The 124,593-nt window shown below is 42.6% G+C and overlaps 5 protein-coding genes across 7 annotated transcripts; 2 read left to right on the top strand and 3 right to left on the bottom strand.

Moving 5' to 3' along the window:
• Positions 1–11,909: 11,909 nt before the first annotated feature.
• Positions 11,910–16,446, bottom strand: LOC106589928 (RPE-retinal G protein-coupled receptor). Of its 2 annotated transcripts, XR_006762622.1 has the most exons (8): positions 16,210–16,446; positions 15,604–15,763; positions 14,922–15,043; positions 14,637–14,790; positions 13,805–13,922; positions 13,263–13,376; positions 12,700–12,925; positions 11,910–12,631 (listed from the first exon to the last, which is right to left on the bottom strand). XR_006762622.1 is itself a non-coding variant. In XM_014180379.2 (7 exons), the coding sequence occupies exons 1-7, from the start codon at positions 16,283–16,285 to the stop codon at positions 12,779–12,781; spliced, it is 891 nt and encodes a 296-aa protein (XP_014035854.2). In that variant the 5' UTR covers positions 16,286–16,446; the 3' UTR covers positions 11,910–12,778. The 2 variants fall into 2 exon arrangements, 1 of the variants encoding a protein (XP_014035854.2); XM_014180379.2 differs by having other exon boundaries at positions 11,910–12,925.
• Positions 16,447–27,091: 10,645 nt separating this feature from the next.
• Positions 27,092–33,244, top strand: LOC106589929 (leucine-rich repeat, immunoglobulin-like domain and transmembrane domain-containing protein 1). Its single transcript, XM_014180380.2, has 4 exons — positions 27,092–27,347; positions 27,833–28,296; positions 30,563–30,868; positions 31,340–33,244. Exons 1-4 carry the CDS (start codon positions 27,223–27,225, stop codon positions 32,422–32,424), a joined length of 1,980 nt encoding a protein of 659 aa, XP_014035855.1. The 5' UTR covers positions 27,092–27,222; the 3' UTR covers positions 32,425–33,244.
• Positions 33,245–36,549: 3,305 nt separating this feature from the next.
• On the top strand, positions 36,550–40,301 carry LOC106589930 (leucine-rich repeat, immunoglobulin-like domain and transmembrane domain-containing protein 2). Of its 2 annotated transcripts, none has more exons than XM_014180382.2 (3): positions 36,550–36,846; positions 37,379–38,166; positions 38,872–40,301. In XM_014180382.2, exons 2-3 carry the CDS (start codon positions 37,392–37,394, stop codon positions 39,711–39,713), a joined length of 1,617 nt encoding a protein of 538 aa, XP_014035857.2. In that variant the 5' UTR covers positions 36,550–36,846; positions 37,379–37,391; the 3' UTR covers positions 39,714–40,301. The 2 variants fall into 2 exon arrangements, with proteins under 2 accessions (XP_014035857.2, XP_014035856.2); XM_014180381.2 differs by lacking the exon at positions 36,550–36,846 and adding an exon at positions 36,853–37,042.
• A 9,827-nt stretch (positions 40,302–50,128) lies between these two features.
• LOC106589931 (cadherin-related family member 1) lies at positions 50,129–106,479 on the bottom strand. The gene is made up of 18 exons (XM_045710225.1): positions 105,436–106,479; positions 105,271–105,273; positions 103,372–103,467; positions 101,706–101,851; positions 101,507–101,557; positions 101,280–101,369; positions 100,929–101,015; positions 95,848–95,964; positions 77,614–77,757; positions 75,938–76,016; positions 75,575–75,675; positions 74,846–75,052; positions 72,184–72,336; positions 71,642–71,806; positions 65,089–65,156; positions 62,235–62,463; positions 60,337–60,591; positions 50,129–52,228 (listed from the first exon to the last, which is right to left on the bottom strand). Exons 1-18 carry the CDS (start codon positions 105,509–105,511, stop codon positions 51,614–51,616), a joined length of 2,682 nt encoding a protein of 893 aa, XP_045566181.1. The 5' UTR covers positions 105,512–106,479; the 3' UTR covers positions 50,129–51,613.
• Positions 106,480–115,991: 9,512 nt separating this feature from the next.
• On the bottom strand, positions 115,992–120,006 carry LOC106590858 (nuclear nucleic acid-binding protein C1D). The gene is made up of 5 exons (XM_014182034.2): positions 119,915–120,006; positions 119,273–119,415; positions 118,379–118,445; positions 118,169–118,224; positions 115,992–116,893 (listed from the first exon to the last, which is right to left on the bottom strand). The coding sequence occupies exons 2-5, from the start codon at positions 119,408–119,410 to the stop codon at positions 116,432–116,434; spliced, it is 723 nt and encodes a 240-aa protein (XP_014037509.2). The 5' UTR covers positions 119,411–119,415; positions 119,915–120,006; the 3' UTR covers positions 115,992–116,431.
• Between the last annotated feature and the right edge of the window lie 4,587 nt (positions 120,007–124,593).

The raw sequence follows: 124,593 nt of genomic DNA on the forward strand, positions 1-124,593 counted from the left end.
TATTTCCAGAGAAACTACAACTCCCTACTACATCACACAGTTCAGGCTGGATCTGATTTATCTCTACAGAAACTAAAACTCCCTACTACATCACACAATTCAGGCTGGGTCTGATTTATTTCCAGAGAAACTACAACTCCCTACTACAACTCCATACTACATCACACAGTTCAGGCTGGATCTGATTTATCTCTACAGAAACTGCACATCGAACTCAAAGAAACAAATGAACAAAATGGAATTACAATTATTGTCTCATCGTTGCCGGTGATCAGGCCTAACTTACTGATGGTGTTGGAGTTGTGCACGGCCACGTAGTCGTGGGTGAACAGGGAGTACAGGAGGGGACTAAGCACGCACCCGTGAGGGGCCCCTGTGTTGAGGGTCAGCGTGGTGGATGTTTTGTTGCCTACCCTCACCACCTGGGGGTCCAGGATCCAGTTGCAGATGGAGGTGTTTAATCCCAGGGTGCTTAGCTTAGTGATGAGCTTTGAGGGCACTATGGTGTTGAACGCTGAGCTGTAGTCAATGAACCTCATTCTCACGTAGGTGTTCCTTTTGTCCAAGTGGAAAAAGGAGGCGTGGAGTGCAAAAGAGACTGCGTCATCTTTGGATCTCTTGGGGCGGTATGAGAATTGAAGTGGGTCCAGTGTGTCTGGGATGATGGTTTTGATGTGAGCCATGACCAGCCTTTCAAAACATTTCATGTGAGTGCTACAGGGTGATAGACAGGTTACCTTGGAGTTCTTGAGCACAGAGATTATGGTGGTCTGCTCGAAACATGTAGGTAATACAGACTGGGTCAGGGAGAGGTTGAAAATGTCAGTGAAGATACTTGCCAGCTGGTCAGCGCATGCTCTGAGTACGCGTCCTGGTAATCCGTCTGGCCCTGTGGCCTTGTGAATTTTAACCTGTTTAAAAGTCTTTCTCACTTCAATCGATCGCTGCCCGCACCCTCCCGCCCGACCAGCATCACTACTCTGGACGGTTTGACTTAGAATATGTGGACAACTACAAATACCTAGGTGTCTGGTTAGACTGTAAACTCTCCTTCCAGACTCACATCAAACATCTCCAATCCAAAATTAAATCTAGAATTGGCTTCCTATTTCGCAACAAAGCATCCTTCACTCATGCTGCCAAACATACCCTCGTAAAACTGACCATCCTACCAATCCTCGACTTCGGCGATGTCATTTACAAAATAGCCTCCAACACTCTACTCAACAAATTGGATGCAGTCTATCACAGTGCCATCCGTTTTGTCACCAAAGCGCCATATACTACCCACCACTGCGACCTGTACGCTCTTGTTGGCTGGCCCTCGCTTCATACTCGACGCCAAACCCACTGGCTCCAGGTCATCTACAAGTCTCTGCTAGGTAAAGCCCCGCCTTATCTCAGCTCACTGGTCACCATAGCAGCACCCACCCGTAGCACGCGCTCCAGCAAGTTTAATATCTCACTGGTCACCCCCAAAGCCAATTCTTCCTTTGGCCGCCTTTCCTTCCAGTTCTCTGCTGCCAATGACTGGAATGAACTGCAAAAATCACTAAAGCTGGAGACTCTTACCTCCCTCACTAGCTTTAAGCACCAGCTGTCAGAGCAGCTCACAGATCACTGCACCTGTACATAACCCATCTGTAAATAGCCCATCCAATCTACCTCCTCCCCATACTGTATTTATTTATTTATTTATCTTGCTCCTTTGCACCCCAGTATCTCTACTTGCACATTCATCTTCTGCACATTCTACCATTCCAGTGATAAATTGCTATATTGTAATTACTTCGCCACCATGGCCTATTTATTGCTTTACCTCCCTTATCCTACCTCATTTGCACATGCTGTATATAGACTTTTCTACTGTATTGTTGATTGTATGTTTGTTTATTTCGTGTGTAACTCTGTGTTGTTGTATGTGTCGAACTGCTTTGCTTTATCTTGGCCAGGTCGCAGTTGCAAATGAGAACTTGTTCTCAACTAGCCTACCTGGTTAAATAAAGGTGAAATTAAAATTAACATAATATTTTTATTCTGTACAAGCTTCCTTCTTTTTACTCTGTCATTTAGGTTAGTATTGTGGAGTAACTACAATGTTGTTGATCCATCCTCAGTTTTCTTCTATCACAGCCATTAAACTCTGTAACTGTTTTAAAGTCACCATTGGCCTCATGGTGAAATCCCTGAGCGGTTTCCTTCCTCTCCAGCAACTGAGTTAGGAAGGACGCCTGTATCTTTGTAGTGACTGGGTGTATTGATACACCATCCAAAGTTTAATAATTTCACCATGCTTATTTCTTCCCATCAACCAATAGGTGCCCTTCTTTGTGAGGCACTGGAAAACCTCCCTGGTCTTTGTGGTTGAATCTGTGTTTGAAATTCACTGCTTGACTGAGGGACCTTACAGATAGTTGTATGTGTGGGGTACAGAGATGAGGTGGTCATAAAAAAAAATCACATTAATTATTGCACAGAGTCCATGCAACTTATTATGTGACTTTTGAGTACATTAGCCCTTTACTTACTGTATTTAGGCTTGCCATAACAAAGAGGTTGAATACTTATTGACTCAAAACATTTCAGCTTTTTATAAATTAAACATAATTCCACTTTGACATTATGGGGTATTGTGGGTAGTAGGTCAGTGACACACAATCTCAATTTAATCCATTTTAAATTCAGGCTGCAACACAACAAAATGTGGAAAAAGTCAAGGGGTGTGAATAATTTCTGAAGGCAGTGTACGTACAACATTGTCGATGCACTTATTAATGAAGCCGATGACTGACATGGTCAATTCCTCAATGCCATCGGATGAATCCCGAAACATATTTCAGTCTGTGCTAGCAAAACAGTCCTGTTGCTTAGCATCCGGTTCATAGGACCACTTCCGTATTGAGCGCGTCACTGGTACTTCCTGTTTGAGTTTTTTTTCTTGTGACCAGAAATCATCGAGGTCATTTGGGACACAGTCTTCACGTTGTTAACGTATGGCGTTCCATCTCATCTGTTGAGTAGATTACGCTGCAGCTATCGGTCCATGCAACTACGCTACACAATCAAACTAAAGTCTAAAGATTTGGGGAGCATGTGGGGTTGAAAAAAAATAAAAATAAAAAAACATTTAGAGATTAATTAAATCCGTTTTTTGATTTATCCGGATTATTGCTAGCTAATCTAGTTGGCATTCTGTCATTACCACCAGTACTGCTCTCACCAAAATTAATCTCAGAACTGTATTTTGCATGCATACCAGAAATTGCCCAATCTGTATAACAAGGTACAATAATGTTATTGTTGTCCTGTTAAACATTCGCACATAATGCTCGGATAATGTGGTTAATGCTCTAAAAAGAATTCTAACACAATGTAATGCCAAAAAACAGCAAGGAACAGATGGTTGACATAATGTATTAAAAGACAGTCACGCTTGATTTATTTCCCCACAGAATGGTTGGTTGCATCAATCTGTCAACCTACAACTTCCTGTAACGGCCGTGTGGAGTCAGTACTTTCTCAGAGCGCTTCCTTTTCATTGGTCAACAGGTTTCTCTGGACCTGCCAAACTACCATTCAGGTGAGTTAGGAGAAAGCTGACTCCTCCCCCCAGAGGAAAGCTCTTGTCTATTTGCAGCCTGCGTCTCAAATGGGACCCCTTTTCCCTTTATAGTGCACCGCTCGTCAAAAGTAGTGCACTATATAGGGAATAGGTTACCATTAGTGACACAAGCCTGATGACTGGATGAAGTGGCTCTGACATGCCCTGGTGCTGTGCCACACAGGGCTGCTCTGACAGGGACTTAAGAGCTGCAGTAGTCCACTCCACTCCCATAGTTTATTTCAGGACTGGAGACTCCGTGTTCAGCAGCTCAGACGACACAGTGACAGGCGCTAGGCCATTACACCACCGTGTTGATGTCTGTCTGACGTGCTTACTTAGCCTTACATCACCTGGCAACATAAAACATTACTGTGAGTAAAAAAGAAACCCGTCCATACTGAGAAACACAATATTGTCAACTACTGCCATAAAGTACATGTACTGTATTTTACATGAGGTAAAAACATTTATGGCTGTAACTCGCTTTGGACAAAACTATCTGCTAAATGTTATTTATTATTAAATATTAGAACAAAAACACATTCAATAACACCAAACACTATTATTAGGTTTAATCTAGCTCAGTTCTTTGACTGAAGTGAGCCATTTACTCCAGAATACATAGGGGTAACTTGTGTAACACATTATAAGACTAAGTACCTTGACTTAATCCCTTTTGCTCTTCGGGGAGCGTTGGTCATTCACAAACTTCCTCCATGAGTGGTTTTCTCCATTTCCTTCAAGGTTTATCATGCTTCTCTACACTAAGTACCTATAGAGAATACTTCTCTACACTAAGTATCTATAGAGAATACTTCTCCACACTAAGTATCTATAGAGAATACTTCTCCACACTAAGTACCTATAGAGAATACTTCTCTACACTAAATTCCTATAGAGAATACTTCTCTACACTAAATAAATACCTATAGAGAATACTTCTCTACACTAAATAAATACCTATAGAGAATACTTCTCCACACTAAGTATCTATAGAGAATACTTCTCTACACTAAATAAATACCTATAGAGAATACTTCTCTACACTAAGTACATATAGAGAATACTTCTCTACACTAAGTATCTATAGAGAATACTTCTCTACACTAAGTACCTATAGAGAATACTTCTCCACACTAAATATGTATAGAGAATACTTCTCTACACTAAATACCTATAGAGAATACTTATCCACATTAAATACCTATAGAGAATACTTCTCTACACTAAGTATCTACAGAGAATACTTATCCACACTAAATACGTATAGAGAATACTTCTCTACACTAAATACCTATAGAGAATACTTATCCACATTAAATACCTATAGAGAATACTTCTCGAAACTAAGTACCTATAGAGAATACTTCTCTACACTAAGTACCTATAGAGAATACTTCTCTACACTAAGTGCCTATAGAGAATACTTCTCCACACTAAGTACCTATAGAGAATACTTCTCTACACTAACTACCTATAGAGAATACTTCTCCACACTAAGTACCTATAGAGAATACTTCTCTACACTAAGTATTCTGAAGGTACTGTATGGCTACTACATACAGTACCTTCAGAAAGTATTCACACCCCTAGACTTATTCCAAATTTTGTTGTGTTACATCCTGAATTAATAATGGATTAAATATGTATTTTTCCCCCAACCATCTAAACACAATACCCCATAACGACAAAGTGAAAACACGGTTTTAGAATGTTTGCACATTTATGGTAAATGAAATACAGAAATATCTAATTTACATAAGTATTCACACCGCTGAGTCAATACTTTATAGGAGCATATTTGGCAGCGATTACAGCTGTGAGTCTTTCTGGGTCTCTAAGAGCTTATCACACCTGGATTGTGCAACATTTGCCAATTATTATTTTCAAAATGCACTAAGTACCTATAGAGAATACTTCTCTACACTAAGTACCTATAGAGAATACTTCTCCACACTAAGTATCTATAGAGAATACTTCTCCACACTAAGTATCTATAGAGAATACTTCTCCACACTAAGTATCTGTAGAGAATACTTCTCCACACTAAGTACTTAGAGAATACTTCTCCACACTAAGTACTTAGAGAATACATCTCTACACTAAGTATCTGTAGAGAATACCTCTCCACACTAAGTATCTGTAGAGAATACTTCTCCACACTAAGTACTTAGAGAATACTTCTCCACACTAAGTACTTAGAGAATACATCTCTACACTAAGTATCTGTAGAGAATACTTCTCCACACTAAGTATCTATAGAGAATACTTCTCCACACTGTCTATAGAAAATACTTCTCCACACTAAGTATCTGTAGAGAATACTTCTTCACACGAAGTATCTATAGAGAATACTTCTCCACACTGTCTATAGAGAATACCTCTCCACACTAAGTATCTGTAGAGAATACTTCTCCACACTAAGTACTTAAAGAATACTTATTCACACTAAGTATCTGTAGAGAAAACTTCTCCACACTAAGTACTAAGTACCACATTTTTTGAAGTATTATTTTAGTTCCTTGTTGCAAACAGGATTCATGCTTTGGAATATTTCTAGTCTGTACAAGCTTCCTTCTTTTCCCTCTGTCAATTAGGTTAGTATTGTGGAGTTACTACAATGTTGTTGATCCATCCTCAGTTTTCTCCTATCACTCTGTAACTGTTTTAAAGTCACCATAGGCCTCATGGTAAAATCCCTGAGCGGTTTCCTTCCTCTCCGGGAACTGAGTAAGGAACGACGCCTTTATCTTTCTAGTGACTGGATGTACAGTGGCTTGCAAAATGAATCACCCCCCTTGGCATTTTTCCTATTTTGTTGCCTTACAACCTGGATTTAAAATGGATTTTGAGGGTTTGCATCATTTGATTTACACAACATGCCTACCACTTTGAAGATGTAAAATATTTTTTATTGTGAAACAAACAAGAAATAAGACATAAAAAACAGAAAACTTGAGCGTGCATAACTATTCACCCCCCCAAAGTCAATACTTGGTAGAGCCACCTTTTGCAGAAATTACAGCTGCAAGTCTCTTGGAGTATGTCTCTATAAGCTTGGCACATCTAGTCACTGGGATATTTGCCCATTCTTCAAGGCAAAACTGCTCCAGCTCCTTCAAGTTGGATGGGTTCTGGTGATGTACAGCAATCTTTAAGTCATACCACAGACTCTCAATTGGATTGAGGTCTGGGCTTTGACTAGACCATTCCAAGACATTTAAATGTTTCCCCTTAAACCACTCGTGTAGCTTTAGCAGTATGCTTAGGGTCATTGTCCTGCTGGAAGGTGAACCTCCATCCCAGTCTCAAATCTCTGGGAGACTGAAACAGGTTTCCCTCCAGAATTTCCTTGTGTTTAGCACCATCCATCATTCCTTCAATTCTTTCCAGTTTCCCAGTCCCTGCTGATGAAAACATCCCCACAGCATGATGCTGCCACCACCATGCTTCACTGTGGGGATGGTGTTCTCGGGGGGGTGAGAGGTGTTGGGTTTGCGCCAGACATAGCGTTTTCCTTAATGGCCAAACAGCTCAATTTTAGACTCATCTGACCAGAGTTCCTTCTTCCATATGTTTGGGGTGTCTCCCACATGCCTTTTGGAAAACACCAAACAAGTTTGCTTTTTTTTCTGGACACTTTTCTGTAAAGCCCAGCTCTGTGGAGTGTACGGCTTAAAGTGGTCCTATGGACAGATACTCCAATCCCCGCTGTGGAGCTTTGCAGCTCCTTCAGGGTTATCTTTGGTCTCTTTGTTGCCTCTCTGATTAATGCCCTCCTTGCCTGGTCTGTGAGTTTTGGTGGGCGGCCCTCTCTTGGCAGGTTTGTTGTGGTGCCCATATTCTTTCCATTTTTTAATAATGGATTTAATGGTGCTCTGTGGGATGATCAAAGTTTTGGATATTTTTTTATAACCAACCCTGATCTGTACTTCTCCACAACTTTGTCCATGACCTGTTTGGAGAGCTCCTTGGTCTTTATGGTGCCGCTTGCTTGGTGGTCCCAGACTCTGGGGCCTTTCAGAACAGGTGTAGATATACTGAGATCATGTGACACTTAGATTGCACACAGGTGGACTTTATTTAACTAATTATGTAACTTCTGAAGGTAATTGGTTGCACCAGATCTTATTCAGGGGCTTCATAGCAAAGGGGGTGAATACATATGCACATATGCAAGTAATTTTTTTCATTTCACTTCACCAATTTGAACTATTTTGTGTATGTCCATTGCATGAAATCCAAATAAAAATTAATTTTAATTATAGGTTGTAATGCAACAAAATCTGAAAAACGCCAAGGGCGGTGAATACTTTTGCAAGGCACTGTATTGATACACCTTCCAAAGTGTAATTAACTTCACCATGCTCAAAAGGATGTTCAATGTCATTTTTTTTCTTCTATTTTTACCCATCTACCAATAGGTGCCCCTCTTTTCGAGGCATTGGAAACCCTCCCTGGTCTTTGTGGTTGAATCTTTGTTTGAAATTCACTGCTCGACTGAGGCAGATAATTGCATGTGTTGGGTAAAAAGATGAGGTAGTCGTTCAAAAACAGTATTATTGCACACAGAGTCCATACAACTTATTACGTGACTTGTTAAGCACATTTGTTACTCCTGAACTTATTTAGGCTCGTCATAACAAAAAGGTTGTTGTATAATTATTGACTCGAGACATTTCATCTTTTCATTTTTATTAAACTACTGAAAGAGCTGCTTCCTGTGCTTGGCCCTCCTATGTTGAACATAATAAACGGCTCTCTATCCACCGGATGTGTACCAAGCTCACTAAAAGTGGCAGTAATAAAGCCTCTCTTGAAAAAGCCGAATCTTGATCCAGAAATTATAAAAAACTATCGGCCTATATCGAATCTTCCATTCCTCTCCAAAATTTTAGAAAAAGCTGTTGCACAGCAACTGACTGCCTTCCTGAAGACAAACAATGTATACGAAACGCTTCAGTCTGGTTTTAGACCCCATCATAGCACTGAGACTGCACTTGTGAAGGTGGTAAATGACCTTTTAATGACGTCAGACCGAGGCTCTGCATCTGTCCTCGTGCTCCTAGATCTTAGTGCCGCTTTTGATACCATCGATCACCACATTCTTTTGGAGAGATTGGAAACCCAAATTGGTCTACATGGACAAGTTCTGGCCTGGTTTAGATCTTATCTGTCGGAAAGATATCAGTTTGTCTCTGTGAATGGTTTGTCCTCTGACAAATCAATTGTAAATTTCGGTGTTCCTCAAGGTTCCGTTTTAGGACCACTATTGTTTTCACTATATATTTTACCTCTTGGGGATGTCATTCGAAAACATAATGTTAAATTTCACTGCTATGCAGACGACACACAGCTGTACATTTCAATGAAACATGGTGAAGCCCCAAAATTGCCCCCCGCTAGAAGCCTGTGTTTCAGACATAAAGAAGTGGATGGCTGCAAACTTTCTACTTTTAAACTCGGACAAAACAGAGATGCTTGTTCTAGGTCCCAAGAAACAAAGAGATCTTCTGTTGAATCTGACAATTAATCTGGATGGTTGTACAGTCGTCTCAAATAAAACTGTGAAGGACCTCGGCGTTACTCTGGACCCTGATCTCTCTTTTGAAGAACATATCAAGACTGTTTCAAGGACAGCTTTTTTCCATCTACGTAACATTGCAAAAATCAGAAATTTTCTGTCCAAAAATGACGCAGAAAAATTAATCCATGCTTTTGTTACTTCTAGGCTGGACTACTGCAATGCTCTACTTTCCGGCTACCCGGATAAAGCACTAAATAAACTTCAGTTAGTGCTAAATACGGCTGCTAGAATCCTGACTAGAACCAAAAAATTCGATCATATTACTCCAGTGTTAGCCTCCCTACACTGGCTTCCTGTTAAGGCAAGGGCTGATTTCAAGGTTTTACTGCTAACCTACAAAGCATTACATGGGCTTGCTCCTACCTATCTTTCCGATTTGGTCCTGCCGTACATACCTACACGTACGCTACGGTCACAAGACGCAGGCCTCCTAATTGTCCCTAGAATTTCTAAGCAAACGGCTGGAGGTAGGGCTTTCTCCTATAGAGCTCCATTTTTATGGAATGGTCTGCCTACCAATGTGAGAGACGCAGACTCAGTCTCAACCTTTAAGTCTTTACTGAAGACTTATCTCTTCAGTAGGTCCTATGATTAAGTATAGTCTGGCCCAGGAGTGTGAAGGTGAACGGAAAGGCTGGAGCAACGAACCGCCCTTGCTGTCTCTGCCTTGCCGGTTCCCCTCTTTCCACTGGGATTCTCTGCCTCTAACCCTTTTACAGAGGCTGAGTCACTGGCCTACTGGTGTTCTTCCATGCCGTCCATGGGAGGGGTGCGTCACTTGAGTGGGTTGAGTCACTGACGTGGTCTTCCTGTCTGGGTTGGCGCCCCCTTGGGTTGTGCCATGGCGGAGATCGTTGTGGGCTATACTCGGCCTTGTCTTAGGACGGTAAGTTGGTGGTTGGAGACATCCCTCTAGTGGTGTGGGGGCTGTGCTTTGGCAAAGTGGGTGGGGTTATATCCTGCCTGTTTGGCCCTGTCCGGGGTATCATCGGATGGGGCCACAGTGTCTTCTGATCCCTCCTGTCTCAGCCTCCAGTATTTATGCTGCAGTAGTTTATGTGTCGGGGGCTAGGGTCAGTCTGTTACATCTGGAGTATTTCTCTTGTCTTATCCGGTGTCCTGTGTGTATTTAAATATGCTCTCTCTAATTCTCTCTTTCTCTCTTTCTGTCTTTCTCTCGGAGGACCTGAGCCCTAGGACCATGCCTCAGGACTACCTGGTATGATGACTCCTTGCTGTCCCCAGTCCACCTGGCCGTGCTGCTGCTCCAGTTTCAACTGTTCTGCCTGCGGCTATGGAACCCTGACCTGTTCACCGGACGTGCTTGTTGCACCCTCGACAACTACTATGATTATTATTATTTGACCATGCTGGTCATTTATGAACATTTTAACATTTTAACATTTTGACCATGTTCTGTTTTAATATCCACCCTGCACAGCCAGAAGAGGACTGGCCACCCCTCATAGCCTGGTTCCTCTCTAGGTTTCTTCCTAGGTTTTTGGCCTTTCTAGGGAGTTTTTCCTAGGGAGTTTTTCCTAGCCACCGTGCTTCTTTCACATGCTTTGCTTGCTGTTTGGGGTTTTAGGCTGGGTTTCTGTACAGCACTTTGAGAATATCAGCTGATGTACGAAGGGCTATATAAAAATAAATTTGATTTTGATTTGATTAATTTGTAAACATTTTCAAAAAAACATGATTCCACTTTGACATGACGGGGTATTGTATAGGCCAGTGACAAAAAAAAAAAACATCTACATTTAATCAGTTTTAAATCAAGGCTGTAACGTAACAAAACGTGGAAAAAGTCACTACTTTCTGAAGGCACTGTATAGTCAGGCGTTTCAGCTGTCCCCAATGGAAACCATAGTTCCTATATAGTGCACTACTTTTGGCTAGGGCCCATAGGGAATAAGATGCCATTTGAGACACAACCATAAAACTTCCCAGGATCCAAGTGACCCAACTAGACAACCACCACCATAACATGAAATGGCTTGCTTAAATCAGAACTGGGTTCAAATAATAATTAGCCTGGCACAATGGAACCATTTACATTACATTTTAATCATTTAGCAGACGCTCTTATCCAGAGCGACTTACAGTAGTAGTGAATGCATCTATTTCATCCATTTCATTTGATTTCATGCATTTTTTTTATTTTCTTTGTACTGGCCCCCTGTGGGAATCGAACCCACAACCCTGGCTTTGCACACACCGTGCTGGCGTTGCAAACACCATGCTCTACCAACTGAGCCACAGGGAAGACCAATAAAATAGTAGCAAAAAAGTCAACCCCGCCCATCTGGCACTCCGGGGAGGCTAAAGTAAACGCTTATGGTACTTTAAAGATTTCAAATAGTATTTGAACCCAGGTCTGGTAGGTAATAGCTCTTTTTGAAGTCTGATATTTGAACCCAGATCTGGTAGGTAATAGCTCTTTTTGAAGTCTGATATTTGAACCCAGATCTGGTAGGTAATAGCTCTTTTTGAAGTCTGATATTTGAACCCAGATCTGGTAGGTAATAGCTCTTTTTGAAGTCTGATATTTGAACCCAGATCTGGTAGGTAATAGCTCATTTTGAAGTCTGATATTTGAACCCAGATCTGGTAGGAATAGCTCTTTTTGAAGTCTGAAGACTAAGTCTCATCATTTACAGCCGTACAGTAAAGCGGCATGTTGAGCATCCCACCATTTCCATGGACAGTTGAGTCAGATTGAAGAGCAGCACATGGCAGCATACCTCGCTGCGTTTATTGACAGAGGATTAGAGGAGTACATCAGGGAGAGTTCTAGAAGTAAAGCTATTGGATATAAAATCAGTTTTACATTATCATGACTCCACTAAAATTCAGTCTCATCCACTTTAAGTAGATTACACTGGTTTTACTACCTTCAAAAATCACTCAACATGAACATGGCATTAAGAACACTGTGGTATTTCTACTAAAACATAGGTCAATGAGTGTCTAGTAAATCATGTCTAGCCAATCATGTCTAGTAAATCATGATATATCATTCAACCTAAGAACAGGTGCCTTTCCCCAAAGTCTATTTGAATGGACAGTCACCATATCGCTATTGACAAGCTACATTGGCATATGGTATCCCAAACCAACTAAATAAACAATTAAGATTTACTTTACAACCTTGTACAGATAGCATTCTTCCAATGTAAAACCTACTGCAATGAGAGTGCATGATGATGATGTTGTTGTTGGAATATGGCCTTTAGCATAGAATTAGAATGAGTAGAATGGAACATGGAACATTCTAATTCTATGGCCTGTACGGTACTGTAACCATAGAATTAGAATGAATAGAATGGAACATGGAACATTCTAATTCTATGGCCTGTACGGTACTGTAACCATAGAATTAGAATGAATAGAATGGAACATGGAACATTCTAATTCTATGGCCTGTACGGTACTGTAACCATAGAATTAGAATGAATAGAATGGAACATGGAACATTCTAATTCTATGGCCTGTACGGTACTGTAACCATAGAATTAGAATGGGTAGAATGGGTATAGAAACTCTGACCATTCTAATTATATGACTGTAACTAACAAGAACTTCCTTTATCTTCCTTTTAACTTCACAACGACGGGCTCTGTAAACTTCTGGCCAGTCAGGAACTGCCACACCCCTCCTCTGTAGAACTCGTTCCCAAAGGAGTAGAGCAACGCATTGAAAATAGGGTTCATTTTCGCCAAAACAGGAAGCAACTACGAAAATGAATAAACATGTTCTTTGTTAAAAGGATTTAAATCAAACCTCTCCATTGACATGTTATTTAACTAAAGCATTATCAAGCACAGAAAGAGAAAAGGAAGAGTAAAAAAAAAGACAATAGAAAAAAAGAAAATAAGGAAGAAGCTCTCAAAAGAGGACGAAGAAGAAGCTCTCAAAAGAGGACGAAGAAGAAGCTCTCAAAAGAGGACGAAGAAGAAGCTCTCAAAAGAGGACGAAGAAGAAGCTCTCAAAAGAGGACGAAGAAGAAGCTCTCAAAAGAAGAAGAAGAAGAAGAAGCTCTCAAAAGAAGAAGAAGAAGAAGAAGCTCACCATTCTCAGCTTTGGAGAGACCAGTTTGGCGTTGTCAAAGCAGGCGTAGATACACATGACTTCGTAGGGTCCCCAGCAGAACAACAGAACCCTCAGTGGTACACTGGTGTTCCACTGGAAAACAGAGAAAGTCAATAAAATTGTATTGTATTGAATGACATGTGACTTTTGAGTTAACACTATGACAACAATAACATAGACTCAACATATCAGCATAATATAATATATAGAAGAGAACAATGACTGTTATGTACACACTTACAACATCTAGACATCTTACTTAAATAATTGCAAAGTGAAATAATTACAGCAACCATTGTCTACAGGATTATCTTGCTGAGAAGTCTTGTCATCTGAAGTTCATGGAACAACTTTCCCAATGTTCATTTACTAGGATTTAACACGCTTATCACTTTGTAATATAATGAGAAGTATGTTTTTTTTCTTCCAAGGCCAAAGATTAATGGTGTTGTTAAAATGTGTTGCAACGTTCCAAAGAACATGTTCCAAATGTTCTAACGGTAGAATGTTCCAAGGTTTACCCTGTGCTTGTGGATCTTCTTGAAGTATGCGTAAATGGCGTCGTAGTTGGATTTCATAACATAAGCAGGGAAGATAAGGTAGAAGACAGTCAGGGCTCCCATATAGGTAATGTAGTCCCTGTTGAACGGAGATGAACACGGACGATAGAATGACATACTGTATTATTCTGTGCATCTCTATGAATGGGGCATTCTCACACATCTAGGGTTGCTAAATTCTGGCCATTTTCCACCCAAAAATCCACAGACTTGGGTTGCAAAATTACAGTAACAAAATTCCCAGGTGTTCCAGAAATCCAGGTTGGAGGATTCCCAGAATAAGGAGGAAATTAGCAAGAAATACGGAATCGTCCAGGATTTCTGGAAAACCTGGTAATTGTGTTACCAAAATTTCAGAACCCTAGTCTGTGGTGGACATTGCTAGAGAGCTTTTGTTTTATTGTCTGAAATTAAAGATTTCTAGCAGTCCTCTCTCTGTGTGTGAAATGCTGCATGTTTTCAACTAGGGTAAAGAGCTTACTTTTGTGGTAATCTGCTTGATTGTTTTAAATCCCTGATTCTGTATTCCACTGTTCACATTTTACAAAGGTAAACAGTAACGTCAACAGCTGGTTAAAACAGAAGGGCATTTATGAGTTTTGGAAGTCCCCATGGGCCTCCCAGTCGCGGCCGGCTGCGACAGAGCCTAGACTCGAACCCAGAATCTCTAGTGGCACAGCTAGCACTGCGATGCAGTGCCTTAGGCCACTGCACCACCTCGGAATATTATATTTTCAACTGATATTATGATTATTATGAAACGCTGTCAGTTCCACTTTAAAATGTAGCCTACTTGTCTCCTTTGGTGTAGTCTAGAGTGCAGCACGTCCTCATTGGCTCAAAGTCATAAACTCCCCAACCAGTCAGAGGGATGGCCGCCCAGAAGATGGCCAACCCCCAGATAATGATAGAAAAAGTCCAGGCCGTGCTCCAAAACAGCTTCTGATCTGGAACAAAATAATGTCGTCATATTTATTGTAATTTGCAAGAATATATTTGTAGCTTTGTAGATGTATATAGATAGATAAAGCTATAATAAATGCCATGAATACATATTGTACAGTAGGATACTACCCACTGGTGACATATTGGTGATATCTGTCCCAGGCGATGGTAGCCAGGAAGCTGATAGAGGCCAGGACTGCTGTCATCCCTATGAAGGCATGGTTGCTACAGCCGTCTTGACCCCAGGGCCAGTGTCTAGGGTGACAAGAGAGGAGCACATTTAGGCTGCGTTTACACAGGCAGCCCAATTCTGATCTTTTGTCCGATTATTGGCAAGAGTTCTAATCTGATTGGTCAAAAGGCCAACTATTGGCAAAAGATCAGAATTGGGCTGCCTGTGTAAACTCAGCCTTAGTGTTTATAATCCCATCAGGCATAAACCAGTTTCAGAATGGCTACATTCCTACATAAACATGGTGACTCATTTTGCAGCAAATTGTTATACCAAATACACCTGCTTTGATTTGTGGTTCTATTCAGTTGAACTATTAAAGTCATGATCACACATACACTAACAAGTGTTCAACATTACAGCTTTGTGTAGTAGAGCATCTATCCATCATAGCTATTCAGATATACATGAAAAAATGTGCTTCACTAGAATGTCTCTCTAGAATTATTTGTCCCGATGTCCTGTCTGTAAACCAATTTTAGATCAACGCATAAGAGCGTTTTAACAACAACTATTGTACAAAAAAGTTAGGAAACCTCCACAGGCATTAATGCAGTGTCAAAGGATAATAACTTATACCTACCTGTAAGATAAACTGGCATATGCAGCAATCAGGCCGGTTGTATTGAGGATAATGTCAGCCACAGCAAGGTTGAAGACAAGGAAATTACTGGGAGTTCGCATTTGCTTTACGCTAATATAGGCCAATATTGAAACGGAGTTGAGGAAGAATCCAACAAGACCTAAAAGACACAGAAAGAAATAAATCATCATGGGGAAAGACACAGACTAAAAATGGACGTTTAACATTTCAGTTAAGATATATATAGACTATATGTGAATAGGATATTATAATGTCAGAAATTGTTGAATTTTAACTACACAGGCTTTTATTTTACTATTTCACATTTCAACCTTACAGAACCGCATCTTGAAAATCCTTGCGGATTATTCACATCTTCCAGTGACATCTTGGCATGATTTGAAGTTCCTGTCATCACTTCAAGAATCTTCAAAGCAATTCTCGGGCAATTAAAAAAATAAAAAATTGTTTTTGCCGACTTTAAAATCAGTAGACCTGTCCCTTTAAGATCTCTTTAAAATCCCAAGTAGCTCCATCTGGATGCCATTTCGCTAAAGCAAATAATAGCTTTTCTTTAAAAAAATTGGCATAAAATATTTCACTTACCCCCAACAAGAAGAGCTGAACCGAATGCAAACATGTCAAAATCGGAGAATCCCTCCGGTAATGCGTATGCTGCCATTTTTGATGGCCACTATGATTGTCGGACACTACCGATAGTTCCTCAACGTTTATTCTCACGTCTGAAAGTGCCAGAGTTTTGACTGAACTCCTTATAAAAGGCTCTTTCACGTGAAAAGGCATGCAAGGACTTATCTGATGTAAAACCCTCACCAATCCCTACAAGAATGTACTCAAAAGTGGCGCAATAGAGGAAGAAAAAAAATATTCCCCAAACGGTCGTGTTCATTGAAGTGGTTTCTGCGCACCAATTTTGCATGCGCTTTAACTTAATTGTACTAATGACCAATAACATAATTTATATTATCACTGTACTCTAAACCTACAGGTCATACTTTATCTTTAGTATACTTAGTAGGCTAAATATTATATGCCACGTGAAGATGAAGGATCTCTCTCTTATTTCGATAGGTAGGACCTACTTGCTGCCTCAACCATCCATGAAATCATTAGCTTACAGTAACTGTAAGTGTCAGTTGGAAGCTGACACTGCATAGTGAATGGACTGAGAGACCCTTGTCCAGTGAATTATTGGTTTAAACAATGCAACAAGTTTAAACGTAGCAATCCTTTAATCTGGCTAAACTTGGTGGGTGAAAGCAAACCTTATTTCCAGGAACATAGCATTGTTAGTGATGTCCCAAAGTCACCTAACATTTCATACATTTTTTCACACAACACAAAAAAATTAACAACAAAAATCTGAACAGACACAACAAACACAGTCGACACTACACACAATGTCAAACAGGAAGCTCCAGCCCATGATAAATCACAGTCGACACTACACAATGTCAAACAGGAAGCTCCAGCCCATGATAAATCACAGTCGACACTACACACAATGTCAAACAGGAAGCTCCAGCCCATGATAAATCACAGTCGACACTACACACAATGTCAATCAGGAAGCTCCAGCCCATGACAAATCACAGTCGACACTACACAATGTCAAACAGGAAGCTCCAGCCCATGACAAATCACAGTCGACACTACACACAATGTCAAACAGGAAGCTCCAGCCCATGATAAATCACAGTCGACACTACACACAATGTCAAACAGGAAGCTCCAGCCCATGATAAATCACAGTCGACACTACACACAATGTCAAACAGGAAGCTCCAGCCCATGATAAATCACAGTCGACACTACACACAATGTCAAACAGGAAGCTCCAGCCCATGATAAATCACAGTCGACACTACACACAATGTCAAACAGGAAGCTCCAGCCCATGATAAATCACAGTCGACACTACACACAATGTCAATCAGGAAGCTCCAGCCCATGATAAATCACAGTCGACACTACACACAATGTCAAACAGGAAGCTCCAGCCCATGACAAATCACAGTCGACACTACACACAATGTCAATCCGGAAGCTCCAGCCCATGATAAATCACAGTCGACACTACACACAATGTCAATCAGGAAGCTCCAGCCCATGATAAATCACAGTCGACACTACACACAATGTCAATCCGGAAGCTCCAGCCCATGATAAATCACAGTCGACACTACACACAATGTCAATCAGGAAGCTCCAGCCCATGATAAATCACAGTCGACACTACACACAATGTCAATCCGGAAGCTCCAGCCCATGATAAATCACAGTCGACACTACACACAATGTCAATCAGGAAGCTCCAGCCCATGATAAATCACAGTCGACACTACACACAATGTCAATCCGGAAGCTCCAGCCCATGATAAATCACAGTCGACACTACACAATGTCAAACAGGAAGCTCCAGCCCATGATAAATCACAGTCGACACTACACACAATGTCAATCCGGAAGCTCCAGCCCATGATAAATCACAGTCGACACTACACAATGTCAAACAGGAAGCTCCAGCCCATGATAAATCACAGTCGACACTACACACAATGTCAAACAGGAAGCTCCAGCCCATGACAAATCACAGTCGACACTACACAATGTCAAACAGGAAGCTCCAGCCCATGACAAATCACAGTCGACACTACACAATGTCAATCAGGAAGCTCCAGCCCATGACAAATCAAAAAGGAAGAAGCCAGGTGAATGTTACTGGGAACAGGTCAAGCCTCCCACCCTTTGATTATACTGTACATTAGATGAAATGTCTACTTTAGTCTTAATGCCAAGTATATCCAGATCAAAATGGAGAGTAGCAACTGAAATCTCTCTGTCATTTTGTGAATTACAATTCAATATTGATATCTATCAGCCAAAGCGTTAGATGTCGTTACGATTAGGTGCTTTTAGCTGGTATGTGATATATTAGTTCAGGTTCATTCTTAATCCATAGATCCCAAAACGTTGCAGTTTTAAAGCAGGTTTTCTGCTGTTCTATGCATTTTGCCATTGGGCGGCGATTTTGTGTGTGCAATTTTATTTTAAAAAATTCATGCAATTCTACTCATTTAGCCAATTCTACTCATTTAGCCATGACATTGTGTAAAGGACATTTTCTACAATTCTACACATTTTGCCATGACTTATGCCATGTTAATGATATCAATGCAGGCCCGCTGGAGGTCAGGGCCCCTGGGCACGTGCCCTGCGTGCCATGTCGGTATTCAGCCATGATTACTACAAGTTTAGATAATTGGCTAGACTAACTTACCAATCTAAAAAATAGCTAGCTAACATGGCTAATTGAGAGACTGTCTACTGATGCAAAACCAAATTTCATACTCACACCTTGTGTATTCTACTACTCTAAATCTTAACAGTAAATTGAGACCCGACTAAAGTTCCTAAAAATAAAAAAACACAAAAAAAGGGTATTTCATAACATAACAACAGTCGGGGACGGCAGGTAGCCTAGCGTTCAAGAGCATTGGGCCAGTAACTGAAAGGTTGCCGGTTCGAATTCCCTATGTGAAACATCTATCGATGTGCCCTTGAGCAATGCACGTAATTCTAATTGCTCCTGTACGTTTCTCTGGATAAGAGCATCTTCTAAATGAATGTAATGTAATGTCAAGACATTAACAATAGAGCTTGCTCCCTGTTTAGTGCACTAACTTTGACCAGAACCAGTAGTGCACTAACCTTGACCAGGACCAGTAGTGCATTAACCTTGACCAGAACCAGTAGTGCACTAACCTGGACCAGAACCAGTAGTGCACTAACCTGGACCAGGACCAGTAGTGCATTAACCTTGACCAGAACCAGTAGTGCACTAACCTGGACCAGGACCAGTAGTGCACTAACATTGACCAGGACCAGTAGTGCATTAACCTTGACCAGTAGTGCACTAACCTGGACCAGAACCAGTAGTGCACTAACCTGGACCAGAACCAGTAGTGCACTAACCTGGACCAGAACCAGTAGTGCACTAACCTTGACCAGGACCAGTAGTGCACTAACCTTGACCAGTAGTGCACTAACCTTGACCAGTAGTGCATTAACCTTGACCAGGACCAGTAGTGCATTAACCTTGACCAGGACCAGTAGTGCACTAACCTTGACCAGAACCAGTAGTGCACTAACCTGGACCAGAACCAGTAGTGCACTAACCTGGACCAGGACCAGTAGTGCACTAACATTGACCAGGACCAGAACCAGTAGTGCACTAAACTTGACCAGGACCAGTAGTGCATTAACCTTGACCAGTAGTGCATTAACCTTGACTAGAACCTGTAGTGCACTAACCTGGACCAGAACCAGTAGTGCACTAACCTGGACCAGAACCAGTAGTGCACTAACCTGGACCAGGACCAGTAGTGCACTAACCTGGACCAGGACCAGTAGTGCACTAACCTGGACCAGAACCAGTAGTGCACTAACCTGGACCAGAACCAGTAGTGCACTAACCTGGACCAGAACCAGTAGTGCACTAACCTGGACCAGGACCAGTAGTGCACTAACCTTGACCAGTAGTGCACTAACCTTGACCAGGACCAGAACCAGTAGTGCACTAACCTTGACCAGGACCAGTAGTGCACTAACCTTGACCAGGACCAGAACCAGTAGTGCACTAACCTTGACCAGGACCAGTAGTGCACTAACCTTGACCAGTAGTGCATTAACCTTGACCAGTAGTGCATTAACCTTGACCAGGACCAGTAGTGCACTAACCTTGACCAGGAGTGCATTAACCTTGACCAGGACCAGTAGTGCACTAACCTTGACCAGAACCAGTAGTGCACTAACCTTGACCAGGACCAGAACCAGTAGTGCACTAACCTTGACCAGGACCAGTAGTGCACTAACCTTGACCAGGACCAGTAGTCCACTAACCTTGACCAGGACCAGGACCAGTAGTGCACTAACCTTGACCAAGACCAGTAGTGCACTAACCTTGACCAGAACCAGTAGTGCACTAACCTTGACCAGAACCAGTAGGACACTAACCTTGACCAGGACCAGTAGTGCACTAACCTTGACCAGGACCAGAACCAGTAGTACACTAACCTGGACCAGGACCAGGACCAGTAGTGCACTAACCTTGACCAGAACCAGTAGTGCACTAACCTTGACCAGGACCAGAACCAGTAGTGCACTAACCTTGACCAGGACCAGTAGTGCACTAACCTTGACCAGGACCAGTAGTGCACTAACCTTGACCAGAACCAGTAGTGCACTAACCTTGACCAGGACCAGAACCAGTAGTGCACTAACCTTGACCAGGACCAGTAGTGCACTAACCTTGACCAGGACCAGTAGTGCACTAACCTTGACCAGGACCAGAACCAGTAGGACACTAACCTGGACCAGGACCAGTAGTCCACTAACCTTGACCAGGACCAGGACCAGTAGTGCACTAACCTTGACCAAGACCAGTAGTGCACTAACCTTGACCAGAACCAGTAGTGCACTAACCTTGACCAGAACCAGTAGGACACTAACCTTGACCAGGACCAGTAGTGCACTAACCTTGACCAGGACCAGAACCAGTAGGACACTAACCTGGACCAGGACCAGTAGTCCACTAACCTTGACCAGAACCAGTAGTGCACTAACCTTGGCCAGGACCAGTAGTCCACTAACCTGGACCAGGACCAGTAGTGCACTAACCTTGACCAGAACCAGTAGTGCACTAACCTTGACCAGGACCAGTAGTGCACTAACCTTGACCAGGACCAGAACCAGTAATGCACTAACCTTGACCAGGACCAGTAGTCCACTAACCTGGACCAGGACCAGTAATGTGTTACATACAGTTAATAGGATACCATGTGAATCCCAGATAAACTGGAGGAGTAACATTACATTGTAATCAAAGACCCTGCCTTCTATAGCATGGGAAACAGCACCCAAGGGTTGCAATATGGCTTTGTATAAATTCTACTGCTAGAGTAGTAGGCCTGGGTTTCCTATGTGTTAGGACATATTTAATTTCACTTACCGTCATAATCTGATGATGCAGCAGTAAAACAAAGGCTGCACTGTTGATGTCACTCCAGCCTCCTTAGTTCAGACTTCAGACACTGAATTACACAAAATAATTGAATAATTTATAATGTAACAACTCAACTCATTCTTTCATTTGTAGTTAATTATTAAAGCAGGAAAGTCCTGTTTTATAAATGCTGATTCATATAATTTAGGCCACACACACACACACACACACACACACACACACACACACACACACACACACACACACACACACACACACACACACACACACACACACACACACAGAATGCAAAACTCTGATAAAAGGAAGAAGGTTATTTAATAGAAAACCCTCCAGAATGAAAGTGGACAACAACTGTCTAAGACTCCAGCCACCCTAGTCATAGACTGTTCTCTCTGCTACCGCACGGCAAGCTGTACCGGAGCGCCAAGTCTAGGTCCAAGAGGCTTCTAAACAACTGCATTGTTGGTTAAGGGCTTGTAAGTAAGCATTTCACTGTTTTATTCGGCACATGCGACTAATACAATTAGATTTGATTTGATTTGAGATGGTAAGAGACATATAGCAAGATGACTGGATTAAAGACATGTAGTTGTATGGTGGTCAGGGATCTGCCTCAAGGTCACAAACTGCTTAAAATCTTTAAAGCATCTGGCTGTTTATGGGCCAGTCACAAATGGAACCTTATTCCCTAAATAGTGCACTACTGTCCTATGGGCCCGGGTCAAAAGTAGTGCACTACATAGGGAATAGGGTGCCTTTTGGGATAGAAACAGGGGACAGACAGTGTACTCACACTGAAACCACCCTCACAGATATAAAGTATCAGGAGGAGGGGTCAGTAGTTTGATATATAGTATCAGGAGGAGGGGTCAGTAGTTTGATATATAGTATCAGGAGGGGTCAGTAGTTTGATATATAGTATCAGGAGGAGGGGTCAGTAGTTTGATATATAGTATCAGGAGGAGGGGTCAGTAGTTTGATATATAGTATCAGGAGGGGTCAGTAGTTTGATATATAGTATCAGGAGGAGGGGTCAGTAGTTTGATATATAGTATCAGGAGGAGGGGTCAGTAGTTTGATATATAGTATCAGGAGGAGGGGTCAGTAGTTTGATATATAGTATCAGGAGGGGGGTCAGTAGTTTGATATATAGTATCAGGAGGAGGGGTCAGTAGTTTGATATAAAGTATCAGGAGGAGGGGTCAGTAGTTTGATATAAAGTATCAGGAGGAGGGGTCAGTAGTTTGATATATAGTATCAGGAGGGGTCAGTAGTTTGATATATAGTATCAGGAGGAGTCAGTAGTTTGATATAAAGTATCAGGAGGAGGGGTCAGTAGTTTGATATAAAGTATCAGGAGGAGGGGTCAGTAGTTTGATATATAGTATCAGGAGGAGGGGTCAGTAGTTTGATATATAGTATCAGGAGGAGGGGTCAGTAGTTTGATATATAGTATCAGGAGGAGGGGTCAGTAGTTTGATATATAGTATCAGGAGGAGGGGTCAGTAGTTTGATATATAGTATCAGGAGGAGGGGTCAGTAGTTTGATATAAAGTATCAGGAGGAGGGGTCAGTAGTTTGATATATAGTATCAGGAGGAGGGGTCAGTAGTTTGATATATAGTATCAGGAGGAGGGGTCAGTAGTTTGATATATAGTATCAGGAGGGGTCAGTAGTTTGATATAAAGTATCAGGAGGAGGGGTCAGTAGTTTGATATATAGTATCAGGAGGAGGGGTCAGTAGTTTGATATATAGTATCAGGAGGAGGGGTCAGTAGTTTGATATATAGTATCAGGAGGAGGGGTCAGTAGTTTGATATATAGTATCAGGAGGGGGGTCAGTAGTTTGATATATAGTATCAGGAGGAGGGGTCAGTAGTTTGATATATAGTATCAGGAGGAGGGGTCAGTAGTTTGATATATAGTATCAGGAGGGGTCAGTAGTTTGATATATAGTATCAGGAGGAGGGGTCAGTAGTTTGATATATAGTATCAGGAGGAGGGGTCAGTAGTTTGATATATAGTATCAGGAGGAGGGGTCAGTAGTTTGATATATAGTATCAGGAGGAGGGGTCAGTAGTTTGATATATAGTATCAGGAGGAGGGGTCAGTAGTTTGATATATAGTATCAGGAGGAGGGGTCAGTAGTTTGATATATAGTATCAGGAGGAGGGGTCAGTAGTTTGATATATAGTATCAGGAGGAGGGGTCAGTAGTTTGATATATAGTATCAGGAGGAGGGGTCAGTAGTTTGATATATAGTATCAGGAGGAGGGGTCAGTAGTTTGATATATAGTATCAGGAGGAGGGGTCAGTAGTTTGATATATAGTATCAGGAGGAGGGGTCAGTAGTTTGATATATAGTATCAGGAGGAGGGGTCAGTAGTTTGATATAAAGTATCAGGAGGAGGGGTCAGTAGTTTGATATATAGTATCAGGAGGAGGGGTCAGTAGTTTGATATATAGTATCAGGAGGGGTCAGTAGTTTGATATATAGTATCAGGAGGAGGGGTCAGTAGTTTGATATATAGTATCAGGAGGGGTCAGTAGTTTGATATAAAGTATCAGGAGGAGGGGTCAGTAGTTTGATATATAGTATCAGGAGGAGGGGTCAGTAGTTTGATATATAGTATCAGGAGGAGGGGTCAGTAGTTTGATATATAGTATCAGGAGGAGGGGTCAGTAGTTTGATATATAGTATCAGGAGGAGGGGTCAGTAGTTTGATATATAGTATCAGGAGGGGTCAGTAGTTTGATATATAGTATCAGGAGGAGGGGTCAGTAGTTTGATATATAGTATCAGGAGGAGGGGTCAGTAGTTTGATATATAGTATCAGGAGGGGTCAGTAGTTTGATATATAGTATCAGGAGGAGGGGTCAGTAGTTTGATATATAGTATCAGGAGGAGGGGTCAGTAGTTTGATATATAGTATCAGGAGGAGGGGTCAGTAGTTTGATATATAGTATCAGGAGGAGGGGTCAGTAGTTTGATATATAGTATCAGGAGGAGGGGTCAGTAGTTTGATATATAGTATCAGGAGGAGGGGTCAGTAGTTTGATATATAGTATCAGGAGGAGGGGTCAGTAGTTTGATATATAGTATCAGGAGGAGGGGTCAGTAGTTTGATATATAGTATCAGGAGGAGGGGTCAGTAGTTTGATATATAGTATCAGGAGGAGGGGTCAGTAGTTTGATATATAGTATCAGGAGGGGGTCAGTAGTTTGATATATAGTATCAGGAGGGGGGTCAGTAGTTTGATATATAGTATCAGGAGGAGGGGTCAGTAGTTTGATATATAGTATCAGGAGGAGGGGTCAGTAGTTTGATATATAGTATCAGGAGGAGGGGTCAGTAGTTTGATATATAGTATCAGGAGGAGGGGTCAGTAGTTTGATATATAGTATCAGGAGGAGGGGTCAGTAGTTTGATATAAAGTATCAGGAGGAGGGGTCAGTAGTTTGATATATAGTATCAGGAGGAGGGGTCAGTAGTTTGATATATAGTATCAGGAGGAGGGGTCAGTAGTTTGATATATAGTATCAGGAGGAGGGGTCAGTAGTTTGATATATAGTATCAGGAGGAGGGGTCAGTAGTTTGATATATAGTATCAGGAGGAGGGGTCAGTAGTTTGATATATAGTATCAGGAGGAGGGGTCAGTAGTTTGATATATAGTATCAGGAGGGGTCAGTAGTTTGATATATAGTATCAGGAGGAGGGGTCAGTAGTTTGATATATAGTATCAGGAGGAGGGGTCAGTAGTTTGATATATAGTATCAGGAGGAGGGGTCAGTAGTTTGATATATAGTATCAGGAGGAGGGGTCAGTAGTTTGATATATAGTATCAGGAGGAGGGGTCAGTAGTTTGATATAAAGTATCAGGAGGAGGGGTCAGTAGTTTGATATAAAGTATCAGGAGGAGGGGTCAGTAGTTTGATATATAGTATCAGGAGGAGGGGTCAGTAGTTTGATATATAGTATCAGGAGGAGGGGTCAGTAGTTTGATATAAAGTATCAGGAGGAGGGGTCAGTAGTTTGATATATAGTATCAGGAGGAGGGGTCAGTAGTTTGATATATAGTATCAGGAGGAGGGGTCAGTAGTTTGATATATAGTATCAGGAGGAGGGGTCAGTAGTTTGATATATAGTATCAGGAGGAGGGGTCAGTAGTTTGATATATAGTATCAGGAGGGGTCAGTAGTTTGATATATAGTATCAGGAGGGGTCAGTAGTTTGATATATAGTATCAGGAGGGGTCAGTAGTTTGATATATAGTATCAGGAGGAGGGGTCAGTAGTTTGATATAAAGTATCAGGAGGAGGGGTCAGTAGTTTGATATAAAGTATCAGGAGGAGGGGTCAGTAGTTTGATATAAAGTATCAGGAGGGGTCAGTCATTTTTTTTACCACTAATATGTGACCAGACCTGCAGAAAAAAGTGTACAACCATTAAAAGGATGAAGAAGCATAGTCACAGAATATTGAAACAGCGTCAGATGACCCCTTGTGTACAGTAGAACACTGACTCACCAAAATATACAAATGAAAAATATTTCCAAACCAATCCAACGAGTGGAATAATGTATTGTTTACCATTATTCTTAGCTTCCATCTAGTGGTCCTTTCCATGTTATTGAGGTTCCCACTGGGGTCTTGTTCTCCATACACTACTATGCATTGTGGGATAGTAGGCTACTGTACGTGTTTTGATAATACTGGTGGATATGTTTCACTAGTGTGACTTTGTCACAGTAAATTAACTTCTTCATAAATAATTTATGTAGCCTGAAAATATTGCACTCATTTTCGTACATTTTTTTGTGGGGGAAAAAAATGATGGGTTATATGTCAAATCCATAGTATGCAACCGTATACTCTATATAATAATCCAATAATTCTCGATTTAAAAAAAATATATATATATATTTTCTGATCCCTTAGAATCCCTGATGGCTATTTTATTTTTGACCTGACTGAGTTTGATGTGAAAAATTTAAATGAGGGGTTTGGGAGTAAATTGTGCTAATAATGAGGTTTTTAAAATATTCCATAAATGTATTGATGCAAATCCTGTAAATTAAACATACGTATAGTATTTATTACATGGTTATATTTTTTGGTAACAATTATCAATTGGCAACAGTTTCCTTTTGCGTTGCACTTTCAGAACTCACATTCAATAAAATAAATAGCATACAGAGCGACTATAAATCAATGAGCCGCCAAAACGAACCGTCCACTCCAATCTCCATAATAAACCCTCCAATAAACTATAGGGAAGGGTTTTACTCTGTATATAAACAAAGAGAAACGACACAGCCTGCCTGTCATTTGCCATGGGGCAATAATCGTGTCAATGAAAAGAAATCCTTTCCACTAATCCATGTCTATCCTTTTAATCTCGGGTTTCAGAACGACGTTCAGAACTGTATGAGGCACTGAGATAGCAACACGATGCTTCGCTGGCTTGGAACAACGAAATAAACCTTCCTTTTTTTTTTTTTTTCAAAAGATCTTGTAGTTTAGTTTGATAGTAGGCCTATATTTTGGTAGTATAGTTTCGGAGAGAAAATGTTTCGAGGTTTTAGTCTGGGTTTCTGCTTGGCATTACTTTGCTTCGGACCGTTTGTTTGCGGCGCGTGTCCGTCTCAATGTAACTGCTTCTTTCACAAGTTATCAGATGGGTCCAAAGCAAGGTAAAACTATTATCTAAAATTATTACAACTATTTCAATTGTGAATGTGAACAACTTCTATTCTATACATTTGTTTGTTGTTGTTGTGTGGTGGTGCGTAGTATGCAGGTAGTATGAGGTCAGCTTCTCTTCTACTCTCTTTAAAATATATATATATAGACCCAAGGATTAATTTGCAATGCTCTAAGCCTCTTTCTTTGGTTCTAATGAATAGCCCTAAACCATGTTTAACTAATGTTTAGACAGAGGGGGGAAAAAACAAGAAAGAAGGGAAGAACTAAAGATTAAACCGATAAAATAAAACAATATGTAGGCGGATTTATTTATGCAGTAATTGTACATCTACCCTCTGTCATGAACCCATAAAAGGCCATGGTTAATTCAGTTAAACTTGTAATAAAGTTGAGTTATCTAAATGAACATGTTACAATAGGTTATACAGTGACTTTCAATAAGATGTTTACCTTTTCTCTCCATCTATCCAAGGAGCGTACTTTGCAATGACCCACAGATTTCCCTGGTCCCACCCAACTTTCCTGCAGACACCTCGAAACTGCGGATCGAGAAAACTGCCATCACAAAGATCTCCAGCGAAACCTTTCACTACCTCAACAGTCTGGAATTTCTCTGGATGTCTTTCAATTCTCTGAACTCTTTGAATGTAGCCAGCTTCCGTGGCCTGAGAAGTCTGGATGAACTGAGACTGGAAGGGAACGCGCTCACCTCTTTCCCCTGGGAATCTCTGACTGATATGCCCGACCTGAGGCTACTGGACCTGCATAATAATAAGATATCGTCGATCCCGGCCGAGGCGACCATTTATATCAAGAACCTGACCTATCTGGACTTATCTAGCAACAGCCTGGCCACCGTACCTCCTGAGGTTCTCTCTATGTGGTTATCTGTGAAACCATCTCAAGAAGATGGGGACAGTTCCAAATATATTCTAGGTAAGGATCTGCTCGGCAATTAAAAACAATCTTTATTGACCTTTTACGGAATCCCATTTGGTTTGCAAGCCAGGATGAAATAGAAACCTTAAATGACATGCAATTGATACACAGGAAACGTGAGAAACAAATTGATGCCATCCACAACATTACAAACCAGGGTGGTTTTATCCCAACATGCATTGCATGAGTACCTGTGGTGTGTCACGTAGCGTTAAATGAAACGTTGGAGGAGACATGCATCAGCATTTGAGAGTAGTATAAGGATTACTCTAATTGTAGTAAAGGTAGTCATACTGTAGTGTTAATGAGAATATGTTCACTAGTCTCACTTCAAACTAGCATGATTACTTCTACTTATTATTACGTCTTGCTAAACTGACTTTATACACATAACACAAGGTTATAGTTCAGACAGAGCAAGAACAGTTGTCCAAAATGTGTGTATATATGTGTGTGTTATCTACTACCAAGGTAGAACTGGTGTTATCTATTGCAATGCTAAAAGTAATGTTATCTGTTGCAATGCTAAAAGTAATGTTATCTATTGCAATGCTAAAAGTAATGTTATCTATTGCAATGCTAAAAGTAATGTTATCTATTGCAATGCTAAAATTAATGTTATCTATTGCAATGCTAAAATTAATGTTATCTATTGCAATGCTAAAAGTAATGTTATCTATTGCAATGCTAAAATGAATGTTATCTATTGCAATGCTAAAATTAATGTTATCTATTGCAATGCTAAAATTAATGTTATCTATTGCAATGCTAAAATTAATGTTATCTATTGCAATGCTAAAATTAATGTTATCTATTGCAATGCTAAAATTAATGTTATCTATTGCAATGCTAAAATTAATGTTATCTATTGCAATGCTAAAATGAATGTTATCTATTGCAATGCTAAAATTAATGTTATCTATTGCAATGCTAAAAGTAATGTTATCTATTGCAATGCTAAAAGTAATGTTATCTATTGCAATGCTAAAAGTAATGTTATCTATTGCAATGCTAAAAGTAATGTTATCTATTGCAATGCTAAAATTAATGTTATCTATTGCAATGCTAAAAGTAATGTTATCTATTGTAATGCTAAAATGAATGTTATCTATTGCAATGCTAAAAGTAATGTTATCTATTGCAATGCTAAAATGAATGTTATCTATTGCAATGCTAAAATGAATGTTATCTATTGCAATGCTAAAATGAATGTTATCTATTGCAATGCTAAAATGAATGTTATCTATTGCAATGCTAAAATTAATGTTATCTATTGCAATGCTAAAATTAATGTTATCTATTGCAATGCTAAAAGTAATGTTATCTATTGCAATGCTAAAAGTAATGTTATCTATTGCAATGCTAAAAGTAATGTTATCTATTGCAATGCTAAAAGTAATGTTATCTATTGCAATGCTAAAATTAATGTTATCTATTGCAATGCTAAAAGTAATGTTATCTATTGCAATGCTAAAATGAATGTTATCTATTGCAATGCTAAAATGAATGTTATCTATTGCAATGCTAAAATTAATGTTATCTATTGCAATGCTAAAATTAATGTTATCTATTGCAATGCTAAAATTAATGTTATCTATTGCAATGCTAAAAGTAATGTTATCTATTGCAATGCTAAAAGTAAAATTATCTATTGCAATGCTAAAAGTAATGTTATCTATTGCAATGCTAAAATTAATGTTATCTATTGCAATGCTAAAATTAATGTTATCTATTGCAATGCTAAAATGAATGTTATCTATTGCAATGCTAAAAGTAATGTTATCTATTGCAATGCTAAAATGAATGTTATCTATTGCAATGCTAAAATTAATGTTATCTATTGCAATGCTAAAATGAATGTTATCTATTGCAATGCTAAAATTAATGTTATCTATTGCAATGCTAAAATTAATGTTATCTATTGCAATGCTAAAATTAATGTTATCTATTGCAATGCTAAAAGTAATGTTATCTATTGCAATGCTAAAAGTAATGTTATCTATTGCAATGCTAAAATTAATGTTATCTATTGCAATGCTAAATGTAATGTTATCTATTGCAATGCTAAAATTAATGTTATCTATTGCAATGCTAAAATTAATGTTATCTATTGCAATGCTAAATGTGGTGTTGATTATTTATTTTCTTTTAGCTCCTTTTTAGTTTCTTTACCAACCTCAGTTGAATGTACTGACTTTAAGTCACTCTGGATAAGAGCATCTGCTAAACGACTAAAATAAATGTATTTTCTGCATCACTATAGGTCTCCATGACAACCCATGGCTATGTGACTGCCGGCTCTATGACCTGGTCCAGTTCCAGAAGTCTCCGTCGTCCTCTGTGGTTCTGATCGACACCAAGCTACGCTGTGCTGACCCGGAGAGCCTGTCGGGGGCGCTGTTCAGCGAGACGGAGCTCCAGAGGTGCCAGGGGCCCCGTGTCCACACGGCTGTGGCCCGGGTCAGGAGCTCCCTGGGGAACAACGTCCTGCTACGTTGTGGGACAATCGGAGTCCCAGTACCAGAGCTGTCCTGGACTCGGGCAGACGGCAAACAGATGAACGGCACTGGTGAGATTCATTGATTTATTGATTGAATTTATTTAATGTGTAACACATAGATATACAGCCAAGAACAAGCAGTAGCTACATACGTTAAAAAGGGATGAAGGATAACAACAACAACAAAAAAGTTGTTGACTTATTTCCATTGTGCTCCAGTTTTAGTGTTTCTAAACCTGCTCCAGTCATGGCAGGTCTTAGCCTGATCCCAGATCTGTTTGTGCTGTCTTGGAAACGGTTTGGCATAGTTGGCAGGACAGGACAGCACAAAGCCTGGGATCAGGCTAAGACCTTCCATGACTGAAGGCTAGGCATATATACATCTGCCTGTTGCCTTAATAAGTAGCTAGCTACAGTACTTAGGACATCTATTTTTGGTGTTGTAAAGTCAGAAGCTGAAATAGCCTAGATTACAGATGGATGGACGGTTTCCTTTTCACTAATACTTCTAACTACTTTTTGTTTGTATTTATTTTACAGTTCAGGAAGAAGTTTCAAAGGAGGGAATCATTTGGTCCATCCTGAGTGTGCCTGCCGTCTCTTACAGGGACTCTGGGAAATACATGTGCAAAGCGACCAACTTCGTGGGGACTGCAGATGCCATCATCTCCCTGGTTATCACAGACTCCTTTAAAAATGAGGAACAAGGTGGCAGCTCCAAGACTAGAAACCAAAGAGGACGGAAAACCGGTGGATTTGGGAAAGCTGCCTACCAGGAGAAACTTGTTGCCAGATACATACCTCCCCTAACCACCACGGCGACCTCGCCCATCATCGAGCCACTAGGACCGAGTGGTTTCACAGGGAAGTACGATATCGAGAGCTACAGTATTTCGGACAGCGTGGCCGATGGACAGACACCCGGTCCCCCTGCCACGGAGCCGGCGTTTAAGGAAATGGAGAAGGAGGTTCTTAGCAACCTGGCAGCCAATGCCTCTTCTTTGCAGGCACCGGCGCCACCGGAGAAACGGGTGGTACGATCGGTGAAGGTCATCGGGGACACCGATCACACCGTCTCCCTGAACTGGCGGGCCCCGACGGCCAAGAACACCACAGAGTTCAGCGTCCTGTATGCCGTTTTCGGCGAGAGGGACATGCGAAGGATCAACGTAGGCGTGGGAAAGAACCGTATCACCATCGACGGCCTTGTGCCAAGGACAAAGTACATCGCCTGCGTCTGCATCAAAGGCCTGATCCCTAAAAAAGAGCAGTGTGTAATCTTCTCAACGGACGAGGCAGCCAGCGCAAGCGGCACCCAGAAGCTCATTAACGTGGTGGTGATCACGGTGGCCTGTGTGATCGCTGTCCCCCTGACACTGATCGTCTGCTGCGGGGCGCTCAAGAAGCGCTGTAAAAAGCTACTGGGGAGGAAATCCAAAGATATTCAAGACTCATACGTGACATTCGAGACTCTCTCCCCGGGACAGAAGCCTAAGGGGATGGAGGGGGAGTACCTTGCCAGGAAACACCCAGACGAGTCCAACAGACTGCTCTCTGCTAGGTCCAGTGTGGACTCTGAGGCTACGTGTAGGAATGAGGGACCCCCTAATGAGTACTTTTGTTGATACCAAATGGAGGCCTCAACCTTTACAGGGCAGAGAAGTCTGTCCTTTCCAAGCACAACTTAAGTTGGTTGGTTGGTCTCATCTGGCAAGTGATGTACTGTAGATGAGTGAAACTGCTCAGAGACTGGGCAGAAACCAACGGACAGTTGCATGGACAAGTGTGGTAGATATGTGAGTCTAGATAAATAGGATAAATAAATGCTGACATAACTGTGATTATACAGCCTTGCAGAAATACAGGCCAACCTTGACCTGGTGAACTGTAAAAAAACAGAAACAAATGTTTAATTTAAAATGTGGAAATAAGCATTATATATTTGTCATGCACTTTTATGGGGGTACATAGTGTAAGCAGTTGCATTTCTTTGAAATGGCACTAGGGTTACACAATTATGCTAACTTTTGCAAAATTCCCAGGTTTCCAGAAATTCTTGGTGGAATAAGGAACCCAAATAGGCAAGTTCTACCAGAATACATGAAACCCATCTTTTTAACGTAGATTTGTAAGGAGGAAGAGTAATGACAGTTATTCTGAAATGAATCTGACCTCAGAATTCTGGAAGTTTTTATTTGACAAAATAATGTACACGTAGAGTATTGGTGAAGCAACTCATATCTTTTGTGATATTTTGTACCTCTGTGTATTTACCATAAATGTTAATGTGCCAGGTTTACTGTCCAATCAAACCTAACATACTATATATTTTGTAATATATATCTATGATCTGATCTGATATACAGGACCAGTCAAAAGTTTGGACACACCTACTCATTCAAGGGTTTTTCTTTATTTTAAAACTTTTTTACATTGTAGAATAATGGTGAAGACATCAAAACTATGAAATAACACACATGGAATCATGTAGCAAAAAAAAAAAAAACGTGTTAAACAAATCAAAATAGGATTCTTCAAAGTAGCCACCCTTTGCCTTGATGACAGCTTTGCACACTCTTGGCATTGTCTCAACCAGCTTCACCTGGAATGTTTTTCCAACAGTCTTGAAAGAGTTTCCACATATGCTGAGCACTTGTTGGCTGCTTTTTCTTCACTCTGCGGTCCAACTCAGCCCAAACCACCTCAATTGGTTTGAGGTCTGGTGATTGTGTAGGCCAGGTCATCTGATGCAGCACTCCATCACTCTCCTTCTTGGTCAAATAGCCCTTACACCGCCTGGAGGTGTGTTGAGTCATTGTCCTGTTGAAAAACAATGATTGTCCCACTAAGCGCAAACCAGATGGGATGGCGTATCGCTGCAGAATGCTGTGGTAGCCATGCTGGTAAAGTGTGCCTTGAATTCTGAATAAATCACTGACAGTGTCACCAGCAAAGCACCCCCCACACCATCATACCTCCTCCTCCATGCTTCACGATGGGAACCACACATGAGAAGATCATCCGTTCACCTACTCTGCGTCTCACAAAGACACGGCGGTTGGATCCAAAAATCTCCAATTTGTACTCATCAGACCAAAGGACAGATTTCCACCGGTCTAATGTCCATTGCTCTTGTGTCTTGGCCCAAGCAAGTCTCTTCTTCTTATTGGTGTCCTTTAGTAGTGTTTCCTATGCAGCAATTTGACCATGAAAGCCTGATTCACGCAGACTCCTCTGAACAGTTGATGTTGAGATGTGTCTGTCACTTGAACTCAGTGAAGCATTTATTTGGGCTGCAATCTGAGATGCAGTTAACTCTAAGGAACTTAGAGTTCCTGTGGCGATCCTCATGAGTGCCAGTTTCATCATAGTGCTTGATGGGTTTTGCAACTGCACTTGAAGAAACATTCAAAGTTCTTGAAATGTTCCAGATTGACTGACCTTCATGTCTTAAAGTAATGATGGACTGTCGTTTCTCTTTGCTTATTTGAGCTGTTCGTGCCATAATATGGACTTGGTCTTTTACCAAATAGGGCTATCTTCTGTATACCACCACTACCCTGTCACAATATAACTGATTCGCTCAAATGCAGGAATTAATTTTAACAAGGCACACCTGTTACTTGAAATGCATTCCAGGTGACTACTTCTTGAAGCTGGTTGAGAGAATGCCAAGAGTGTGCAAAGCTGTCATCAAGGTAAAGGGTGGCTACTGTAAATTACGGACTATAAGCCGCAACTTTTTTCCCACGCTTTAACCTCGCGGCTAAAACAATGACGCGGCTAATATATGGATTTTTCCCGCTTTCAATTTTTTTTTCTCCAAAAAACACATTCTGTGACGTGCTCAGTTTTTTGGCGGCATGGAGCTTTCATTAGACCAATGAAATTGCTGAACGGGTTAAGGTCAAACAACTTCTTTGTTTACTGTTTAGATTAAATCGAGCGCTCTCACACTTCCCATCATTCTGATTACGGTAGTCATTTTGTCACCCTCATCATGGCAAAGACACGGAGAAATGCATATGATGCAGCTTTCAAGTTGAAGGCGATTGATCTGGCTGTTGGAAAAGGAAATAGAGCTGCTGCACGGGAGCTTGGTCTTAATGAGTCGATGATAAGACGTTGGAAACAGCAGCGTGAGGAATTGACTCAGTGCAAAAAGACAACTAAAGCTTACTGCTAATTTTTTATTTTTGTTACAAGCCGTGCTTCGTTAAAGCCTATTCATTTTTGTTACAAGCCGTGTTTCGTTAAAGCCTATTTATTTTTGTTACAAGCCGTGTTTCGTTAAAGCCTATTTATTTTTGTTACAAGCCGTGTTTCGTTAAAGCCTATTTATTTTTGTTACAAGCCGTGTTTCGTTAAAGCCTATTTATTTTTGTTACAAGCCGTGTTTCGTTAAAGCCTATTTATTTTTGTTACAAGCCGTGTTTCGTTAAAGCCTATTTATTTTTTGTTACAAGCCGTGTTTCGTTAAAGCCTATTTATTTTTGTTACAAGCCGTGTTTCGTTAAAGCCTGTGTAAAGTTCATTTGTTTCAATGTACCGGTAGGCACCTTCGGCTTATAGACATGTGCGGCTTATTTATATTCAAAATAATATATTTTTTTAAATTCAGTGGGTGCGGCTTATATTCAGGTGCGCTTAATAGTCCGGAAATTACGGTACTTTGAAGAATCTAAAATATATTTTTGATTTGTTTAACACTTTTGGTTACTACATTATTCCATATGTGTTATTTCATAGTTTTGATGTCTTCACTATTATTCTACAATGTAGAAAATTGTAAAAAAAAAAAAAAAACTTGAGTGAGTAGGTGTGGCCAAACATCTGACTGGTACTGTATGTGTATAAATAAATACTTTTTATAAATGTTTGTGTCCTCTTAAATCCTTACCTGCTCTATAATAGCATATTCCTCCCCAGAACACTTTGACAACCATTTTTTTCAAGCAAATCAGAGGATAGGTTCTGTTTTCAAAGATACAGAACATCATAATGGGGTGATATCCATCTGGTGTCAATAGTCAATTATCAAGAGGTTAAAAACAGGCAGATGTAAACATTAAGGTGCCAAGCTACAGCATGGCATAGCACCAGTATGCTCGGCAATAGCATTAAGCTAAGTCTTAGTACATACACTATGATATAATATACATTTGAAGGGCTGCGGAAGAAATGACAAGGAAACAATTAGTGACCAGCACCATGGATAGCTTCACGTAATAGCCTATGTTTTGTTTAGCGCATCGTATTGGCGCTGGTCCACGATGCTGATCACAACTTGATCGTTTGTCTTGGCCACTGTGGTCGTTTACTTTGTACAGTATCGTTTGCAGACTACGTACATATATATCTGAAGACCTCTTCTATTCGTTCCTCAATTAATAGGCATGGATCCTTTTGTTTCATGCAGTCGACAAATAATAGACGTGAGGTATATAGTGCCATATTCTCAATGGTCTGCAGAAGCCCTGATCTATAGATTGCATTTTGGACTTCCCGATGCTCTAAGTCACTGTCGGTGCATATTTAATATCAAGTAATACTTTTTATGAGAAATCACATTATTTTCTGAAATGTCCCGTTCATTTATAGGGATTAGGGAACATACATGTAGTGACACAGACAATCACTCAAGAGATCACTTTATTGGTCAATTGCACACAAGGTCCAACCTCTCCGAAAGACATACATACATACATACATACATACATACATATAGGTTTTTTGGAGAAGTGCAGGGGGCTACCACACTGGGCGGCCGGGAAGCTGTTGTTGTGGGGGGGTTAAGGGCACAACGGCAGGAAATGGCATCTAGGATTTGATAGCAGCAACTCTCCGGTTGCAAGCTCACTTCCTGACAGATATTTCCAGTAGGACCCGGTATTCAAACGGGCAATTCCTCCGGTTTACTGGCTTGCCCCTCTAACCACTATGCTACCTACCACCCCACAATGAGGTTTATAACTAAAAGACAAACTTCCAGCGTGTTTTAACATATCATTTGGTGTCTTAAAGGGATTGCATCAAGAAAGATTAAGGTAATAGGTTTACCTCTACTGTCCGTCCCTCCCTGTGGAGATGCTCTTGTTCTAATGCTTCACATTGGTTTCTGTTAAAAGGAATTATGGCCACCTTGTATACAGTATTAGCTATAGCTTGGGTATTCTATAAAGTAACTCCTGTCTCAACATCTTGTTTACCCGGATGCTCTTGCACAAATGATAACTTGGGAAGGTAAGTGGTTTGTTGTCAGTGTTTTTGGTAGGCGACCTAGCTAGTTTTGTACCCGAGCTTCCTTACCGTGTCAGTACGTTATGCAGTATTGACTGATCAGGCTATTACTGAACTCAATGGTGGACAATACAGAGAGATAACATTTTACATTTTAGTCATTTAGTAGACGTTTTTATCAGGATTTATCAGCGATTTACAGGAACACATCCAGATTGTTCACATAGTCTGCATTTAACCGCTAGGCTACCTGCCACCTGTGTCTGTTTTAAAGGAATACAGATAACTTACTCTAACCGTACTTCCATAACCCAGAATGTTTTGCTTTTATTTTTTTAGATCGTTACTTTGTATGGAAACCGCCATGGGACGAATCCCAGACAACGTCCCAAATGATTTCAGTAAAATTCGAATAGAGAATTCACACCTGACCGAATTACCCCGCGGCTCCTTCTCTAAAGTTACTGCCTTGGCGTCTCTATGGTTGAACTTCAACGACATCACCCTAATGAACATCAAGAGTCTCGAAGGGCTGACGAATTTAACGGAACTGCGGCTCCAGGGAAACAAGCTGCGTTCAGTGCCATGGACAGCGTTCCAGGACACGCCGAACCTGAACATTTTGGACCTGAAACTCAATCGACTAGACGTGCTCCCGGAATCCGCCCTGAGACAACTACCAGGCTTGACCTATTTAGACTTATCCTTCAATCAGCTTACTGTCATATCCAGGGATGTCTTCCTCAACTGGCCTCTCATCAACATACAGGAGAGAAAAGGACGTAAAGAGGCCAGCAGTGGAGAGGCCAACGTTGTTTTAGCGCTGCACGACAACCCTTGGCTATGTGACTGCCGCCTCAAAGGTTTCGTTGAGTTTATCAAAGCCATTAGTCCACCTCTAATTCTGATGAACTCGTACCTGAAGTGCACAGGCCCCAGTTCCAGGGCGGGGAAGTTCTTCCACGAAGTCGGTTTGAAAACATGTATGAAGCCCGAGGCCTCAGCCTCAGAAACCAACATGACAGTGTCACTGGGGGACAAGGTAACCCTCCAGTGCTTAGTCAAAGCCAGGCCTGAACCCTCCATCCATTGGTCGTACAACCTGAAGATTATAAAGGGATTTACTGGTAAGGTTTTATTTCATTGCAAATTCTAGGCTACCATCCATTAGATTGCTGTGACTTTGCTGCAGTGGGTTATTTACCATGATATCATATGTCAGTCATAGTTTATTGTAAGCTACACCATTTTTGATAACAGGATTTAGAACAAGCAGGCTAATGCATGTGTATGTCATTCATGACTTTGGTAGGCTGTTGATGTTTCTAAGTTACTAAGTAGAAAAGCCGCCATAGATTGATTGCAACAGTATGTCACAGCTTTTCTTGTGGGCAAACTTGTAGGCAAACTCAACAGTACTGTCTAGTTTAACCCACTGTTCCCCAGGCGCCGAAGACGTGGATGTCGATTATTTCAGCCCCTCTGCACCTCTCTGATTCAGAAGGGTTGGGTTAAATGTGGTTGAAACATTTCAGTTGAAGGCATTCAGTTGTACAACTGACTAGGTATCCCCCCTTTCCCTATTCCTAATGCAACATATAACTGTAAATACTGTAAATATACAATATGTACATGTTTAAACACCAACAACTCAATGAATGCAGATTAGGTCTTTCTTGTTTCTGAAGTTGTAACATCCCACTGGGCACAGATGTCAATTCAACGTCTATTCCACATTGGTTCTACGTCATTTCATTTAAATGACTTGGAAACAACATTGATTCAACCAGTGTATGCCCAGTGGGATAATTCTCCTTTCTCTCCCTCTTCAGTGTCAGAGACCCGTATGGACGATGAGACCATCAGATCTCAGATGGTCATCCCATCCCTGCACCTGGCGGACCGAGGCGTCTACACCTGCTTCGCCAACAACTTTATCGGCAACTCCTCCATCAGTTTCCTAATCAACATCAAGTCTTTCAACACCTCCTCCTCCGGCGGTACCGCCATGTCTCGTCCCCCGTTCCCCCTGGCCTCAGCCGACGAGAACGTCTACATTGACATCCGCATCGCCAAGCAGACGGTCTACGGCATTACTCTGGAGTGGTACGCTGCGACAGACAACCCAGCAGAGACCTGGTTCACCATCCACTTGGGGAAATACCACTCTGGCAAAAAGGAGTTGACATACATCGGGCCGGGCATCAACACCTATGAGGTCAACGACCTCCTACCGGTTAGTAAATACGAGGTGTGTGTGACGCTGAAGAACCAGACACCTCGCGCCGGTCAATGCATCGTGTTCTTAACAGGAAGTGACATCAGCCAGCTGGAACAACGGGAGAAGTTCATCCATATTATTGTGATCATGTGTGCCATGGTGCTGGCGGTGCCCGTTGGGATGTACGCCTGCACCACCGACACTAGATGTAAGTTCAGCTACCTGGACCGCTGTACGGAGCAGTGTAAGAGGAGGAGGAGGCAGGAGAAGACCCTGAGGATGAATGGGGAGAGACAGGGGACCTTCGACAGCCTCCAAGCCGCCAGCGAGGAAGGACTTTGTCGTGACTCTGAAGAGGTGATGATGAAGAGGAGGTCCTCCCAGGATAAAAACAACCACAAGGGCAGAGCACAAGATCCACAAGAGACAAACATTGGAGCAAAGCTTTATTAGCTCTAGGTTTAACGTAAAAAAAATGTAATGTGCAAAGATACCTCTGGGGAGCAGTCTTCTGTGACGTGAAGCTTTAGGAAACACATCTGTAAAGCTACAAGTTATGAAGACTGAAATGCCTTTCTTCCATGACTGTAGGGAAGAGTATATTGTTTTATCAAAATTCCCTGTCTGTAAGTAATCAAATGTTTATTTTTTTCAAGTTTATATGCTGTATCTTTGGGATATGTGTTTTTTTTTAGCTTCATTGTTCTTCTCTGTTTTAAAAGAAATACCTAATGTCACGTTCGTTAGAATAAATGTCGGACCAAGGCGCAGCGTGAGTAGCGTTCCACATCTTTTATTAGAAAGTGAAACTTAGCAAAATTCAAAAACAAATAAAGAATAAACTAAACGTGACTACAGAGATGCTACGTGCACTAAGTCAAAACAATATCCCATAACCCATAAGTGGAAAAAATTCTACTTAAGTATGATCCCCAATTAGAGACAACGATAGCCAGCTGCCTTTAATTAGGAATCATACCAAACATAGAAAAACTAAACTAGAACCCCACATAGAAAATAATAACTAGAAAAACCCCCAGTCACCCCTGACCTACTCTACCATAGAAAATAAGAGCTCTCTATGGTCAGGATGTGACAGTAAACCCCCCCCAAAGGTGCGGACTCCGACCGCAAAACCTGAAACAAAAAGGGAGGGTTGGGGGGGTGTCGGTGGCGGCTCTGGTGCGGGCCGAAGAACCCTCTCATCCTGCGGGTCCAGCCATGGACCCAGGCTGAACACTGTGCCTTGACTGGGCACCAACACAGAAGAAGACTCTGGCCTTGCAGCTGGACTGGACGCCGTGCTTAGACTGGGCATCGGCGCAGGGCAAGGCTCCGGCCATGGAGCGGGACTGGACGCTGTGCCTGGACACCAAAGCAGAAAACTCTGGCCTTGAAGCTGGAGGTCCCGGACCGTGGACCGTCTCTGGAGGTCCCGGACCGTGGACCGTCTCTGGAGGTTCCGGACCGTCTCAGGAGGGTCCGGACCGTGGACCGTCGTTGGAGGTTCCGGACCGTGGACCGTCGCCGGAAGCTCTGGACTAGGAACCGTCGCCGGAAGCTCTGGACTGGGAACCGTCGCCGGAAGCTCTGGACTGGGAACCGTCGCCGGAAGCTCTGGACTGGGAACCGTCGCCGGAAGCTCTGGACTGGGAACCGTCGCCGGAAGCTCTGGACTGGGAACCGTCGCCGGAAGCTTGGTGCGTGGGGCTGGCACTGGTGGTACCGGACTAGTGACACGCACTTCAGGGCGAGTGCGGGGAGGAGGCACAGGACGTACTGGACTGGGGAGGCGCACTGGAGGGCAGGTGCGTGGAACTGGAACAGGACGCACTGGGCTATGAAGGCGCACTGGAGACCTGTTGCGTAGAACCGGTACAGGTGGCGCCAGACTGGTGACACACACTTCAGGGCGAGTGCAAGGAGCAGGCACAGGACGTACCTGACTGGGAACACGCACTTCAGGAAGAGTGCGAGGAACATGCACATGACGTACCGGACTGGGGAGGCGCACTTGAGGCCAGAAGCGTGGAACCGGCACAGGTTGCACCAGACTGCTAACCGGATCCTCTGGTCGGATGTTGAGCAGAACACACTTGCACAACAACTCTCTCATCTCACTCTCTCCCTTCGCCATTGCCTCCCTGACAGTCTCTGGCTCCTTCCTCTGCTCAGTCGCCAACTCCATGTGCCCCCCCCCCAAAAAAAAACTTGGGGTTGTCCTTGGGCTTTCTGTAGCCGCGAACTCTGTCATCGTCGCTGTCCTCCATTATCTCCTTCCGATGTCCAGAAATCCTTCACCTGGTGAACACGCTGCTTGGTCCTGGTTTGATGGGATATTCTGTCACGTTCGTTAGAATAAATGTCGGACCAAGGCGCAACGTGAGTAGCGTTCCACATCTTTTATTAGAAAGTGAAACTTAGCAAAATTCAAAAACAAATAAAGAATAAACTAAACGTGACTACAGAGATGCTACGTGCACTAAGTCAAAACAATATCCCATAACCCATAAGTGGAAAAAATGCTACTTAAGTATGATCCCCAATTAGAGACAACGATAGCCAGCTGCCTCTAATTGGGAATCATACCAAACACCCAAACATAGAACAACTAAACTAGAACCCCACATAGAAAATAATAACTAGAAAAACCTCCAGTCACGCCCTGACCTACTCTACCATAGAAAATAAGAGCTCTCTATGGTCAGGACGTGACAACTAATCTGTCAAGAAATCACAAATGTTGCTTCTATACATGTAATATCGTTGAAATATTTCCTTGTCTTCAGAATGACATGAACTGTATTCTGCTCATTGAAAATAATTATTTCAAAGCCACACCAGGTTTAGTCAAATATACAATAACCATGCCTTTGCACTACAACCTATTGTTTTCCTGTTTGGGTGGGGGGGGATAATGGGGATGAGAGTTGGGGGTGAGGATAGACACTTTAGACAGCACGGTCCTAATAGCTCCCTACCAAAATCTCATAGGTACTGTAGGTCAAATGTAGTGCCCTACACAGAGAATAAGGTTCTATACTTAGATCTTAACCATGTCTCAGAGAGAATAGGGTTCTATACTTAGATCTTAACCATGTCTCTCGGAGAGAATAGGGTTCTATACTTAGATCTTAACCATGTCTCAGAGAGAATAGGGTTCTACTTAGATCTTAACCATGCCTCTCAGAGAAAATAGGGTTCTATACTTAGATCTTAACCATGTCTCAGAGAGAATAGGGTTCTACTTAGATCTTAACCATGTCTCTCAGAGAGAATAGGGTTCTATACTTAGATCTTAACCATGTCTCTTGGAGAGAATAGGGTTCTACTTTGATCTTAAACCATGTCTCTCAGAGAGAATAGGCAACATGAGATCTTCTCTGAGTGACTGCATTAGATGATCATTTCTGATATCATCTATTTTTTTATACAGTACCAGTCAAAAGTTTGGACACACCTACTCATTCAAGGGTTTTTATTTATTTATTACTTTTTTCTACATTGTAGAATAATAGTGAAGACATAAACTATGAAATAACACTTATGGAATCATGTAGTAACCAAAAAAGTGTTAAACAAATCAAAATATATTTTAGATTCTTCAAAGTAGCCACCCTTTGGCTTGATGACAGCTTTGCACACTCCTGGGATTCTCTCAACCAGCTTCACCTGGAATGCTTTTCCAACAGTTTTAAAGGAGTTCCCACATCTTGTCTGCTTTTCCTTCACTCTGCGGTCCAACTCATCCCAAACAAGCTCAATTGGGTTGAGGTCTGGTGATTGTGTAGGCCAGGTCATCTGATGCAGCACTCCATCACTCTCCTTCTTGGTCAAATAGCCCTTACACAGCTTGTGGATGTGTTGGGTCATTGTCCTGTTGAAAAACAAATGATTGTCCCACTAAGCGCAAACCAGATGGGATGGCGTATCGCTGCAGAATGCTGTGGTAGCCATGCTGGTAAAGTGTGCCTTGAATTCTGAATAAATCACTGACAGTGTCACCAGCAAAGCACCCCCACACCATCACACCACCTCCTCCATGCTCCACGGTGGGAACCACACATGCGGAGATCAGCCATTCACCGACTCTGCGTCTCACAAAGACACGGCGGTTGAACCAAAAATCTCAAATTTGACCAAAGGACAGATTTCCACCGGTCTAATGTCCATTGCTCATGTTTTTTGGCCCAAGCTAGTCTCTTCTTATTATTGGTGTCCTTTAGTAGTGTTTTCTATGCAGCAATTCGACCATGAAGGCCTGATTCATGCAGTCTCCTCTGAACAGTTGATGTTGAGATGTGTCTGTTACTTGAACTCTGTGAAGCATTTATTTGGGCTGTAATCTGAGGCTGGTAACTCTAATGAACTTTTCTTCTGCAGCAGAGGTAATTCTGGGTCTTCCTTTCCTATGGGTGGTCCTCATGAGTACCAGTTTCATCATAGCACTTGATGGTATTTCTGACTGCACTTGAAGAAACTTTCAAAGTTCTGGAAATGTTCAGTTTTGAAGTAATGATGGACTGTCGCTTCTCTTTGCTTATTTGAGCTGTTCTTGCCATAATATGGACTTGGTCTTTTACCAAATAGGGCCATCTTCTGTATACAAACCCTACCTTGTCATAACACAACTGATTGGCTCAAACGCATTAAGAAAGAAAGAAATTCCACAAATTAACTTTTAACCTCTCTAGGGAAGGTGGGACGAAATCGTCCCACCTACGTAACAGCCAGTGGAATCCTGTGGCGCGTTATTCAAATACCTTAGAAATGCTATTACTTCAATTTCTCAAACATATGACTATTTTACACCATTTTAAAGACAAGACTCTCGTTAATCTAACCCCACTGTCCGATTTCAAAAAGGCTTTACAACGAAAGCAAAACATTAGATTATGTCAGCAGAGTACCCAGCCAGAAATAATCAGACACCCATTTTTCAAGCTAGCATATAATGTCACATAAACCCAAAACACAGCTAAACGCAGCACTAACCTTTGATGATCTTCATCAGATGACAACCCTAGGACATTATGTTATACAATACATGCATGTTTTGTTCAATCAAGTTCATATTTATATCAAAAACCAGCTTTTTACATTAGCATGTGACGTTCAGAACTAGCATACCCCCCGCAAACTTCCGGTGAATTTACTAAATTACTCACAATAAACGTTCACAAAAAACATAATTATTTAAAGAATTATAGATACAGAACTCCTCTATGCACTCGCTATGTCCGATTTTAAAAATAGCTTTTCGGTGAAAGCACATTTTGCAATATTCTAAGTAGATAGCCCGGCATCACAGGGCTAGCTATTTAGACACCCACCAAGTTTGGCACTCACCAAAGTCAGATTTACTATAAGAAAAATGTTATTACCTTTGCTGTTCTTCGTCAGAATGCACTCCCAGGACTTCTACTTCAATAACAAATGTTGGTTTGGTTCAAAATAATCCATAGTTATGTTCAAATATCCTCTGTTTTGTTCGTGCGTTCAAGACACTATCCGAATGGTAAAGAAGGGTGACGCGCACGACGCATTTCATGACAAAAAAATTCTAAATATTCCATTACCGTACTTCGAAGCATGTCAACCGCTGTTTAAAATCAATTTTTATGCCATTTTTCTTGTAAAAAAGCGATAATATTCCGACCGGGAAAGCGTGTTTAGGTTCAAAGAGAGAGAAAATAAAAACATGGGGTCGACTCGTGCACGCGCCTCCGTCCCATTGTCCTCTGATAGAGCACTTGCCAAAAGCGCTAATGTTTTTCAGCCAGTGGCTAGAATTACATCATTCAGCTTTTTCCCGCCTTCTGAGAGCCTATGGGAGCCGTAGGAAGTGTCACGTTACAGCAAAGATCCTCAGTCTTCAATAAACAGAGTCAAGAAGCTCAAGGAATGGTCAGAGGGCACTTCCTATACAGAATCTTCGCAGGTTTTTGCCTGCCATATGAGTTCTGTTATACTCACAGACACCATTCAAACAGTTTTAGAAACTTTAGGGTGTTTTCTATCCAAAGCCAATAATTATATGCATATTCTAGTTTCTGGGCAGTAGTAATAACCAGATTAAATCGGGTACGTTTTTTATCCGGCCGTGTAAATACTGCCACCTACCCCCAACAGGTTAACAAGGCACACCTGTTAATTGAAATGCAGTTCAGGTGACTACCTCATGAAGCTGGTTGAGAGAATGCCAAGCTGTCATCAAGGCAAAGGGTGGCTACTTTGAAGAATCTCAAATATAAAATATATTTTGATTTGTTTAACATTCTTTTGGTTACTACATGATTCCATATGTGTTATTTCATAGTTATGATGTCTTCACTATTATTCTACAATGTAGAAAATTGTAAAAATAAAGAAAAACCCTTGAATGAGTAAGTGTGTCCAAACTTTTGACTGGTTCTGTATATAAAATAGACATTATCTGTCACAATAGGGGGTAAATAGTCTACTCTTAAATTGACTTGAATGTACTTTTGTATTCAACAATGGTCTAAAATATCTGTCTTTCACATGCCAATGTGATCCAAACCTGTATAGTCTTCAATAAATTCACATCTATTGTGGAGTTGAAGATATTCTACTTCTGTGATTTGTATCATCATACTTTTACGTCTTTCACTTTATTAAATTAACAATTCCGGTAACTTTTCCAAAATGTTTAGGTTTTCCAGATATCCCAGTTGGAAGATTCCCGGAATCGGGAGAGAATATGCAGGAAATCCAGATTTTGCTTATCCCTAGCCTACTGAACTGACTGGGGTTGGTTTGACTGCTGAACTGACTGGGGTTGGTTTGAATACTGAACTGACTGGGGTTGGTTTGACTGCTGAACTGACAGGTTGGTTTGACTGCTGAACTGACTGGGGTTGGTTTGACTGCTGAACTGACTGGGGTTGGTTTGACTGCTGAACTGACTGGGGTTGGTTTGAATACTGAACTGACTGAGGTTGGTTTGACTACTGAACTTTTGCTATTAACATTTTAAGTCGCCAAAAGACAAAAGGCGGTTATGTCTAAGTGAGCGTATCCGTTGAATGAGTGAATAGAGGGTAGAGGGTCACGAATGACGATTAGGAAGATGGTGCAGGTCAAATGAATGCAGTATAGGGTGTTAATGTTAAGGTTTAAACAAGCAATAGGGTTCAATCTAAAGGGTTAATATGATTGACATAGGTCAGGTTACCCTTATGGAAAAAACACATGAATTTCACATGTGATCACGTGACCTTATGTGAAGTTAATGTGATAATGTGACAATATGTAAAAGCAACATGTGATAACGCTACACGTGAAACCATTTGAGCACATGTTAAATAAATGTAACAACATGAGGATGCAAAATTCTCCACGATTCTCCATGAGACGTGACGTGAAACATTGAAATGATTTTCACATGTGAAACGGCAAATTCGATTTTTACATGTAGTTTTTCCATAAAGGTACACAGGGACAGTGCGGAAACCAGACAGCATTAATTTAGGAGGAGGACAATAACAAACAGCCTGGATTACAGCTATTGTGTAAATTACCTTTAAAAGTCAAGTGCAATGCACTTGTCGACAACACGCCTTTGATTGAATCCCAGACTTTGTGTTCTGGAACTGAATAATGATGTACAGTACTATACCTATCGACACAAACATTTATTTTATTTTATTTTATTTACTTTATTGGTCATTTATTGCAGCACACAAAATAATATTTTTTCTTCTCATTTAAAAAAAATGTTCTTTCACACCAAATACCAACATACACATACGAACAACTTACAGACGCAGACAAACAACGACTATATCTCCTCATGTCCAGACCTGCATGGTCACTCCTCTATCCCTAGTACCTGCATGGTCACTCCTCCATCCCTAGTACCTGCATGGTCACTCCTCCATCCCTAGTACCTGCATGGTCACTCCTCCATCCCTAGTACCTGCATGGTCACTCCTCCATCCCTAGTACCTGCATGGTCACTCCTCCATCCCTAGTACCTGCATGGTCACTCCTCCATCCCTAGTACCCGCCTGGTCACTCCTCCATCCCTAGTACCCGCCTGGTCACTCCTCCATCCCTAGTACCTGCATGGTCACTCCTCCATCCCTAGTACCTGCATGGTCACTCCTCCATCCCTAGTACCCGCCTGGTCACTCCTCCATCCCTAGTACCCGCATGGTCACTCCTCCATCCCTAGTACCCGCATGGTCACTCCTCCATCCCTAGTACCCGCATGGTCACTCCTCCATCCCTAGTACCCGCCTGGTCACTCCTCCATCCCTAGTACCCGCATGGTCACTCCTCCATCCCTAGTACCTGCATGGTCACTCCTCCATCCCTAGTACCTGCATGGTCACTCCTCCATCCCTAGTACCCGCATGGTCACTCCTCCATCCCTAGTACCCGCCTGGTCACTCCTCCATCCCTAGTACCTGCATGGTCACTCCTCCATCCCTAGTACCCGCATGGTCACTCCTCCATCCCTAGTACCCGCATGGTCACTCCTCCATCCCTAGTACCCGCATGGTCACTCCTCCATCCCTAGTACCCGCATGGTCACTCCTCCATCCCTAGTACCTGCATGGTCACTCCTCCATCCCTAGTACCTGCCTGGTCACTCCTCCATCCCTAGTACCCGCCTGGTCACTCCTCCATCCCTAGTACCCGCATGGTCACTCCTCCATCCCTAGTACCCGCATGGTCACTCCTCCATCCCTAGTACCTGCATGGTCACTCCTCCATCCCTAGTACCTGCATGGTCACTCCTCCATCCCTAGTACCTGCCTGGTCACTCCTCCATCCCTAGTACCTGCATGGTCACTCCTCCATCCCTAGTACCTGCATGGTCACTCCTCCATCCCTAGTACCCGCATGGTCACTCCTCCATCCCTAGTACCTGCATGGTCACTCCTCCATCCCTAGTACCTGCCTGGTCACTCCTCCATCCCTAGTACCCGCATGGTCACTCCTCTATCCCTACTATAGTATCTGCATTATCGTTTTCCACATGGCCTTAAATTGTACCAATTTGTTTTTCTCGGTTGCCCATACTACACTGCTCAAAAAAATAAAGGGAACACTTAAACAACACAATGTAACTCCAAGTCAATCACACTTCTGTGAAATCAAACTGTCCACTTAGGAAGCAACACTGATTGACAATACATCAGGAGACGTGGAGGAGGCTGTAGGAGGGCAACAACCCAGCAGCAGGACCGCTACCTCCGCCTTTGTGCAAGGAGGAGCACTGCCAGAGCCCTGCAAAATGACCTCCAGCAGGCCACAAATATGCATGTGTCTGCTCAAACGGTCAGAAACAGACTCCATGAGGGTGGTATGAGGGCCCGACGTCCACAGGTGGGGCTTGGGCTTACAGCCCAACACCGTGCAGGACGTTTGGCATTTGCCAGAGAACACCAAGATTGGCAAATTCGCCACTGGCGCCCTGTGCTCTTCACAGATGAAAGCAGGTTCACACTGAGCACGTGACAGACGTGACGGAGTCTGGAGACGCCGTGGAGAACGTTCTGCTGCCTGCAACATCCTCCAGCATGACCGGTTTGGCGGTGGGTCAGTCACGTTGCACCACAGACTGTCCAGGAGTTGGCGGATGCTTTAGTCCAGGTCTGGGAGGAGATCCCTCAGGAGACCATCCGCCACCTCATCAGGAGCATGCCCAGGCGTTGTAGGGAGGTCATACAGGCACGTGGGGGCCACACACACACTACTGAGCCTCATTTTGACTTGTTTTAAGGACATTACATCAAAGTTGGATCAGCCTGTAGTGTGGTTTTCCACTTTAATTTTGAGTGTGACTCCAAATCCAGACCTCCATGGGTTGATAAATTGGATTTCCATTGTTTCTTTCATTCAGATCTAGGATGTGTTGTTTAAGTGTTCCCTTTATTTTTTTGAGCAGTGTATTTCAATAAATCAGCATGTTTTTCCTTTTGTGTTAATGATGGCGGAGTCATTGATTTCCATGTTGAGTAGTGAGAAAAGAATCGTCCAGCCCGTTTGGTATCTCAGTACACCCCCAGAAACGTAGTTCTAGTTTTAGTTTATTGTTTTCTGAAACTTAAATCTAGCTTATATGAACAAAGAAGATCCCTACACAAATATAATTATTTTTCAAATATTTATTCAAAATGATACATTTAAAGACAATATAAAGTTTTCACTTAAAGGGACAGGCAAGTGTTACACAGCATACGTACAGTACATAGACACAGAATATATTTTATCATTATGTATCCAAAACAATTTCATAAAGTGTGTACATACTGTACACAGCGTGGAAGTGAATGCTTAAAGATTCTGGCCAATTTTGAGAAACAGTGATTATATTGACTCACGTGTAAATAAATTATTAGCTAATCAGCCTAATCTAGGGTGACTGATTTCTAGAGTTTATTGACTGAAGCAACAAAAAGATCCCTTCAGTTAAATGAGCAATCCAACATCAATCCAAATCCACATCAATCAAATACCAATCCAACACCAATCAATCCAATCCAACATCAATCCAATACCAATCCAACATCAATCCAATACCAATCCAATACCAATCCAATACCAATCCAACACCAATCCACCACCAATCCAACACCAATACACCACCAATCCAATACCAATCCAACACCAATCCACCACCAATCCAACACCAATCCACCACCAATCCAACACCAATCCACCATCAATCCAATACCAATCCAACATCAATCCAATACCAATCCAATACCAATCCAATACCAATCCACCACCAATCCAACACCAATCCAATACCAATCCAACACCAATCCACCACCAATCCACCACCAATCCAACACCAATCCACCACCAATCCAACACCAATCCACCACCAATCCAACACCAATCCAACATCAATCCAATACCAATCCACACCACCAATACCAATCCAACACCAATCCAATACCAATCCAATACCAATCCACACACCAATCCAATCCACCACCAATCACACACCAATCCACCCAATTAAAAGTTTACCCTTTAGAAATGCAAAAGTATTTAAGGGAAAAAAAGCAAGTCATTTGAAACAAGCGCTTCAGAATCCTCTACGTCTCTACTTCAAAATATGACCAACTCCATTAGAATGTCACTACACTAATTCTTCTCCTACATTTAAAATGTGGATTGACCAGATTGTTGACTTTCTCCCTCTTGAAAAGCTCACTTATGACCTCCACAAGAGACAGCCCAAGTTTGATAGACTCTGGTCTCCACTACTTAACTATATTTCACATTGGACAGAGTGAATGGGGTGATTAGGGAAATGAGCAGATACATGTTGTGTAAGGTGCTGTAAAAACTAATTATTTGCTCGTCGTCTCAGCTAAGGCTGGAAATAGCTAACAAGAACCTTGATAGTGCTGCTGCAAGTTTTTTTTTTAAATTATTATTATTTTTTAGTCTTTACATTTTTTTTAAAATTATTATTTTCAGTTTAAAAAAAAAGTTTTTTTTAAGTCTGTCACATCTGTGAATGTGTTTTGTTGGTTGATTGAAACACAAGAAAACTTTAAATTGAAAAAAAAAAATGAATGTCACTACAGAGGTGCATGAGCACTTCATGTTTTAAATGGCATTTATCCTGTCAAGAATATCTCATGTTTTATAGCTGTCTTATATACAGTTAGCTGCATTATCACTCTGATGCACAAGTAAAAGTGAGTACATTTGCCAGGCAACATAGTTTACATATTAATCCGTATTATATATATTTAAGCACTATTACTGAAAACATTGCATTGTCTTAAAGCAAATAAAATACAACTTTTCAGGAAATGGCAGGAACATATGTCCAGTTGTGTTTACACATAAATGTGCAGTAATCTTTCCCTCAGACATAGCTCAGTATTTCCCCCTCAGACATTCTTGTTAACATGTTGTTTTCCTCAAGATGGCAGCAATGCAAAGACTTATCTAACAAGGATCACATTACATGATCTCAAGATGGCAGAGCGGAAACATGTCTAGTTATTTCTAATGCTGGATGACAGAGTGTGCATCCCAAGCGGCACCCTATTCCCTAAATACTGCACTATTCTGGACCAGGGCCCGAGTATCAAACATGATGTTAACATCTTTAAGAACACATGTAGAACTGGTTGGATTAAATAGGTTCAATACAATGTGTTGGAACATTGCTTTGACAAAGGACGTGCTTTGAAATTGTGTCCTCAATAACATTTTAAAGGAAATTAACCTGCTGTCCTCAACATTCTTTTACATTTGTAGTTTTACAATCCTAGGACTGAGTAACTTTCAGAAGTCGAGACAATTACAGAGAGATTGGTTAGAGTGCAAGCACATTACAACTATCAGGTTCAATAATAGCTTGAGTTGCTCTCAATGATTTTCTGCTCTAGTCTCATTTTGAGTTCAGAGACCAGGGCTGAGCTGACGGGGATCCTAGAAGTGTCAGAGCTGATGCTGATCTCCCTGCTCTGGCTGGATCCCCTGGAAACCTTGGAGGTCAGGCCCCCAGAGACGGTGGGCACTGCTTCGCAGGGCCGGGGCCTCTCACTGGGCCTGGTGTTGGAGGACGGAGGAGGGCAGGATGGAGGGGGCAGGCAGGGAGCTCTAGGGGGCGTAGGCTTGGGTTTTGACCTGGACCACCGGGGGCCGCCTTTGTTGTTGACGTTGACACTCCCTGCTTCCGGGTCACCTACAATGAACTTGTTCGACGAGTCATTTCCGTTACCACGGAACGGTACGTTAAAAGTCCACGGCTTGCGGTCCCTTGGCGGTCTCCGTCTGATGACGATGCGTCGTGCCGGCATTATCCTGTTGGACTTGGTGTTGCGCAAGAACGTAGCCGTGGAGATTAAGACAGTAACCCCTACCAATATACTGATGACGCCAGCGACCATGCCTAGGGCCTTCATTGGATTGTCTCTACTTTGCAATAAAAAGGTTGCCATAGGCCCATTGACTTGAGTCTGTAAAAGAGCACAAAGAGAAATACTTTTTATCACGGGACTAGATTATCAAACATTTTAAACATTCACCATTTTGGTCCAAAGCATGTAGGCAAGCAGTGAGGTCAGGACTCAGATGATCCAAGCACCGACAGAGGAGCCCCAGTCAGACTACATCTCTATAACAGTACTGACAGAGGAGCCCCAGACAGACTACATCTCTATAACAGTACTGACAGAGGAGCCCCAGACAGACTACATCTCTATAACAGTACTGACAGAGGAGCCCCAGACAGACTACATCTCTATAACAGTACTGACAGAGGAGCCCCAGACAGACTACATCTCTATAACAGTACTGACAGAGGAGCTCCAGACAGACTACATCTCTATAACAGTACTGACAGAGGAGCTCCAGACAGACTTCATCTCTATAACAGTACTGACAGAGGAGCCCCAGACAGACTACATCTCTATAACAGTACTGACAGAGGAGCCCCAGACAGACTACATCTCTATAACAGTACTGACAGAGGAGCCCCAGACAGACTACATCTCTATAACAGTACTGACAGAGGAGCCCCAGACAGACTACATCTCTATAACAGTACTGACAGAGGAGCTCCAGACAGACTACATCTCTATAACAGTACTGACAGAGGAGCTCCAGACAGACTACATCTCTATAACAGTACTGACAGAGGAGCTCCAGACAGACTACATCTCTATAACAGTACTGACAGAGGAGCCTCAGACAGACTACATCTCTATAACAGTACTGACAGAGGAGCCCCAGTCAGACTACATCTCTATAACAGTACTGACAGAGGAACCTCAGACAGACTACATCTCTATAACAGTACTGACAGAGGAGCCTCAGACAGACTACATCTCTATAACAGTACTGACAGAGGAGCCCCAGACAGACTACATCTCTATAACAGTAGCAACGTGATGACTGCAGGTGGTCCTTTGTGGCTCAGTTGGTAAAAGCATGGGTCCAGCAACACCAAAGTTGGGGGTTCAATTCCCACAGGAAGCTCACACATGCACTAATCAAGTATGTACTCACTGTACTGTAAGTCACTTTGGATAAAAACATCTGTTAACTGGCGTATATGATATTACGATATATGCTTTGACGCTGATCCATTCATCCCAGCCTGCTGTGACTGTTGATCATAGAGGCTTAGGATGTGACCCAAATTGCAACCTATTCCCTACGTGGTGCCCTGCTGGTGGGCTCATCAGAACTGGCTGTTCCATCTGTTCACTAGCATGTTTCTGATGAGGATTATGTTCCTGTGACAGGTTCATAAAATACTACATTGACAGCTACTGGGTCCCTGGTTGATATGAGAGATAGAGATTACGCTGTTCTTCTGACAAAGGGGCTCAAATAGACACTGGACCTGAAATGAAATGACTTCATGTTTGTTACTTCAGTATAGTTGTTAGTATAGTATAGTAAACTGTTTAAAATATGCTATGGCTATGTTAAGAGTTTAGGTTAGATGGCTATGTTAAGGGTTAGATGGTTATGTTAAGGGTTTAGGTTAGTTAAGGTTAGATGGTTATGTTAAGGGTTTAGGTTAGTTAAGGTTATGTTAAGGGTTTAGGTTAGTTAAGGTTAGATGGCTATGGGTTTAGGTTAGTTAAGGTTAGATGGCTATGTTAAGGGTTTGGGTTAGATGGTTATGTTAAGGGTTTAGGTTAGTTAAGGTTAGATGGCTATGTTAAGGGTTTGGGTTAGATGGTTATGTTAAGGGTTTAGGTTAGTTAAGGTTAGATGGCTATGTTAAGGGTTTCGGTTAGTTAAGGTTAGAAGGCTATGGGTTAGTTAAGGTTAGATGGCTATGGGTTTGGGTTAGTTAAGGTTAGATGGCTATGGGTTTGGGTTAGTTAAGGTTAGATGGCTATGTTAAGGGTTTGGGTTAGTTAATGTTAGATGGCTATGTTAAGGGTTTAGGTTAGTTAAGGTTAGATGGCTATGGGTTTGGGTTAGTTAAGGTTAGATGGTTATGTTAAGGGTTTGGGTTAGTTAATGTTAGATGGCTATGTTAAGGGTTTAGGTTAGTTAAGGTTAGATGGCTATGGGTTTGGGTTAGTTAAGGTTAGAAGGCTATGTTAAGAGTTTAGGTTAGTTAAGGTTAGATGCTATGGGTTTGGGTTAGTTAAGGTTAGATGGCTATGGGTTTGGGTTAGTTAAGGTTAGATGGCTATGGGTTTGGGTTAGTTAAGGTTAGAAGGCTATGGGTTAGTTAAGGTTAGATGGCTATGGGTTTGGGTTAGTTAAGGTTAGATGGCTATGGGTTTGGGTTAGTTAAGGTTAGATGGCTATGTTAAGGGTTTGGGTTAGTTAAGGTTAGAAGGCTATGGGTTTGGGTTAGTTAATGTTAGATGGCTATGTTAAGGGTTTAGGTTAGTTAAGGTTAGATGGCTATGGGTTTGGGTTAGTTAAGGTTAGATGGCTATGTTAAGGGTTTGGGTTAGTTAATGTTAGATGGCTATGTTAAGGGTTTAGGTTAGTTAAGGTTAGATGGCTATGTTAAGGGTTAAGGTTAGTTAAGGTTAGATGGCTATGGGTTTGGGTTAGTTAAGGTTAGATGGCTATGTTAAGGGTTTAGGTTAGATGGCTATGGGTTTGGGTTAGTTAAGGTTAGATGGTTATGTTAAGGGTTTGGGTTAGTTAAGGTTAGATGGCTATGTTAAGGGTTTAGGTTAGTTAAGGTTAGATGGCTATGTTAAGGGTTTGGGTTAGTTAAGGTTAGATGGCTATGGGTTTGGGTTAGTTAAGGTTAGATGGCTATGGGTTTGGGTTAGTTAAGGTTAGAAGGCTATGTTAAGGGTTTAGGTTAGTTAAGGTTAGAAGGCTATGTTAAGAGTTTAGGTTAGTTAAGGTTAGATGGCTATGGGTTTGGGTTAGTTAACACTTTAAGTTAAAGTTTTAACAGTGGTCAAGTAGGCTGCTGTGGCTATTTGATCATAATGTAGTCCTACTAGAGTGTCCTATCATCAAAAACAATGGAGAAAATGCATCCCATAACATTTTAACATGGAAATAGCTGTTCTATCATTCAGCCTGCAGTAGCAGCCAATGTGTGGTGTTCAATGTAAACCTACATTCCCAGAAAACATGCAGGGCTTGACATTAACCTGTTTATCTACGTGTCCTTCACACAAGGAGGTGACTGAAATGTTGTTGTGTTGTTCGATGCAAAATACCACTTTAGAAAATAAAATGTATTATTATTCCCATACTATTATTACAAAGAGTCAGACAAATGATGCTACCCTCTGACTATTGGCTACTTAGCTTATTCAAGCCTGTATCAAAATACAACACTGCCACTTTAAGTTAAAACATTAAAAAAAAAAGGTTATTTACCTGAATGGCTTTTCAAAGACATCTAGAAATGTAAATATTTTGTGCTCTTGTAGGAAGCATAAAAACAACAGCTCTTTGCTGTATTTGTTGACAGTATCTCTCTAGTCGTGGTTTTAAAGGTTTTGAAATCTCACAGTATCAACTCTGCTGTATCTTTCTTTACACCTGCTACGTCACCGCAGACATCCGATTGGCCAGCAGTAGGTTTATAGTGCATTTGATTTGCTCTCTGGGCCCACCAGACACGGTAATCTGAGCCATCCGATTGGCCAGCGGTAGGTTTATAGTGCATTTGATTTGCTCTCTGGGCCCACCAGACACGGTAATCTGAGCCATCCGATTGGCCAGCGGTAGGTTTATAGTACATTTGATTTGCTCTCTGGGCCCACCAGACACGGTAATCTGAGCCATCCGATTGGCCAGCGGTAGGTTTATAGTGCATTTGATTTGCTCTCTGGGCCCACCAGACACGGTAATCTGAGCCATCCGATTGGCCAGCGGTAGGTTTATAGTGCATTTGATTTGCTCTCTGGGCCCACCAGACACGGTAATCTGAGCCATCCGATTGGCCAGCGGTAGGTTTATAGTGCATTTGATTTGCTCTCTGGGCCCACCAGGAAGGCAGAGTTTCGACCTACAGACATATGAAATGTTGAAAATGGCAACAGTTCTCCTACCCAGCGCGCAGGGCAGCTGAATCTGGTGCAGCTACCACCAACAGCACAAGACTAAATCAAATAAAAATAAGAACACAAGGCTTTATCATCGTTCGTTTATTTTACAGAAACATTGGGTCAGCATTACTGTTAGATTAGGGTTAGAGTTAGGGTCAGCATTACTGTTAGATTAGGGTTAGGGTTAGGGTCAGCATTACTGTTAGATTAGGGTTAGGGTTAGGGTCAACATTACTGTTAGATTAGGGTTAGGGTTAGGGTCAGCATTACTGTTAGATTAGGGTTAGGGTTAGGGTCAGCATTACTGTTAGATTAGGGTTAGGGTTAGGGTCAGCATTACTGTTAGATTAGGGTTAGGGTCAGCATTACTGTTAGATTAGGGTTAGGGTTAGGGTCAGCATTACTGTTAGATTAGGGTTAGGGATAGGGTCAGCATTACTGTTAGGTTAGGGTTAGGGTTAGGGTCAGCATTACTGTTAGATTAGGGTTAGGGTCAGCATTACTGTTAGATTAGGGTTAGGGTCAGCATTACTGTTAGATTAGGGTTAGAGTTAGGTTTAGGGTTAGGGTCAGCATTACTGTTAGATTAGGGTTAGAGTTAGGTTAGGGTTAGGGTCAGCATTACTGTTAGATTAGGGTTAGAGTTAGGTTAGGGTTAGGGTCAGCATTACTGTTAGATTAGGGTTAGAGTTAGGTTAGGGTTAGGGTCAGCATTACTGTTAGATTAGGGTTAGAGTTAGGTTAGGGTTAGGGTCAGCATTACTGTTAGATTAGGGTTAGGGTTAGGGTCAGCATTACTGTTAGATTAGGGTTAGGGTCAGCATTACTGTTAGATTAGGGTTAGGGTCAGCATTACTGTTAGATTAGGGTTAGGGTCAGCATTACTGTTAGATTAGGGTTAGGGTCAGCATTACTGTTAGATTAGGGTTAGAGTTAGGGTCAGCATTACTGTTAGATTAGGGTTAGGGTTAGGGTCAGCATTACTGTTAGATTAGGGTTCGGGTTAGGGTCAGCATTACTGTTAGATTAGGGTTAGGGTCAGCATTACTGTTAGATTATGGTTAGGGTTAGGGTCAGCATTACTGTTAGATTAGGGTTAGAGTTAGGGTCAGCATTACTGTTAGATTAGGGTTAGGGTTAGGGTCAGCATTACTGTTAGATTAGGGTTCGGGTTAGGGTCAGCATTACTGTTAGATTAGGGTTAGGGTCAGCATTACTGTTAGATTAGGGTTAGAGTTAGGTTAGGGTCAGCATTACTGTTAGATTAGGGTTAGGGTTAGGGTCAGCATTACTGTTAGATTAGGGTTAGAGTTAGGTTAGGGTTAGGGTCAGCATTACTGTTAGATTAGGGTTAGAGTTAGGTTAGGGTTAGGGTCAGCATTACTGTTAGATTAGGGTTAGAGTTAGGTTAGGGTTAGGGTCAGCATTACTGTTAGATTAGGGTTAGAGTTAGGTTAGGGTTAGGGTCAGCATTACTGTTAGATTAGGGTTAGAGTTAGGTTAGGGTTAGGGTCAGCATTACTGTTAGATTAGGGTTAGAGTTAGGGTCAGCATTACTGTTAGATTAGGGTTAGAGTTAGGTTAGGGTTAGGGTCAGCATTACTGTTAGATTAGGGTTAGAGTTAGGTTAGGGTTAGGGTTAGGGTCAGCATTACTGTTAGATTAGGGTTAGGGTCAGCATTACTGTTAGGTTAGGGTTAGGGTCAGCATTACTGTTAGGTTAGGGTTAGGGTTAGGGTCAGCATTACTGTTAGATTAGGGTTAGGGTTAGGGTCAGCATTACTGTTAGATTAGGGTTAGGGTTAGGGTCAGCATTACTGTTAGATTAGGGTTAGAGTTAGGTTAGGGTTAGGGTCAGCATTACTGTTAGATTAGGGTTAGAGTTAGGGTCAGCATTACTGTTAGATTAGGGTTAGGGTTAGGGTCAGCATTACTGTTAGATTAGGGTTAGGGTTAGGGTCAGCATTACTGTTAGATTAGGGTTAGGGTTAGGGTCAGCATTACTGTTAGATTAGGGTTAGAGTTAGGTTAGGGTTAGGGTCAGCATTACTGTTAGATTAGGGTTAGAGTTAGGTTAGGGTTAGGGTCAGCATTACTGTTAGATTAGGGTTAGAGTTAGGTTAGGGTTAGGGTCAGCATTACTGTTAGATTAGGGTTAGAGTTAGGTTAGGGTTAGGGTCAGCATTACGGTACCGTAAATTCCGGACTATAAGCCGCAACTTTTTTCCCAGGCTTTGAACCTCGCGGCTTAAACAATGACGCGGCTAATATATGGATTTTTCGCGCTTTCAATTTTTTTTTCTCCAAAAAAACACATTCTGTGACGTGCTCAGTTTTTTGGCGGCATGGACCTTTCATTAGACCAATGAAATTGCTGAACGGGTTAAGGTCAAACAACTTTTTGGTTTACTGTTTAGATTAAATCGAGCGCTCTCAAACTTCCCATCATTCTGATTACGGTAGTCATTTTGTCACCCTCATCATGGCAAAGACACGGAGAAATGCATATGATGCAGCTTTCAAGTTGAAGGCGATTGATCTGGCTGTTGGAAAAGGAAATAGAGCTGCTGCACGGCAGCTTGGTCTTAATGAGTCGATGATAAGACGTTGGAAACAGCAGCGTGAGGAATTGACTCAGTGCAAAAAGACAACTAAAGCTTACTGCTAATTTTTTATTTTTTGTTACAAGCCGTGTTTCGTTAAAGCCTATTTATTTTTGTTACAAGCCGTGTTTCGTTAAAGCCTGTGTAAAGTTCATTTGTTTCAATGTACCGGTAGGCACCTTCGGCTTATAGACGTGCGGCTTATTTATGTTCAAAATAATATATTTTTTAAAATTCAGTGGGTGCGGCTTATATTCAGGTGCGCTTAATAGTCCGGAAATTACGGTAGATTAAAGTTAGGGTTAGGGTCAGCATTACGGTTATATTAGGGTTAGTGTTATAACTCTACGGTTAGAGTTAGGTTAGGGTTAGGGTTAGAGTTAGGTTAAGGTTAGAGATAGGTTAGGGTTAGAGTTAGGTTAGGGTTAGAGTTAGAGTTAGGGTTAGAGTTAGGTTAGGGTTATGAGTCAGCTTAAGGTTAGAGTTATAACTCCACTGTTAAGGTTAGCGTTAGGTCAAGGTTAGAGTTAGGGTTAGGGTTAGGGTTAGGTTAGGGTTAGAGTTAGGTTAAGGTTATAACTCTACGGTTAGGGTTAGAGTTAGGTCAAAGTTAGAGTTAGGTTAGGGTTATAACGGTTAGGGTTAGAGTTAGGTTAAGGTTAGGGTTAGAGTTAGGTTAAGGTTAGGTTTATAACTCTACGGTTAGGGTTAGAGTTAGGTTAAGGTTAGAGTTAGGTTTAGGTTAGGGTTATAACACTACGGTTAGGGTTAGAGTTAGGTTTAGGTTAGGGTTAGAGTTAGGTTTATAACTCTACGGTTAGGGTTAGGTTTAGGTTAGGGTTATAACTCTACGGTTAGGGTTAGAGTTAGGTTAAGGTTAGAGTTAGGTTAAGGTTAGGGTTAGAGTTAGGTTTAGGTTAGGGTTATAACTCTACGGTTAGGGTTAGAGTTAGGTTAAGGTTAGGGTTAGAGTTAGGTTAAGGTTAGAGTTAGGTTAGGGTTATAACTCTACGGTTAGGGTTAGAGTTAGGTTTAGGTTAGGGTTAGAGTTAGGTTTATAACTCTACGGTTAGGGTTAGAGTTAGGTTTAGGTTAGGGTTATAACTCTACGGTTAGGGTTAGAGTTAGGTTAAGGTTAGGGTTATAACTCTACGGTTAGGGTTAGAGTTAGGTTAAGGTTAGGGTTAGAGTTAGGTTTAGGTTAGGGTTATAACTCTACGGTTAAGGTTAGAGTTAGGTTAAGGTTAGAGTTAGGTTAGGGTTATAACTCTACGGTTAGAGTTAGGTTTAGGTTAGGGTTATAACTCTACGGTTAGGGTTAGAGTTAGGTTAAGGTTAGGGTTAGAGTTAGGTTAAGGTTAAGGTTAGAGTTAGGTTAGGGTTATAACTCTACGGTTAAGGTTAGAGTTAGGTTAGGGTTATAACTCTACGGTTAGGGTTAAGGTCAGGAAACATTGAACTTACCGCCTCAGTGATGTCGATGTTGACCACGGCGGTAGTGCTGAAGGACGGAGACCCTCGGTCCCGGGCTTGGACAACCAGAGACCACCTGCAGTCTTTCTGCTTGGTGATGTTCTGCACGATCTCCATGGACTTGATGTACGACTTCAGGTTGATTTCTCCAGTCTCCGCGTTGATGTCGAAGATGTTGTTCGGCTCAGCTTGCATTATGGAATACTCAATGATGTTATTGGGCGACCCTGCATCGGCATCTATTGCCTGAACGAAACAAGGAAAAAGTGGCAAAACCAAACACATTACTTAAATATATATATACTGTATATATACTGAAGCGGTTCTGGATATGCTCGCATTTTACATTTCAGGTAATTATCATCCAACATCCACTATACAGTGTTAACTAGGGTTGTAATGATTCATACAGTGTTAACTAGGGTTGTAACGATTCATACAGTGTTAACTAGGGTTGTAATGATTCATACAGTGTTAACTAGGGTTGTAACGATTCATACAGTGTTAACTAGGGTTGTAATGATTCATACAGTGTTAACTAGGGTTGTAACGATTCATACAGTGTTAACTAGGGTTGTAATGATTCATACAGTGTTAACTAGGGTTGTAACGATTCATAGTGTTAACTAGGGTTGTAATGATTCATACAGTGTTAACTAGGGTTGTAACGATTCATACAGTGTTAACTAGGGTTGTAATGATTCATACAGTGTTAACTAGGGTTGTAACGATTCATACAGTGTTAACTAGGGTTGTAACGATTCATACAGTGTTAACTAGGGTTGTAATGATTCATAGTGTTAACTAGGGTTGTAATGATTCATACAGTGTTAACTAGAGTTGTAACGATTCATACAGTGTTAACTAGGGTTGTAACGATTCATACAGCGTTTACTAGGGTTGTAACGATTCATACAGCGTTTACTAGGGTTATAATGATTCATACAGTGTTAACTAGGGTTGTAACGATTCATACAGTGTTAACTAGGGTTGTAACGATTCATAAAGTGTTAACAAGGGTTATAACGATTCATACAGTGTTAACTAGGGTTATAACGATTCATACAGTGTTAACTAGGGTTGTAATGATTCATACAGTGTTAACTAGGGTTGTAACGATTCATACAGTGTTAACTAGGGTTATAACGATTCATACAGCGTTTACTAGGGTTGTAACGATTCATACAGCGTTTACTAGGGTTATAATGATTCATACAGTGTTAACTAGGGTTGTAACGATTCATACAGTGTTAACTAGGGTTGTAACGATTCATAAAGTGTTAACAAGGGTTATAACGATTCATACAGTGTTAACTAGGGTTATAACGATTCATACAGTGTTAACTAGGGTTGTAATGATTCATACAGTGTTAACTAGGGTTGTAATGATTCATACAGTGTATTCTAGGACCAAACCAGACCGATGGCCAGTGAACCACTAGGGAACACCTCTACACACCACATGGCTACTGTACATACTGTACCTCCTTTAGGGATCTATAATTTACCCCCATTTTCTCCCCAATTTCGATCTTGTTTCATCGCTGCAACTCCCCAACGGGCTCTGTAGAGGCGAAGGTCGAGTCATGCGTCCGCCAAAACATGACCTGCCAAACCGCACATCTTAACACCCGCCCGCTTAACCCGGAAACCTGACGACCGAGGTCAGCCTGCAGGCGCCCGGCCTGTGACAAGGAGTCGCTAGAGCGCGATAAGGCAAGTAAAGCACCCCCCCGGCCAAACCCTCCCCTAACCCGGACGACGCTGGGCCAATTGTGCGCTGCCCTATTGGACTCCTGATCACGGCCGGTTGTAATACAGTGCCTTAGACCGCTGCGCCACTCAGGAGGCCACTCTCATCTTATCTTATAGCTAGCTATTGTACATACCTCTACTCTAACAGGTGCACCAATGACCATGGTCCGCTCCACAAGGCTGTCATGGAACTCTGGAACATGGTCGTTGATGTCCAGGACGGTGACAAACACCTCCGCCAGGCTGTACTTGCCCTCTGTGTCCTCTGCCTTCACGTAGAAGTTGTACTTGGACTTTACCTCAGCGTCCAGAGTGGCCCAGGCCTGGGTGTATATGATGCCTGAAGACGGATGGATGAGAAACCTGGAAGACACAACAAAGAGCGCATTGGCAGTATATTGGCAGTATATTAGTAGTATATTGGCAGTATATTAGTAGTATATTGGGAGTATGGCAGTATATTGGCAGTATATTGGCAGTATATTAGCAGTATATTGGCAGTATGGCAGTATATTGGCAGTATATTGGCAGTATATTAGTAGTATATTGGGAGTATGGCAGTATATTGGCAGTATATTGGCAGTATATTAGTAGTATATTGGCAGTATATTGGCAGTATATTAGTAGTATATTGGCAGTATATTGGCAGTATATTGGCAGTATATTGGCAGTATATTGGCAGTATATTAGTAGTATATTGGCAGTATGGCAGTATATTGGCTGTTTGATAGCCTTATATTGGCAGAATTTTAGCGGCATATTGGCAGTATATTAGCAGTATATTGGCAGTATATTGGCAGTATATTGGTAATATATTGGTAGTATATTGGCATTATGGCAGTATATTGGCAGTATGGCAGTATATTGGCAGTATATTAGCAGTATATTGGCAGTATATTGGCAGTATATTGGCAGTATATTGGTAGTATATTGGCAGTATGGCAGTATATTGGCAGTATGGCAGTATATTGGCAGTAAATTAGCAGTATATTGGCAGTATATTGGCAGTATATTGGCAGTATATTGGTAGTATATTGGCAGTATGGCAGTATATTGGCAGTATGGCAGTATATTGGCAGTATATTGGCAGTATATTGGCAGTATATTGGCAGTATATTGGTAGTATATTGGCAGTATGGCAGTATATTGGCAGTATATTGGCAGTATATTGGCAGTATGGCAGTATATTGGCAGTATATTAGTAGTATATTGGCAGTATATTGGCAGTATATTGGCAGTATATTGGCAGTATGGCAGTATATTGGCAGTATATTGGCAGTATATTGGCAGTATATTGGCAGTATATTGTCAGTATATTAGCAGTATATTGGCAGTATGGCAGTATATTGGCAGTATATTGGTAGTATATTAGCAGTATATTGGCAGTATGGTAGTATATTGGCAGTATATTGGCAGTATATTGGTAGTATATTGGCAGTATATTGGCAGTATATTGGCAGTATATTGGCAGTATATTGGCAGTATATTGGCAGTATATTGGCAGTATGGCAGTATATTGGCAGTATATTGGTAGTATATTAGCAGTATATTGGCAGTATGGTAGTATATTGGCAGTATATTGGCAGTATATTGGCAGTATATTGGCAGTATATTGGCAGTATATTGGTAGTATATTGGCAGTATATTGGCAGTATGGCAGTATATTGGCAGTATATTGGCAGTATATTGGTAGTATATTGGCAGTATATTGGCAGTATGGCAGTATATTGGCAGTATATTGGTAGTATATTGGCAGTATATTGGCAGTATGGCAGTATATTGGCAGTATATTGGTAGTATATTGGCAGTATATTGGTAGTATATTGGCAGTATATTGGCAGTATGGCAGTATATTGGCAGTATATTGGCAGTATGGCAGTATATTGGCAGTATATTGGCAGTATATTGGCAGTATATTAGTAGTATATTGGCAGTATATTGGCTGTATGATAGCCTTATATTGGCAGAATTTTAGCGGCATATTGGCAGAATATTAGCAGTATACTGGCAGTATTTTAGGAGTATATTGGTAATATATTGACAGTATGGCAGTATATTGGCAGTATATTAGCAGTATATTGACAGTATATTAGGAGTATATTGGTAGTATATTGACAGCTACAGTTTAATCTTGGATTAAAATTTGTAGTAAAAATATGTTAAGAAGTCCTGTGGTCTAGATGCTGGATAAAGTTTTCTGTATTATCCACAAAGGTAATTATTTGTCCAGTACACATTTTGTATGTCCAATGTTGTTAAAGTGGCAGATATTCAGCCATTTTCAATCATTTTCTTTACACAATGTATTCCCTGTGAAAATTAACAAATACAAAGCAACTTCTTAAAGCAACTTCTTAACTTTCACACATTTAGAATTTGACTTCCCGTGTCAAGACGGCAAGCAGAACTGGAAGATAAATTGACACTTATTTTTTCAATGTACTGCCTGTATTGCAGCCTGCCTGTCTTGCTTGCTTTCCATAGCAGAGCTCCAGCTGTCACATTGCATGTTAATTGGCCCTCTCCACATGAGGCATCCAAGCCTGGCAGGCTATTTCTTACCCTACAATCCAATTACGAGATTAACCAGTCAGTATCTTGCTGCCATCTTAGAGGAAGCTTTTACAGGAGAGAGGAGAGGAGCTACTGTCTACCAGCAGAGCCAAGCCAATATACTGGGATACTGGCTGCTCCCATTTTACAATCAAAGGGGAAGAACCTAAGAGATTATTTAAGAGATTATTTAAAAACGTAAATACAGTAAAGTCACACTTAAGGGTAAAAAAAGGGGATGTAATGTAGTGTCCCAATATAAAGAATCATCTGTCCCAATGCATAACCAGATGTTACAAATAATGATATTGTATAAGTGATAATTTCTGCCCATTTTGATCTATTCAACTGGCTCCACATCAACTGAGGAAGTGATTTTACACAGATCATCATGTCCAACAATCATTGGTGTTGGCAGGACTCTACTATACTTACAAATCAGATCTGGAACCATAAATGGAGTACTTGACTTCACCCCAAAGGCCAGAATCTGGATCATTGGCCTGGAACGCAACCAAGAAAAAGGGAGTTAGAACACTGGAACGGAACATAGAGTAGACTAGAGGATAGAAGTTAGAATGCTGTTAGAATACTGGAACGGAACATAGAGGATACAGTAGAAGTTAGAATGCTGTTAGAATACTGGAACGGAACATAGAGGATACAGTAGAAGTTAGAATGCTGTTAGAATACTGGAACGGAACATAGAGGATACAGTAGAAGTTAGAATGCTGGTAGAATACTGGAACGGAACATAGAGGATACAGTAGAAGTTAGAATGCTGGTAGAACACTGGAACGGAACATAGAGTAGACTAGAGGATAGAAGTTAGAATGCTGGTAGAATACTGGAACGGAACATAGAGGATACAGTAGAAGTTAGAATGCTGGTAGAATACTGGAACGGAACATAGAGGATACAGTAGAAGTTAGAATGCTGGTAGAATACTGGAACGGAACATAGAGTAGACTAGAGGATAGAAGTTAGAATGCTGGTAGAATACTGGAACGGAACATAGAGGATACAGTAGAAGTTAGAATGCTGGTAGAATACTGGAACGGAACATAGAGTAGACTAGAGGATAGAAGTTAGAATGCTGGTAGAACACTTCCCTGTAGCTCAGTTGGTAGAGCATGGTGTTTGCAACACCAGGGTTGTGGGTTCGATTCCCACGGGGGGCCAGCACAGAAAAAAAGTATGAGTTGTAGAAATGTATGCATTCACTACTGTAAGTCGCTCTGGATAAGAGCGCCTGCTAAATGACTAAAATGTAAATGTAAAACACTGGAACGGAACATAGAGGATACAGTAGAAGTTAGAATGCTGGTAGAATACTGGAACGGAACATAGAGTAGACTAGAGGATAGAAGTTAGAATGCTGGTAGAACACTGGAACGGAACATAGAGGATACAGTAGAAGTTAGAATGCTGGTAGAATACTGGAACGGAACATAGAGTAGACTAGAGTAGAAGTTAGAATGCTGGTAGAATACTGGAACGGAATATAGAGTAGACTAGAGGATAGAAGTTAGAATGCTGGTAGAATACTGGAACGGAACATAGAGTAGACTAGAGGATAGAAGTTAGAATGCTGGTAGAATACTGGAACGGAACATAGAGGATACAGTAGAAGTTAGAATGCTGGTAGAATACTGGAACGGAACATAGAGTAGACTAGAGGATAGAAGTTAGAATGCTGGTAGAATACTGGAACGGAACATAGAGTAGACTAGAGGATAGAAGTTAGAATGCTGGTAGAATACTGGAACGGAACATAGAGGATACAGTAGAAGTTAGAATGCTGGTAGAATACTGGAACGGAACATAGAGTAGACTAGAGGATAGAAGTTAGAATGCTGGTAGAATACTGGAACGGAACATAGAGGATACAGTAGAAGTTAGAATGCTGGTAGAATACTGGAACGGAACATAGAGTAGACTAGAGGATAGAAGTTAGAATGCTGGTAGAATACTGGAACGGAACATAGAGTATACAGTAGAAGTTAGAATGCTGGTAGAATACTGGAACGGAACATAGAGTATACAGTAGAAGTTAGAATGCTGGTAGAATACTGGAACGGAACATAGAGGATACAGTAGAAGTTAGAATGCTGGTAGAATACTGGAACGGAACATAGAGGATACAGTAGAAGTTAGAATGCTGGTAGAATACTGGAACGGAACATAGAGTAGACTAGAGGATAGAAGTTAGAATGCTGGTAGAATACTGGAACGGAACATAGAGTAGACTAGAGGATAGAAGTTAGAATGCTGGTAGAATACTGGAACGGAACATAGAGTAGACTAGAGGATAGAAGTTAGAATGCTGGTAGAATACTGGAACGGAACATAGAGTAGACTAGAGGATAGAAGTTAGAATACTGGTAGAATACTGGAACGGAACATAGAGTAGACTAGAGGATAGAAGTTAGAATGCTGGTAGAACACTGGAACGGAACATAGAGGATACAGTAGAAGTTAGAATGCTGGTAGAATACTGGAACGGAACATAGAGGATACAGTAGAAGTTAGAATGCTGGTAGAATACTGGAACGGAACATAGAGTAGACTAGAGGATAGAAGTTAGAATGCTGGTAGAATACTGGAACGGAACATAGAGGATACAGTAGAAGTTAGAATGCTGGTAGAATACTGGAACGGAACATAGAGGATACAGTAGAAGTTAGAATGCTGGTAGAATACTGGAACGGAACATAGAGTAGACTAGAGGATAGAAGTTAGAATGCTGGTAGAATACTGGAACGGAACATAGAGGATACAGTAGAAGTTAGAATGCTGGTAGAACACTGGAACGGAACATAGAGGATACAGTAGAAGTTAGAATGCTGGTAGAATACTGGAACGGAACATAGAGTAGACTAGAGGATAGAAGTTAGAATGCTGGTAGAATACTGGAACGGAACATAGAGTAGACTAGAGGATAGAAGTTAGAATGCTGGTAGAATACTGGAACGGAACATAGAGGATACAGTAGAAGTTAGAATGCTGGTAGAATACTGGAACGGAACATAGAGTAGACTAGAGGATAGAAGTTAGAATGCTGGTAGAATACTGGAACGGAACATAGAGTAGACTAGAGGATAGAAGTTAGAATGCTGGTAGAATACTGGAACGGAACATAGAGTAGACTAGAGGATAGAAGTTAGAATGCTGGTAGAATACTGGAACGGAACATAGAGGATACAGTAGAAGTTAGAATGCTGGTAGAATACTGGAACGGAACATAGAGTAGACTAGAGGATAGAAGTTAGAATGCTGGTAGAATACTGGAACGGAACATAGAGTAGACTAGAGGATAGAAGTTAGAATGCTGGTAGAATACTGGAACGGAACATAGAGTAGACTAGAGGATAGAAGTTAGAATGCTGGTAGAATACTGGAACGGAACATAGAGTAGACTAGAGGATAGAAGTTAGAATGCTGGTAGAATACTGGAACGGAACATAGAGGATACAGTAGAAGTTAGAATGCTGGTAGAATACTGGAACGGAACATAGAGTAGACTAGAGGATAGAAGTTAGAATGCTGGTAGAACACTGGAACGGAACATAGAGGATACAGTAGAAGTTAGAATGCTGGTAGAATACTGGAACGGAACATAGAGTAGACTAGAGGATAGAAGTTAGAATGCTGGTAGAATACTGGAACGGAACATAGAGGATACAGTAGAAGTTAGAATGCTGGTAGAATACTGGAACGGAACATAGAGGATACAGTAGAAGTTAGAATGCTGGTAGAATACTGGAACGGAACATAGAGTAGACTAGAGGATAGAAGTTAGAATGCTGGTAGAATACTGGAACGGAACATAGAGGATACAGTAGAAGTTAGAATGCTGGTAGAATACTGGAACGGAACATAGAGTAGACTAGAGGATAGAAGTTAGAATGCTGGTAGAATACTGAAACGGAACATAGAGTAGACTAGAGGATAGAAGTTAGAATGCTGGTAGAATACTGGAACGGAACATAGAGGATACAGTAGAAGTTAGAATGCTGGTAGAATACTGGAACGGAACATAGAGTAGACTAGAGATAGAAGTTAGAATGCTGGTAGAATACTGGAACGGAACATAGAGTAGACTAGAGGATAGAAGTTAGAATGCTGGTAGAATACTGGAACGGAACATAGAGTAGACTAGAGGATAGAAGTTAGAATGCTGGTAGAATACTGGAACGGAACATAGAGGATACAGTAGAAGTTAGAATGCTGGTAGAATACTGGAACGGAACATAGAGGATACAGTAGAAGTTAGAATGCTGGTAGAATACTGGAACGGAACATAGAGGATACAGTAGAAGTTAGAATGCTGGTAGAATACTGGAACGGATCATAGAGTAGACTAGAGGATAGAAGTTAGAATGCTGTTAGAATACTGGAACGGAACATAGAGTAGACTAGAGGATAGAAGTTAGAATGCTGGTAGAACACTGGAACGGAACATAGAGTAGACTAGAGGATAGAAGTTAGAATGCTGGTAGAACACTGGAACGGAACATAGAGGATACAGTAGAAGTTAGAATGCTGGTAGAATACTGGAACGGATCATAGAGTAGACTAGAGGATAGAAGTTAGAATGCTGGTAGAATACTGGAACGGAACATAGAGGATACAGTAGAAGTTAGAATGCTGGTAGAATACTGGAACGGATCATAGAGTAGACTAGAGGATAGAAGTTAGAATGCTGGTAGAATACTGGAACGGAACATAGAGTAGACTAGAGGATAGAAGTTAGAATGCTGGTAGAACACTGGAACGGAACATAGAGGATACAGTAGAAGTTAGAATGCTGGTAGAATACTGGAACGGAACATAGAGGATACAGTAGAAGTTAGAATGCTGGTAGAATACTGGAACGGAACATAGAGGATACAGTAGAAGTTAGCATGCTGGTAGAATACTGGAACGGAACATAGAGGATACAGTAGAAGTTAGAATGCTGGTAGAATACTGGAACGGAACATAGAGGATACAGTAGAAGTTAGAATGCTGGTAGAATACTGGAACGGAACATAGAGGATACAGTAGAAGTTAGAATGCTGGTAGAATACTGGAACGGAACATAGAGTAGACTAGAGGATAGAAGTTAGAATGCTGGTAGAATACTGGAACGGAACATAGAGGATACAGTAGAAGTTAGAATGCTGGTAGAATACTGGAACGGAACATAGAGTAGACTAGAGGATAGAAGTTAGAATGCTGGTAGAATACTGGAACGGAACATAGAGTAGACTAGAGGATAGAAGTTAGAATGCTGGTAGAATACTGGAACGGAACATAGAGTAGACTAGAGGATAGAAGTTAGAATGCTGGTAGAACACTGGAACGGAACATAGAGGATACAGTAGAAGTTAGAATGCTGGTAGAATACTGGAACGGAACATAGAGGATACAGTAGAAGTTAGAATGCTGGTAGAATACTGGAACGGAACATAGAGGATACAGTAGAAGTTAGAATGCTGGTAGAATACTGGAACGGAACATAGAGTAGACTAGAGGATAGAAGTTAGAATGCTGGTAGAATACTGGAACGGAACATAGAGGATACAGTAGAAGTTAGAATGCTGGTAGAACACTGGAACGGAACATAGAGGATACAGTAGAAGTTAGAATGCTGGTAGAATACTGGAACGGAACATAGAGTAGACTAGAGGATAGAAGTTAGAATGCTGGTAGAATACTGGAACGGAACATAGAGGATACAGTAGAAGTTAGAATGCTGGTAGAACACTGGAACGGAACATAGAGGATACAGTAGAAGTTAGAATGCTGGTAGAATACTGGAACGGAACATAGAGGATACAGTAGAAGTTAGAATGCTGGTAGAATACTGGAACGGATCATAGAGTAGACTAGAGGATAGAAGTTAGAATGCTGTTAGAATACTGGAACGGAACATAGAGGATACAGTAGAAGTTAGAATGCTGGTAGAATACTGGAACGGAACATAGAGTAGACTAGAGGATAGAAGTTAGAATGCTGGAACGGAACATAGAGGATACAGTAGAAGTTAGAATGCATAGAGGAGAGGAGTTAGAATGTTGGTACTCTTGCACATCAAGCTCACGAGATTTTCCGGGCTCTTTAAAAATAATATAATCGCACCGGAAATAAACGCTTATCAAAGATTTTATTTATCCATAATTAATGCATAACCATATTATGGTATCCATTTTTTGATAATATTAACAACTTGTTTTTTGTGGACAATATTGTTGAGTAGGACTCAACTCCTGAAAGAAGGTCATACAATGACTATCCATTAGCTGATTGGAACAGTCTGAGGGTAAGGTCATACACAATGTGAGGGGGATTTCACCCCGGCAGGGGCTGTCCTCGGCTCTATCCAATTCCCTGGGGTGAATAGCACACAGCCACACAAGGACATCACAGGGTTGAGGCCAATATGATAAATCCTAACAGGATTGTTTCCATCTCACCAACTGTAATTCCTGCTAAACATTTACTACTAGTAATATACCAGTATAAATAATACTGCTATGGAAGCAGATTCATGGCAAAATAAATAACAGTCCAATATTAACTTTATTTAAACATTGTTATCATCGTTGTTTCAATACTAATTTGTATTTCTTTCGGCATGAATCTGGTTACATAGTTTCTGTTGACATTTTAGTCATTTAGCAGACGCTCTTATCTAGAGCGATTTATAGTTAAGTGCATTCATCTTAAGACAGTTGAGTATTGAATGGAGAAAGTAGGTTATCACTACCAATTAATATCAACATTCAGTGACACTATGCAAACTATACAGGTGTTAGTTCTCTCTCTCCTGGCAAAATATCCCATTTTGTGGAACTCCTACAAGCTGAAATTCCCTGCTTCCTTTCAGTTTCCAATTAACCCTAACCATTTATCTATCGGTGGATTATTGTTGGGAGATTACGTAATCATATTTAGCTGGCAGTGGCCTTTGAGTAGAATTGAATAATCCAGATGTACTCACGGTGACAGTCACTACGTTGGAGCCTCCGGGGGAGTTTTCCGGGATACGTGCGATGTAATACTCTGAGGTGAACCTGGGAGTGTTGTCATTTGTGTCCAAAAGATTAATCACAATATCAGCTGTCGCACTGAATCTCTCAGGGGTGTCAATCTCCACCGCTAGTAACTGTGTTGGGGGGTGAAAAAAAAAACATGTCAAATCTGTTTCTGCTGTTGTACTATAGTAACAAAATATATATTATGGAATGAACATGTCGATTGCAACGCCTAGGATTGTGGGTTGGATTCCCTCTGGGACCAAACATAAAACATATATGCAAGCATTACAGTAAGTCACTTTGGACAAAAGAGTCTGCTAAATTATTCTCATATTATATTAAGTAGAATATAACCATTGTAATTTCTTACTGTGTAAATACCTGGTAATTTCGGCACTGTTTTATAATAAAGTTAAACCAAATCTATTTGACAGTGTCCCATCCTAGGATCAAATATTTGATATCCCAGTCTGTCATAAGTGCAGCTGAAGACAGTCTGAAATACCTTGTATGTTAAGGATTTGCCTTTTTCGTGATCGATGGCAGCAGAGTCTTCAACGATGATGGTGACCTGTGCTTCATTGAGGACTGTCTGGGGCACCACTCTGAGTACACGACCAGGCCCCACCAATCTCAGTATAAATTTAGCATTCGCCCCCTGTCAGAGAAAACACACACCTACATGAGGCTGCCATTGATGACAAAATTCATGGCAAATACCAGAATCTCTGACCTCTGTCTGATAACAGTCACTTTCATTTAGCCTATGGGCTTGAGAGACAGAACTGTCAATGGTTACAAGTAGCAAATATTATGTAATGTAAAAAAATAATAATACAGACAAGGAAATCTGCTAAAATCCTGTTTTCTGGGAACATCAACAGAATGATAATGATTTGCTGAATAGGAGATTATGACATTTATTTCTAAAATGGGGTTACGTAATGTGACATACTGTCGACATACTGTTTCGGATGGATTAAATAAACAATCCTTTATGAAATCTAGATTTTATAAATAAATAAATGTTAGGGCCTTCAGAAATCAACCAGCAACCATGAAATCAACCAGTAACCATGAATGAAACCATAGTCTTGGTTGGATATATCAATACCTTAGTATCAGTCCAGAGGTCAGAGGTTAGGGTTCCACACGGTTTTAGGACACACGCTATAGGCCTATCACAAAGCATAAGGAGTGGTTTCCATGAGAGTAAGAGGGGAAATAAATCAGGAATGGGGTGATATAGTGTGATAGGGTAATGGGGTGATATAATATAGGGCAATGGGTTGATATAGTGTGATAGGGTAATGGGGTGATATAGTGTGATAGGGTAATGGGGTGATATAATATAGGGTAATGGGGTGATATAGTGTGATAGGGTAATGGGGTGATATAATATAGGGTAATGGGGTGATATAATATAGGGTAATGGGGTGATATAATATAGGGTAATGGGGTGATATAATATAGGGTAATGAGGTGATATAATATAGGGTAATGGGGTGATATAATATAGGGTAATGAGGTGATATAATATAGGGTAATGGGGTGATATAATATATGGTAATGGGGTGATATAATATAGGGTAATGGGGTGATATAGTGTGATAGGGTAATGGGGTGATATAATATAGGGTAATGGGGTGATATAGTGTGATAGGGTAATGGGTGATATAATATTGGGTAATGGGGTGATATTTGTGATAGGGTAATGGGGTGATATAATATAGGGTAATGGGGTGATATAGTGTGATAGGGTAATGGGTGATATAATGTAGGGTAATGGGGTGATATAGTGTGATAGGGTAATGTGGTGATATAATATAGGGTAATGGGGTGATATGTGTGATAGGGTAATGGGGTGATATAATATAGGGTAATGGGTGATATAATATAAGGTAATGGGTGATATAGTGTGATAGGGTAATGGGTGATATAGTGTGATAGGGTAATGGGGTGATATAATATAGGGTAATGAGGTGATATAATATAGGGTAATGGGGTGATATAATATAGGGTAATGAGGTGATATAATATAGGGTAATGAGGTGATATAATATAGGGTAATGGGGTGATATAATATAGGGTAATGGAGTGATATAATATAGGGTAATGGGGTGATATAGTGTGATAGGGTAATGGGGTGATATAATATAGGGTAATGGGTGATATAATATAAGGTAATGGGGTGATATAGTGTGATAGGGTAATGGGGTGATATAGTGTAATAGGGTAATGGGGTGATATAATATAGGGTAATGGGGTGATATAGTGTGATAGGGTAATGGGTGATATATTATAGGGTAATGGGGTAATATATGGTAGTAGGGTAATGGGGTGATATAGTGGGATAGGGTAATGGGGTGATATAATATAGGGTAATGGGGTGATATAGTGTAATAGGGTAATGGGGTGATATAATATAGGGTAATGGGGTGATATAGTGTGATAGGGTAATGGGGTGATATAGTGTGATAGGGTAATGGGGTGATATAGTGTGATAGGGTAATGGGGTGATATGGTGTGATAGGGTAATGGGGTGATATAATATAGGGTAATGGGGTGATATAGTGTAATAGGGTAATGGGGTGATATAATATAGGGTAATGGAGTGATATAGTGTGATAGGGTAATGGGGTGATATAGTGTGATAGGGTAATGGGGTGATATAGTGTGATAGGGTAATGGGGTGATATATTATAGGGTAATGGGGTAATATATGGTAGTAGGGTAATGGGGTAATATATGGTAGTAGGGTAATGGGGTGATATAGTGTAATAGGGTAATGGGGTGATATATTATAGGGTAATGGGGTAATATATGGTAGTAGGGTAATGGGGTGATATAGTGGGATAGGGTAATGGGGTGATATAATATAGGGTAATGGGGTGATATGTGTGATAGGGTAATGGGTGATATAATATAGGGTAAAGGGGTAATATAGTGTAATAGGGTTATGGGGTGATATATTATAGGGTAATGGGCTGATATATTATAGGGTAATGGGGTAATATATGGTAGTAGGGTAATGGGGTGATATAATATAGGGTAATGGGGTAGTGTGATAGTGTAATGGGGTAATATATTATAGGGCCCTAGTCAAAAGTAATGCACTATATAGGGAATAGGATGCGATTTGGGATACAGATTCTTCCTTCCAGTACCTGATCAGAGTCGTTGACCGTTATCTTCAGCCCCCTGAGGATCTCCCCCTCTGGAGGGTGCTCATACATGGTCACCTCGAACTGGCTCTGGGGCCCGTTCTCTCCGTAGAAGGTAGGAGGGTGGTTGTTGAGGTCGACCACTCGAACTGTCACCACAGTCATGGTATAGTAGTCCAACAGCTCATCACTCGGCCCCAGCTCAGTGGCCTGAGAGAGAGGAGAGAGACAGAGAGAAAGACAGAGACAGAGAGAGAGAGAGAGAGAGAACAGAGACAAAGAGAGAGAGAGAGACAGAGAGAGACAGAGAGAGAGAGAGAGAGAGAGTGACAGAGACAGAGAGAGACAGAGACAGAGACAGAGAGAGAGAGACAGAGACAAAGAGAGAGAGAGAGACAGAGACAGAGACAGAGAGAGAGAGAGACAGAGACAAAGAGAGAGAGAGAGACAGAGACAAAGAGAGAGAGAGAGACAGAGAGAGAGAGAGAGAGAGAGAGACAGAGACAAAGAGAGAGAGAGAGACAGAGAGAGAGAGAGAGACAGAGCCAGAGAGAGAGGAGAGAGAGAGAGACAGAGACAGAGACAGAGACAGAGACAGAGGAGACAGAGAGGAGAGACAGAGACAGAGAGAGCGAGAGCGAGAGAAAGAGATCAGACAATAAAACATATGTACTAACCATGTAATAACCTAGAAAGAACAGCATAATAACAGGATAAGGAAAGGCTTGTTACCTTGACATGGATTTCATATAATTCATTCCTCAGCGTGACTGGATAAGTTGATAGGCTGATACAACCACTTGTGCTATTGATGGTGAAGACACCCTCACTACCTGCAGAAGAAAGGAAAGAGTGTGAATCATGACTTATACAGAAATCACAAATATCTGTGAAACTGTAGACAAACACACGGTAGACAATGATTTATTATCACTTTGTAAAGAAATAGCTTTGTATTGTGTGTGTGTGTGTGTGTGTGTGTGTGTGTGTGTGTGTGTGTGTGTGTGTGTGTGTGTGTGTGTGTGTGTGTGTGTGTGTGTGTGTGTGTGTGTGTGTGTGTGTGTGTGTGTGTGTGTGTGTGTGTTCAGAACTTACCATTGGTAATAGAATAATGAATAGGATTAGGGTTTCCTTCGTCTCCATCTTTGGCAAACACAGTGGATATTTCAGAACCCTGCAAATAACAAATTATAAATCATAAAGAAATGGCAGGAAAGATATTTAATAAAAACTACTGGAACATACACTATATATACAAAAGTATGTGGACACCCCTTCAAATTAGTGGATTCGGCTATTTCAGCCACACCCGTTGCTGACAGGTGTATAAAATTGAGCACACAGCCATGCAATCTCCATAGACAAACATTGGCAGTAGAATGGCGTTACTGAAGAGCTCAGTGACTTTCAATGTGGCACCGTCATAGGATGCCACCTTTCCAACAAGTCAGTTCGTCAAATTTCTGCCCTGCTGGAGCTGCCCCGGTTAACTGTAAGTGTTGTTATTGTGAAGTGGAGCAACATGTAGGAGCAACAACGGCTCAGCCACGAAGTGGTAGGCCACAAGCTCACAGAACGGGACCGCAGAGTGCTGAAGCGCGTAACAATAGTCTGTCCTCAGTTGCAACACTCACTACTGAGTTCCAAACTGCCTCTTGAAGCAACATCAGCACAGGAACTGTTCGTCGGGAGCTTCATGAAATGGGTTTCCATGGCTGAGCAGCCACACACAAGCCTAATATCACCATGCTCAATGCCAAGCGTCAGCTGGAGTGGTGTAAAGCTCGCCGCCATTGGACTCTGGAGCAGTGGAAATGGGTTCTCTGGAGTGATAAATCACGCTTCACCATCTGGCAGTCTGACGGACAAATCTGATACCAGGAGAACGCTACCTGCCCGAATGCATAGTGCCAACTGTAAAGTTTGGTGTAGGAGGAATAATGGTCTGGGGCTGTTTTTCATGGTTCGGGCCCCTTAGTTCCAGTGAAGAGAAATCTTAACGCTACAGTATATAATGACCTTCAAGACGATTCTGTACTTTGTGGCAACGGTTTGGGGAAGGCCCTTTCCTGTTTTAGCATGAAAATGCCCCTGTGCACAAAGCGAGGTACATACAGAAATGTTTTGTTGACATCGGTGTGGAAGAACTTGACTGGCCTGCACAGAACCCTGACCTCAACCCCATCTAACAGCTTTGGGATGAATTGGAATACCGACTGCGAGCCAGGCCTAATCGCCAAACATTAATGCCCCGACCTCACTGATGCTCTTGTGGCTGAAAGGAAGCAAGTCCCCCTCAGCAATGTTCCAACATCTAGTGGAAAACCTCCCAAGAAGAGTGGAGGCTGTTATAGCAGCAAAAGGGGGGACCAACTCAATATTAATGCCCGTGATTTTGGAATGAGACTTTCGACGAGCATGTGTCCACATACTTTTGGTAATGTAGCGGATGTTAATATGGCAAGATGTTATTCAAAAATAATTAAATTACAATGTATTGATTATAAAACAATGACTTGCAAAAGTTCCCAAAAGTTCAAAAAATAAGTCTTACAGCTTTTTTATAACAGGGTTATGTGTTAAAGACCAGAGGATCATCAGGTTATGATGTGCTTACAGACCTCGTAGATGTAGCCAAAGTAAGGAGGTTGTGTTGTACTTACAGGAAGTGAGACCTCGTAGGCATAGCCAAAGTAAGGAGGTTGTGTTGTACTTACAGGAAGTGAGACCTCGTAGATGCAGCCAAAGTAAGGAGGTTGTGTTGTACTTACAGGAAGTGAGACCTCGTAGACGTAGCCAAAGTAAGGAGCTCCAATGAAGGCTGGAGGAGTGTCTTGAGCGTCGAGGACGTTGATGGTTATGGTGGCTGTAGATGTCAACACCTGGTGCTTCCCTTTGTACTGTCCACCCCCATCCTGATGGATACAACAGAAGGTTAGACATTGGACATGGTAAATAATGACTGATTACGCGGTGCTGATGTTACGGGGGATAAAATCACTATTGTGCAGAAGTTAACCCTCTGTGTAAAGGCCGTAACAGTGTTTACTAGTGAGGAGGTACCACATCCCCCTCATCTGCACATCCAGAAACTCCATCCCACTCATGAAAAATACCTTCTCCAACGGCGCAAAGGGGCGATACTTCAGACTGAGGAGCGAGTTGTCACAGATCCCCCCACACCCCCCATCTGTTACGGATGTACCATGTACATTTCATATGTGATCAGGCTTCCGTTAAAATACACACTTTAACATATAATAAAGGGCTTGTGTTGTTGTTTACAAACATCCTGTCGTAAAACAACATGCTCCTTCACCCAAGACAATTAGTCAATCAACTGCCAGGTGGTGGGGTCAAAGGCCGCGTTGTAGTGTGGCCTTAGGTAATCAGGGCTGACGCGCCACAAGAGCTTAGAGACGGACACAGGGATGTAGGAGAGGAGCTGATCCTCCCACTGAGGCTAAAAGACAGAGACGGAAGAGAGAGCCCCAGCCCTTCACCTTCCCCCATGACTCAGAGAAGAGGACAAGTTTTCCTCCCCCTGAGAGACAGGCAAGGAGGAGAGAGAGTTTACCATCCCTCTAAAGCCCAGAGACAGAGACAGAGGAGAGAGAGTTTACCATCCCTCTAAAGCCCAGAGACAGAGGAGAGAGAGTTTACCATCCCTCTAAAGCCCAGAGACAGAGGAGAGAGAGTTTACCATCCCTCTAAAGCCCAGAGACAGAGGAGAGAGAGTTTACCATCCCTCTAAAGCCCAGAGATAGAGACAGAGGAGAGAGAGTTTACCATCCCTCTAAAGCCCAGAGACAGAGGAGAGAGAGTTTACCATCCCTCTAAAGCCCAGAGACAGAGACAGGAGAGAGAGTTTACCATCCCTCTAAAGCCCAGAGACGGAGGAGAGAGAGTTTACCATCCCTCTAAAGCCCAGAGACAGAGGAGAGAGAGTTTACCATCCCTCTAAAGCCCAGAGACAGAGACGGAGGAGAGAGAGTTTACCATCCCTCTAAAGCCCAGAGACAGAGGAGAGAGAGTTTACCATCCCTCTAAAGCCCAGAGACGGAGGAGAGAGAGTTTACCATCCCTCTAAAGCCCAGAGACAGAGGAGAGAGAGTTTACCATCCCTCTAAAGCCCAGAGACAGAGACAGAGGAGAGAGAGTTTACCATCCCTCTAAAGCCCAGAGACAGAGGAGAGAGAGTTTACCATCCCTCTAAAGCCCAGAGACAGAGACGGAGGAGAGAGAGTTTACCATCCCTCTAAAGCCCAGAGACAGAGACGGAGGAGAGAGAGTTTACAATCCCTCTAAAGCACAGAGACAGAGGAGAGAGAGTTTACCATCCCTCTAAAGCCCAGAGACAGAGACGGAGGAGAGAGAGTTTACCATCCCTCTAAAGCCCAGAGACAGAGGAGAGAGAGTTTACCATCCCTCTAAAGCCCAGAGACGGAGGAGAGAGAGTTTACCATCCCTCTAAAGCCCAGAGACAGGGACGGAGGAGAGAGAGTTTACCATCACTCTAAAGCCCAGAGACAGAGACAAAGGAGAGAGTTTACCATCCCTCTAAAGCCCAGAGACAGAAGAGAGTTTACCATCCCTCTAAAGCCCATAGACAGAGACGGAGGAGAGAGAGTTTACCCTCCCTCTAAAGCCCAGAGATAGAGACAGAGGAGAGAGAGTTTACCATCCCTCTAAAGCCCAGAGACAGAGAAGAGAGAGTTTACCATCCCTCTAAAGCCCAGAGACAGAGACGGAAGAGAGAGAGTTTACCATCCCTCTAAAGCCCAGAGACAGAGGAGAGAGAGTTTACCATCCCTCTAAAGCCCAGAGACAGAGACGGAGGAGAGAGAGTTTACCATCCCTCTAAAGCCCAGAGACAGAGACGGAGGAGAGAGAGTTTACCATCCCTCTAAAGCCCAGAGAGAGACGAAGGAGAGAGTTTACCACCCCTCTAAAACCCAGAGACAGAGACAGAGGAGAGAGAGTTTACCATCCCTCTAAAGCCCAGAGACAGAGGAGAGTTTACCATCCCTCTAAAGCCCAGAGACAGAGAGAGGAGAGAGAGTTTACCATCCCTCTAAAGCCCAGAGACAGAGACGGAGGAGAGAGAGTTTACCATCCCTCTAAAGCCCAGAGAGAGACGAAGGAGAGAGTTTACCACCCCTCTAAAACCCAGAGACAGAGACGGAGGAGAGAGAGTTTACCATCCCTCTAAAGCCCAGAGACAGAGGAGAGTTTACCATCCCTCTAAAGCCCAGAGAAGGAGGAGAGAGTTTACCATCCCTCTAAAGCCCAGAGACAGAGAAGGAGGAGAGAGAGTTTACCATCTCTCTAAAGCCCAGAGACAGAGGAGAGTTTACCATCCCTCTAAAGGCCAGAGACAGAGGAGAGAGGAGAGAGAGTTTAACATCCCTCTAAAGCCCAGAGACAGAGGAGAGAGAGTTTACCATCCCTCTAAAGCCCAGAGACAGAGGAGAGTTTAACATCCCTCTAAAGCCCAGAGACAGAGGAGAGAGAGTTTACCATCCCTCTAAAGCCCAGAGAAGGAGGAGAGAGTTTACCATCCCTCTAAAGCCCAGAGACAGAGAAGGAGGAGAGAGAGTTTACCATCCCTCTAAAGCCCAGAGACAGAGGAGAGTTTACCATCCCTCTAAAGGCCAGAGACAGAGGAGAGAGGAGAGAGAGTTTACAATCCCTCTAAAGCACAGAGACAGAGGAGAGAGAGTTTACCATCCCTCTAAAGCCCAGAGACAGAGACGGAGGAGAGAGAGTTTACCATCCCTCTAAAGCCCAGAGACAGAGGAGAGAGAGTTTGCCATCCCTCTAAAGCCCAGAGACGGAGGAGAGAGAGTTTACCATCCCTCTAAAGCCCAGAGACAGGGACGGAGGAGAGAGAGTTTACCATCACTCTAAAGCCCAGAGACAGAGACAAAGGAGAGAGTTTACCATCCCTCTAAAGCCCAGAGACAGAAGAGAGTTTACCATCCCTCTAAAGCCCATAGACAGAGACGGAGAGAGAGAGTTTACCCTCCCTCTAAAGCCCAGAGATAAACAGAGGAGAGAGAGTTTACCATCCCTCTAAAGCCCAGAGACAGAGAAGAGAGAGTTTACCATCCCTCTAAAGCCCAGAGACAGAGACGGAAGAGAGAGAGTTTACCATCCCTCTAAAGCCCAGAGACAGAGGAGAGAGAGTTTACCATCCCTCTAAAGCCCAGAGACAGAGAGAGGAGAGAGAGTTTACCATCCCTCTAAAGCCCAGAGACAGAGACGGAGGAGAGAGAGTTTACCATCCCTCTAAAGCCCAGAGACAGACGAAGGAGAGAGTTTACCACCCCTCTAAAACCCAGAGACAGAGACGGAGGAGAGAGAGTTTACCATCCCTCTAAAGCCCAGAGACAGAGGAGAGTTTACCATCCCTCTAAAGCCCAGAGACAGAGAGAGGAGAGAGAGTTTACCATCCCTCTAAAGCCCAGAGACAGAGGAGAGTTTACCATCCATCTAAAGCCCAGAGACAGAGCCAGAGGAGAGAGAGTTTACCATCCCTCTAAAGCCCAGAGACAGAGGAGAGAGAGTTGACCATCCCTCTAAAGCCCAGAGACAGAGACAGAGGAGAGAGAGTTTACCATCCCTCTAAAGCCCAGAGACAGAGGAGAGAGTTTACCATCCCTCTAAAGCCCAGAGACAGAGGAGAGAGAGTTTACCATCTCTCTAAAGCCCAGAGAGGGAGGAGAGAGAGTTTACCATCCCTCTAAAGCCCAGAGACAGAGACAGAGGAGAGAGAGTGTACCATCCCTCTAAAGCCCAGAGACAGAGGAGAGTTTACCATCCCTCTAAAGCCCAGAGAAGGAGGAGAGAGTTTACCATCCCTCTAAAGCCCAGAGACAGAGGAGAGAGGAGAGAGAGTTTACCATCCCTCTAAAGCCCAGAGACAGAGGAGAGAGAGTTTACCATCCCTCTAAAGCCCAGAGACAGAGGAGAGAGAGTTTACCATCCCTCTAAAGCCCAGAGACAGAGGAGAGAGAGTTTACCATCCCTCTAAAGCCCAGAGACGGAGGAGAAAGAGTTTACCATCCCTCTAAAGCCCAGAGACAGAGACAGAGGAGAGAGAGTTTACCATCCCTCTAAAGCCCAGAGACAGAGACGGAGGAGAGAGAGTTTACCATCCCTCTAAAGCCCAGAGAGAGACGAAGGAGAGAGTTTACCACCCCTCTAAAACCCAGAGACAGAGACGGAGGAGAGAGAGTTTACCATCCCTCTAAAGCCCAGAGAAGGAGGAGAGAGTTTACCATCCCTCTAAAGCCCAGAGACAGAGAAGGAGGAGAGAGAGTTTACCATCCCTCTAAAGCCCAGAGACAGAGGAGAGTTTACCATCCCTCTAAAGGCCAGAGACAGAGGAGAGAGGAGAGAGAGTTTAACATCCCTCTAAAGCCCAGAGACAGAGAAGGAGGAGAGAGTTTACCATCCCTCTAAAGCCCAGAGACAGAGAAGGAGGAGAGAGTTTACCATCCCTCTAAAGCCCAGAGACAGAGAAGGAGGAGAGAGAGTTTACCATCCCTCTAAAGCCCAGAGACAGAGGAGAGTTTACCATCCCTCTAAAGGCCAGAGACAGAGGAGAGAGGAGAGAGAGTTTAACATCCCTCTAAAGCCCAGAGACAGAGAAGGAGGAGAGAGAGTTTACCATCCCTCTAAAGCCCAGAGACAGAGGAGAGTTTACCATCCCTCTAAAGGCCAGAGACAGAGGAGAGAGGAGAGAGAGTTTAACATCCCTCTAAAGCCCAGAGACAGAGAAAAGAGAGTTTACCATCCCTCTAAAGCCCAGAGACAGAGAAGGAGGAGAGAGAGTTTACCATCCCTCTAAAGCCCAGAGACAGAGGAGAGTTTACCATCCCTCTAAAGGCCAGAGACAGAGGAGAGAGGAGAGAGAGTTTAACATCCCTCTAAAGCCCAGAGACAGAGGAGAGTTTACCATCCCTCTAAAGCCCAGAGACAGAGGAGAGTTTACCATCCCTCTAAAGCCCAGAGACAGAGGAGAGAGGAGAGAGAGTTTACCATCCCTCTAAAGCCCAGAGACAGAGGAGAGTTTACCATCCCTCTAAAGCCCAGAGACGGAGGAGAGAGAGTTTACCATCCCTCTAAAGCCCAGAGACAGAGACAGAGACAGAGGAGAGAGAGTTTACCATCCCTCTAAAGCCCAGAGACAGAGAGAGGAGAGAGAGTTTACCATCCCTCTAAAGCCCAGAGACAGAGAAGAGAGAGTTTACCATCCCTCTAAAGCCCAGAGACAGAGAAGAGAGAGTTTACCATCTCTCTAAAGCCCAGAGACAGAGGAGAGAGAGTTTACCATCCCTCTAAAACCCAGAGACAGAGGAGAGAGAGTTTACCATCCCTCTAAAGCCCAGAGACAGAGACAGAGGAGAGAGAGTTTACCATCCCTCTAAAGCCCAGAGACGGAGGAGAGAGTTTACCATCCCTCTAAAGCCCAGAGACAGAGGAGAGAGGAGAGAGAGTTTACCATCCCTCTAAAGCCCAGAGACAGAGGAGAGTTTACCATCCCTCTAAAGCCCAGAGACAGAGGAGAGAGGAGAGAGAGTTTACCATCCCTCTAAAGCCCAGAGACAGAGGAGAGTTTACCATCCCTCTAAAGCCCAGAGACAGAGGAGAGAGGAGAGAGAGTTTACCATCCCTCTAAAGCCCAGAGACAGAGGAGAGGTTTACCATCCCTCTAAAGCCCAGAGACAGAGGAGAGAGGAGAGAGAGTTTACCATCCCTCTAAAGCCCAGAGACAGAGGAGAGTTTACCATCCCTCTAAAGCCCAGAGACAGAGAGAGAGAGTTTACCATCCCTCTAAAGCCCAGAGACAGAGGAGAGAGAGTTTACCATCCCTCTAAAGCCCAGAGACAGAGACAGAGGAGAGAGAGTTTACCATCCCTCTAAAGCCCAGAGACAGAGACAGAGGAGAGAGTTTACCATCCCTCTAAAGCCCAGAGACAGAGAGAGGAGAGAGAGTTTACCATCCCTCTAAAGCCCAGAGACACAGACAGAGGAGAGAGAGTTTACCATCCCTCTAAAGCCCAGAGACAGAGGAGAGTTTACCATCCCTCTAAAGCCCAGAGACAGAGGAGAGAGGAGAGAGAGTTTACCATCCCTCTAAAGCCCAGAGACAGAGGAGAGTTTACCATCCCTCTAAAGCCCAGAGACAGAGGAGAGAGAGTTTACCATCCCTCTAAAGCCCAGAGACAGAGGAGAGAGAGTTTACCATCCCTCTAAAGCCCAGAGACAGAGACGGAGGAGAGAGAGTTTACCATCCCTCTAAAGCCCAGAGACGGAGGAGAAAGAGTTTACAATCCCTCTAAAGCCCAGAGACAGAGACGGAGGAGAGAGAGTTTACCATCCCTCTAAAGCCCAGAGACAGAGAAGGAGGAGAGAGAGTTTACCATCCCTCTAAAGCCCAGAGACAGAGGAGAGTTTACCATCCCTCTAAAGCCCAGAGACAGAGGAGAGAGGAGAGAGAGTTTACCATCCCTCTAAAGCCCAGAGATAGAGGAGAGTTTACCATCCCTCTAAAGCCCAGAGACAGAGGAGAGAGGAGAGAGAGTTTACCATCCCTCTAAAGCCCAGAGACAGAGGAGAGTTTACCATCCCTCTAAAGCCCAGAGACAAAGGAGAGAGGAGAGAGAGTTTACCATCACTCTAAAGCCCAGAGACAGAGGAGAGTTTACCATCCCTCTAAAGCCCAGAGACAGAGGAGAGAGGAGAGAGAGTTTACCATCCCTCTAAAGCCCAGAGACAGAGGAGAGTTTACCATCCCTCTAAAGCCCAGAGACAGAGAGAGTTTACCATCCCTCTAAAGCCCAGAGACAGAGGAGAGAGAGTTTACCATCCCTCTAAAGCCCAGAGACAGAGGAGAGAGAGTTTACCATCCCTCTAAAGCCCAGAGACAGAGACAGAGGAGAGAGAGTTTACCATCCCTCTAAAGCCCAGAGACAGAGACAGAGGAGAGAGAGTTTACCATCCCTCTAAAGCCCAGAGACAGAGGAGAGAGAGTTTACCATCCTTCTAAAGCCCAGAGACAGAGGAGAGAGAGTTTACCATCCCTCTAAAGCCCAGAGACGGAGGAGAAAGAGTTTACCATCCCTCTAAAGCCCAGAGACAGAGACAGAGACAGAGGAGAGAGAGTTTACCATCCCTCTAAAGCCCAGAGACAGAGAGAGAGAGTTTACCATCCCTCTAAAGCCCAGAGACAGAGGAGAGAGAGTTTACCATCCCTCTAAAGCCCAGAGACAGAGGAGAGAGAGTTTACCATCCCTCTAAAGCCCAAAGACAGAGACGGAGGAGAGAGAGTTTACCATCCCTCTAAAGCCCAGAGACAGAGAGAGGAGAGAGAGTTTACCATCCCTCTAAAGCCCAGAGACAGAGGAGAGAGAGTTTACCATCCCTCTAAAGCCCAAAGACAGAGACGGAGGAGAGAGAGTTTACCATCTCTCTAAAGCCCAGAGACAGAGAGAGGAGAGAGAGTTTACCATCCCTCTAAAGCCCAGAGACAGAGGAGAGTTTACCATCCCTCTAAAGCCCAGAGACAGAGGAGAGTTTACCATCCCTCTAAAGCCCAGAGACAGAGGAGAGAGGAGAGAGAGTTTACCATCCCTCTAAAGCCCAGAGACAGAGGAGAGTTTACCATCCCTCTAAAGCCCAGAGACAGAGGAGAGAGGAGAGAGAGTTTACCATCCCTCTAAAGCCCAGAGACAGAGGAGAGAGAGTTTACCATCCCTCTAAAGCCCAGAGACAGAGGAGAGAGGAGAGAGAGTTTACCATCCCTCTAAAGCCCAGAGACAGAGGAGAGAGTTTACCATCCCTCTAAAGCCCAGAGACGGAGGAGAGAGAGTTTACCATCCCTCTAAAGCCCAGAGACAGAGGAGAGAGAGTTTACCATCCCTCTAAAGCCCAGAGACAGAGAGAGAGAGAGTTTACCATCCCTCTAAAGCCCAGAGACAGAGAAGAGAGAGTTTACCATCCCTCTAAAGCCCAGAGACAGAGAGAGAGAGAGTTTACCATCCCTCTAAAGCCCAGAGACAGAGGAGAGAGAGTTTACCATCCCTCTAAAAGCCCAGAGACAGAGGAGAGAGAGTTTACCATCCCTCTAAAGCCCAGAGACAGAGACAGAGGAGAGAGAGTTTACCATCCCTCTAAAGCCCAGAGACAGAGGAGAGAGTTTACCATCCCTCTAAAGCCCAGAGACAGAGGAGAGAGGAGAGAGAGTTTACCATCCCTCTAAAGCCCAGAGACAGAGGAGAGTTTACCATCCCTCTAAAGCCCAGAGACAGAGGAGAGAGGAGAGAGAGTTTACCATCCCTCTAAAGCCCAGAGACAGAGGAGAGAGTTTACCATCCCTCTAAAGCCCAGAGACAGAGGAGAGAGGAGAGAGAGTTTACCATCCCTCTAAAGCCCAGAGACAGAGGAGAGAGTTTACCATCCCTCTAAAGCCCAGAGACAGAGGAGAGAGGAGAGTTTACCATCCCTCTAAAGCCCAGAGACAGAGGAGAGTTTACCATCCCTCTAAAGCCCAGAGACAGAGGAGAGAGAGTTTACCATCCCTCTAAAGCCCAGAGACAGAGGAGAGAGAGTTTACCATCCCTCTAAAGCCCAGAGACAGAGAAGAGGAGAGAGTTTACCATCCCTCTAAAGCCCAGAGACAGAGCAGAGGAGAGAGTTTACCATCCCTCTAAAGCCCAGAGACAGAGAGAGGAGAGAGAGTTTACCATCCCTCTAAAGCCCAGAGACAGAGGAGAGAGAGTTTACCATCCCTCTAAAGCCCAGAGACAGAGGAGAGAGTTTACCATCCCTCTAAAGCCCAGAGACAGAGGAGAGAGAGAGAGAGTTTACCATCCCTCTAAAGCCCAGAGACAGAGGAGAGAGTTTACCATCCCTCTAAAGCCCAGAGACAGAGGAGAGAGAGTTTACCATCCCTCTAAAGCCCAGAGACAGAGGAGAGAGAGTTTACCATCCCTCTAAAGCCCAGAGACAGAGAGGAGGAGAGAGAGTTTACCATCCCTCTAAAGCCCAGAGACAGAGGAGAGAAGAGTTTACCATCCCTCTAAAGCCCAGAGACAGGACAAGGAGAGAGAGTTTACCATCCCTCTAAAGCCCAGAGACAGAGAAGGAGGAGAGAGAGTTTACCATCCCTCTAAAGCCCAGAGACAGAGGAGAGGTTTACCATCCCTCTAAAGCCCAGAGACAGAGGAGAGAGGAGAGAGAGTTTACCATCCCTCTAAAGCCCAGAGACAGAGGAGAGTTTACCATCCCTCTAAAGCCCAGAGACAGAGGAGAGTTTACCATCCCTCTAAAGCCCAGAGACAGAGGAGAGTTTACCATCCCTCTAAAGCCCAGAGACAGAGGAGAGAGAAAGAGTTTACCATCCCTCTAAAGCCCAGAGACAGAGGAGAGAGAGTTTACCATCCCTCTAAAGCCCAGAGACAGAGGAGAGAGAGTTTACCATCCCTCTAAAGCCCAGAGACAGAGGAGAGAGAGTTTACCATCCCTCTAAAGCCCAGAGACAGAGAGAGAGTTTACCATCCCTCTAAAGCCCAGAGACAGAGGAGAGAGAGTTTACCATCCCTCTAAAGCCCAGAGACAGAGGAGAGAGAGTTTACCATCCCTCTAAAGCCCAGAGACAGAGGAGAGAGAGTTTACCATCCCTCTAAAGCCCAGAGACAGAGACAGAGGAGAGAGAGTTTACCATCCCTCTAAAGCCCAGAGACAGAGAGAGGAGAGAGAGTTTACCATCCCTCTAAAGCCCAGAGACAGAGGAGAGAGAGTTTACCATCCCTCTAAAGCCCAGAGACAGAGGAGAGAGAGTTTACCATCCCTCTAAAGCCCAGAGACAGAGAGAGGAGAGAGAGTTTACCATCACTCTAAAGCCCAGAGACAGAGGAGAGTTTACCATCCCTCTAAAGCCCAGAGACAGAGGAGAGAGGAGAGAGAGTTTACCATCCCTCTAAAGCCCAGAGACAGAGGAGAGAGAGTTTACCATCCCTCTAAAGCCCAGAGACAGAGGAGAGAGAGTTTACCATCCCTCTAAAGCCCAGAGACAGAGGAGAGAGAGTTTACCATCCCTCTAAAGCCCAGAGACAGAGGAGAGAGAGTTTACCATCCCTCTAAAGCCCAGAGACAGAGGAGAGAGGAGAGAGAGTTTACCATCCCTCTAAAGCCCAGAGACAGAGGAGAGTTTACCATCCCTCTAAAGCCCAGAGACAGAGGAGAGAGAGTTTACCATCCCTCTAAAGCCCAGAGACAGAGACAGAGGAGAGTTTACCATCCCTCTAAAGCCCAGAGACAGAGGAGAGAGAGTTTACCATCCCTCTAAAGCCCAGAGACAGAGGAGAGAGTTTACCATCCCTCTAAAGCCCAGAGACAGAGGAGAGAGAGTTTACCATCCCTCTAAAGCCCAGAGACAGAGAGAGAGGAGAGAGAGTTTACCATCCCTCTAAAGCCCAGAGACAGAGGAGAGAGAGTTTACCATCCCTCTAAAGCCCAGAGACAGAGGAGAGAGAGTTTACCATCCCTCTAAAGCCCAGAGACAGAGAAGAGAGAGAGTTTACCATCCCTCTAAAGCCCAGAGACAGAGGAGAAAGAGTTTACCATCCCTCTAAAGCCCAGAGACAGAGGAGAGAGAGTTTACCATCCCTCTAAAGCCCAGAGACGGAGGAGAGAGAGTTTACCATCCCTCTAAAGCCCAGAGACAGAGAGAGGAGAGAGAGTTTACCATCCCTCTAAAGCCCAGAGACAGAGGAGAGAGAGTTTACCATCCCTCTAAAGCCCAGAGACAGAGACAAGAGAGAGAGAGTTTACCATCCCTCTAAAGCCCAGAGACAGAGAGGAGGAGAGAGAGTTTACCATCCCTCTAAAGCCCAGAGACAGAGGAGAGAGAGTTTACCATCCCTCTAAAGCCCAGAGACAGAGGAGAGAGTTTACCATCCCTCTAAAGCCCAGAGACAGAGAGAGGAGAGAGAGTTTACCATCCCTCTAAAGCCCAGAGACAGAGGAGAGAGTTTACCATCCCTCTAAAGCCCAGAGACAGAGGAGAGAGAGTTTACCATCCCTCTAAAGCCCAGAGACAGAGGAGAGAGTTTACCATCCCTCTAAAGCCCAGAGACAGAGAGAGAGAGAAGAGTTTACCATCCCTCTAAAGCCCAGAGACAGAGGAGAGAGAGTTTACCATCCCTCTAAAGCCCAGAGACAGAGGAGAGAGAGTTTACCATCCCTCTAAAGCCCAGAGACAGAGACAGAGGAGAGAGTTTACCATCCCTCTAAAGCCCAGAGACAGAGGAGAGAGAGTTTACCATCCCTCTAAAGCCCAGAGACAGAGGAGAGTTTACCATCCCTCTAAAGCCCAGAGACAGAGGAGAGTTTACCATCCCTCTAAAGCCCAGAGACAGAGGAGAGAGGAGAGAGAGTTTACCATCCCTCTAAAGCCCAGAGACAGAGGAGAGAGAGTTTACCATCCCTCTAAAGCCCAGAGACAGAGGAGAGTTTACCATCCCTCTAAAGCCCAGAGACAGAGAGAGGAGAGAGAGTTTACCATCCCTCTAAAGCCCAGAGACAGAGGAGAGTTTACCATCCCTCTAAAGCCCAGAGACAGAGGAGAGAGGAGAGAGAGTTTACCATCCCTCTAAAGCCCAGAGACAGAGGAGAGTTTACCATCCCTCTAAAGCCCAGAGACAGAGGAGAGAGAGTTTACCATCCCTCTAAAGCCCAGAGACAGAGGAGAGAGTTTACCATCCCTCTAAAGCCCAGAGACAGAGGAGAGAGAGTTTACCATCCCTCTAAAGCCCAGAGACAGAGGAGAGAGAGTTTACCATCCCTCTAAAGCCCAGAGACAGAGGAGAGAGTTTACCATCCCTCTAAAGCCCAGAGACAGAGGAGAGAGAGTTTACCATCCCTCTAAAGCCCAGAGACAGAGGAGAGAGAGTTTACCATCCCTCTAAAGCCCAGAGACAGAGGAGAGAGAGTTTACCATCCCTCTAAAGCCCAGAGACAGAGGAGAGAGAGTTTACCATCCCTCTAAAGCCCAGAGACAGAGGAGAGAGAGTTTACCATCCCTCTAAAGCCCAGAGACAGAGACAGAGGAGAGAGAGTTTACCATCCCTCTAAAGCCCAGAGACAGAGAGAGGAGAGAGAGTTTACCATCCCTCTAAAGCCCAGAGACAGAGGAGAGAGAGTTTACCATCCCTCTAAAGCCCAGAGACGGAGGAGAGAGAGTTTACCATCCCTCTAAAGCCCAGAGACAGAGAGAGGAGAGAGAGTTTACCATCCCTCTAAAGCCCAGAGACAGAGGAGAGTTTACCATCCCTCTAAAGCCCAGAGACAGAGGAGAGAGGAGAGAGAGTTTACCATCCCTCTAAAGCCCAGAGACAGAGGAGAGTTTACCATCCCTCTAAAGCCCAGAGACAGAGAGAGAGAGTTTACCATCCCTCTAAAGCCCAGAGACAGAGGAGAGAGAGTTTACCATCCCTCTAAAGCCCAGAGACAGAGGAGAGAGAGTTTACCATCCCTCTAAAGCCCAGAGACAGAGGAGAGAGGAGAGAGAGTTTACCATCCCTCTAAAGCCCAGAGACAGAGGAGAGAGAGTTTACCATCCCTCTAAAGCCCAGAGACAGAGGAGAGAGAGTTTACCATCCCTCTAAAGCCCAGAGACAGAGACGAGGAGAGTTTACCATCCCTCTAAAGCCCAGAGACAGAGGAGAGAGAGTTTACCATCCCTCTAAAGCCCAGAGACAGAGGAGAGAGAGTTTACCATCCCTCTAAAGCCCAGAGACAGAGGAGAGAGTTTACCATCCCTCTAAAGCCCAGAGACAGAGACAGAGGAGAGAGAGTTTACCATCCCTCTAAAGCCCAGAGACAGAGGAGAGAGAGTTTACCATCCCTCTAAAGCCCAGAGACAGAGGAGAGAAGTTTACCATCCCTCTAAAGCCCAGAGACAGAGAGAGAGAGAGAGTTTACCATCCCTCTAAAGCCCAGAGACAGAGGAGAGAGAGTTTACCATCCCTCTAAAGCCCAGAGACGGAGGAGAGAGAGTTTACCATCCCTCTAAAGCCCAGAGACGGAGGAGAGAGTTTACCATCCCTCTAAAGCCCAGAGACAGAGAAGGAGAGAGAGTTTACCATCCCTCTAAAGCCCAGAGACAGAGGAGAGAGAGTTTACCATCCCTCTAAAGCCCAGAGACAGAGACGAGAGAGGAGAGAGAGTTTACCATCCCTCTAAAGCCCAGAGACAGAGGAAGAGAGAGTTTACCATCCCTCTAAAGCCCAGAGACAGAGAGAGAGAGTTTACCATCCCTCTAAAGCCCAGAGACAGAGGAGAGAGAGTTTACCATCCCTCTAAAGCCCAGAGACAGAGGAGAGAGTTTACCATCCCTCTAAAGCCCAGAGACAGAGGAGAGAGGTTTACCATCCCTCTAAAGCCCAGAGACAGAGGAGAGAGTTTACCATCCCTCTAAAGCCCAGAGACAGAGGAGAGAGGAGAGAGAGTTTACCATCCCTCTAAAGCCCAGAGACAGAGGAGAGAGTTTACCATCCCTCTAAAGCCCAGAGACAGAGGAGAGAAGTTTACCATCCCTCTAAAGCCCAGATACAGAGAGAGAGGAGAGAGAGTTTACCATCCCTCTAAAGCCCAGAGACGGAGGAGAGTTTACCATCCCTCTAAAGCCCAGAGACAGAGAGAGAGGAGAGAGAGTTTACCATCCCTCTAAAGCCCAGAGACAGAGGAGAGAGTTTACCATCCCTCTAAAGCCCAGAGACAGAGGAGAGAGAGTTTACCATCCCTCTAAAGCCCAGAGACGGAGGAGAGAGAGTTTACCATCCCTCTAAAGCCCAGAGACGGAGGAGAGAGAGTTTACCATCCCTCTAAAGCCCAGAGACAGAGGAGAGAGAGTTTACCATCCCTCTAAAGCCCAGAGACAGAGGAGAGTTTACCATCCCTCTAAAGCCCAGAGACAGAGAGGAGAGAGAGTTTACCATCCCTCTAAAGCCCAGAGACAGAGAAGAGAGAGTTTACCATCCCTCTAAAGCCCAGAGACAGAGGAGAGAGTTTACCATCCCTCTAAAGCCCAGAGACAGAGAGAGAGAGAGTTTACCATCCCTCTAAAGCCCAGAGACAGAGGAGAGAGTTTACCATCCCTCTATAGCCCAGAGACAGAGAGAGGAGAGAGAGTTTACCATCCCTCTAAAGCCCAGAGACAGAGGAGAGAGAGTTTACCATCCCTCTAAAGCCCAGAGACAGAGGAGAGAGAGTTTACCATCCCTCTAAAGCCCAGAGACAGAGAGAGAGGAGAGAGAGTTTACCATCCCTCTAAAGCCCAGAGACAGAGGAGAGTTTACCATCCCTCTAAAGCCCAGAGACAGAGGAGAGAGAGTTTACCATCCCTCTAAAGCCCAGAGACAGAGACAGAGGAGAGTTTACCATCCCTCTAAAGCCCAGAGACAGAGGAGAGAGAGTTTACCATCCCTCTAAAGCCCAGAGACAGAGGAGAGTTTACCATCCCTCTAAAGCCCAGAGACAGAGGAGAGTTTACCATCCCTCTAAAGCCCAGAGACAGAGGAGAGAGAGAGAGAGTTTACCATCCCTCTAAAGCCCAGAGACAGAGAGAGAGAGTTTACCATCCCTCTAAAGCCCAGAGACAGAGGAGAGAGAGTTTACCATCCCTCTAAAGCCCAGAGACAGAGAGAGAGAGTTTACCATCCCTCTAAAGCCCAGAGACAGAGGAGAGAGAGTTTACCATCCCTCTAAAGCCCAGAGACAGAGACGGAGGAGAGAGAGTTTACCATCCCTCTAAAGCCCAGAGACAGAGGAGAGTTTACCATCCCTCTAAAGCCCAGAGACAGAGGAGAGAGGAGAGAGAGTTTACCATCCCTCTAAAGCCCAGAGACAGAGGAGAGTTTACCATCCCTCTAAAGCCCAGAGACAGAGGAGAGAGGAGAGAGAGTTTACCATCCCTCTAAAGCCCAGAGACAGAGGAGAGTTTACCATCCCTCTAAAGCCCAGAGACAGAGAGAGAGAGTTTACCATCCCTCTAAAGCCCAGAGACAGAGGAGAGAGAGTTTACCATCCCTCAAAAGCCCAGAGACAGAGACAGAGGAGAGAGTTTACCATCCCTCTAAAGCCCAGAGACAGAGAGAGGAGAGAGAGTTTACCATCCCTCTAAAGCCCAGAGACAGAGACAGAGGAGAGAGAGTTTACCATCCCTCTAAAGCCCAGAGACAGAGGAGAGTTTACCATCCCTCTAAAGCCCAGAGACAGAGGAGAGAGGAGAGAGAGTTTACCATCCCTCTAAAGCCCAGAGACAGAGGAGAGAGGAGAGAGAGTTTACCATCCCTCTAAAGCCCAGAGACAGAGGAGAATTTACCATCCCTCTAAAGCCCAGAGACAGAGAGAGAGAGTTTACCATCAATCTAAAGCCCAGAGACAGAGGAGAGAGAGTTTACCATCCCTCTAAAGCCCAGAGACAGAGACAGAGGAGAGAGTTTACCATCCCTCTAAAGCCCAGAGACAGAGAGAGGAGAGAGAGTTTACCATCCCTCTATAGCCCAGAGACAGAGACAGAGGAGAGAGAGTTTACCATCCCTCTAAAGCCCAGAGACAGAGGAGAGAGGAGAGAGAGTTTACCATCCCTCTAAAGCCCAGAGACAGAGGAGAGTTTACCATCCCTCTAAAGCCCAGAGACAGAGGAGAGAGAGTTTGCCATCCCTCTAAAGCCCAGAGACAGAGGAGAGAGGAGAGAGAGTTTACCATCCCTCTAAAGCCCAGAGACAGAGGAGAGAGAGTTTGCCATCCCTCTAAAGCCCAGAGACAGAGGAGAGAGAGTTTACCATCCCTCTAAAGCCCAGAGACAGAGACGGAGGAGAGAGAGTTTACCATCCCTCTAAAGCCCAGATACAGAGAAGAGAGAGTTTACCATCCCTCTAAAGCCCAGAGACGGAGGAGAGAGAGTTTACCATCCCTCTAAAGCCCAGAGACAGAGACGGAGGAGAGAGTTTACCATCCCTCTAAAGCCCAGAGACAGAGAGAGGAGAGAGAGTTTACCATCCCTCTATAGCCCAGAGACAGAGACAGAGGAGAGAGAGTTTACCATCCCTCTAAAGCCCAGAGACAGAGGAGAGTTTACCATCCCTCTAAAGCCCAGAGACAGAGGAGAGAGAGTTTACCATCCCTCTAAAGGCCAGAGACGGAGGAGAGAGAGTTTACCATCCCTCTAAAGCCCAGAGACAGAGACAGAGGAGAGAGTTTACCATCCCTCTAAAGCCCAGAGACAGAGGAGAGAGAGTTTACCATCCCTCTAAAGCCCAGAGACAGAGGAGAAAGAGTTTACCATCCCTCTAAAGCCCAGAGACGGAGGAGAGAGTTTACCATCCCTCTAAAGCCCAGAGACAGAGACGGAGGAGAGAGTTTACCATCCCTCTAAAGCCCAGAGACAGAGACAGAGGAGAGAGTTTACCATCCCTCTAAAGCCCAGAGACGGAGGAGAGAGTTTACCATCCCTCTAAAGCCCAGAGACAGAGACAGAGGAGAGAGTTTACCATCCCTCTAAAGCCCAGAGACAGAGGAGAGTTTACCATCCCTCTAAAGCCCAGAGACAGAGGAGAGAGGAGAGAGAGTTTACCATCCCTCTAAAGCCCAGAGACAGAGGAGAGTTTACCATCCCTCTAAAGCCCAGAGACAGAGGAGAGACGAGAGAGAGTTTACCATCCCTCTAAAGCCCAGAGACAGAGGAGAGTTTACCATCCCTCTAAAGCCCAGAGACAGAGAGAGAGAGTTTACCATCCCTCTAAAGCCCAGAGACAGAGGAGAGAGAGTTTACCATCCCTCTAAAGCCCAGAGACAGAGACAGAGGAGAGAGTTTACCATCCCTCTAAAGCCCAGAGACAGAGAGAGGAGAGAGAGTTTACCATCCCTCTATAGCCCAGAGACAGAGACAGAGGAGAGAGAGTTTACCATCCCTCTAAAGCCCAGAGACAGAGGAGAGTTTACCATCCCTCTAAAGCCCAGAGACAGAGGAGAGTTTACCATCCCTCTAAAGCCCAGAGACAGAGGAGAGAGAGTTTACCATCCCTCTAAAGCCCAGAGACAGAGACGGAGGAGAGAGAGTTTACCATCCCTCTAAAGCCCAGAGACAGAGGAGAGAGAGTTTACCATCCCTCTAAAGCCCAGAGACAGAGAGGAGAGAGAGTTTACCATCCCTCTAAAGCCCAGAGACAGAGAAGAGAGAGTTTACCATCCCTCTAAAGCCCAGAGACAGAGGAGAGAGGAGAGAGAGTTTACCATCCCTCTAAAGCCCAGAGACAGAGGAGAGTTTACCATCCCTCTAAAGCCCAGAGACAGAGAGAGAGAGTTTACCATCCCTCTAAAGCCCAGAGACAGAGGAGAGAGAGTTTACCATCCCTCTAAAGCCCAGAGACAGAGACGAGAGTTTACCATCCCTCTAAAGCCCAGAGACAGAGAGAGAGAGAGTTTACCATCCCTCTAAAGCCCAGAGACAGAGAAGAGAGAGTTTACCATCCCTCTAAAGCCCAGAGACAGAGAGAGAGAGTTTACCATCCCTCTAAAGCCCAGAGACGGAGGAGAGAGAGTTTACCATCCCTCTAAAGCCCAGAGACAGAGACGGAGGAGAGAGAGTTTACCATCCCTCTAAAGCCCAGAGACAGAGACGGAGGAGAGAGTTTACCATCCCTCTAAAGCCCAGAGACAGAGGAGAGAGTTTACCATCCCTCTAAAGCCCAGAGACAGAGGAGAGAGAGCTTTCCATCCCTCTAAAGCCCAGAGACAGGGCCAGAAGATATCTGCATTCCCAGACCAGACCAGACAGGTGTGACAAATTGCTCTTTGGGGTTTTGGGTCTTGGTATCTATAAAGCACTTTGTGACAACTGCTGATGTAAAAAGAGCTTAAATATTTTTTTGGGGGGGGGGTTAATTGATTAATGGATTGATTGATTGACACATAGCTAGTCTACATCTCACCTTGGCAACCACTATCACAAAGTGTGTTGCTGTGGTCTCGTAGTCGAGTGTCTGGCCTGCTTTGATCCGCAGGACCCCACTGTGGCCGTCGATGGTGAACCTGGTAGTAGTGGTGCCCTGTGAACAGACAGTAAAACCCTGGATTATGATAATGCATACTGAGATCTAGACTTAACTACATCTAACAAATCACACCCTCCATTCAATGACTAATCGCACCCTCCATTCAATGACTAATCGCACCCTCCATTCAATGACTAATTGCACCCTCCATTCAATGACTAATCGCACCCTCCATTCAATTACTAATCGCACCCTCCATTCAATGACTAATCGCACCCTCCATTCAATGACTAATCGCACCCTCCATTCAATGACTAATCGCAAACCAACCAATACCACATCACACATCAAACCAACCAATACCACATCACCCATCAAACCAACCAATACCACATCACACATCAAACCAACCAATACCACATCACACATCAAACCAACCAATACCACATCACACATCAAACCAACCAATACCACATCACACATCAAACCAACCAATACCACATCACCCATCAAACCAACCAATACCACATCACACATCAAACCAACCAATACCACATCACACATCAAACCAACCAATACCACATCACACATCAAACCAACCAATACCACATCACACATCAAACCAACCAATACCACATCACACATCAAACCAACCAATACCACATCACACATCAAACCAACCAATACCACATCACACATCAAACCAACCAATACCACATCACACATCAAACCAACCAATACCACATCACACATCAAACCAACCAATACCACATCACACATCAAACCAACCAATACCACATCACCCATCAAACCAACCAATACCACATCACACATCAAACCAACCAATACCACATCACACATCAAACCAACCAATACCACATCACACATCAAACCAACCAATACCACATCACACATCAAACCAACCAATACCACATCACACATCAAACCAACCAATACCACATCACACATCAAACCAATACCACATCACCCATCAAACCAACCAATACCACATCACCCATCAAACCAACCAATACCACATCACCCATCAAACCAACCAATACCACATCACACATCAAACCAACCAATACCACATCACACATCAAACCAACCAATACCACATCACACATCAAACCAACCAATACCACATCACACATCAAACCAACCAATACCACATCACACATCAAACCAACCAATACCACATCACCCATCACACATCAAACCAACCAATACCACATCACACATCAAACCAACCAATACCACATCACACATCAAACCAACCAATACCACATCACCCATCAAACCAACCAATACCACATCACCCATCAAACCAACCAATACCACATCACACATCAAACCAATACCACATCACCCATCAAACCAACCAATACCACATCACACATCAAACCAACCAATACCACATCACCCATCAAACCAACCAATACCACATCACACATCAAACCAATACCACATCACCCATCAAACCAACCAATACCACATCACACATCACACATCAAACCAATACCACATCACACATCAAACCAACCAATACCACATCACACATCAAACCAACCAATACCACATCACACATCAAACCAACCAATACCACATCACCCATCAAACCAACCAATACCACATCACCCATCAAACCAACCAATACCACATCACCCATCAAACCAACCAATACCACATCACACATCAAACCAATTCCACATCACACATCTAAATATGGTTGAAACAACCAATAACAGTCGACATATGAACAGTGCCAACTACTGTTTGCTTGCTGATGGACAAAAGCTACCCTAAGCTTCAGCTAAGCCCTCAATAACTTACTAAAATGTAATTGAAATGTAATCCACTGGAGGGGCACCGTTTCCTGCCTCCACTCTAGTGAGGAGAGAGGGGAGAGAGGAGAGGAGAGAGGGGAATACAGATATGCATTTCCTGCCTCCACTCTAGTGAGGAGAGAGGGGAGGAGAGGAGAGGAGAGAGGGGAGTATAGATATGCATTTCCTGCCACCACTCTCGTGAGGAGAGAGGAGTATAGATATGCATTTCCTGCCACCACTCTTGTGTCAAATTAATAGTTTTCTCTCCACAGATGGCTTCCTTCCTGTTTTTATCAAATACATGCCCTTACCATCCATCTGGTCCGTTTTACACTGAACAAACATATAAAAAACACAACATGCAACAACTTCAATGATTTTACTGAGTTACAGTTCATATAAGGTTATAAATTCATTAGACCCTAATCTATGGATTTCACACATCTGTTGGTCACAGATGCCTTTATAAAAAAGGTAGGGGACGTGGATCAGAAAACCAGTCAGTATCTGGTGTGACCACCATTTGCCTCATGCAGCGCGACACATCTCCATCGCATAGAGTTGATCAGGCTGTTGATTGTGGCCTGTGGAATGTTGTCAAACTCTTGTTCACACACAACATTGACATCAGCAAACCGCTCGGCCCACACAACACCATACACGCTGTCTGTCATCTGCCCGGTACAGTTGAAACTGGGATTAATCCATGAAGAGAACACTTCTCCGGCATGCCAATAGGCATTGAAGGTGACCGTTTGCTCACCGAAGTCAGTTACGACGCCGAACTGCAGTCAGGTCAAGACCCTGGTGAGGATGACGAGCACTCAGATGAGCTTCCCTGAGAGGGTTTCTGACAGTTTGTGGAGAAATTCTTCAGTTGTGCAAACCCACAGTTTCATCAGCTGTCTGGGTGGCTGGTCTCAGACAAACCCACAGTTTCATCAGCTGTCTGGGTGGCTGGTCTCAGACAAACCCACAGTTTCATCAGCTGTCTGGGTGGCTGGTCTCAGACAATACCACAGGTGAAGAAGCTGGATGTGGAGGTCCTTGGTTGGCGTGGTTACATGTGGTCTGCGGTTGAGATCGGTTGGATGTGCTGCCAAATTCTCTAAAAGGACATTGGAAGCGACTTATGTTAGAGAAATGAACATTCAATTATCTGGCAACAGCTGTGGTGGACATTCCTGCAGTCAGCATGCCAATTACACGCTCCCTCAAAACTTGAGACATCTGTGGCATTGTGTTGTGTGACAGAACTGCACACTTTAGTGTGGCCTTTTATCGTCCCAAGAACAAGGTGCACCTGTGTAATGATCATGCTGTTTAATCAGCTTCTTAATATGCCACACCTGTCAGGTCGATGGATTATCTTGGTAAAGGAGAAATGCTCACTAACAGGGATGTAAACAAATTTGTGCACAACATTTCTGGGATCTTTTATTTCAGATCATGAAACATGGGACCAACACTTTACTTGTTGCGTTTATATTTTTGTTCAGTGTAGCTCAGTTGGTACAGCATGGTGCTGTAACACCAGGGTTGTGGGTTCGATTCCCGAGACCACCGTACGTAAAATGTCAACGCGTCTGCTAAATGGCATATACACTCAGTGGCCACTTTATTAGGTACAGCAAACTGTTCACGAAAATGGTTTGCTCCTACAGACAGTGAGTGAGGTGGACGTGACTTTGGTATATAAAGCAGGCAGACAGGCATCGAGGCATTCAGTTACTGTTTCGATTGAACGTTAGAATGGGCAAAACGTTATGTTGGCTGACAATTTGTTACGCTATCTTTATGAACCGCAAAGCATATCATTACATCAGTATGTACCAGTATGTTAGCTAAGGTTAACTACATAACGTTAGTTGGCTACTAATACATCGAACTTGGCCAGTATATTAACTAAACAACTATGAGCGTAATATGATCGTCTGTGCCCTCCTGGGCTTTTCACGCACGACAATGTCCAGGGTTTACTGAGAATGGTGCGACAAAACAAAAACATCCAGTCAGCGGCAGTCCTGTGGGCAAAAAACAGCTTCTTGATGAGAGAGGTTGTAGGAGAATGGCAAGAATCGTGCACGCTAACAGGCACTAACAGGCGCTAACAGGCGCTAACAGTCGCTAACAGGCGCTAACAGTCGCTAACAGGCGCTAACAGTCGCTAACAGGCGCTAACAGTCGCTAACAGGCGCTAACAGTCGCTAACAGTCGCTAACAGGCGCTAACAGGCCGGCCACAAACAGACAAATAGCGCAGTACAACAGTGGTGTGCAGAACGGCATCTCAGAAAGTACAACTCGTCGATCGTTGTCACGGACGGGTTATTACAGCAGACGACCACACCGGGTTCCACTGCTATCAGCTGAAAACAGGAAGAAGCAGCTCCAGTGGACACACGATCACCAACACTGGACAATTAAGGTATGAAAACACATTGCCCGGTCCGACGAATCACAGTTCCTGTTGCGTCATGCTGATTGCAGAGTCAGGATTTTGGTGTTAGTGGCATGAGTCCATTGCCCATTGCTGGTGTTAACGGTACAGGCCCCATCCTGGCTGGTGTTAACGGTACAGGCCCCATCCTGGCTGGTGTTAACGGTACAGGCCCCATCCTGGCTGGTGTTAACGGTACAGGCCCCATCCTGGCTGGTGTTAACGGTACAGGCCCCATCCTGGCTGGTGTTAACGGTACAGGCCCCATCCTGGCTGGTGTTAACGGTACAGGCCCCATCCTGGCTGGTGTTAACGGTACAGGCTGGTGGCTGGTGGTGTAATGGTGTGGGGAATGTTTTTCCTGATACATGTCTGGTCCCTTGATAACAACTGAGCAACGTTTGAATGCCACACCTTCTAGAATCCAGGCCCCGAAGGATTCAGCTTGTTCTGGAGGCAAAGGGGGGTCCAAACCGGTACTAAAAGGGGGGGGGTCCAAACCTAATAAACTGGCCACTATTATATATACAGTATATTTATACATATATTATTACATATTATCTACAGTATGACAATGGATCCCCCATATAACCTTTGATCTAACTCTGAACTCTCTGTCAGACCAGGACAGTGTTCATTAGGGCAAACCGTAGCAAAATGTTTTATTTGACAAGTTCAGAGAGTCCCTCCCTGTTTCAGAACATGTTCTTCTATGTACGAGCCAGACCCAGGGCTGTGGACATGATCTACCAGTAAGTAATAGTTGACACTGCCTCCAGAGCCTATGTCTTTATCCACCGCTTGTACTCTGTAAATGCTGCTTCCAGCTTCAGTGTCCTGCAGATGACACAAACATCAATGACATTAATTATAACATCGCCTCTGTGTGCTTATCTAGTACATATCTGGCAGAGCTCTAATAACAGGGCATTTTTACTTGTCGACATGTCATACAGGCCCCCTGGGGTAGTGAAACTCGCATTATCTCTAAACACATGATGACAATATTGACATCTATCATTATCTTTATACATTATCTCTAAACACATTTTAAACCAATGACAGAGCTGTCTTCATGTTTATGACGGGTTTAACACTGACCTCGGCGACGTCCACGGTGAAAGGCAGGTTCTGGAACTCTGGTCGCTCATCATTGGCATCGGTGACAAACATCCGTATCGTCTCGACAACCTAAAAGGAAGGACCAAGCAGATGACATCACAACAGCCCAGGTGAGAAGCCAGGTGTGATTATTGTATTAGCGTATAGGCCTATACATGGGATGCATATGGATTTGCAATTAATGTTGTTGTCAAAGCTCAGCTCACCTTATTCCGACCATCTGTTATGCTAACAAATGCTAAGATTTCACCTTGTTTCTGACAAAACAAAGAACACGTTGTTAAAATAGCACTTTGAAACAGCACTGTGGGTAACGACAGACTCACCAACACACGCAAGACTTGGTTCTGGTTCTCCTGAGATTACTGGACATAATGTTGTCAAAGATCCCTGTATTACACTCACCTCTCTGTCTAGTTCCTGAATGAGAGTTATGTTTCCTGACTTAGGGTCCACTCTCATGTATTCTCTGGTACCCTTCTGAAAGGTCAGGCCAAACCACACGGCATCCCCCTCTGGGTCGGTACCGTTTAGGATATATAGCTGTGTTCCTGTAGGGTCACAGACAGAAATAGTACCTTCTTATGAATTTGTTATGAATGTGGAATGAATGTGTTATGAATGTGGAATGAATGTGTTATGAATGTGGAATGAATGTGTTATGAATGTGGAATGAATGTGTTATGAATGCGTTATGAATGCGTTATGAATGGTGTATGAATGTGGTATGAACGTGGTTATGAATGGTTATGAATGTGTTATGAAAGTGGTATGAATTCTTATGAATGTGGTATGAATGTTTATGAATGTGGTATGAATGTTTATGAATGTGGTATGAATGTTTATGAATGTGGTATGAATGCTTATGAATGTGGTATGAATGCTTATGAATATGGTATGAATGCTTATGAATGTGTTATGGTGTCCATGTAGGTACCCTTCAAATAATAGAGTTACTGAATTTGGTTAAAGCATTGCCTATCAAGTACACGAAAGGCAACCCATATCTACAGTTTTACAGAAGATAATCACAAGAAAGACAATCATACCATTAACCTGGATCTAGACTTAAAGTTCATTCTGAGATGTATATCATTCATTCTATTTCTAAGTCATGACAGACCCATTGACTCGAATGGGAATTTCCCGTTCTAGTGATTCTATTTCTATGGTGTATTATTGTATTATCAGATTGTTAGTTATACTGTTGACAGCCACTCCTTCATCTCTCTTGTTTTCCTGGCTAAGCCTATTAGTGTGCGTTCACCTCCACTGCAGGGCATAATGGTGATGCAGCTCAATGCTGCTCATGTGATCAGTCTATCATTAGAAGACCTGGGTTCAAATACCATTTCAGTCCTGGGAACCCCTGCCTGTTTTGGTTTTGGTTTTTGTTCTAGCACTACACAGCCGAATCAAATAACCAACTCTAAAGGTGCGCCTACCCTAGGACCGAGTTTGTGAAACCCTGCAATCAAGCATAAATTATTTTAAATGTTTTAAAATAGTATTTAAAATGAAAATGTTATAAAATAGTATTTAAAATGTTTTAAAATAGTATTTAAAATGTTATAAAATAGTATTTAAAATGTTATAAAATAGTATTTAAAATGTTTTAAAATAGTATTTAAAATGTTATAAAATAGTATTTAAAATGTTATAAAATAGTATTTAAAATGTTTTAAAATAGTATTTAAAATGTTATAAAATAGTATTTAAAATGTTTTAAAATAGTATTTAAAATGTTTTAAAATAGTATTTAAAATGTTATAAAATAGTATTTAAAATGTTATAAAATAGTATTTAAAATGTTATAAAATAGTATTTAAAATGTTATAAAATAGTATTTAAAATGTTTTAAAATAGTATTTAAAATGTTATAAAATAGTATTTAAAATGTTATAAAATAGTATTTAAACCAGGTCTGATCATTAGCTACTGTAGAACGCTGCTCTTGAAACACAAGATCCATCACAACCACATTGCGATTTTCTTCGAATTTAGCCACATTAAAATGACAAATAATTAACTAAATAATCATCGCATTTATATAATTGTTTACAACACTCACCGACTTCCGTGTCTTCTGAGATACTGAACATTGCCATATTCCCATTTGTGCTGCTCGGTCCGTTGTCATAGAAATAGGGAGCGTAGTCAGTTTGCCCTGAGGTGGAGAAGAAAAAAATGAATCGAAACGTAGAGTTGAATGTGTCATTTATAACAAGCAGCACTTTACAGCATGTTCACAAACAAAAACAACTATATGACAATCTAAAGATAACAAGTATGCTATAGGTAGTGTCCAGTTCACACTTTATAACACATGCTATCAGTGTCCAGTTCACACTTTATAACACATGCTATCAGTGTCCAGTTCACACTTTATAACACATGCTATAGGTAGTGTCCAGTTCACACTTTATAACACATGCTATAGGTAGTGTCCAGTTCACACTTTATAACACATGCTATAGGTAGTGTCCAGTTCACACTTTATAACACATGCTATAGGTAGTGTCCAGTTCACACTTTATAACACATGCTATAGGTAGTGTCCAGTTCACACTTTATAACACATGCTATAGGTAGTGTCCAGTTCACACTTTATAACACATGCTATAGGTAGTGTCCAGTTCACACTTTATAACACATGCTGTAGGTAGTGTCCAGTTCACACTTCATAACACATGCTATAGGTAGTGTCCAGTTCACACTTTATAACACATGCTATAGGTAGTGTCCAGTTCACACTTTATAACACATGCTATCAGTGTCCAGTTCACACTTTATAACACATGTTATAGGTAGTGTCCAGTTCACACTTTATAACACATGCTATAGGTAGTGTCCAGTTCACACTTTATAACACATGCTATAGGTAGTGTCCAGTTCACACTTTATAACACATGCTATAGGTAGTGTCCAGTTCACACTTTATAACACATGTTATAGGTAGTGTCCAGTTCACACTTTATCATAGTATCCGTTTCACACTTTATAACACATGCTATAGGTAGTGTCCAGTTCACACTTTATAACACATGCTATAGGTAGTGTCCAGTTCACACTTTATAACACATGCTATAGGTAGTGTCCAGTTCACACTTTATAACACATGCTATCATAGTGTCCAGTTCACACTTTATAACACATGCTGTAGGTAGTGTCCAGTTCACACTTTATAACACATGCTATAGGTAGTGTCCAGTTCACACTTTATAACACATGCTATAGGTAGTGTCCAGTTCACACTTTATAACACATGCTATAGGTAGTGTCCAGTTCACACTTTATAACACATGCTATAGGTAGTGTCCAGTTCACACTTTATAACACATGCTGTAGGTAGTGTCCAGTTCACACTTTATAACACATGCTATAGGTAGTGTCCAGTTCACACTTTATAACACATGCTATCAGTGTCCAGTTCACACTTCATAACACATGCTATAGGTAGTGTCCAGTTCACACTTTATAACACATACTATCATAGTGTCCAGTTCACACTTTATAACACATGCTCTAGGTAGTGTCCAGTTCACACTTTATAACACATGTTATAGGTAGTGTCCAGTTCACACTTTATAACACATGCTATGGGTAGTGTCCAGTTCACACTTTATAACACATGTTATAGGTAGTGTCCAGTTCACACTTTATAACACATGTTATAGGTAGTGTCCAGTTCACACTTTATAACACATGCTATAGGTAGTGTCCAGTTCACACTTTATAACACATGTTATAGGTAGTGTCCAGTTCACACTTTATAACACATGCTATGGGTAGTGTCCAGTTCACACTTTATAACACATGTTATAGGTAGTGTCCAGTTCACACTTTATAACACATGCTATAGGTAGTGTCCAGTTCACACTTTATAACACATGCTATCATAATCAATTCAATACTTCTAACACCTGTGGTAATATTTATCTGAATATTCTAATACAATTATTGTACTCACTTGCTGAAACGGCAGGGCAGCAGAAATAAATAAGGACAGTTCAATGTCAACAGAGGTCAATAAAATAGTACATCTCACACCACAAACACACATACAGACACAGAAGGTACAGGAACTCCAGTGAAGTCCTAGTATCACGAACAGAACAGAGAAAAGAAAACCTACCCAGAGAGGGAGAAACAAGTGTAACCAGGGAGACTAAGAGGAAAATACACCGTCTTTTTTTATTTTGGTTCTTCATCCTGACGGAGGTGGAAGAAGAAGACTGCTTGTCAGGATCCAGGCGTCTCACTAGGAGGCTCAGTCGCTAGAAGTCTCAGCTCAGTGGAAAGGGGGGGGGGGGGTGGAGCAGTGTCCTCAGAGCAGTGTTAGTCTGGTGACGTATCCTAGCTTCCGCTCCTTTACTTCACAGCCACAACAGACATCTTAGACAGACCTTGTCTACCGCTGCTCTCACCCCACAAAATGTGAGACTTTTTCCCACAGAGAGAGACTAGAAGATATCTAATGTAACAGACTGTTCTACCACAGAGAGAGACTAGAAGATATCTAATGTAACAGACTGTTCTACCACAGAGAGAGACTAGAAGATATCTAATGTAACAGACTGTTCTACCACAGAGAGAGACTAGAAGATATCTAATGTAACAGACTGTTCTACCACAGAGAGAGACTAGAAGATGTCTAATGTAACAGACTGTTCTACCACAGAGAGAGACTAGAAGATATCTAATGTAACAGACTGTTCTACCACAGAGAGAGACTAGAAGATGTCTAATGTAACAGACTGTTCTACCACAGAGAGAGACTAGAAGATATCTAATGTAACAGACTGTTCTACCACAGAGAGAGACTAGAAGATATCTAATGTAACAGACTGTTCTACCACAGAGAGAGACTAGAAGATATCTAATGTAACAGACTGTTCTACCACAGAGAGAGACTAGAAGATGTCTAATGTAACAGACTGTTCTACCACAGAGGCTACCCACTGGGCACAGACGTCAGTTCAACCTGTAGTTTTGATTTACATTTGGTTGAGTTATTAACTAACGTGAATTCATTGTAAAATCAACACAAAATGTCACCATGACTTTGAATTTGGGTTCAAAGTTGGGTGAACAAAAAAAAGACAATTCCCTTATGTCAATAACTGTTTGCAAATCCAATCAGTTTTCCACGTTGATTCAACATCATCACATAGATTATTTATTTATTTATTTATTTATTTATTGAAATGACGTTGAAAGTGCCTAGGAGATATCGCGCCTCATTTCACAACATGAGGCAGTGAGTTTTCATACCACTTAAATAATTCCACATTATGTTGTGTTACAGCCGGAATTCAAAACGGACTAAATAAATAAAACATTTCACCCATCTACACACAATACCCCATAATTACAAAGTGAAAACATGTTTTTAGAAATGTTTAGAAATGTTCTGTACCTTTGCCCCACCAATCTGGATTACTGAGCCCTGCATGCCCTTGACCTGTCTTTTGCTTGCCCCTGTTGGATTAATAAACTGTTTGTTAATTCGACGTTGTTTGCATCTGGGTCTTACCTTGAAACGTGATAGTCAGATTGGTTGTTGGTCATAGTTAGACAGACATTTTCAAGTCTTGCCATAGATTTAAGCCAATTTAAGTCAAAACTGTAACTAGACCACTCAGGAACATTCAATGTCGTCTTGGTAAGCAACTCCAGTGTATATTTGGCCTTGTGTTTTAGGTTATTGTCCTGCTGAAAGGTGAATTTCTTTCCCAGTGTCTGTTGGGAAGCAGACTGAACTAGGTTTTCCTCTAGGATTTTGCCTGTGCTTCGCTATATTCCATTTATTTGTATCCTAAAAAAACGCCCTAGTCCTTGCCGATAACAAGCATACCCAGAACATGATGCAGCCACCACCATGCTTCAAAATATGAAGAGTGGTACTCACTGATGTGTTGTGTTGGATTTGCCACAAACATAATGCTTTGTAATCAGGACATAAAGTTAATTTCTTTGCCACATTTTTTGCAGTTTTACTTTTGTACATTATTGCAAACAGGATGCATGTTTTTGAATATTTGTAGTCTGTACAAGCTTCCTTCTTTTCACTCTGTCATTTAGGTTAGTATTGTGGAGTAACTACAATGTTGTTGATCCATCCTCAATTTTCTCCTGTCACAGCCATTACACTCTGTAACTGTTTTAAAGTCACCATTGGCCACATGGTAAAATCTCTGAGCGGTTTCCTTCCTCTCCAGCAACTGAGTTAGGAAGGACACCTGTATCTTTTGTAATGACTGAGTGTGTTGATACACCATCCAAAGTGTAATTAATAACATCACCATGCTCAAAGGGATATGTCTGCTTTTTTAAAAAGCCATCTACCAATAGGGGCCCTTCTTTGCGAGGCATTGGAAAACCTCCCTGGTCTTTGTGGTTGAATCTTTGTTTGAAATTCACTGCTCGACTGGGGGACCTTCATTTTATGTGTGGGGTACAAAGATGAGGTAATCATTCAAAAATCATGATAAACACTATTATTATTAAAAAAAAGTATAATAATAAATGCATGGGGTATTGTGTGTAGATGAGAAAAAACATTTTTTTATCCAATTTAGAATAAGGCTGTAGCATCACAAAATGTGGAAAAAGTCAAGGGGTCTGAATACTTCCCGAATGCACTGTATATCAAATATCTTATATTAAACCCTGTATGAGTCATATACTGGTTGACAGCACGTGGTGTAACTGAGGTGTAACTGAGTCTACACCCCCCCCCCCAGGCTCAGTCAGGAAGGGGGATATTATTATATTGTTATATTGACTGTGATGACTTACTCAGTCAGAGGTGCAGTCATGTGCTTTCCCTCTCTTCACACGTTTTAAAAATAGGATGTGACGTTCTATGACGCGCTCCTACGGCGTACAGGAAGCAGTCGGTCATAGACCTGCAACTTTCTTCTCCAAAAATATATTCAGTAACCACAAACTTTTATTTTTCCAATTAAGGTACATGGATACAGTATTTAGTATTATATTTCAATGTCACACTGAAACTACAATTCGGTGCTATATCAACCTTCCTTTGATTATGTTTATGAATGGGGACTTAAAATATTTCCCAACAAGCATATACATTGAATAATACAGAGCAGAATATTTTCTTATAGTAATTTTGAGTAGTAAGGGTGGTGCCTGGTGGAATTAAACAGAAATATCTGAATGACAGGTTCTAGATTTTGAGAAAGTGATAAAAACCAACTGTACTGCCGGTAAACATCCCAGGTGGTCCTGATTGGACTACACCTGCTAGAGGAAGTGTTCACTAGGCCAAAGAGATTAAGGCAGGTTTCACCTGTATGTCAATGGGTCTGTCTGAAAGTCAGAGATACAGAGAAAGGACTGCGGGCCAGGTCAGTTGCAGAGCTAGACAGTCCTTGCTCCAGACCTTACTCAGTAGTCTATTACTAGGGTGGTCTACTGAACTCAGTAGTCTATTACCAGGGTGGTCTACTGAACTCAGTAGTCTATTACCAGGGTGGTCTACTGAACTCAGTAGTCTATTACCAGGGTGGTCTACTAAACTCAGTAGTCTATTACCAGGGTGGTCTACTGAACTCAGTAGTCTATTACCAGGGTGGTCTACTGAACTCAGTAGTCTATTACCAGGGTGGTCTACTGAACTCAGTAGTCTATTACCAGGGTGGTCTACTGAACTCAGTAGTCTATTACCAGGGTGGTCTACTAAACTCAGTAGTATATTACCAGGGTGGTCTACTGAACTCAGTAGTCTATTACCAGGGTGGTCTACTGAACTCAGTAGTCTATTACCAGGGTGGTCTACTGAACTCAGTAGTCTATTACCAGGGTGGTCTACTGAACTCAGTAGTCTATTACCAGGGTGGTCTACTGAACTCAGTAGTCTATTACCAGGGTGGTCTACTGAACTCAGTAGTCTATTACCAGGGTGGTCTACTGAACTCAGTAGTCTATTACCAGGGTGGTCTACTGAACTCAGTAGTCTATTACCAGGGTGGTCTACTAAACTCAGTAGTCTATTACCAGGGTGGTCTACTGAACTCAGTAGTCTATTACTAGGGTGGTCTACTGAACTCGTCCACCTCCACTTGATGGACTACCACTTTGTTTAAGAGCAACAATATAATCTACTGTATGCAGATGTTTTATGATGTTTCAAAAATACAAAACAAACAGTATCGTATGCCATGTGTTGATTGGACTTCAAGTAAAGACATTCTCACCACTCACTACTGGTGAACCTATCTGAAACACAACAACAACAGCTTAAAGGCAGCAGATATCCACAGCGATCGTCGGGACACGCTCATCTAGCATTGCATTATAATCTAACTGAAAACCTACCATTTCTATATGTACAAATATCGAACATATTAGGTCAAATCAAACCATATCATAATGTACATATCATGATAAATAGTATTTGCTGTGATTTAAATGAATAAAATCCAACCCAAACAGCTACTGCAACACATGTAGGCCTATCTGTTTTTCCAACGGAAGTACCTGGCTAGTTACAGATGTTAGCAGCTGTTGCTAGTGCCCTGGTTTTGTGGTTTAATTTTAGAGGGCCGGTGTGGGACGGCCATGGGCAGATGGCTGACAAGAGGATTATCTGACTAAGCTTTTGTCATCTGGTGCTAGTAGCTACGCATGTTATCTATGGAGAAATACAAGGTGGATGGACGCCTCCTGTCTGTTCTGTACACACGGTGCTGTCTAGACCCTCTACTATAACCGTCATGGTTATCATCTGACCCCCTCTACTATAACCTTCATGGTTATTATCTGACCCCATCTACTATAACCTTCATTGTTATTATCTGACCCCCTCTACTATAACCTTCATTGTTATTATCTGACCCCCTCTACTATAACCTTCATGGTTATTATCTGACCCCCTCTACTATAACCTTCATGGTTATTATCTGACCCCCTCTACTATAACCTTCATTGTTATTATCTGACCCCCTCTACTATAACCTTCATGGTTATTATCTGACCCCCTCTACTATAACCTTCATGGTTATTATCTGACCCCCTCTACTATAACCTTCATGGTTATTATCTGACCCCCTCTACTATAACCTTCATGGTTATTATCTGACCCCCTCCACTATAACCTTCATGGTTATTATCTGACCCCCTCTACTATAACCTTCATGGTTATTATCTGACCCCCTCTACTATAACCTTCATGGTTATTATCTGACCCCCCTCTAGTATAACCTTCATGGTTATTATCTGACCCCCTCTACTATAACCTTCATGGTTATTATCTGACCCCCTCTACTATAACCTTCATGGTTATTATCTGACCCCCTCTACTATAACCGTCATGGTTATCATCTGACCCCCTCTACTATAACCTTCATGGTTATTATCTGACCCCCTCCACTATAACCTTCATGGTTATTATCTGACCCCCCTCTACTATAACCTTCATGGTTATTATCTGACCCCCTCTACTATAACCTTCATGGTTATCTGACCCCCTCTACTATAACCTTCATGGTTATTATCTGACCCCCTCTACTATAACCTTCATGGTTATTATCTGACCCCCTCCTCTATAACCTTCATGGTTATTATCTGACCCCCTCTACTATAACCTTCATGGTTATCATCTGACCCCCTCTACTATAACCTTCATGGTTATTATCTGACCCCCTCTATAACCTTCATGGTTATTATCTGACCCCCTCCACTATAACCTTCATGGTTATTATCTGACCCCCCTCTACTATAACCGTCATGGTTATCATCTGACCCCCTCTACTATAACCTTCATGGTTATTATCTGACCCCCTCCACTATAACCTTCATGGTTATTATCTGACCCCCTCTACTATAACCTTCATGGTTATTATCTGACCCCCTCTACTATAACCTTCATTGTTATTATCTGACCCCCTCTACTATAACCTTCATTGTTATTATCTGACCCCCTCTACTATAACCTTCATGGTTATTATCTGACCCCCTCTACTATAACCTTCATGGTTATTATCTGACCCCCTCTACTATAACCTTCATTGTTATTATCTGACCCCCTCTACTATAACCTTCATGGTTATTATCTGACCCCCTCTACTATAACCTTCATGGTTATTATCTGACCCCCTCTAGTATAACCTTCATGGTTATTATCTGACCCCCTCTACTATAACCTTCATGGTTATTATCTGACCCCCTCTACTATAACCTTCATGGTTATTATCTGACCCCCTCTACTATAACCGTCATGGTTATCATCTGACCCCCTCTACTATAACCTTCATGGTTATTATCTGACCCCCCTCCACTATAACCTTCATGGTTATTATCTGACCCCCTCTACTATAACCTTCATGGTTATTATCTGACCCCCTCTACTATAACCTTCATGGTTATCTGACCCCCTCTACTATAACCTTCATGGTTATTATCTGACCCCCTCTACTATAACCTTCATGGTTATTATCTGACCCCCCTCCTCTATAACCTTCATGGTTATTATCTGACCCCCTCTACTATAACCTTCATGGTTATTATCTGACCCCCTCCACTATAATCTTCATGGTTATTATCTGACCCTCTACTTTAACCTTCATGGTTATTATCTGACCCCCTCTATAATCTTCATGGTTATTACCTGACCCCCTCCACTATAACCTTCATGGTTATTATCTGACCCTCTACTTTAACCTTCATGGTTATTATCTGACCCCCTCTACTATAACCTTCATGGTTATTATCTGACCCCCTCTACTATAACCTTCATGGTTATTATCTGACCCCCTCTACTATAACCTTCATGGTTATTATCTGACCCTCCACTATAACCTTCATGGTTATTATCTGACCCTGTTGGTCATCTAAGTTTCTTCCTACACCTATGTAGATAGTCAATATATATTTTTTTTAATCAGCAGTTTCCAGCTACAACAGTCATTTACAAAAGTAACAATGTCTATAATGTATTTCTGATCAATTTGATGTTATTTTAGATGGACTTTTTTTCTTCTTTTGTTTCAAAAACAAGGACATTTCTAAATGACCCCAAAACTTTTGAACGACAGTGTATGTATGTACGTATGTATGTGCGCACACACACACGTTGACACCTACTCATTTACTATTTTCTACATTGTAGAATAGTAGTAAAGACATTGAAACTTTGAAATAACATATGGAATCATGTAGTAACCAAAAAAAGTGTTAAATCAAAATATATTTTAGATTCTTCCAAGTAGCCACCCTTTGCCTTGATGACAGCTTTGCACTCTTGGCATTCTCTCAACCAGAGAGACTTTATCCACATTTTGTTAAGTTACAGGCTTATTCTAAAATGTATTCAATAAAACGCTCAGCATTCTACACACAATACCCCATAATGACATAACAATACCCCATAATGGCATCACAATACCCCATAATGACAAAGCAAAACCAGTTTTTTTTTTTTACATTTTTGCAAATGTAAAAAACATGGATTTGGAAAGGCACACAACTTGTCTATATTATAAAGGTCCCACAGTTGAAAGTGCATCCTGTTTCCACCATCCCTTCGGTGAAGCATGGTGGTGGCAGCATCATGCTGTGGGGGTGTTTTTCAGTGGCAGGGACTGGAAGACTTGACAGGATCCACACAAAGATGAACAGAGCAAAGTACAGAGAGATCCTTGATGAAAACATGCTCCAGAGCGCTCAGGACATCAGACTGAGGCGAAGGTTCACCTTCCAACAGGACAACAACCCTAAGCACACTGCCAAGACAACGCAGGAGTGGCTTCAGGACAAGTCTCTGAATGTCCATGAGTGGCCCAGCCAGAGCCCGAACTTGAACCCGATCAAACATCTCTGTAGAGACCTGAAAATAGCTGTGCAGCGACGCTCCCCATCCAACCTGACAGAGCTTGAGAGGATCTGCAGAGACGAATGGGAGAAACTCCCCAAATACAGGTGTGCCAAGCTTGTAGCAGCATACCCAAGAAGACTCAAGGCTGTAATCGCTGCCAAAGGTGCTTCAACAAAATACTGAGTAAAGGGGTCTGAATACTTATGTAAATGTGATATTTCAGTTTAATTTCTTTTATAAATTAGCAAACATGTCTAAAAACCTGTTTTTGCTTCGTCATTGTGATGTCATTATGGGGTATTGTGTGTAGATTGATGAGTAAAAAAAAATAAAAAATGATTTAATCAATTTTAGAATAAGGCTGTAACATAACAAAATGTGGAAAGAGTCAAGGGGAACATCTTTGGAACAGCTAGCCTAGCGCTCCCTCCTCTCTGCTAGAACAGTACAGCTAGCCTAGCGCTCCCTCCTCTCTGCTAGAACAGTACAGCTAGCCTAGCGCTCCCTCCTCTCTGCTAGAACAGTACAGCTAGCCTAGCGCTCCCTCCTCTCTGCCAGTACAGCTAGCCTAGAGCTTCCTCCTCTCTGCTAGAACAGTACAGCTAGCCTAGAGCTTCCTCCTCTCTGCTAGAACAGTACAGCTAGCCTAGAGCTTCCTCCTCTCTGATAGAACAGTAATAGCTAGCCTAGAGTTTCCTCCTCTCTGCTATAACCGTACAGCTAGCCTAGCGCTTCCTCCTCTCTGCTAGAACTGTACAGCTAGCCTAGAGCTCCCTCCTCTCTGCTAGAACAGTACAGCTAGCCTAGCGCTCCCTCCTCTCTGCCAGTACAGCTAGCCTAGAGCTCCCTCCTCTCTGCCAGTACAGCTAGCCTAGAGCTTCCTCCTCTCTGCCAGTACAGCTAGCCTAGCGCTCCCTCCTCTCTGCTAGAACAGTACAGCTAGCCTAGCGCTCCCTCCTCTCTGCTAGAACAGTACAGCTAGCCTAGCGCTCCCTCCTCTCTGCTAGAACAGTACAGCTAGCCTAGAGCTCCCTCTCTGCTAGAACAGTACAGCTAGCCTAGCGCTCCCTCCTCTCTGCCAGTACAGCTGGCGTAGAGCTCCCTCCTCTCTGCCAGTACAGCTAGCCTAGAGCTTCCTCCTCTCTGCTAGAACAGTACAGCTAGCCTAGAGCTCCCTCCTCTCTGCCAGTACAGCTAGCCTAGCGCTCCCTCCTCTCTGCCAGTAGCTAGCCTAGCGCTCCCTCCTCTCTGCCAGTACAGCTAGCCTAGCGCTCCCTCCTCTCTGCCAGTACAGCTAGCCTAGCGCTCCCTCCTCTCTGCCAGTACAGCTAGCCTAGCGCTCCCTCTCTGCCAGTACAGCTAGCCTAGCGCTCCCTCTTCTCTGCCAGTACAGCTAGCCTAGCGCTCCCTCTTCTCTGCCAGTACAGCTAGCCTAGCGCTCCCTCCTCTCTGCCAGTACAGCTAGCCTAGCGCTCCCTCCTCTCTGCCAGTACAGCTAGCCTAGCGCTCCCTCCTCTCTGCCAGTACAGCTAGCCTAGCGCTCCCTCCTCTCTGCCAGTACAGCTAGCCTAGCGCTCCCTCTCTGCCAGTACAGCTAGCCTAGCGCTCCCTCCTCTCTGCCAGTACAGCTAGCCTAGCGCTCCCTCCTCTCTGCCAGTACAGCTAGCCTAGCGCTCCCTCCTCTCTGCCAGTACAGCTAGCCTAGCGCTCCCTCCTCTCTGCCAGTACAGCTAGCCTATCACTCCTTTCTTCCAAACAGACTGGGTAAATAAACACAGCAGAACCAGAATGGAGCTTGTTACCTCATGCCGTTCAACGTGCCGTTTGTCTGTTAAAATCTAGCTTCTAGTGAAAAGCATGGTTGTGACCTAATAATGCCTTCTAAGCTGAGCACATGTTGAGGGCTGGGAAGGATGGAGTGGGACATCTGAGGGGAAAAAAAGTGATCCATATTTTAGAAATATGCTGTTAGGGACACAAACTGGAGAACGTTCCAAAAGGCACCCTATTCGTTATTGGCCCCTGGTCAAAAGTATGCACTACAAAGGGAATAGGGTGCCATAGGGCTCTAGTCTAAAGTAGTGCACTATATATAGGGTGCCATGTAGCCTCTGATCTAAAGTAGTGCACTATATAGGGAATAGGGTGCCATAGGGCTGTGATCTAAAGTAGTGCACTATATAGGGAATAGGGTGCCATAAGGCTGTGATCTAAAGTAGTGCACTATATAGGGAATAGGGTGCCAAAGGGCTCTGGCCTAAAGTAGTGCACTATATAGGGAATAGGGTGCCATAGGGCTCTGGTCTAAAGTAGTGCACTAGGGAATAGGGTGCCATAGGGCTCTGATCTAAAGTAGTGCACTAGGGAATAGGGTGCCATAGGGCACTGATCTAAAGTAGTGCACTAGGGAATAGGGTGCCATTTGGAACGCAGCCAGAGAACGATCTCAACTGCACCAGAGGGAACTGCAGAAGAAGACTGCTATGTAGAGAGTTACTAAATTAACTTCCAGGAAAATAGTACCGTAGGTTACCTGCTGCCTTTGGGGCGGAAGGTAACCTAGTGGTTAGTGTGTTGGACTAGTAACCGAAAGGTGGCTAGATCGAATCCCCCGAGCTGACAAGGTACAAATCTGTCGTTCTGCCCCCTGAACAAGGCAATTAACCCACTGTTCCTGGGGCCGTCATTGAAAATAAATTGTTCTTAACCGACTTACCTAGTTAAATAAAGGTTAAAATAAAAAAAGATATAATTTATGGAGACTTAATAGTTAGTTGTTCATTGAAGTTGACAGATACAAGATGGATCCAATACAGACAGACAGTAATCACCAACCAAAGCCAATCATCTAGTCTCTAAACAAGGTGACATGTCTGATCTCCATCACCAGACAGGCATTTTTAATTACAGCAGACAATATAAAACATAGAAAAATGTATAAATCCAGTTCAAAACGTAATAGGTATGGTACTGGCAGACATTTTGTCTGATGTTATGATGACTTCTTTAACAGGTGTATTTCCTGCCTTTTCCTCCAAATGATTGTATTACTGAAATCCATAGACTGTCAAATAAACAATAAAACATTTGTTAACTTCTATTTGTGCACAAACATTTGTGTGCATTACAAAAATAACAGTGACTCAGTCACTTGCCCTCTCCAACAGTTCGCATTAATAAGTTATAATGCTCTGCGTTCTCCTATTCAGTCCTTTCAGATAGAAAGGGGGCCAAGGAAATGTGGTAGAGGCCAGCGAGGAACCAGCCCCTGGTGTTGCACCACTTCCTCTCAGCTGAGTTTGGGTCCTTTTGACTGATGACCATCAAAGCTTTTGTACTTGCACCGACCTGGTGTATGCTTGCCCCGACCCGGCGTGTCCTGGGGGGCACGACCCGGCGTGTCCTGGGGGGCACGGCCCGGCGTGTCCTGGGGGGCACGGCCCGGCGTGTCCTGGGGGGCACGGCCCGGCGTGTCCTGGGGGGCACGGCCCGGCGTGTCCTGGGGGGCACGGCCCGGCGTGTCCTGGGGGGCACGGCCCGGCGTGTCCTGGGGGGCACGACCCGGCGTGTCCTGGGGGGCACGACCCGGCGTGTCCTGGGGGGCACGACCTGGAGTGCCCTTTGACGCCCTTTCCTCAAGTTTCCACAGGGCGTTCCTGAGGAAGCGAGACGCCGCTGCTTTGTTGAGACGGGCCGCTTTCCTCCTGTCAGTGATCTCCTTTACACGGTTCATATACATCCTGATCCTCTCCTACAGTGAGGTGACAAGAAAATAAAGGACTTAGAAATAACGTAATGATAAAAAATATATCGTTTTTTTTATGTCACTTAGCAGCAGGGGTGGGCATGGTTATTCAAACAGACGTTAATATTCTAATACTTGCAGGAGTATTATTGTTATTTATTTTTTATCATAGGCCTAATTTAAACAATTAAAATGCTTTGTCTAAATTAAATAAAATGATCTATGTGACAGAGCAACACATACGGATATACCATGACATGTAAAATGCTTAATTTCAATAAAACAACAAACTTTTTAATGTGACGAGATACCTCATAAAAAAGACTGGCCAATCAAAGTGACACCGTCTACAGTCAGTGTCTCTACGTGTAGCCAGCAACATGAGAGATCTCTAATCAAAGCAAAATGGAAATGAATTAACTAAGTTAGTTAAAATCAGAAGGAGCAGACTACAACGACGAGCAATCATCAGGTAGGCTGTTGTTTAATCTGAATGGAGTTGGTGTAGACATGGACTGGAAGTGCAGCAAAAACAGCCTCAATTAGTCTAGGTTGCTAACAAGCTTCTTTACATCAATTTGATGCAGTCAAGACAGGCACTACCAGATGGGATGATAGATCCAGGGTGCCTAAGATTAAAAATGTAGGCACACACAAAGAAACTTAGGAGCACAATGAAAAAATATAAGGTAATGAAGCTAGAATCCTTCATTTTTCTAGTCACACCGATGCACCTAAATTACAATTTCAACGCTCCCCATCCAACCTGACAGATCTTGAGAGGATCTGCAGAGAAGAATTAGCAAAAAATAAATAAATTGAAAACTGCTTTTGTTTTGTCATTATGGGGTATTGTGTGTAGATTGATTTAATACATTTTAGAATAAGGCTGTAACGTAACAAAATGTGGAAAAATTAATGGGGTCTGAATACTTTCTGAATGCACTGTATGTACATGGAACCTATGGAATCTACAGGTTTGTCTAACTAGCTTGAGTTTTTAGGGTTTCTCTCCCTCTCCCTCGTAAAACTCACCGGCCTCTGCCCATCACACTGCTACAAGCAAGCCGCATCCAAGATGACTAAAACATGCCCTGATGTTATTCAAATTGTGAATTGATTTCAAAATGCCCATCCCTACTTAGCAGACTGTTATCTTAAGTGACTTACAGTAGGCTACAGTATATGTGTGGTGTTGTATGGAGGTTAAAGAAAGTTCACAGAACATAATTGGGTGGGATGAGTGGAATTCTCTTCAGGGTAAAAATGAAATTATCTTACCAACTCTTGCTTGATTCCATGTTCTTTGGGGTTTATTCCTTGTGTGACCAAGTACACTGTAAACAACAAAACAACAATATTAATTTAGCATGGGGAGTGTTGTGGTGACAGTCATTTAATCATCTCTACATACATGTTTCCCAGCAGACTGGATATAATTGTACAAACATTAACCTGGCTTTGCGTGCAGGGAAAATATAGCAAACTTACTCCAGAAAAGAGAGTTGAGGCTATATGCAGACATTAGGTCCAGCTTGGCTTGTTCCAGAGGATCCAGCTATCAAGAAAGCAAGAGACGCATTGAAAGGGTTTGTTTTCGCTCACCCAGTTCGACAAGTAGGTAGAGTATGCACCAGGTTAAAAGTAACTGCATTCGTTTTGTAAACAGGCTGATGTAGCCTATGTAAAGCACATGGGAGTAATGCCTTAGTATTCCCTGATTCCACATGAAAAACACCTTTGATAGAAAACATGTGCTTTATCTTCCTCTCCAAGGAAAACCAGTTTGAGAATTCAAACATATTTTTTTTACAGAAAATGCATGTTGTAGCCCGTTTCTGAAGCATGCATCATGCTACCTTGTTGACCATATGACCCGGCGCATTAGATTGCAGTTACATTTGAGCAGGGTGCTAAGCCTTCGCACGTTTTGCCAGGTCACGTGTCAGGCCATAGCTCTGTGCACCCCAGTTCAGTGTAACTGATCCTACATAGTAAGGGTTGGACAGCAGAGGCCTAAATATTACTGTTCTGTTGACTGACACTCCCAATCGAAACTGGGAATTTTTCCAATACAATCCTCCTTTTTTGTTTGGAGTGAATGATATCTGTCACAAAGCGTTTTGCAACAAAATCGTTGTAATGAATATGGGTGTATTCATCATGGGTGTATTCATTACAACGATTCTGTTGCAAAACGCTTTGTGACAGATATCATTCACTCCAAACAAAAAACGAGAGTTGTATTGGAAAAATTCCCAGTTTCGATTGGTCTGTCTGGTTCATAAACTGTAAAACGGTTTCCGTTGCAAGACGTAATGAATACACCCCAGGACTTCAGATAACACTGAAAACCAAGTCACCGACTGGCTGACCACTACTTACCCGTTGTACCAGCTCATTTCTTGGCATAGATATGACGGTCTGCACCATATTGTTGACAGCACCGACTGACGACTCAAACCCTGTGAGCTGCTCCACTATCTCAGTAGGGTAGTCTTCCACAGGGATGTCCTCTGCCATATTGTCTGGGGAGATTGACAAAGACAATTAAAAAGTTAGCTAGATAGACATAGTAGATACTAGAAAACGGTGGCTAACCAACTTGTTAATGAACTATACCATGACAACTGAATTGCAGCATATATTTATTCCACCATCTTTGATGCAGCTAAAACACAGAGGAAGAGACATATCGTCATTGGCTAAAATAGACACGCATGTAGCCAGTAGATCTGCGAACAGGCTTCCTGTGTAGATTAAAACACCTCGGAAAATGTACCTCAATCCAGGAATGAGAAATGCATTGTACTCCGAATTGCCCCGTTAGCCATGCATGATGTTAGCTAGCTTGGCTGGCTAACTAGTGTTCAAGCAAGGAATTTGAACAGCTATCGTTAACTACGGCTCAAAGAAAATGTATTCTTTCAGTCAATTACAAAGTCCCTCGCAACACTTCCTTAACTACTCATTGTTTGGATAGTTTATTATTGTAGCTAGTTATTGCAATAATGTCAAGTTGCCTACCTGTTTCTCCACATACACATATACGTTGTAGTCCGACCGGAAGTACATCAGCGTCAACATTCTCGTCGACCGGAAGTACATCAGCGTCAACGTTCTCGTCGACCGGAAGTACATCAGCGTCAACGTTCTCGTCTATGTTTTGTATTTCCCCTGTCCATAAACTCAACCCGCTCTCTACTGTGTTGGAGTGCACAAAACTACATTCAACCGCTAAAGTGTATATGGCCAAGGGCTATTATGGAGGGACGTTTGTGTCTTTTTGTCGAGAGCAAAATTTGTTATTTTTTTTTCAATCAAAAATAATTGTTCTGAAAGCAAAAACGAGGCTTCAAAGTAAAACAATTTTTTTGCAATCAAAATATTTTGTAATAGATCGCAAAACTGTATGCATTTTATTTCAAAAACATATTTCGACAACAAAAAAATATTTGAAAACTAAACTCAAATTTAATTTCCGTATCAACCACCCTCTATTTTGGCTAGACTGCCCCCTTTGCTTACAGTGTTCTTTTTTATTATTTTTTGCTTTTGAAACTTTTTTGTTGTTGATTGAAACACCAGTTCTTAGTTCTTAGTTTGCACTTTTGACCCCACAGCGTCCATCACAATTACATGCACAATTATGCAAATTAGGGGGTTAGCCAATAGCTACTTTCCTTACTGAGGAGTAGGCAACACTGCACCTAGGAAGGACTGTGATGATGGCATCTCAGGTAAGCAGCACTGGGCGTTCTTCCGTCCAACTTCTACATAGTTGGTAGTCAGCTCCTACGATTCAATGTCGGTTCATAACATTCTACTATATCACATACTGTACATACATACCGTAGAATGATAAATCATGCCATTATTATTCTCAAGCTAATCAAAAGCATTTAGCTACGAATGCCTGTTCTCGCCATTTTCAGTTGAATTCATCTAACTTTCTTTCATGGAAACTCATAAGCCATGTCCTATTAGTTTCATAGTGGATATATAATCATTTTTCATGGCAACTCATAAGCAGACCAGACCATGTCCTATTAGTTTCATAGTCGATATATAATCATATTTCATGACAGTGTAACGGTTAGCTTTTTTTGCAGAGAAATATTACTGGGTTTCCATTAGCTAATGAAACATAGGCCCACTTTAAAACACACACTTGCACTCAGTGTTGTCATATATGCATTGTTTTTAATTGTATAACATTAAATAATTGGGATATTGTTTCATTGCAGGGAAGAATGGGAAGAAAAGGGAAGAAAAGGCTATTGATCGGGTTGAGGGATAGGTTAAGATCTATCATCACCAGATTACCCATTGATTTTGAATATCTCCTGTTTGTGTGCACACAATAGTTAGTTTGTTCGAGCCGGGGTAAATTATATTGATATTCCCACGGAGGTGGTAGATGGTGTGCAACAGTTTATTGAAGTTGTCAGCACCTATCTCACACACAATGTAGTCCCTTCACTATTTAATGAAGTTGTTATCAGTTCTTATAGTGGGAATGTAGGACGGCCAAAACTAGAAATTACTCGTGAGACACTTCAAAGTATGCTAGATACTGTTCCTCTGGCTAACTTAGCTGACATGCATGGCATTTCAAGGTCGACCATTTACAGAAGTATGAAAGAACACAATATGTATGTCAGGGAATGCTATTCTGATATGTCAGATGAAGAGTTCGACCAGAAAGTCAGGGCCGTTGCAGAACATTTGTAGCACTGTATTTTGGCAAGGACCATAAACGGAGTGAATTGTATGTCATTTCATTTACATAATTCCCATGGACTAGGATGATACAAAAAAAACACATATTGTTGATACAGCGTAACAGTCTTTACTAGTAATGGAGACACCTAAGGTTTTGGTGTTCGAAGATATATTCTGATACCAGTGTATAAAACATAATGAAAAAACTTTACAAAAAGCCCAAATACTATATCAGTCCTTCTGACTATTATTTCCAATAGTCCATCCATTCATCCATTCATCCATCATCCATCCATTCATCCATCCATCCGCCCATCCATTCATCCACCATCCATTCATCCATTCACCCATCCATCCATTCATCCACCATCCATCCATCCATCCATCCATCCATCATCCATCTACCATCCATCCATCCATTCATCCACCATCCATTCATCCACCATCCATTCATCCATTCACCCATCCATCCATTCATCCACCATCCATTCACCCTTCCATCCATTCACCCATTCATCCATTCACCCATTCATCCATTCACCCATCCATCCATTCATCCACCATCCATTCATCCACCCTTCCATTCACCCATTCATCCATTCACCCATCCATTCATCCACCATCCATTCACCCATCCATCCACCATCCATTCACCCATCCACCCATTCACCCATTGATTTAAAAATGCATCGTAATCTCTCAGATGAGCTGTGAGAAATGTTATGGTGTTGGTGCGTACACTAACAACAGGGTAACAAACAGTGTGGTTAGGCATGCGTTGTAGACACGAGTGGTCCAAAATGACCACTATCTTGAACTGTTCTCTATCTGAGACAAGCAGGTGTGTGTGTGTGTGCCTGCCCTGTCAGCCACTGCATTACACTGGGAACAGAAGAATGGTTCTCCATTGTCTTCTTTCTCTTCATTGTCTTTAGCCACAGGCAGGCTCACTTTCCCATCTGGTTTAGCATATTTATATTGGGGGGGACGACAAATGTATAAAGGGTCAGTGCAATATAAACTGAAAACAAAATAACAGTTTGAAGTGTTACATTGACATCGTTCCTATGGTGCAGCTCATTTGAGTTTAAAGACAAAAACATGACATACTACAGTAACAAAAGCAAGGAGTAAGCACAAGTAGAAACATGCTAAAAAAAATACATACCATCAAGTTCTTGGAGGAAATCTTGAAAGAAATCCAAGATTTCCATCTCTGTTTTAGAGAACCACTTTCACTCATCTCTGGGGCCAGGTTTGAGATAACGTAGTGTGCATTAACCATAGACATTGAGTTCGAGTTTTGACTATCTAAAATTCCAAGACATATATTACTTTCACTATATTTCTGATACACAGGTCACCTGACCAAAACCAGGACCCCATAAATAACAATCAGATTTAGTAGGCAGAATATTAAACAGCCCAGTTTGTTAATTACCATGTACCCAATCACAAAGAGATTGCGACATTCCTTCTGCATCTTCTGCATCACCTCAATTAGGTTGTAGACTTCAAAAGCCTTCACGCAGCTGCTGAAGCATCAGAGTAAGTTTTGTGGTTGCATGTAGTAAAATGTCTCTTTACAAAATGAAACGGATAGAGACATGGACAGTCACTGAGATTTGTATATTTTACTAGAGAAACCTTGGTGTTCTTGTATGATTGGTCATGATAATGTACTCCCCAAAAAACATATAGAATGAAATCAGTTGACACAAATTGTGGGTTGTTGCAATATAAGAATAATTGAATTTTAAAAACACAATTTCAACTCAGATCAAATGTATCAACACACGAAGGCTAACGGATGCTTTGTTAAAATAAGAAAACATTGCACATACCTTATTATGCTCTCCTTGTGATCCAAGTTGATGGGGCTTGTGTAGCCACAGTTGAGGATTCCTTCAGTGTAGGGTGACAGGTCAAAGGTCAAAGGCATCTTCGATCTGAAAGCACAGTTTATTTTTCAAACACAACTAACTAATTGCTGAAAGATTAATGACAAGAATATGCTTTCAATTTCATCAACACACCGTTTCGCTTAATGGGGACAACTCTGTGTCATGTACACTACCCTTTTTGTTAAGGTCCTTCAGGGTCACGGTCACCAGTGTGGTAACACTACTCCTGCATAAATCGTGGAGACGGTCCACCTTGTACAAGGCTCACTGCAAATATTTCACCTGATACTCTGGATATAAGAGAAGGTGAAGTAAGAAAATGTTCCTTCATAGTATTGTTTTTACATTTAGAAACGTATGTGTTTTACAGAATTTTACATGTGCCTAACCCTTCTGTACAGTACTGTATGTACTATATATCGACTATGAAACTAATAGGACATGGCCTACTTATGAGTTGCCATGAAATATGATTATATATCCACTATGAAACTAATAGGACATGGCTTATGAGTTACCATGAAATATGATTATATATCCACTATGAAACTAATAGGACATGGCTTATGAGTTACCATGAAATATGATTATATATCCACTATGAAACTAATAGGACATGGCCTACTTATGAGTTGCCATGAAAGAAAGTTAGATGAATTCAGTTGAAAATGGCGAGAACAGGCGTTCGTAGCTAAATGCTTTTGGTTAGCTTGAGAATAATAATGGCATGATTTATCATTCTACGGTATGTATGTACAGTATGTGATATAGTAGAATGTTATGAACCGACACTGAATCTTAGGAGCTAACGACTAACTTAGCTATGTAGAAGTTGGACTGAAGAACGCCCACAGCTGTGGGGTCAAAAGTGCACACGAAGAACTGGTGTTTCAATCAACAACAAAAAAGTTTCAAAAGCACAAAAAAAAAAGAACACTAAAAATATTAAAAATTACTGCATTTCATTCGATGGTTTCATGTGTCTATAAGATGTATTAGAGCGCTGACCCAAATCCCAAAGGATGCAAAGGGGGCAGTCTAGCCAAATATATTATTTATTTGAAATACATTTTTTGT

Source organism: Salmo salar, chromosome ssa28 (assembly GCF_905237065.1).
Source record: "Salmo salar chromosome ssa28, Ssal_v3.1, whole genome shotgun sequence".
Lineage (NCBI taxonomy): Eukaryota > Metazoa > Chordata > Actinopteri > Salmoniformes > Salmonidae > Salmo > Salmo salar.

What these genes read in the sequence shown, in the direction of transcription:
- LOC106589928 (XM_014180379.2), bottom strand. Translation starts at nt 16,285, where the DNA reads ATGGCAGCATACGCATTACCGGAGGGATTCTCCGATTTTGACATGTTT. An exon ending in TATGCCAGTTTATCTTACAG is followed by an intron (nt 15,044 to 15,603) that starts GTAGGTATAAGT and finishes TTGTCACCCTAG; the next exon opens with ACACTGGCCCTGGGGTCAAG. An exon ending in ATATCACCAATATGTCACCA is followed by an intron (nt 14,791 to 14,921) that starts GTGGGTAGTATC and finishes ATTTTGTTCCAG; the next exon opens with ATCAGAAGCTGTTTTGGAGC.
- LOC106589929 (XM_014180380.2), top strand. Translation starts at nt 27,223, where the DNA reads ATGTTTCGAGGTTTTAGTCTGGGTTTCTGCTTGGCATTACTTTGCTTC. An exon ending in TCAGATGGGTCCAAAGCAAG is followed by an intron (nt 27,348 to 27,832) that starts GTAAAACTATTA and finishes CATCTATCCAAG; the next exon opens with GAGCGTACTTTGCAATGACC. An exon ending in CAAACAGATGAACGGCACTG is followed by an intron (nt 30,869 to 31,339) that starts GTGAGATTCATT and finishes TTTATTTTACAG; the next exon opens with TTCAGGAAGAAGTTTCAAAG.
- LOC106589930 (XM_014180381.2), top strand. Translation starts at nt 36,933, where the DNA reads ATGGCCACCTTGTATACAGTATTAGCTATAGCTTGGGTATTCTATAAA. An exon ending in ACAAATGATAACTTGGGAAG is followed by an intron (nt 37,043 to 37,378) that starts GTAAGTGGTTTG and finishes TTATTTTTTTAG; the next exon opens with ATCGTTACTTTGTATGGAAA. An exon ending in GATTATAAAGGGATTTACTG is followed by an intron (nt 38,167 to 38,871) that starts GTAAGGTTTTAT and finishes CTCCCTCTTCAG; the next exon opens with TGTCAGAGACCCGTATGGAC.
- LOC106589931 (XM_045710225.1), bottom strand. Translation starts at nt 105,511, where the DNA reads ATGAAGAACCAAAATAAAAAAAGACGGTGTATTTTCCTCTTAGTCTCC. An exon ending in TCACCGTGGACGTCGCCGAG is followed by an intron (nt 101,016 to 101,279) that starts GTCAGTGTTAAA and finishes TGTCATCTGCAG; the next exon opens with GACACTGAAGCTGGAAGCAG. An exon ending in TATATGAAATCCATGTCAAG is followed by an intron (nt 75,053 to 75,574) that starts GTAACAAGCCTT and finishes CCTCTCTCTCAG; the next exon opens with GCCACTGAGCTGGGGCCGAG.
- LOC106590858 (XM_014182034.2), bottom strand. Translation starts at nt 119,410, where the DNA reads ATGGCAGAGGACATCCCTGTGGAAGACTACCCTACTGAGATAGTGGAG. An exon ending in GAAATGAGCTGGTACAACGG is followed by an intron (nt 118,446 to 119,272) that starts GTAAGTAGTGGT and finishes CTTTCTTGATAG; the next exon opens with CTGGATCCTCTGGAACAAGC. An exon ending in ATGGAATCAAGCAAGAGTTG is followed by an intron (nt 116,894 to 118,168) that starts GTAAGATAATTT and finishes ACCTCACTGTAG; the next exon opens with GAGAGGATCAGGATGTATAT.